Genomic DNA, 140321 nt, shown 5'->3' with positions numbered 1-140321 from the left:
GAGAGAGAGAGAGAGCGAGAGAGAGAGGAAGAGAGAGAAAGATTAGGAAAATGAGAGCAGATAGAGAGAGAATGTGAGTGAGTCTGTGAGTGTTTCCTGAAAGGAGGATAAAAAGAGAGAGAGAGAGAGAGAGGGAGAGAGAGGGAGAGAGAGGAGACCCTGGGGTGGGCTGCTGCAAGCGGCGGGCAACACCGAGCCATGGAGGGCGAGTAAGTCCTTACATTTTCATTTTTAACATTGCACATATATATTCAGCCATCCACCAAACGGGTAGAAAGAACGCCACCGCCATCAGTGTTACACCAACCCAGCATCATGCACTATTACCACAATCGCTGCTCTACAATTTAGCAGGCTGCCGAGAATAAAAACACCATTACGTAGTCTTGAATCAACAGCATACACCCCATTTCCGATATATCCACGCCAATATGTGATAAATGTTAAGCCACCTACATGTGGACCTGCGCTTTTAGACGACTGGCAAACCAGCTACACGCACAGAATTTAAAAAATAACAATGAGGACATGTTAAATAACAGAAGCTATGCAACAATTCAGAACTAAATGCGTGGTTAGCGATTGGTAAAAACAGTCACGAAATCAGTCAATGTGTAAAATGTATGGGAGGAAAAAAAAGGCGAAATATGGCGAGTTTGGGGCCAGCATCGCGTCATTCAAGACATGGCTACAGTAAAACGAGGGAGGGATGGAGGCGTTGTGATTTTTATCAACGTGTCTCGGGGTTTCATTATGATTTTTTAAAGCCAAACTTTATGAATGAAATGTGATTTTTTTCTCTCTCTCTCGCTCGCTCTCCCTCATCCTCACACCTCCTCTCCTCCTTCCCTTTTCTAATCCCCCCCCCCCATCTCTCGTTTCCTCTCCATCCTCTCACCCACTCGTTCCCTTTTCCTTCCCTTTTTTCACACGCGATTGCATTGTATTTAGGCCTAATAAAATTTCCGGAGAAATACATAACGGTCAGTGCGATGTCGAATCCAGTCTCGCGCTGTCCCATTCATAAAAAATATAACATAACATCGGGGTGTGTTAATGAGTGCGTGCCGCAGGATTGAACTGAGGAAATGAGCGTCTGAACAAATAATCGCAACAATTAAAATTCAGTGTGATTTGAAAATAAGTCAAAAGACGCGGCTGTGCATGCGTTACGTGCACATGTCGAGCTGCGGTGCTGAATTATTCAGCCGACTGGCGAGGGCAGAGCTTATTTCTGCAAGAATGCCGGGGCCTCTGATGGCGAATGGGTGCGTTCATTGATACATCTATCTGGGAAACACTTTCTTCCTCCCTCCTCCCATTTAGCTATTCTTCTCAACGCCGGCTTGCTTTCTATCCATTTGCTCCATAGTTGCCTCATTCTCAGCGCATATAGCCTACATCAGCTGAACAGCCCAATTCTCATATGCTCCGAGCAGCAGAATAACGCCAAACCGGACCCATTCAAATATTTCGTACTTTGTTTATTGTCATCACATGCTGATTACAATCAGATTTACCTCAATCATGTGACCATAGACGATTGACTCTTGCAGTATCATAGCATACGCTTTTACCCTGTCAATTCTGTCTTCTTTGTGTGCAGTTTTAGTTCCACAGAGCTGAAATCAGTTGTCTTGGCATCATATTCAGTCACACTGAAATTTGTAGGCTACTGCATGTTTGCATTGTGGAAGTTGATCTTGGCTTCTTTTTTTGAGCTGAATGATTGCGCGTACTTGCGTGCGCGTGTCATTGTACAGCATATCATTGCGCTGTTTAATCAGTCTGGGCCTGTGCTTCCTCTCTTGGCTTCCTTTACAGTGTGCGTGTTCGAGCAGTGGTGATGACACGTGATGACTCCAGTGGCGGCTGGGTGGCCCTTGGAGGTGGCGGCCTCAGTCATGTGGTCATATGTAAGGGGCGGAGTCATGACGGCAGGGGGCGGAGAGAATACATCATTCGTGGAGAGCGGCTGCGAGATCGAGCAGTGAGTGTGTGCGTGTGTTATGGCTGTCTTTGGTGCCACGTTGCTCCTCAACACCACCTAAAGACTGTATTTATGTTATGTGAGGACATGATTTGAGGAGGGGATCCATCTTGGTGGGTAAACTAACTTCTTATGTTTGGATTGCTGTTTGTGTCTTTAGCCGGTGTTGGAGTGTGTAGTGCAAAGGGGGTTAGTGTACAACAAGGTGAACCACCTCTTCCATCACTGGCGAGTAGAGGATCGAAAGTTTGGCCTTACGTTCCAGAGCACTGCCGATGCCACCTCCTTCGAGAAAGGCCTGCAGACTGTCATAGACAAACTCGACAGAGGTACAGATACATGAGTCACATAGAAAAACTGATTTCAGTAGTTGTGTTTAATTCGCTTGGAAAGTATCGAGCCTAAATCCTCGGTTTTCATGTTATCAAGGTTCTGACTCGCCCTCGTCCTCCACACCAGAAGAAGCTGACACCGAGGATGACGGTCAAGCTGTGAGTATCTGAGCAGTTTTGCCGTTTGACCATTTATTCCCTGAAAAGGGCTCATGTTTACTGCCACTGGGCCCCAATGCAGTTTCTGATGTTCTTGACTTGTGGGATGACATACAGCCTCTGCCAGTCCCATACAGGAAGTGACTCGTCATCCAACAGCAGAAAGGAAATGCTTCCCAAACCCATCACCATAGTGACGAGCGAGTCGTCGTCTCCCTGCTTTGTGCGGCCTGAGGAGTTTAGTTTTGGATCCAGCCATGCTGTCACCACTCAGACACCTGCTCAGGTAGCACAACACCTTCTGCCCAAGGCCACCTGTGGTATTTCATTAACATGACAAGATGCTCAAAGGAACAAACACACTAATTTATTAATCTCTACCCTTAAATCCACACCAACAGCAGAGGCATTTATTTATTCTACATGATAACTACTGAAGATATCCTGGGATATCTCCAGTAGATATATGATTAAGAGCCTTCTGTAATTGCTGCCACAGTACACACTGTTCCTGACTCAGTCTGTAATCCTATACCCTCTCCACAGATCCACACCAGGCCAGGACAGCACCAGCTTTCACAAATGACAGCTGTGTTGAATCCCCCAGCGCCCCCGCCCCCACCTCCCGCTCCACCTACTCCACCTGTGGGTCCCCCAGCCTCATCTCCTCTGTCCCCCCTCTCACCTAACATTTCCCTGCTGGAGGAGGGAGACCTGCGCAGTGTGGACCCTTGCAAAGACCTGTGGTGTTCTCGTGGTTATGGGGATTACAGAGAGGCAGGGGCGACCAGGACTATGGTAGGGGGGCTGACCGGAGGTGTGGTTGTTGGGGGTGGAGGGAGTCTGCAGGACAAGTCAGAGCTGTGCGTGGTTCGCTTTGAGAAGGAGCTGGCAAGTGTGGGGACGGCAGGCTGTGACATGACAGTGACCCTGGACAGTAAAGCTTCCCAGCGTCTGTCCTCATCATCGCCCACCTGTACGTCCATTCCCAATGCTGTGTCAGGTGTGTCCTCAGGTGCTGGCTCACCCCAGGAGACAGGCAAAGGCTCACCCTCTCCCTGCTGCATCCACACCTCACTGGCCACGCCCCGGTCACGGACTCGTAAGAGAGGAGGAGGGGCCAGCAGCAGTGGCGACCCGGGGGTCATCTCCCCTGACGACGACAGCCCCTGTCCTCAGGCTTCATCGTCATGCTCCTCTCGCTGTGTGTACTGCCGCTCTGTTTTCAGCGCGTCAGAGAACGGGCGGGGCCGCTGCAGAGATGCCCCAGACCCGGCCCTGCACTGCCTGCGCCAGTGGACCTGTGTGTGGTGTGCAGAGAGTCTGCTCTACCACTGCATGTCGGACTCCGAAGGAGAGTTCTGGGAGCCTTGCTCGTGTGATGACTCGATGGGGGGCCACCCACACCCCCTTTGCTGTGCCCGCTGGTTGGCCCTCTTGGCCCTGTCGCTCTTCGTGCCCTGCATGTGCTGCTACCTGCCTTTGCGCGCCTGCCTGCGGTGTGGCGAGAGGTGTGGCTGCTGTGGGGGAAAGCACAAGGCGGTCCGATGAGGCCAGGCTTTGGGGTGGGAGGGGTTCTCTGGACCAAGGAGGTTTGGGTGTTGAGAGGAGAGAGCACCTGTAGGGATGCAGGAGATGGAGCTTAGCAGGTAAAACAGTGCTCTCAGAAGACCCAGACCTCTGATGTGGCCCTCCGAAGCCCCACGGCCTTCCACTGCATTCCGCTCTTTCTCTTTTCAACCTGGGGCCTTCCTCACTGGTCCATGCCTACTGAAGGTGCAATGCACTCAGACCAGGCTCTGCGGGAGACATCTGGAGCCTTCGTGGTGGATTTACTGAGGTTTTGGCTGATCTAGAGTTAGCAGTCAGAGACTTTATCACAGGAGGAGAGTGGCAGAGGCAACGATGATGTGTACACTGTTTCAAATGTCTGTTTTTTTATTTAGAAAGAAAAACACAAAAAACAAAAGATGTTTATATATATGATTGTTATAATTTTAATTGGTATATTTTATTAAATGTAAAACATTGACAGAATCCCCCAATGGCACACACTATCACATATTCACAAACATGCGATTTTGGGGAAGTTATATTTGTTTCATGTTGGCCTGTTTTTCAGTCAGATGAACAGATGTCACCCTTTACCTCTAATTTTACCTCAGATGGTCCGCAAACCCTAGTTCAGAAATGGAATAGAGAAGGACAAGAGAGGTTTGGAGACAGTGAGCACCAGTGAGTGCAGTCTTCAAGGAAGTATGAGCATCTGAGACCATTAGTGTTGTCTTTTGGTAAAAGCAGTCGACCACAGTGGAAGAAAGGTTATCAAATGCAAAGGGACAATTATTGTTAAGGGAAGTTGCAATGACAACCATAAAGACTTAAAAGTCATAATGTGATTCATTTTGGTCCTTTGTAACCTTGGTCTTTTGTTTTTTGAAAAAAAAAAAAATCAAGAATGTGTGTCAAACACCCTCACTTTACACATATTTTTTCATCTTTTCATGTATTTTCAATATTTAATCATAGAAAACATCACATCCCACCACTGTACTTGTTGAATCAGTCAAGGTGCTTACAACTGAGGCTTCTGAGTGAGTCTATTCTACCTAATGTACACGACGACCTTACAGTCCCAACCCCAAAGAAAAACAGAACAGGACCCCATGACAACCAATCTGTAGATGTGTCTAGGCCTTTGAATGAGACTCCACCAAAAAAAAAGAAGTGCAATGAAAAATGTATTGAAGAATATTTTTGTACCAGATGCTCACATGAAGAAAAACTAAACGGAAATTGAAAAGTGTTGGAACTGAATACTGTAGTGTGTTATTGTGTTCGATATCAAGCAGAAAAGATAAATAGGAACACAAACTTGTCTTTGAGCAGCAGCACGTAGCTCACAGGTGTGACATTTAAATGTGCGTGCTGTAGACTGTTGACCCTGTGATAAGAAAAGAGACACATTAACTTGAAAAAGATGAATGGCGCTAGGCCTTTGTTTGGGCACAGTGGCAGATGTGTTTGCTGAATGTTGCTTTAAGTATGAAGTCAAAAAGCTGCTATTTTAAGTCCTGTCCTAACCCTGTTCAAACTTCCCCACTGCCTCAGTCTAGCAGTCTAGCAGTCTATGAAGAGGTGTGGCAGAATCAAATGATCCTTCAAGTTCTTATTCCACCCAAGGTGCTGAGGGTGCTATGGAGTGTGTGAGGAAGGTTTTTCCAAGTTTACACATAAATTCACCCCAAGATATTTTTTTAAATGCTTCTGGTGATGCACCTTGCATTTCTGTGTCTATTTTGCTGATTGGCAGTATATATTTCTACTTCCAGAGAATAACTGGCCAAAGGTAGATTAAAAGCCATTTCCATCACAGCCTCAGCGGTTTGCTAACAGAATATTTTCAAAAATCTTAATATGTTAACATAGTTATAACATAGTTTTTTTATGAATAAATTCCTCAGAATCAAAGAAGAGCCTTTTGTGCATCCACTTTGCACCAGTGCTTAACAATCATGCAAAAAAATATCTTATTGAAGAGGTAGAGACACCAGTTACTCCATAGAAATTGACTTCGTATTAAAATAACATTTTTGTTTACTGGAAAAACTGAGGCTCTGATATCCCTGTAACTGTTGTTAATGGTCTCTTCACCTTCTACATGCCAGTGAGTTGTTGAAAGATGCGCTAAAGAAAGTAAGAAGCCAGTCGAAAGGGTAGACGTTGATTACACAGGTTGAGCAAAAAATGGCAAGTAAATGACAACGAATAATCACAAAATATTTCATGAAATGCGATGAGCATCATAGAAGATGATATCCTTTTGGGATGGAAGGATTTCTCTTTCAAAACTTTCTAAATTAAAGATGGGAATGCATATTGTACACTCTGTATAAGGAAGCCAGTGCTGACTAGTCATACCACAATGTCACGTCCCAAATAGAGGATCACCTGTTAAGCTTGAGTTATGGCAGAATGAACCTTTCAGAAGCTTCACCAGATTATTTACGTTTTAGGTTTAGCCAAGAACTTTTATCCAAAGTGACTTAAAGTGAGTGAACAGGCAGTGGGGTTCAGAGTCAGGTCACACGACTGCTGATGAACATGACCCTTGACCTCTCGGTTGTGGGACGGTAGTCTTCACTACTTTAACACATGCACCCCCCCGCCCACACATACACACACACACACACACACACACACACACACACAACCCCCACAATTCTGCAATGCATAGACCTGCACACAGACACATACGTTCACTCGATGGTGCAGATACACAGAACTGGTAAAGCCATTGCACAGTTTGCTACTTCTGTTTCAGAAATGGTGTTAAAGTACAGTACTGACAGTCATTTGATCACAATTGCAGGCCCCCCATTCTTACATCTTAATAAATGTGCCTTTTGATTTGAGTAATCAATAACTTATGATTTCTAAGTAACTCTGTGTTAAGTACTATTTACTTTTTGGGTTATTGATTTCTGCCAATGTGCATATTTTCAAATGTACGTATTTATTAGTTTCAAAGTAATTAATGAGATATTACATGTTTATTTATTTATTGAGATATTTATTCTGATTCTTTATTTTTTTGAGACAGGTTTTTATCTTCCGTGCTGTCTTACTTCTGACTTTGTGCCAATGTGCTGCTTTGAGGTGTTACATATCGTGGGTTTGTATCATTATTAAACCCTCACTCTATATTTTAAATCAGTGTCTACTTCTCTCTCATAAGTGCATGTCATTAACTCACTGTGCCTTTACCAAACATTGTATGCAAGTTGTATTCTATTATTCCACAATGCTACCTAAGAAATTTGAAAAAAAAAACAAAAAACAAAAACAACAACTATAAAATGTGTTCTTTTGTTTCCAGCCATTCATTATATTTAAATTTTGGAAAAATTACATTGCAATGGCAAATACATCCAGTGACTATTAAAGGGAAGTAATAGCACTTAAAAAAGTTCCTCAAGTCTAAAAGGAAGAAGAACAGTGACACAAATGTTACTCTAAAGAAACAATTTTATTCTAAAAATTCAAGTCTTTCCTTGACAGAACAAAGTTGTGATTAGCTGTCCTCTAGATGCTTTGTTCAGTTACTTGGCAGAATACATGTGCTGCCTTTTATGTTTGAGGATCTCAGTGGAGGTGAGGGTCAGGTCTTCATCACACACGTCACAGTGATAAATTCTGGTAAGACTGGACACTGAGGAGGAGCCTGCCTTTCCACCTTCTCGCTCTGAAAACCACAACACATACTCACAATTAATCTCAAATTATTCATCTCTTTCAAATTTGTAGACAGCAGCCATCAAGTCAGCTGCTGAATGTGTTAAAGTTATCTTATACAAAAAGACACCTCAGAATAAATACCACAAGCAGAAATGCCTGACCTTCCTCTGGCTGCTGCTGTTCTCCAGCTGGCCTGCAGGAGGCCTCGTGCTGCATGCGTTCCAGTGGCGTCAGAGGCATGTAGAGGTCACAGTTAGGACAGGTCCAGAAAGTGCGCAAACACTCACTGTAGAGATCCTTTGAGTCCTGCAAGTCAGAGTGGAAACATGAGGATCAATGACACTTGATAATTTGATAATATTTTAGTTAGTTGTGGTGATCAGTTTCTTTTAAGTTGGATTCATTCAGCCAGCTGAATGGTTTAATTCCAAAGTGAGATGTATTTGTGATAACATACTTTTCTTGAATACACATATTACCACAATACTTCACACATGGAAGCTTATCTTTTCAATCAGTCCTCTAATGTTGTCCAGCAGCTCTGTTGGAGCAGATACGTTCAGCTATTGCGGTAACGGAGCTTCAAACTCTAACCTAAGCTGTGTCAAGGTTACCCTCTTTCCAACACCCTTACACTCAGAAATACCGTTTTGGTGGTGTCTTCATCATCCGGTGGTTCATGATCATCATAACAGGTACTTCATTATAAAACATCTGAAACATTTATTTGTCATCTCTTCGCATCTCTGACAGAATGCTTTTCTATATTGCAGCTGTATAAGTGAGACTCACAGCCAGACAGTTGTAGGTGAAGAAGCTGGTGACACGCAGGCCTCCTTTGATGGGGTCCGGCTTGGCCTCGGCTCCTGGAAACAGTGGGTTTAGATCTGGAGCTTTGGTGTGAGACAGCTCAGACTCAGACTGAGGGCCAATGTACAGGTTCTGGGTCTGGAAAGCTGTGAGTCGCCGTAAGCTGTAACTGACCTGGGAGGAAAGGTAAGAAGTACGCAGAAAGTACAGAAAGGGTGCATTAATGAGATTGTAACAAGATGAATGAGTATCTGAGTCACTGAGATTGTCTGAAGTAGAAATGAGCAACAATACAGACACACATTGCACACACAATTTATATTGAAGGTTTTACACTTGATTTAGCTCTACCTTTCTTTTTTAACTCTTCATTTTTAATATAAAAAACCAACATGAATTTAGGTACAATTCAATTTTTGCACCTTGTCTTCATTCCATCTTTTTTCTGCATTAAGTTTCTTACCCAGTGATGCTGTTTCTCTTGTTTTTGGTCATTTACTTATGCAAATAAGTTGTTTACTTTCTGGTGGCATATTTTTAACATTTCTTAATGATTGTGAAAAGCTTAAACTAGACTTAAAGTGGTGGCACATCAAAAACAAACCTTTACCGACAGATAAGGAAATCCTGGAAACTATTTCAAATGATTTAACATCATTGTTATTTGTATCTAGAGTATGTGTATAAGCAAATTATTGGTTTTGGAGTGTATTATACTGTGACCTCCAGGTCAGCACTGCAGCTGTACCTCAGTGTAGAGCAGGTAGCGGACCAGGTCTTCACTCAGCTTCTCAATGACTTTGCGGGACACCCCTTGGACTGCCTGTCCCCCCATTGTGCTATGTCCTAGCTGCACCAACAGGAGGCGCTCCCACTCAGCCCTGAGGTTAAGGGCTGTGGACAGTGCCTTTAGGGCCTCCTCTGGCTCCCTCAGCTCCAGCTCCAGCCAGCCGTCCACCACCAGACGCGTACAGTCAGCGTTACTGTCTACAGAGTTTGCTACCAGCAGCAGAGCCTAGAGAGCACACGCAGACACAAAGAAATGGAACGGATACAGGATAGACCAGGGAATTCTGGAATATTTCATAATTCAAATAAGATATGTTGCCCACAATAATGATGGTACATCATACCATATATGATATATATTTATTATTAAAATAATATGGCCGCCTAGGACTTGCTGGTGCCAACCATGAATAGCAGCATTGCCAGTTCCCACATCCTGGACCTTTGTTGCATGTCATCTCTCCCTCTCTGCTGCACGATAAACAGCTTATTTGCATTTTTGCCCATCTGTGTAATATACCCGTAAAATGGCAAAAATATGTTTTTTCCAAGAACTGAGCTAGTAATCAGAACATCCCAAAAACTGGATCATGTAAGTTCACTATCACTATGTCAGGTTACAGAACTTACAGAACTGTATCAGGGTTAGTCCAACATGATTGAAGAAAAAACACAACAACAGCTTGTGGTGGGAACAACATTCCACATCTGTACTAACTTGTAGTGCAGGAACCCGAACGCAGTTGGACAAATATGGCTTGTTGGTCTCCAACAGAGTGACAAAGGCTAGCAGCTGGTGTTTGCTGCTGTCCCTCCTATCAGGCCCTTCAGGCAGGAAACACAGACAAAGAGGGAGAGGCAGATGAGAGATGTTTTGAGACAATAATAAGAGTGAAAGGAAGAGACAGGTCAGATCAGGAGACCAATAAATAGATGTTACACGAAGTGTATTACTTTCAATACAGTTGTTTAACTGCAAACAAATAATCACTGGTGAAAACAATGGCAGCCAGTGTTCTTCAAGTGCAGAACAGGCAGGTAAAAATTACATTCTTAAATCATAAAAGAATATCTACATGTAATGCTTGAATAGAAGCTGTGTCAGTGATTTACCCATTTCTCTGGTGTCATTCTCAGGCACGTGTAACACCTCTGGGTCACTGGCAAACACGCTGGTTGGGTGAATCACCACTCCTTGTTTATTCTTTGTGTGAAACACCTACACAATGTAAAATCACACAGTAGAAGTGGAATATTGCATCCCACATCATTTCTGCAATCACTATTGAAACAATCAGTTTTGACACAAGGTTCCCCCTTTATTATATCATTATAAACCCAGCTGGGTGCAGCAGCAGGCCTGACCTGCTCAGAGTCCTTGCGGGTAGAGTTGTGGTCATCAGGCAGTGCCAGCTGCGGGTAGAGGCCTCTGCAAAGCAGCAGCTTGAGCAAAGCCTGCTGGCGGGAGGACAAGTCCTGACTGATGCTGACCGCCTCCTGCAGCTCCGACACGTTGTGACGCAGTTTAAACTTCACCTCCTGTTGTAGAACGAACAGCACCACAAAAAGATCGCTCAGAGTGTAACTATCTCAAACATACACAAAGACAAACACATCCTCTGTAAAGATGATTAGCCATCGCTCCCCTTTTCCCTTCATAGACAGATAAGATCCTGTCAACCTTCTTCTTGTCAATTCTACCAGTTCACCGTTGCCAGGATCCATAAAACTTCCCTCAAAGTCTTTCTACAAATTCCCGTAGTCAACTGGTAAAATCTGACATAAATATGATCCACAAAGCAGTGCCTGCTTCTACAAAGTGAAATTTTGAAGTTATAACTTTTAAAGACTAAAAGATTAAGAGGCAAATCAATAATATTTGTATTTAATTGTGCTTGGCGAATATATGTGTATCATAAAATAGTAGAATAAACTTAGTGGATGGGGTTTTATAAGCTGTAACCCAATATAGTATATAGTATTGTAACATATATGAATTTTTTTGTGAATGTGAAATATTAGTGGTGAGCTTTAAGCCTGCTTTGTTGCAATCTTTTTCCATCTTAGGTTGTACTCTTAAGCTCACCTGTATGTCCATGTTATGTGCTGATCCCTCCTTGCCCTGTTTGCCCTGTTTGCCTCTGGCTGATTCCTCTGTGTCTGATCCTGAAGAGAACTCTCCATCCTGTCCCTCGTCCATTCTCAGGACTTTACGCCTGCTGCTCTCCTGCTGCTCGTGATCTCTCTTCAGCTGATGCAGCTTCCTTCTCTCTGTTAGCCTTTCCCTACGCTGCCCTCGGTCACCACCAGAGGAGGTGCTGTACTCGGATTCCAGCAAGCCATGGCTCCTTAGCAAGTCCTGTTAACCAGAGGGGAAGGTCATATTGTGAATAATGTTTGCACATAGAAAACTTTAATCATAACAATGTTTTTATGTGTGAACTACTGTCATCAGCCTGCCTTGAACTGTTTACGGAGGTTGACCATCTCATATAATCGCTGCTCCTCCAGACCCCTCCTCCTGCACCATTTCCTTGAGCCACCGCCTCTCTCTCCTTTCACCTGTTGAACTCAAAGATGAAGCTTTATGTACACTAAAGGCCATCTTATAGCGTTGAATATGTTTATATCGAATAGCCAGTGTCACATAATGAGTCCTTTACTGACCTCCATCCAGGCATTGAAGGTGTTGAGCAGGGTGAAGGGGTCTCCCTGGTTGCTGTGCAGGGGCTGGCGGGCAGTGGCACAGTCTGGGTTGTGCTGTGAGCTGCGCAGGAAAGGTGATTGAACGCTGAGGGCTGCTGCCACTGTCAACACGGGCTCCACTAGGTTAAACACAGAACCGAGCACCAGCATCTTCCCTGAATGAACACAAGCACACACACTTACCCACATATAACTGCTGGTTAAACTGTATGTAGCACTTTTAAACTCCAGTGTGTCAGTGCCAAGTTAACTGTCACATTTTGCATGATTACTTTAAGCAAAAGAGACAAAGCCTAAAATTATGCTATTCAAAGTTTATTCAACCATTTACCATTGTGCTGTGTTCTTTAGTCAGCTTCATGAAAAAAAAAATTAAAACAGAGAATAATAAAAAGAAATAACATACAACATTATGGGTTTAGTGTGGGGAATCATACCTATGACCACATCCACAGGCAGTTGTGCCAGCAAACTACCAATAGAAGTGAGTTCACTGCGACAGTCTAGTGCCCCCTGCTCTTTCAGATAAGTAACTGCAGTCTGAATACTAGAAGCTGGAGGTGGATCAATGAAAACAAAAGAAAGTGGATCTCCAAGACACATGCTCTTCATCTGCAGGAAGAGAATGGCATAAACAAAGGTTTAGAATTTAACCATGGAAACTGAAGAATTAAAAAGTAGAATTGCTAGCCTGCTTCCTATGGGATGTTTTTACCTGAAGGATAAGGGAGTCTAGTGCCACTCTGTGGATTTCAGGCACAGGATAAGGGGCAAAGGCATTGTAGTCAGACTCAGCGTAGAGTCGGTAACACACTCCTGGACCTGTACGGCCAGCTCGACCCTTCCTCTGCTCAGAGCTGGCTCGGCTGATCCAGAACTCCTGTAGACGTTGCATCTTGGCCTTCGGATCAAAACTCATTTCTTTTACTTTTCCTATAAAAGAAAAATAAAGCAGTCCAATTATAGGGCTGTTGTTTTAATGTGTATTTTAATTTATTCAAAATTACAAGAAACATCTTTTTCATCAAATATTCAGCATACCGATTTCTTATCTGTCAAACCTTGGGGATGTCACTGATTTTAAATTGAGTTTTGTGATTTTGAACGCTTGGCTGCACAACATTAGGTTTGTAAGATTGGACTCTTTGCTAGGTTCAGCAAATGTAAAAAGCTAATGACCAGCTACAAATATACTTCTAGTTCCATACCTGAGTCTACAACAAAGCGCACCCCATCTATTGTAACTGAGGTCTCAGCAATATTGGTAGAGATGATGCACTTTCTCACTCCAGGAGGAGCAATGTCAAACACCTGAAGAAAAACATGACAACAGAGAATTAGAACTGATAAACCATAGCTATCATATCAGATTCAATCATCACAGTATATGTCAATTCTAATCCAAACTAAATTGACTGTGCCTTATCCTGCTGGGCCAGTGAGAGGGTGCTGTGCAGCGGTAAGACTATCCAACGACGTGTGTGTGTGGCATAAATCTGACAGGCCTCCTGGATGGTGGAGATCTCTGCCACACCGCTAAGGAAGAGGAGCAGGTCGCCACGTTCCTCTGGAGGGTAACACTGATCGATGCCCTGCAGGACACGCAGGAATGGTCTGGGATCCATCTTCTCTGAGCGTGCAGACTGCTCCTCAGGTGGAATGGGCTGGTATATCACCTTAGTACAGGAAACAGAGAAAAAGATAGATACAATTTAAAAGAACATATATATCAAATTCTCAAACCACAAAAACACTGACAATGTTAGTTTTGGAACATAATTTCCTAATTTAAAGCTTCAAATGTATTACAGGTGGCAACTCAGACCAACCACGTAACTACAAAGACTATATTAAACTAACATACTGAATATTTACTATAATGCTTTGATTTCAAGTGTTTTTGCCATTGTGTCTTATATTTGTTAACAAAAATACACTCATTAAAAACAATGAATGTCCATCACTCTCAAGCTTACATGATACACTGATTTATTTGCCCATACATTATTTTGTGGTCCTGTATGGATGCATCAGAAATCAAATCAAGTTTGGACCAGCACTTTGAGTAAAGGTCACAATCTTGAAAATTCCAGTAAATTTGTCTTTGAGTGTGTCCTACTTCAAAGCCCAGAAAACTAATTTATTCCAGTGAGATGCATATTTACATCTGCGGTTACTGGTGTCCACTGCTCACCTGTATAGGAAACAGCCTGCCTGGTACCTGCAGCACAGGAGCACTACTGAAATAGTCAGAGAAAAGTTTGATGTTGATGGTGGCTGACATGAGGATGAGACGCAGGTCTGGGCGGTCAGCCACCAGAGAGCGCAGGACCCCAAGAAGGAAGTCACAGTGGAGGTGTCTCTCATGGACCTCGTCCACAATCACCACCTGGTACTGAGCCAGCGTCCTGTCCTGCTGGATCTGTCGGAGCAGCAGCCCCTCAGTCAGGAACAACAGTTTGGTGGCTGTGGTCCGGGTGGTCTCAAAGCGTATCTGGTGCCCCACCTAAAAACATAACTGCACTATGTGAGCAAATTTACAATCAAGTCAGTGCTACAAACAAATGAAGACAACTTGAAAAAATCTGCAAATAATGATTTTGATGATATTTGATGCTTATACACAAGTCAACAAATTTCTTCAAATGTGCTTGCCACTACTATGGTCTCTCCGGTGCTTCAACAAAGATAAGAAGTGTATTTGATGGTTCATGACAAACCTTTGAGCCAAACTGATTGAGACTCTCAAAGCTGACCCTCTTTGCGAGGGATATACAGGCAATACGTCGAGGCTGAGTGCAGGCTATGTGGTTGAAGCCAGCTGACAGAAGATACTGAGGTACTTGGGTGGACTTCCCACAGCCTGTGTCCCCTGCCACCACAACCACAGGGTGAAGTCGCACCAGCTCCACTATCCTGTCCCGGTACTGGAATATGGGCAGGTTCTTCTGCTCCCGGCGAAGCTTAGCCAGTTTGACAAAACTCTGTCTCTGGCTGAAGTCCAGGAAGTGCAGGAGAGCCAGGCGGCAGTCCGAGATCTCCTGACTACCTGCACCTGAGGATCTCTGCCTGCTTCTCTTTCCCATGCGCTCCTCGATATCCCTGGTGCACACAGACACACTGATCCGGTAGCGAGCATCATACTCTTTAGGAAGGCCAAGGTCTACCTTACCAGTGCCAGTCTTACTCCGATGTCTCCCTTCTTCTCTGTCCTCTTTTCGTAAGGCTCCTGACCCAGACACGTCCCTCTTTGTTTTAAACCTCTGGAAACGATCAAAGAAAGCCCAGAACTCTTTGTGCTCCGGGCTGCCAGCCTGGATGTAGTCATGTTGGCGGAAAAAGATCTCGTCCAGTTGGGCTCGGCACTGCGGGCTGTCCCAGTCCCAACTGCGACCGTCTCTCCTCTTGTCTGAATCCATATTTCCTGGAAGTTACGCTACTCTCCTCCAACACCAACAAGCTTGTTCACCACTAATAGAAGAAATCCACGTTTATGGGTTTACAAACATTTAGCAGTTTAATAAACATGACTGTTACCTCTAAATTGGACAAACGCAACTAGCTAACAGACTAACGTTTGCTAAACACGTCCAATCCATTTTAAACCTGAACTTGATGTTCTGAACACAAGTCAAGTAATTTTCAACTGTTACATCTGATATTACTGCGGAATAACACGTTACGGCAGTGAAAAATGAATAATTGATGAATTAAAACTGAACAAATACTGTGGTAACTGCTGCGAACACCGGGGGAACAAAAATATGATCGGACCGTTTCCGCTCCGTTCATAGAAATCTTCCGGTAAAAGGTAAATGTAAATTAGTATGTGTTCCGGGGTGAAAAACACAATTATTTCAGGAACAAACAAACAAACAAACAAAAACGTGGTCATCATCATCATTGTCATCATCATCATCATCATCATCATCATCATCATCATCATCATCATCATCATCATATTCCGTAAGTTGGAAAAGGAGTGTCAATATGAATCTAAGCAAAGTGACTCATACACTCGTAAACGTTCGTCCGACTGGAAGACTTTGGCCGAAACTTTTTTTTTGCCTTGGAAGCAAAGTAATTGCCCTTTTCATGCGGCACTCCCTATTTTATCCGTCACATTTAGCGAGAGAGATGTCAGTATTTTAAGGATAGTGACACAGTCTATGAGTCTGATCCAGAATGGGCACAACTTTCTGACATAATTTCTCTGTTCTGCACACGTAGTGTTCATCACAGACAGAGTCAATCTCCCTCCAATCTCTTCATGCGATTTGTGGTTCTGAAAAATATCCTGCTCAAGTGGACTTGTAATATGTATATTGCACAGTGAACAAACATGAAAGACAGAAAGCAAAGTTATCCAGAAATCATAGATAAAATGCATGTCAGTGCATGAGAATAGAAATACAAAGAACTGCAGGTTATATTAGGAGTTTTTTATTTAAAAACATTTGCTATAAAACACACATTTACACAGACTAATTCAACTTGATGGACTGACCAATATTGTTCTAAATGGGAGCGGTCATATCAGCATATTATCATGAAGGATTAAACAAAAACAAAATCTACAACTTGACTGTGTTGGATAGAAATTCAGTTCACTTTCACTCATATCTGTTAAAATGAAACAGCATCCATGAAGAGAAGGATAATAATGCTTTCAAATTGAACAATCACATCACTGACTTTTCAGGGATTTCTGCTGAACTAAATGTCAATAATAAAATACAGAAGATACCAAGCCATAGGAGGTAGGATGGAACAAGCTTGCTGTCATTTTGTTTTTAATTTAGAATATTTACAACAAAGACAACAAGGAAACATGGTGGGAAATTATTTTGATGGCTACCAGTAAAACACAAGACAACAGAGTACACGGCTGCACATTTCATATGTGTACAAGTGTAACAATCATGCCTTAAAATCTATTTCTCATGAGGCTCATAACATCGTTCTCCATCAAAACACACTAAAAACAACATCTGCAAAAAGCACACAAAAATAAAAAGTTTATTTACATTTAAAAACATTTCATTGACCCCACCCTCATAAAATCACAGACGACATAAAATCAGTACTGTGGTACATTTCATCAGTCCGTGTTCATGTCCATATCCTTGGCCTTGTTTGACCATTTTGAAGTGGTCTATACTCCCGTCTTTTCTTTGATCCAGCCTCGGAATTTCGTGACAGTCGTGTAGATACCCGGTTTGTTCCTGCGGGCACAGCCATCACCCCAACTGACCACTCCTGCCAGGAACATACGAGTCCCGGACGGACTGGACAGAGGACCGCCAGAGTCCCCCTAACAGAGACGAATACACAAGGACACACACAGGTACATGTGTTAGCACAGTGGTGCAACATAGATGTTGTGGGTGGCTTAATTTATATTTTGCAAATATTTTCTAATTTCTAATTGTTCAATTTGTCTATCGATAAAATATTTACACCTTTGTTTTGTAAAAGAGTCTGGGAGAAAGCTGTTCTTCAGAACAAAACAGAAAGAAAGAAGGCAGGGCAGCACAAAGAGTCTTGTATTACCTGACAAGCATCCACTCCTCCACTCAGCACTCCAGCACACAACATTCGAGATGTGATCTGACCATTCATCAAATCGTTACAAACAGCACGGTTGATGATTCGCACCTGGGCCTTTTGGAGTACAGTTGCTGCAAATCCTGAATAACAAAGGTGGAGACCATCCATCACTCTTACATTTACGTCTAAATGCCATGTCATCAGGCCGGGGCTCTAACAGGCATCAAACTTCCAGTAATAGTGGGCCGCCATCAGATAAAAGCTATTGTTTCAACTGGTAGGTCTACGATAAAGTTGCATGGTGTGCATTAGCAACTACAGGTCATCATTTAGTAAGAAAATATAGAGCTCCTACAATAAAAATATGTTAGTAAATTATGGAAACCCAGTATATAAGAACCACTCACTGGATATTTTGGAGATTCAGCCAAAGTTTGGGCCTCAACATTCATTAAAATGTTTCAGTATTAGCACCTAAAAGTATTCACCAAAATGAGGAACACAACATTTATTGTTTGTGGGGACTCACCTCCTTCACGAGTGGCACCCCACCCAGTGATCCACACAGTGTTTCCAGTTGGAAAATCATGTTGGGAAGCCGGCAAGCAGATGGGCCTGATGTAGTCTGAGTAGGTGACAGGACTGTCCAGCTCCATCAGGGCGATGTCATTGTCAAAGGTGTACTCATTGTAGTTTGGGTGCGGTATGATCTGCTTCAGGTTTTTCTTCACCACTGCACTTCCAATCTTCCGCTGGATGTGAAGGCCGAGGTAAGCTTCCCAAGTGCCGGGGTCGGAGAATCTGAGGACACACGGCAAAACATATCGCGAAGTTCATTCTCAATCTCAGATAACAAACACATCACGCAGCATAAGCACCACTTAAAATATGTATGAAAAACCCGACTTAGGCCTTGTTTACTGTTACATTTAAATGAATGGAGCAGAGTATGTGATGACTCAGACTGCACACAAGGTGAAATAATTCTTTACAAGCATTCCTGAAAGACAATAATTACTGTTCTGATGAAAAGTCTCACTGTGAAGTCATGTCAGAGAAAATGTCAAGAAGTTATTTATGACAGCTCTATATTTTGCTTGCTGTGGAAGGAGAGAGACATGATCTAGAACATGCATCTAAAACGTACTTAAATATCTGCAATATGAAAACTTAATGCTCACCAGACATGTGAAAGCGGGTGAGCTGCAAATAGATCTCATTCCAGATTTCACCCCTACTTAGTTATTCTGACAGAGCTTTGTCACATTCAAAGAAAAGATTTCTAATTGCCAGCCAGAACACAAAACATAAAGTGAGACACTACCTTGTCCTGCCGTCATCTTGCACACAGTGGGCAGCAGTGACCAACCAGCGTGGGCTGATGAGGGACGCTCCACACACGTGACCAAAGTTTTTGACGTGGAGGCTGACCTGCCAGGGAAACTCCCCTTCCTCTGTATTCTGACCGCCCACAATACGTGACGTCTTGAACATACTCCTCCCGCAGTCTGAAAAGCAAATCAATCAATCAATCACAGGGCTGCCTTGTTGCTGCTTGTTGTGGTGCCTGAAATGGGTGTAAGTTCGTATCTGTTTTGTCATGAAAAGTAACAATGCAGATGGAGATAATAACTAGTTTTTAAATCTGGGATGAACATACACGCACCCCCTGAGGCTTTGTTTGTGACTTACCGCAGTTCTCCTCGTCAGATCCATCGTCGCAGTCCTGTGTTCCGTCACATTCTGGGTTCACTTTACTGATACACTTATTGTTTTTGCATTTATACGTAAGATCAGTGCAGGTTACGGCAGAGTCTACAGAGAGAGGGAGGGAAGAACAATCAAATTCAAACTATGAAGCAGACCCCTATACAGATTCCTCCAGTGTGTGTGTGTGTGTGAGTAATTTCAGCATCATCAATTATGTGTTCTTTAAATGTGCAAACACTTTAAAATGAGATTATTTCACATTTGCACTGCAGTTAAAGTTGTTTGAAAATGTGTTTTTCAAGCTGCATTAATTATTTTTTGACCATTTGTGGGCTGAAGAACTCCACAACAAGCTAAGAAACACATCTCTGACAGTTTATTACCTTTTTAAAGATGTTATGGCTAACATGTCCACACCCTGAGCAGACACAGAGCAACCTTTGGAGTTGTGTTTGTGTCCACCTGGTGAATGCAAGTCAATATACACTCTCCTTTCAGCTCTGTTTTTGGTCTCCACCAACTCCTGAGAGAAATGTCAGGCTCTTCAGCCACTAAATGCTCCAGTATGTTCACCAGCTAGTTGTGAACTTTGTATATTTAAAAACTGGTGCTGGAAATGTGGTTCAAGAGCATAGTGAGACTGAGCCAATTGGGTAAAAGTGCTGTAAAACCAAGACAATGTTCACTGAATAGCTAAATAAGTCAGTCAGCACATGAATCAGGCAGAAGTGCTCAACTCTGGTAGCAAATTGTGCTGCTTGTTTTCAGAGAAACATGATTAAAAAGTAATAAATACTAGATTGGGTGACTTAAGTCTGGAGACATATTAGCAGTTTAGGAGAAAATGAGGCTTACTTCTCCCACAGTCGAGCTCATCTGACCCATCCCCGCAGTCGTCCCTGCCGTCACAGCGATTCTTCTCAGAAACACATTTGTTATTCTTACATGTCAGCTGTCCAGATTTACACCCACCTTAAATAGCAAAACAGACAGGTATGAGAAAACTGGGGGAAAGCCTTTCAGTGCTCATGTAAAGTAGGTCCTCCGCCAGTGCCAACGGGTCTTACCACAGTTCAGCTCATCTGTGCGATCTCCACAGTCATCAATGCCATCGCATTTCCAGAACGTGGGCTTACACAATCCATTTTTACAACTGATGTCCTTTGAACTGCACTCTGGAGGGAAACAAAGTTAAACTAATGTTGCGTGCTAATGATGTTGAGAGTAATTAGAAAATGTCATTAAAATCAACAGTCTGAGTATAATCTGAGTAAGAAGTACTTACTGCAGTTTAATTCATCACTCATGTCTCCACAGTCATTCCAGCCATCACATTTGAGCTCTGTCTTAATGCAGCGCTGGTTTCTGCACTGGAACTGCTTCGGACAAGCTATGGAAGACAGGGTTAACGTGAGATACGCTTGCCTAATATCATGCAATGATCCTCATCTGCCAGAAAGTGAGTCACTTACGGTCTTTCATGTCAATGGCCTCAAACTCTGCATCAAAACCTCGGTCCACGTAGGAGGCATCTGAGTAAAACACCACACTCATAGTGTTGCTGTTGCTGGTTTCTGTCACTGCCCCGTCATTCTTTTCTCCACACAGTCTGAGGACGAGATGCACAAGCTGTGACATGTTTGCTCTGTTATGTAATTATGTGGTTTCTACACATAAAAGCAGTGACTCACTTCTTTCCGTTAACCTCCACGTAGTCTTTGCGACAGTCTTCGCTGTTTTCCTGCCCAGGCTCAGACAGGAGGAACTTTTTGAACGTCACCTTGACCGCCTTACCAGCAGGGACCTTAATGATTGACAGAGAGGAGTTAAAATCTAAAAGACATGTTGACATGTGACCTTTTGAGGAGAGGTGTTGATTAAGTGCAGACATCTCACCTGGATCGACCACTGGCATAAAGTTCGCGGAGGATAGTAATTTGGGAAATTGGGAGAGGAGAAGCTGCCCTTTTCACCTATCAGCTGACCACCGCATGCCATTGCTGTTTAAAAAATATGTTAGTGTTAGCATTTGCACAAATATTAAACGTTTATGGGGCTGATCAGGACTCACCCAAGCATTAGTCCCTACCTTTACTTCCACGCTGGATTTGTGAGACTTGTGCTCTAAAACCTGGGAAGTTCTTCTTGTCATTTGTGGCCATCGTCACCAACATGACATTGCCAGAAGACAGAAAGGTCAGTGGTTCACTAGGTGAGTAGTACCCACACATCCTGTAGAAAAAACAACATAAATATTAACACCAATGGAAATTCTCATGTATAAAATGTTATTTCTGAGGTTTTTCCTGCTAGTAAAGCACTGAAATCATCAATGAAATCTCATTTTTAACTTTGCCTCAAGCAAGTCTGGAGTGAAATCATAGATTAAATGATTAAAAAAAAGAATCCTCTTCCACTACCTTGCTTAGAGTCAGTATGTGTATGTGGTGTCAGTTTGGGGTCACATAGTTTATCGCTAAGGCATTTTATCTCTCCTGTGCAAGAACATCATGAATGATTCTATCATGAACAAGTGAAACTTCTTCCTGTAGAGATCCTGGCTGCTTCCTGGCTGCATGTTGTTTTTGGAAAGAACAATCAGAGTCTCAAGTTTTCAGCTGAATTAGACTTATCTTTTCATTGCGCAAATGCTATTATTCCAGCATAAGGCTTAACCCAGGCAATGTTAGGAAACTGCATCTTCATCTACAGTAAAACGCTCCTAGAGAAGCACAGCATCTGACCAGCAGAGGGCCTTACATACAATATAAAGTCCTCTGTATCCAAATCTAAGAGACTGTACAATATGCCACTGCATGAACATAAGAGTGCAGAAGACAGAGGAGTTATTCATCCATTCGAAGCTGTATTTAGATGAGGAAAAAGGCACACTCACTCTTCCATAACGCGGTTCTCAATCGCCACCAGGGAGTCGTAGATTTTGACAAAGTCATTCTTGCAATTCTCTTCCAGATTCAGTGTGTCAAACTCAAGCTTGATGACATAGTTGGGGTCTGCCCTCAGCTGCCACTGGATGAAGGTGTTGGGGGAATAAGGACGGTCAGGGAAGCCAGGGGACTGGATTTGTCCTTTCTGATTGGTCCTTGTATGTTCTGAAAACTTAAAAAAATCTGAGACAGAAACAATGACTTTTAGTGGCGTTCACACACAGTTCTGTAAATCGCTTATCTCAATGCAAATTAATTACAATGTGCTTACAAACATATTCTGATATCAATTGCTAATATTTACTATGCACATGCACAATTACATACGGCCATGCAACAGTGAGCAGAATTGTCAAAGATAACTCTGGTGGAAGTTGTGCACTTACTGCTGAATGATGTCGAAAACAAGCGGGCATCAAGTGCTGTGAGGAAAAAATAAAGAACACAGACATAACTTAACCGAAGAACAGCAAACCATAGGCAGAACAGCATGATGGACATGGACTGGATCACAAACGACAGCTGTTTGGCCGTCAGTTGCTTTGACTCTACCTGAAGACACCACATCTTCAAGGACCAGTAAGTTGCCAGGTCTGTGCAAGCTACGCTGCTCTTTGTCCACGAGCTTGTCCATTGTAGACATGGCGTTGTCGACAGCCGCCTCTTGGCCTGCAGGGACTCTGAACTCAGAGAGGTAGTAGGCAATAACGCTGCCTTCGCTAGGAGCAATGAGACAAGAATTTAATCGTACAGACGTGGAGCAAAGTTAAAAAGGTAGGTATGCCAAAAAAAAGATGTATGTACTGTAAAAATGTGAAAGTTAATTCTTCCTAGATTTTCTAGAAATAAAACAACCGTGATTCCAAAAATATTGGAATGCTGTTTAAAACACAAATAAAACAGAATGTGATCATTTGCTAATCCTTTTTGACATATACCCAACAGAAAACAGTACAAAGACAATATATATTTCATGTTTTACCTCACTGACTTCATTGGTTTTTGTAAATATCTGCTTATTCTCAATTTGATGTTAGCTACATGTTTCAAACAAGTTGGGACTGGAGCAACAGAAGACTGGGAAAGTTGTGGAACGCTCCAAAAACACCTGTTTGGATCATTCCACAGGTAAACAGGTTGATTGGTAACAGGTGATAGCATCATGATTGGGTATGAAAGGAGCATCCTGGAAAGGCTCAGTGGTTCAGTGGATGGAGCGAGGTTCACCACTTTGTGAACACATGATTCGATAAAGGAGATTAATACATGGGCTCAGGAACACTTTGTAAAACTGTAGGTGAACACAGTTCATTTTTAAATGAGAGCGTTCTGTTTTTATTGATGTTTCACAGCGTTTGGAATCAGGGTTGTAGCTGTTGATGCAGCACATGATTTTTTTATTAACTATGTCTTTGTGTTTGATAATCATATTTTTTCTATACCATGGCTCTATGCTCTGACCAAATTTCCTTTTAATACATTTTGTATGAGTATTGTTGGCGTGAGCCTGAGAACAGGAATGTCATTGTCATTCTCTGTGATTGTTGTGCATGTGGAAAATAAAAATGTTGAAAAACGGCATATTACTCAAACATCACTGCCTTACCTGAAAGCCTGAACTGTGGAACCAACATAGTATTTGGCCAACTGTGGACTTTTGGAATAGATGATTTTAAGCTGAAAGAGACAGGAGCAACAGAGCATGAATGAAGGCTGTTTGAAAAGACCAAAAAGTAATTGCCGACCCGCAGGTGAATTTCATGTTTGAGGACAGGCAGTGGTGTGAAGGCCTGAGCAGCAGTCTCACCTGAGAGGTCACCTGCTTCGCCAGGGCTTTGAACTCGGAGCTGTTAGAGTTCTCATACGCATCTTCGAACACCTGGTTGGTGATCCGTATGGAGCCGCTGTACATCCTCTTGACCCGCACATCTTTACGAACTGCAGAATCACACAGACAAGACTGAATACACACACCTACATGCTTACTGCACAAGAGTTCACTTTGCTTTATCTCAGGTTTTTGTGCTTAGTGTTAAAGCTGCGGCTCTTCATCTGATTCTGGCTTTATACACTTTTGTCACTCATTTTTTTCCTTCTATGTTTTGAGTTGTGAAGTCCCTCAGGAGTACTTGTTGTACTGACACGGCATGAATCCCTCCTTTGAAGTTTCAATCATGTGCATGTGCAAATAACCAAGCAAAACGCATCGAGCTCCAACTTGCTTATGAAAATTTCATGATTTATCAAAAACTTGAATGCTTGTTTGTTTCAGCAGGAAATGTTTGCTTCCTCTTTCTTTTGATCCTCCACCAAAGCAGGCATCTTTTTTTGTATTGTTTCTTTGTCTATTTGCTAACAAGATATCTCAAACCTACAAAAGACTTCAACAAGATACAGAAGAATGTCTAGAAACAAACATTTTAATGTGGATTCAGTCATTTTTGGAAAATTTCTCAATGTGCAAAAGGGCTTTTTGAACTATCTTTTCATCATCTACTACACTGGCTTGAACAAACATAGTCTGGCAAATCACGTACTTTTCAATCACTGAGTAATTTGATGCATTTTTGACACAAAATGCTGATTTTTAAAATTGTTTTAATTTAAGTGTTTCCTTTTTAGTGTGGATCGCTCTGCAAGGGACGTATAGCAAAAAAAAAAAAAAAAAGCAATTTAACAAAATAATTTAAACGTTTTACAGAAAAGAATCTTAACTTGACAAAAATCCCTGTACTATAAAAGCAGCAGAAATTGGGTTGTTTCCCAGTTACTGTAGCACTTGCCAAACTGTATATACTGTAAATGTCTGCTACATGCATGTGACCTTAATAACATGTTTTTCGGGTTTTGCTGTGCTCTATTATTTGTCTCATGTTGACAAAGCACATAGTGTACATCAACATGCTAATTGCCACATTGCATTACTCACTATTGTAGCAACGCTTCTCTTGTGATCAGGTTACGTCAAAGCTTACATCCTTTTTCATGACTGTTTGCCATTGTGTCCTAATGAACACCGAGGAAGTTGTTCTTACAGTGGAAATGCCAGACGAGCAGTCCGGTCATAAGTGCAATAACAGCAGCAAAGATCACCACTCCGATCACAGCCCCAACTTTTCCCGGACCCTTTTTCTTCTCAAGCTTTTTGTTATCTGATGCTGGCAGGAACTGGACAGAGGTGTCCCAGTCTTTGTCCTGGAAGACAGACAGATGAATCAATCAGTGATCAACACATAAAACTGAAGGGGCGACTGCATAGTAAGCAAACAACAACCTCCAAAAATGAATTCCAACCATTCTAGAGGAGGGTGAAGACATTTGTGGACATAAAGCTGCAAAAGCCCCCCCCCATCCCCACCCCCGAAGGACGTTCCTCTCCCGACACTGTTGATTTTGTTTGTTCCTTAAGGCAGAATAGAGGGAGCTGTCTTTTCTCTGCCTGGGTAAAGTAGATAATCGAGTGAAGATAAGTGACAGCAGCAGACAGCAGGTAGGTACTTGTGTATTTTAGGAATGTGCATATTTATGGTGAACAGCAGAATTAGAGATACGCCGACACTGAAACTGTAAGTGAATACCGGTACCATACTGACTCAAATAGCTGGATAAGGTATCACTATTTTAATAAATAACAATTCAATACATTTTTTCCTTATATGAATTCATTTGTTACATATTGTTTTAGAAAGCAATGTTCAAGTCAAGCCTAATGTTGCCTTACACATAAAACAATGATCCCAGTCTCTTCCACACAGCGAGGGTTACAGTTTATCATTAAACACTGAAATCGGATCAGTACTCGATATTCAGATACTCAAATTCGAGTGTTGGGACTGAAAAAGTCGGACTGGTGCATCCCTAAAGAGAACGAAGGTCTCAACCAGAGGAACTGTGCAACTATGTTCTGAAATATGACGAGATGCTTTTCGTTTACTAATAGCTGTTCAATGTCAAGAAATCTGAACAAATACTCATTCAAAGTCTGCTCATTAAAAAACAAAGTTTCAGCATCTGGCCCTGTTAATGAATTACACGGGAACGTCAAGCATGAGTCACAGCTCTGTGATTACCCTTAGGAGGTGAGACAGAGCAGGGGGGAGGGACAACAAAGGTTTCACAGAGTAAAATCCTGCCAAACCTGCTGGGAGCAAACCACTGGCAGATCTGAAGTGGAGCACAACAAGTTTCTGTGAGTGCTCGCTGTACTGCAGTATAAGGTTAAAGGTCCTGGAGACTAATGCTACTTCTTGAGCAAACAAAAGATCTTCCCAAAAGCTTTGGGATGATTTAAACAAGGCTCCTCTCTTCTTTACAATTCGAGACGCTTACTGGAAGATCATCTGTGGAACTATGACACAATCCACTACCATATGAATCAACACTCTGCTACTGTCTGTTTAAAGCGGATACTGATAACAATGAATTTCAGTGCAGCTGTAAGGACCAGCTCGAGTATTAAAGTGCAGCGCCTTGACAGAACGTTACATTTTAATGAGCAGGTTTTGCATGTGTTTTGCAGGGATCACTGCAGAGTCTGCAGAATAGATATTCCTTCCAACTCTTCCACGTGTGGCTCTGTTTTTCTTATTAACCAAATACTACATTCATCATGTATTCACTGCCTGAGGTGTTTTTTAAAAGTTACAAGCAACAAATAAAAAAGGGAAATCAATTCTAAATTAAGAAACAGCAAGAACATGTCATGACCTCCATCTCCTTATAGCAAGATGAAGTCTGGTTGCACATCATTTTCAAAATAACCAGAACTCATAACTCTTGAAATGAACCAGAAATCAAAATATTAACTATTCATGAAGCCTCAAATTTGAGTGTAGCTTGTGAGCAATTTCTCAGTGTCCAAATGGTTCCAATCATTATGATTTTAATACAAAAAAAAAAAAAAAAAAAAATCACACAAAATCTATTAAACACTCCACTGATATTTTTACTTGTGGACTACAGAGACGTGCTACATTGAGCCCTGGAGGACAAATCCTCTGAGAGTGACAGGTATTTATCACCAAACTGTGACAGTGTGCAGTATCTCGAATGGATGTTCGTCTTCAGTGGAGGACACGAGTGAACAAGTCACAACAGGGCAGAGGAACCTGGAGGAATTCAGGCGTCAGCCCACGATGTTTCACATCAAGCAACACGCTTTTAAATCTCTATTTGAAAAAGGATTTATTCAAAGTTCTGATTTGGTTTAAAGGTTGAATGGTTTTGGAGTATTATCTGCTGTACACTGCAGGTGAGAAAACATCTAAATACAGGTTTTCAGCGTGCTAGCACATTGTAAATAAGGTACCAGAGAAAAGTGTATGTGCAGCCTCTTATGAGCTTATTTCTTAGCATTATATCTCAAAATCTGGCTTTTAGGAAGTTGGAAAGTTATAAAGGGCCAAAGAGCACGAGACTTAAGATTTTGCAAAAAGGATTTCTTCTGATATCAGCTATTTTCTCATGAATTACTGCTCATGAATGAAAAAAAATGATGTGACATGTTCCCTGCAACTGTCTATTACAGTGATCATTCTTTAGATGCAGATTAGAGATTTTCTTGTATCAAAGCAACACGTTTTGGGGATTGTGCAGCCTCAAATTAACTCTTGTGCACCCAAAGGTGACACTTATGGGCTCTTTTTTTAAACACGGGAATAACAAGACTATACGTTTGCCCCAGAAACTGCGAAATACAGTGCTGACAGCCTCGAATCCGCACAAAACCAGCAGTTTGGCCAAGAAAAGGAGGCAACTTCTGAGTGCTGGATTTCATGTTTGTCTTTAATCAAACCAGTGTGTTGCTGATGTTAATAATTTTGTAATGAAACAACTTCTCTGTGTTGTTGTTGTGAGTCTGTCTGTGATCAATATAAACATCTTGATGTATGTCAGCCTGTCTGTTCTGAGTCAGTTGATCTAAATCATCTTAAGGCTTCCTGTGTTGTATGTATGTGTGGAATGAAAACACAAGTGACCTATTTATTTCATGTCTGACAGGTTTGCTGTGCGGAGGTTCATTTACCTACATAAAGTCCACACCTGTTCAATCATTTTCAGTTTGAGGGCAGCAGTTTAGTTCACTTCCTGCCTGATGCTCCCCTCTGTCCCACAAACACGCACCAGTGTCAGGAAATAGGTGAAATCAGGGTCAGTGTCACTCAGGTAACAGCCAAACTCTTTCATAAAAACACAATCATCTACATCATCTACAATGAACAGGATAAAACAGAGGGTCCACCTGGGCTGACCGACGTGTAGGCGACACAGAAGAACGAGATTCTTACCGCCGTCGGGGTGTACCTCAGTCCACTGTCCATGTAGTCCATCCGGGGTCAATACCTGGACCTGACCGCTTAAATAAAACCTCAGACGACCTTCAACACCTGGACTACTTCTTCGCTCACCAGTTCCTCCTCTTCAGGTGTATTTCTTTCACCTGTGCTAGACGTTGATGCTGCCCACAGGATGTTTGTCGAGGTGAACCTGCAGGCCTGGTCGCCAAGAGACGATTCTTCTGTTTGTCAACTAATTCAAGCAAAAAAAAAAAAAACAATCAATTTAAAAATCGACAGGAGAAAACAGGTTGCGCCGAAGACAAATGTCCCGCAGTGTGTTTAGAAAGAAGGTCGAGATGTTCATTAACACCTGTCTGACCACAATATGTCGCCTGCCTGCGTGACTCCAGCGGAGGGAAAGTAGGCGAAACTGCGGAGAAAAAAACTTTTCCGGGAGCTTCAGGTTTCTGCGGGCGTGTCTCCACCGTCTGTACACCTGTAGCGACTTCCTGTTTACCTGCCACAGGTGAGGGCAGCTGTTTTTGAACGTTCTTTTATTGAAACCGACTACATAAAAGTACTACAATAATTTAAATGCATAAATAAGTCGATTATGATACGAACAATGACTTAATAATTTGTTGTAGTGTTTTAACCATACTGTTCATTTATTAAGCCGTCACGTGATGCTCCGCGTCAATTTTGACCCGGACCAAGAATTCCCTCATATTAAGTGTCTAAACATCAGATCTATTTAGAATGTCTAAATAGAATGTTTCAAATTAATAAATTTAAAATTAATCGTTAATAAATGTTTCATAGATGAGGTAAAATAAGATAAGATCGACTTCATTAATCCCCAGCTGGGGACATCTGTTGTTACAGGCAGCCTCAATAAAAATAGCAAGTAGCAAAGGCAATGGGAATGTGTGTGTGCATAGTGTAGTATTTAATGAAAAAGGAATGTAATATTGCACAGGTTATAGCATGTTTGGGATAGGTGAATGTTTTAAAGTAGTGCAAAGAAAAAAACAGTATGTATGTGAGCACAGTGCTACATTATACAATGCATGAGTTGAATAACATGACGGCTGTTGGAATGAAGGACCTCCGGTAGCATTCCTTCTTACAGGGTGGATACAGCAGACTGTTACTGAAGGAGCTATTGAGGGCCCTCACTGTGTCATGCAGGGGGTGGGAGGGGTTGTAAGTGATAGATGTCAGCTTGGCTAACATCCTTCTCTCACCTGTGGTTTCAGTAGTGTCCAGAGGGCAGTCCAGGACAGAACCAGCCCTCCTGACCAGTCTGTTCAGTCTCTTTCTGTCCCTCTGCAGACCACTGTGTAGAAGATTGCAGATGCTACCACACACTCATAAAATGTCTTTAACACACCCCTTTGCACACCCAGGTATTTGTACTCCCACACTATGTCAGTGTCCAAACCCTGGATGCTCACTGGTGTGATCTGTGACCCCTTCCTGCAGAAGTCTATCACCATCTCCTTGGTCTTGCTGGCGTTGATGTGCAGGTGATTCAATCCACACCAGTCGACTTCCCTGTATTCCAGTTTGTTCCCCTGTGACACATGTCCAACGATGGCTGTATCATCAGAGAACTATTGGATGTGGCAGCTGGTCGTGTTGTGTCTGAAGTCAGATGTGTAGAGGGTGAAAAGGAAATGAGAGAGCACAGTACCCTGTGGATCCCCAGTACATCAAACTACCACATCCGACACACAGTCCCAAAGCTGCGCTACTCTCGTCTTTCTGTGAGGTTGTCGATGGTCCACGCAGCCAGGTGGCAGTCAACCCCAGCTCCCTCCAGCTTCCCCTCTCAGCAGTGATGGTTGGATTGCATTGAAAACACTGGAGAAGTCAAAAAGCATGGTCCCAGTGTTCTCCTGGTGGGAAAAGAGATCTGTGCAGCAGGTAGATGATTGCATCTAGAGCAGGGAGAGTGTATTTTTGAAGTTTTACAACAGTGGTTTTTAGAAGAACAATCTACTATTACAAAGTATGTCCAGTTTTACATAAGACCCAAAAACATAAAAGCAATAATGATTTATATATATTTTATTGAATTTGAAAATGATGAAAATGAATCCATCTCAATAGATGCAGGTGAAATTTGACCCGAAACAGCCTCAGTATACAAACATGTGTAGCAGCTGTACAAAAGTATAACATTTTAAAATGTTTCAATTTTTGTGTATTTTGGGTTACTTTGGGAAAAGTCATCAAATTTCAGGCTAAATGAATGACGTCTACTGCTGTCAAATATCAAAACGGGTCAAATTTGAACAGTATGTAAGAGTTAAGATGGCTATATTTTAGCCTGAATTCTAAGGAGTAGTAAAAAAACATTATATTTCTTTATATTTATTATGAAAACTTTTTTACTTAGTCAAATATAACCACAGTAAGGCCTATTAAACATACAGCCTATTTTTAGTTTCTGTCACGTGATCTTATCTGCGCTTCAGGCTTGTGACTCATTTCTGCTGAATCACCTCCATGAGCCATGAGTTTCTGTTTGACAGAGCTGCATCCACTGCAAGCGGAAATCCCCCAATCTGTGGCAACAGAATGATTCCATATTTCCAATCTGTAAATCACTTTCGAGACTGTATTCATCTGCTGAGCACACTGGCGGATTGATGCAACTAAACTATTTATATAGGACAGCCATTGGCCATCCCTCAAAAACCTTTAAATTAAGAGATCAATGAAAGGAAAACAAGATTTAACCATAATCCAAACGGAATCCACACATACTTATATAGATCTTAAATGATTAGTTGTTCAATCGATCAATTAAATTTGCTGTTTGAGTAATTTCTAAGAAAAATCCCAACAATCTTCTACTTTCAGTTTCACTAATGCGAATATTGGCTGCTTTTCTTTGTCTTCTATGTTATCAAACTACATATTTCTGGGTTTTGGGCTGTTGATCAGACAAACGAGCAATCGTTAACTCACGCTTTGAAATATTATGGTGGGTATTTCATCTTTTCTTAACTGTTTTAGTGATATTTTATGTACATAACAATTAACTGATAATGAAAACAATGGTTGGTTGTATCCCTAATATAATGGTCCTTATACAAAAATGACACAGACAACATTTTGGATTTGGACCATCTATCTATGAAAAGACGACACATCGGTATGGAAGTTGTGAGTTTATTGATGTGTATCCCCCCTATAACCATAAATCTTTTTCCATTGGTGTCAATCATTTTTTTAATCACTAATATGCATATTATATTAGTTCCCAGTCCCCTCCCACAATCAGGCAGGCAGTTACAAGATTGAAGCCGTTTTGGGTGCATAGTGAGACAGTCACATACAGAGATACTGTCACAGGAAGAGAAAAAATAGAAAACAAGAAAACAAACTTAAAAATATATATCATATCATTTCATATAAGAACAATGCACACCACAGGTAATCCTCCGGAAAAAAGCCATGATTGCAACATCAACTATACAGGCATACAAAGACAATACTAAGAGAGAGAGAGAGAGAGAGAAAAGAGGATTCTAGGATTCAGTTTACTTGTTTGTGTCATTCTCTACCTGTAAAAATACACAAATTAGCTTTTTTTCAGAAACCAGCTCTCCAAGCCTTGTCTTTCTGTGTGTCTCTGTCTGCCTGCACAGCCCTCCAGCTCCAAGCTGTCTTCAGTTGGCTTTGATCAAGGGCCAGCTCAAGCCTTTCTGAGAACCCAAATCCCAAAATCCAGATTGCAAAATTTGTTATGGTAGTAGTTTTAGTACCCATCAAAACAATTTTTTACAGTTCCCAAATCTGGCATAATCAGGTTACAAAAAAACTTATTGTATGGCATTTGTTGTGATCCCAAAATGAGTTACAGCAAACCCCCCAATCCACCAAATATTCTACATTTTCACTTCATTTGGGGGCCCCTGGTGGCAGATGGGCTCTAAGCAGCTGCTTAGTTACTTTGTGCTTCTGGGCCGGCCCTGTTTTGATCTGTCAGACTGTTCGGCGCTTTATGACCAGCAAAGCCAACAGTTGCTGCAGTAACGTGTGTTTACATCATTCCCAAAATTTGGTGTCGGAAATAGCTTTTTCTAGTACTTGCATCAGATAATTTGTGCAAAAAAAAATAATAAACAAGAATACAAACCAAAAAACACGTATTTGTCAGTTTGTGGTATGTCATCGGCCACTGTCATAATGTTTGTGCATTAAAATCAAAGCCATGTAGGACCCTGGCAGGTACATAGTATGGAAAAAAAGCTTCCCCAATACATTCAACTATGTAACACATGTCAATAGGTACTTAATCCACTAATGTATTCTGTTTCCCTATTGATACAAGGTTGTGTTTGTGTGTGTATAGGGGAATATAGTATCACATTCACTTAGTAAGGGTCCAGAGGAGGTTCTGTGTGATGTGTTTGAGCTGGGGGTCTGTGCACACCTTCACCTTCCCCGACTCTTTCTCACAGTGTGCCTGCAAACACAACTCATGACCGCCAAGCTAAGAACCCTAAACTGACTTAAAACCTCTTTCCTGGGAAAAAAAGGTGGAATAAAAACATCTACTCTTATATATATTTCAACTGTATATGTATATTCTGCCTGTTATCATAACAAAGAACATAAGTAAATAATTCATGATTTCATTTTTTTCTCATTTGTTGTTTCACTATACATTTTAATTGGTACAAAGAACCTTCATATACAAGCAATCTATTGAGAGGAAAAAGGACAAAATAAAACACCAATTCTTTTGGAGAAAACCATCAGAAACTGCATGAATGACACTTGCATGATGGAAAACTAAAGTGTAGTGTTTGGTATGCCGGTTTGATGATGGCTCCTTGATTTGCATTTCACTTTCAAAAATAAAGAAAATGTCTGAAGAAATGTTATACATCTTGATCTGAGAAAGCTGTATCGATAATTACAGAGAAATCTGCAGAATCACATTTTCCATAATGCAAAATGGCAGATACATCACCTTTTCAAAAAAACATGATCAAAAAGAGCTCTATAGTACAATAGTAGCAGTAGTAGAAGTAGTAGCATTATTTAAGGATTGTTTTGAACAAACCAGTAAATGGAGTTTGGATGTATGCAAATGATTTTTTTAACAATAGCATATGTTATTGGTCAGTAGTATGTTCCCCCTTGGTTGCCATCCTCTGTCAGACTCCATAGCGCCCCCTGTAGGCTCTAGTTAGATCTGCATCTGCTCCAGGTACTTGTAGGTGGGGTTTTCGTAGCCGTGGTTCTGCATCTTGCTGAGGTGGCGTTCCTCTGGTGTCAGCATGGGGTCAACCTGTGAGACAAACACACGGCACTCTTAATGGCTAATCTCAACAAGGGCAATGTTACTCCAGAAGGCCAAACGTGCTGTGTCTGTCGTATTCAAATGCTGCAGGGACAGTAATTTAATTTGCCTTGCATTTACCTCATTTACATAAGACCTGCTAATTGAATTCAAATCTGACACTTAATAATAAGATGTATAGCAGTTGTTGACAGTTTACCCCGTCTGCCCAAATTGCCACACTCAGCTCCAAATAACAGCAGGCTTACCTCCACAATGCCGTGGCTGATGGTGCCGTATTGCCTCTTCCTCAAAAGCACCAGACTGATCACAATCACAGTTGCTATGGCCACCGCGATCACCAGCAAGCCAATCAGTGCACTGCTCCCGAAGCTGAAGTCCTCTCCCAGGGGGCGATAGGACTCCTAAAAGGTAGTTGAGAGGAAGACAGCGAGAGCAACAGTGAGGAGACAATACATGCACAGCTGAGCACAGGATCAAAAGAGACACAGTGAAGTTGTCTTTGCTGTTATAATGAATGATACTAGTTCCCTTTATTAGGTCAGTTCTTTATGCTGAATAGACATTTAAATTGTTATTAACATGCTGTTACATGACAATTTTAATAAAAGTTCCTGTCCAGCCATATAAAAATGTATATCAACCAATGGACCATTTTTAAAGGAAAGTTCCTGCATTTGTTAATCCGGGTCTTATACTCATATTCCTCACTTACATTATGACCAATAATCATGGTAACACTAATAATGACGCCTGCATTCAACTTTTTCAGTTTGGAAACCTGCTGACACAATCTTCTTGTGTTTGTGCAAGCTAAAATGAGAGAAAGCCTCACACTAATGGAAACAACATGAGTACATCAGTTGTCGAGATGACCTAAAAGTGGATCTGCAGTGCTGTGCAGTTCACCTCCATAGCTACAGGGATTTTTCCGAGACAAAACTCTACTTCAGTCAGACTCGAAGAGAAGTGTTGGCAATGATCTCTGTTCTTTTAAAACATTTTTGGAAAGCTGTAGTTGGCTCGCACTCCTTGCCCTGCTCAATATTGTTCTTGCTGGAATCTGTGCTCACAAACATCCACAGCGGAGGCAGTGAGTTATCACGATCAATAGTCATGACAGAAAGATACAAGATTAGCACCCAGGTTGACACGCACAGGAATTTCCCTTTAAAATATAAGCCAGTCATTTATTTACAAGGAAAATAAGGAGATCAATCCTCCTCAAATTAGCTTTGAAATGGGAGATGAAGTAACTAGAAGAGAATTCACCCTTTTATTCTCGTGTTATTTTATAAAACCACACTGAAGGAGGTATAATACCCCTTCTGGCAGAGATCTGTAGGACATGATTGACTTGTGAATAGTGTGTACACATGCATGAAATGTGTCTTTGTGGAAGACTGTGTAACATCTCGGTCATTTCCATATATACACACAACCACAGTCACCTACACTCATCTTCACAATGTAATCTGGCACATATGACACAAACTAATCATATGTAGACAGCCACTGGGGGATTTTTTTACTGCTCATTTTCACACATAAACTGAGCACACTCAGTTTGTGTGGATTCATCATATGAACTGAGATTTTCAATGTGTACATTCAGATACATTCACATAACAAACATGCACCCATGCAGATATAACCAAAACATATTAGCCTGAAGTGAAAACTGTAAAAAAACAAGAGAGGGGATTTGGGGTCTGTTCCAAAGCTGTACTTTTTTTTTCCAGTTAGCAGCTGCAGAACTCGTGTCTTTGCACACTCCCACACTCCCTCCTTCTTTCATCTTCTCCCCACTACTGATAACTACAGTTCCCCAGAGAGCCCTGTGGAGGGCGCCGCTATACTCACCAGCTCATCATCATGCATAACGCTGACTCTCTCTGCACTGTAAACCACTTCTTTAACATCCAGAGACTCATCAATCACCTGTCAACACAGACAGGGGAGCCCAGGTTACACTCACCACAATGTGTGTGTGAGATCGTATGTGTGTGAGATAGATAGGGAGAGAAAGAGAGAGATAGGCAGGCGGAGAGCAAGAGGGTGTGAATGTGCAGCGAAGTAAACTGGAAGGATTATCTGTGTTTGGGTGATGATACACTTGGAGCTGTCTTGTACAAACTGGAAGGAGAGAGGGAGGGGGTTTGCAAGCATCAACAACAGACTCTCTTCTAGGCACACAGTTAACATGTCTTTCTAAACAGACTGTCAGCCACTCATTACTGAGAGCTCTAATCTAAAGAAGAAGCGCTGTGAGTGGAAGTGGGTGTGTATAGGAGGCAGAAACGAAATCTGCTGTTTGTAGAGACAGAGCAGTCCAGAGTCTGTTTCTCACCACAAAATAATCACGATTGACATTTTAGGTGTCACCACCATTTGTTAGTTTTAACCTCAGATTGCTCCGTCTTAGAGGACTAGCATTTCCAAAAACAGAAACATGCATGAGTTCAAAAACTTGCATGATTCATATTCACACATACACACACACGCACGCACGCACATGAATACACAGTTTTGCAGTTGGTGTTGGATTAGCATGCGAAACACGGCACACGTTCAGCAGCCAAACATCAGCTGAAAATCCATGAGGGGGAATGGTGAGTCTGGCAAAGAAAAGAAGCATGCGATGACTGACGAACAAAGTGTGGAGTTGATCTGAATGAGGGTCCGTTGGCAGAGGCCAAAGAGAGACACGCAAATAGCCCAGTGTGAAATAGTTGTAACTATGACAACATAGTTACTAGAGTAATCTGACTCATTAAAAGCTGAACTTAAGAGAGCTCTGTGAAAGCATCGTATGTACTCATCACTTTCAGCCGTCAGCACAACTGAGGATGTGTTAATGAAATCAAACTGTCTGCTGTGGGATATTTAATGCAGAGAATGAGTCTTTGCTTTAACAAGGCTGCTCTCAGTTCATGTGCTGAGCAAGTTAGAAAGACTTTGAGGCACAAAGACGATGACAAAGTGACAACGAAGCTCTTACCACATTGTTGCTGATCTTGGGTTTGCTGTTGATGATCCTCTCCTCGGCACCTATCAGACCATCTAAACCGGACATGGCGGAGCCTGCAGGGGGTGAAGGAGCGCAGTCAATACCAGCAGAGCAGCACGCACAAACAAACAAACAAACAGGGATGGCGGTATTGATGGTGGACAGCTGCACATAGCTATCCAGCTCTTTTTCTCACAACTGTCACCTCGGTGTCCTCAGTGCACTGGTGACAACAAAGCCCTTTCTTCAGTTCAGCACAGTGTGAGCACTGTGAGGCCAACATGACACTGACCTTACATTTTCTACAAAGGCCCTCTCAAAGTAGTGTTTTGCATATAGCTGAGATTTCTCTGTAAACTTCCACTTCCATGCATTGACTCACTAAGTGAAACCCCTCTGAACAATTATGAGTCATCCTGGTTTTTTGTATCCTTCACTTCGTGCTCACTGTAGTTCCTCCTCTACAAATCCTCCACAGTTCTTTCAGATTTTAACAGATGATCATTTTCTAAAAAGTCTCAGTGAGTGGCTAAGCCAAAAAAACTGGGCCAGAGTGTCAAATATGCATGTTAGACTGATGGTTTTCAAATGGGCATAGGATCTATTAATATACACACACCAGATATGCCATGAATAAATCAAGAACTGGGAGGAGAGAGAGCGAGCGAGGCAGCGAGGACAGGCTCCTGAACAATGTACAGCAGCGATGAGTTTGGCGTCAGCTTGTTGTCTGCTGCTGCTAGTCAGCCAGTGCCAGACGCTTAAGATTAGTACAATTGCCTTTGGATTAAGTGTGGAACAATGTGTGTTTACAAGCTGCACTCAGCAGAAGTGACGTCTGAAACTCTGGCAGGTTATCAGATGGTACTGCAGTGTCGCAGCCTGCCACGATAACACACAGCACAATGGGAGTGACCTCTATGGGAGCAATGTGACCTGCCTGGATTTGAAGAAGTGCAAATTCAATTAGATCATTAATCAAGATAAAATAGTGCAAAATATTTAGAATCTTGAAACAATGAACTTGCTATTTTCTCTTTTTTTACAACTGTAAATTGAGTATTGAAGCAGGGCTGCAACTAACAATTATTTTCATTGTTGATTAATCTGTCAATCAATTAATCGATCAGTTTTTTGTTCTATGAAATGGTAGAAATTAGTGAAAAACGTTGATGGAGCCCAAGATGACATCCTCAAATGTCTTGTTTGGTCCACAACACAAAGATATTCAGTTTACTGTCATACAGGAGTAAAGAAACAAGAAAATATCCACATTTAAAGACTGAAATCAGAGCATCTTCACTGTAATCGATTATCAAACTAGTTGCCGATTAATTTAATATTTGACAACTAATCGATTAATCGTTGCAGCTGTATATTGGAGTATTGGTAAATTTTTGTTTCCATGACATTTCAAACAGAGCAGAGCAGAGACAGAGAAATCTGTAATGAAAACAATCCTCAGTTGCAGTACAGCTGCTTATTGGACAAGTAAAACCCAAAATCAACAGCAAATACAGAGGGATAAAGCTCTAAAGACAAAACAGCAGGGGAGGTTGTGCATCTAATTAGTGGCAGGTGTCTCTGTAGTCACTGAGTATGATCACAAGGTTAAGACCAGATCAGACAGAACAGGTGACGTAACCACTTCTCAGGTCTTGGAGGACAAATGGGGTCAATTTGGCCTCTGCTGTGGGTCAGCAGCGGAAACACTGAGCCTCAGACAGGCACCCTAAATCACACAGCTCCAATTAGGAAGAAAGGAATGAGTGTGTGGGCGGGGGAATAATTAAGCAAGGTGCTTTGACAAATGTACTGAGGACGGGATGACAGCAAACACACGACTGAAGAGTCTCTCTGAGTGGGGAGCTGGCTGTGACCTTATCTCTACTAGACCTGGAAGCCACTGACTTTCTGTTCAGCATGTGGTGATAATCCTACTGCGATGAAAAGCATGAGAGCAACTGAAACCCAACCACGCAGCCCAAGCGAGTCAAAAGTAGGAAAATTAGCCACCAGATGGCATCTGATAAAACAGAAATGATGGGAGAGAAGATCCCAAACTGCATCGAGGGAAAGTAGAACAGTGGAACAAAAGAGTAGATGGCAATGGCTTGGGAGATGAGGAGGGGAGGGGGGGCAGAAAAACAAGACGCAACAGAGGCACCAACCTTTCTTGAAGGCACGTGGGGAGTCTGATAGATCGCCTTGGCATTAGAAATGAGCAACAGAAAAAAAGAACAGAAACGGGGAAGGAGAGAAGAGAGAAAACTTAGGTAAGAAGAGAAAAGGCAGGATTATCAAGCTGTGTTAATTGATTAGGAAAAAAGTCCAGCAGGGAAGAATCCGAAAATAAATCTGAGATATAACCAAACTAAAAAGAGGGAGCCATTTCAAAATTGGCTAGCTCTGTCTAAGCTCTCTGGGGTGTTGGCATGTATATTAAATATTCCTTGGGGATTTACTTGTAATTTGCCTTCCATCTTGCTGGAAACATTCCATCCATCACTTTTCTCTCTCTTTGAGGTTTCCATCTTTTGTTTGGCACAAATGTGACAAAGAAGAGAACCATAACTGCTCCTCTTTTTCCCCCCCTAAGCTTTTGGCTCCAGCTTAGTACCAAAGCCTGAGGCTTTGTGCATTTATCTGAACTTCAGTAGTGCTGCGTTGAAGGCTAGGCCACAGGGAACTGTGCAGGCACAGATAAGTCCAAACCCATGGCTCCACAGCACATTTGCATTGGCATAAAACACATTGTAAACCTATTCTCTGTCACTGAGCAACAGTTCTGGCGTGCTATGCCACCAATGTCCTTCAGAAAGACTTATGTGCATGGCCTATTGTTCTCCACACAGCCAGTCTTGTTCATGATTCAGCTTGTGACTGTGTCTGAGGCTGAAGCTGCTCACCCTCTGGCTCTGAACGGGACCCCAAGGATGTGACCTGGAAGGGCCGGTAGGGTTTGCCCTCAGACAGGGGGACTTCCACGCTCTCCTCTGACGACACGGTGACATCTGGCTGTGATTCAGAGATAGACGACAGGAACTGGTCCATGTCAGCTTTCTGCTCCTGAAGAAGCTCGTCTGTAGAGAAGTGCAAATGACAATCTATGAGGCAGTCCGGCACATGCTAACACCTTTCAACCTGAGACATGGCAGCAATGTGCGAAATGAGAGTTTCCCCAATTACCATTAACATTCTTTTTCAAACAGAGCTGCTGCAAGAGACGTCTGTTCCCATTTCTGCTAACTACCAATTAGTATTTTTCTGAGAGCTATTTTCCGTGTAAATCTCCACATCTCCCAACAGGATGCTGCATGGTGAAAGCTGTGACCCAGTTCTGTCACTGCACACGTTCCACTTTAATCTGTGCTGCAACACCATGCTATGGTTCCTTTAACAAACCAAAGGAAACAAAAGAAAATAATAAAACGTGCCAGATGTTGGCTGTCTTAGATTGTACCACTGGAGATGAATACATCCCAAACACAGTTTCCAGCTTTAGATCTAATTGTAAAGATGAGAGCTGGTGAGCAGAGACCCTTAAAAACAGAGAGCAGAAGCTGTATTAAATTCCCTCCAAAAATTCATGCTGACAAAAAAGAATACTTTTCCCTCCATCTCTGATAATTGATTTACAGACAGCTAAAGCCTGTCTGTTGGTCTCCTCCTATATTGAGGACCGTTTTTTGCCAGTTTGCACCCAATATAAGAAAACAAATTCACTGAGGGCCAGGGGAAATGTGATGTATTGGCTTTATCTGTCTGGCACATATGCGAATTCCATCACTGTTTTCATTTCTCTTCGTTCTTATTACAGCACACCGTCCCTCCTCCAAGCTGCCCGGGGGCTTTTGACAGAGCTCGACTCACCAATTTCATCCTGAATCTCATCGGCCACATAAGGTACTTTGTAGAGCAGAGATAGAGACTGGTTCATCCTCTCCTCGATCACACGAAGGTGGGTCATCACCTGGTGTTGGAAAAACAGACAAACAGGGTGTTATGTAACCAAAATCCTGCTCTATTTTTTTTTTTAATGAATCTGTTTTATGTGTTTTATTCCAAGGATCTTGGATAATTCAAGGTGCAGGACAAAATAATCAAAATTGTGATGTACAATGTTTATGTTTATGTCCAAGACTACTGTCATTTTCAATAAACCCATTAATTTTAGCAATTAATTGTTCAACTAATAGTTTAATTATGCCCAGTGTTAGTTCCCAGAGCCCAAGGCGTTGTCTTCCAGTTGCATATTTCATTTGTACAACGGTGAAGAACACAATGGAATCATGTTCAGAACATGAGATGGAGAAAAGCTGAAAGGGAAGTGGGATTTATTTTATATAAAATACTTAAAATGATAAATCATTCATTAACATTGCTGTAGAATCATTTTATGGCCTATGACAAATCCATTCATTCAATGATCATTTCAACACTAATCCACTGACAACTAATTACAGAGTGAATTGCCAACTATTAGTATAAAATGTTCATCCCAACAGTATTTATTTAAAAGCTAACATTAATGAACCAGAAAATACACTCTTATCCCAGAAAATCCTCCTGACATTCTCTTGACTGTCACTGATGAAGACGCAAGTCACCTAATCGCAACACGGAAATGACAAATTATTACAAATTACTTCTCTGATTAATCGGTACAGCCAAGAAACAGACTTTAAATTTCATCAAACTTAATAGATGACTGCGAATGCGAGGACAGACAGCTAGCTGTTCTCTGCCCAGAATATAAATGTTCTGAAAGGAGAGAGTCAGTCATGTTCACAAATCTAAACAGAAATGTTTTTTTCTGGTAGAGAGCATATTTTTTTAAGATGAACTCAAGGCTCGCTCACAGGCAGCCAACTTGCAGACATAAAACAAGTTGCTGCATGTAATATTCAAATCAGTTTTCAAACTCTGAACTGACTTGACAGGATCTACTGCCTGTCAGCCACGATGATCACCACTGTATCACAGGTTGGATAGAAAAACAAACTCCTTTGATGGAACAGATACAAAACTATGCGTATTCCAAAAATTCTCCAGTCACTTTCACTGCTTCTACCGGCAATATGATGTGTAGAGAGGAGAGATATTTCCACATCTCTGCTGCCAAAGTGGTTGGCAGAATATGAAAAGCTACCAGCCACTGACAAAGCTGACCAGCTCTTGGCAGGTAACTGGTGTTTATTTCCCACTATGATGATTGACTGTTTTAATCTTGCAACACATGGCTGCAGTGCACCACAGCCAGCAACAGATGGCAATAATGCACCTTTCCCTTTAAAGGCAGGCTGCAGTCCCTGTGGCACCTTCCTGTCGACGTTTGACAAACAATCCTCATTATGAACATTACATGTCCCAGTGTTGGAGTAGAGATTTCGATGCGTCGAGCAACCTCTTCTAAACTAGACAGGTGAGGCTTTTATACAAAGAGAATAATCTTGATCCCAGAAAGTCACATAACACAGTTATATAAAGCATAGCAAGCCTTCTATTTACAAAGGATTCTTTTATAATGCACCTCTAAGCCACATGTCAAATCCACAAACAAGGGGAGTTGCAAAAACCGAAAATGCAGATTTGAACTTGCTGCAGAGTTGGCTGAGGGAAGAAATACACAGGGACTCGTCTTAACACTCTGAGAGCACAACAATGAAGGCTGGCTTCCCATGACTGAGCACAGAGGCTCACCGCGTCCCAAATCACATGATTCATCTAAATAGTAACCCTCTGGTCCTGTTTCCCCCCCTCCTCACAGTGTTGTTTCATCCATCTGCTGTGTTATCTGTAATGGTGGAGGATAGCTATAAATGGTGTCGAAGGGCACTGACACACACAGGCGAGTACATCTAACAGAGGAGCTTCCAGCCAAATCCCTGTGCGGCGGCTCAGAGTCCAGCATTACACAAGACCTGCACAATGTTAATCTTCAGCTGAGGCTTAAGTGAATGAAACAACCGCCCTCCCTCCGTCAAACAAACCTACTCACTCCTCCTGGGCTTCAACTCAGAGAAACACACTCTTTTTACCTCCTACACACTTAGAAACAGGGCAGAGAGGAGCAGGCTGAGACGTTATTATCTCTTCCCTGTCTGAGCAGGAATAGGAGTGTGAGATCTCGGAGTGGCTCGGCATGGGGTTTCAGATTTACCGACACAGCCTCTAATACAGTATGTCTTCACTGTCAAATCTAGCTCTACAAAGGTGCAAAACCTCAAAGTATTGGCAGGTACCAATTAACTAAGATGATTTTAACAAAAAACAAATATTGCTGGTTCCAGCATCTCAGATGTGGGGCTTTTCTCTGTTTCACATCATTGTAAAGTAGGGATGCACCGGTCTGATACTGATATTAGATATTGGTCTGATACTGACTGGAAAAGATGGATCGGGTATTGTGACAATGGAGCTGATCTTTGGGCCGATTTACTAAATTCAATTCTATGTGCACTTAAATTTTCAAGTTTGTCTGCAAGAGTCTGTGACTGATTTGTGATTTAATTTTTACGTTTTGTTCTCATTTGGCGCAGTTCTATTCGTTTACAGTTGAATTGTAATTCCTGTTAATTTTGAAGATTTTTTTTAGCAAGTTGCTGGTGCACAATTATTCATTATGTTAATAATAAATTACTATGCAGTACATTTACATCTATGCATTTATTTATTCATTTATTTGCTACATTTTGTTTTAGAAAGCTAGGACAGCAAGGTTAAAATCAAGCCTGATGTTGCCTTGGTTAAAAGAGTGATTCCACACAGTGAGGCATACATCTTGGTAAAATGAAGATATCACCTTGAGCCCTGACCACTTGTGCAGGGCATTTTTCATCGAAGTTAAATCAGGTGATCAATAAGAGCTGACCTGTGACTTCATCTGAGCAGCCTTCTCAGGATCCACAGCCAGGACGTGCTGGTAGTGGCGGATGGTGTGCTGGCGGTCCTTGTTCTCGGCGCGGACGTACCTTCTCAGGGCTTGCAGGATGCGGTGGGGCTGAGGGGGGCATGGAATGGGAAGAAGAGGGCTGGTTAGTGGAGCCTCATAACCATTTCTGTGGAATAATGGCTCTTAGATGGATCAGTATGATGCACTCTTCCTGCCGTATGTGGATATAAGTGACATGGCAGCAATTTATTCTCTGAGGTAGTATCGATCAATTGTATCAAATAATTTTGAAAGTGATGTTTCTAGTTATCATCCCCTTAAATTTTGTCTTGTTTAAAAGATTCAGATTTATTTGATTTTAGATAATAAACCTCAGAATGATGAAACAACATGACCAAACCCACTTAGATGAAAAATAACATGAAAATGATTCTCCTTCCGCCACCTTCACATATCTGAGCAGAAGGATGTCAAGAACGCTGTTGTCAAATGTGAGGTGCAGAAAAATCCATCGCATATAACATGACATGAAATCTTCTGCAGCACCTACTGAAATAGCATCACACCACAGATGATGCAACTACCAATTTTGGAAGTGTAACTGAAGCAGGGTAAGAAAAGACTGCTCTCTAGTCAGGCAACATTCTTACATCTGAAATGAGTACAAAATAGAAATATTTAATTCTGTCTTCTTTGGGTTACAAGCTCATCACTGGTTGTTCGACAACCAGCACCTTGTAACAGTGAGTGCCAAACTGTGTGCTGGCAAAAGGATCAAAAGACGATTAGATAAGAGGAATTTAAAAAACACGACACAGGAATTATAGCTGTAGGTTCAAATGTGATTGACTTGGAGCTCATAGAGGATTTTGGGATGTGTGTTTTTCTGGCTGCAGTAATCCATTCTCCTCATGATGAATTGCTTGTTGGCAGAGGGTCTTTTGACAGAATATGAGATTAGCCACAGGACATAAGTAGTGCAGGGCTCAGTGTGGTTTCACAGAATTGTATGTGAATGTGTTTGCACATCAACTGCGGGGAGGGAAAAGCAGACAGATGGAGAGAGGTGAGGATAAAAGATGCTCTCAGAGGCCGGTGTGTGGTGTCTACCCTCGGGGGGTCGGCCTGCAGGGCAGCCAGGTAGTTCTCCAGGGCCAGACGGCGCCGGTCATTCAGCATGGCCTCGACCCGGGCGAGGTGAGTCTCCACCAGCTGCTGCTTCTCGCTGGCTGCCTCCTCCTCCAGGGACTCCACCATGGCTTGGAAGTGCTACAAACAAAATCACAAACATATAAATATGTAAATGCACCTTTAACAGAATAGCACAACAGAGCTCTTTCAACTTCCACTTAACAAAAGAGGGAAAAAAACAGCTCTCGGTTTCACTCATGTACCTCTCAGGCTTGTCAAGGGAGTTAGGGACTCATTTAGAAGTCTCCCCATTCAGACAGTGCCCTAATTTAGCCTTAGAGTGATAAAGATAGAGCAGCCAGGGAAAAGGGATCTTTAATGGCACAGGGAGTGAGGGACCCAGGGCCTGTAAGCCGTCATATCTCACCCAAACAAAGGGACAATGGGAGGACTCCCAGGGGGAAGGATCAGTGTCTTACCTGGATCAATGTCTGCCTCTCAGCCTTGGGCAGGTTCTTAGCCTGGCGATCAGCCTCTTCCCACTCTTCTCTTACCTGGAGTGAGGGAAGCACAGACAGAAGGAAATGAAGTGAGATCCTGCACCTGTTCACTCAGAGTGAGCCAGACAATTGACGATATTAAACGATATTGATAACAAAGCCTTGAACCCCTTACAGTGTGACCTTGCTCCTTTCCATATTTTTGCATTCAAATGCTCAGATCCTTAGAACACTTAGAATAGCCTACCGACTGTGAATTCCCTCAGGCAGCAGCTACTCTCAGCTGCCCCCAACAAGCTTAAGAGCTTAATTTCTAAACTTAAACTACAAAAATATCACACTTGTTCTTACTTGTGTTCTTTAAAAAATCTAATTTTTTCTGCTTCTCAAATGTTTCAACATTCTTCCAATCTTACTGCAAAATAACAGCGAAATAGGTCACAAACTGCATCACAGTTACTGAGAAAGACTGATGCAATTACTGTTCAAACTAATCCTCACTGTGCAGAACTCATCTGCCCGCTTTTGTCTATGATGATTCCTTCTTGATGAGGGAAATCAATAAAGGAGAATAGCGTTCACCTTATGAGTGCCCTCTATGAAAAGAGTAAATGTTCTGTTTATTTTGTAAATGTAATATTTATCACTGCATAATTCTGTGATAATAATACTGCTTTCATTTTGTGGCTCCAAATGCAGTTATTAAGCAAGTGCTGCAGGTTTTGGTTAGAGGCTCCAAAATGTGGTCTGTTTTATAAGCCAAATTCTGTATCGGGCTAAATATTTTTTAATAAACTGGAATTGATATATTTCACATATTCACATTCAGCTACTGAGCAGTAAAAATCCTACTTATTGCCTCTTAAATTAGGGAAGTGGTGTCCTGGCTCCTGGTAACTCACCCTCTCCATGCGGTTGCGGTGCCTGATCTCCAGCTGCTCCTTGGCCCTCTGGAAGCGACTGTGCTCCTTGTCATCGGCCGGGGTCTCAAAGTAGATGTCAACATCGTCGGTGGGCTGAGGAGTCGGAGGCATGGCTGCAAATTCAGAAACAGATGGTGAGTGGACGGGGCTGCAAACTGACAAGCAGGCAGACAGACAGACGCAGACAGACCGGCAGACACAAGTAGGCAGAAAGACAAAGACAGACAACTTGGCACGGAGAGAGAGAGAGAGAGAGAGCTGAAAGTGGACTGCAGATTGAAGTTGGACAAAAATCCTCACAGAAACACTCCTCTCACTGGCGTTCTTCCACCCTCAGTAACTCTGATAAATTTAAGAGAATCTGACAGTCTTTCCTTTTGAATTCCTTTCATCTTCCCATCGGCCTTCTGCTGACAGGTCGCATCTCCAGCACTAATGGAAATATCTCTGTGTTTGATGGGTGGGTCATCTGGGGCCAGGCCAGAGGGCTCTGTTCTGGGTTCCTCGCTATACAGTCACGCAGGACTCACTCCCTGCGCCGCTGTAAGTCGCAAAAACAATAACGCTCGGGGCTCGCAAACAAGAAGAGACCTCATCGTTTCACTTCACCATCAAAAACAGGAGGCGCAGGTTAACGGATGAACACATAGTGCCTGCTCTGAACTTTACTGCTTCAGCTTCTAAAATCGTTTTATTTCTCAAATGCCAAAGAAAACTGCAGCTGGTTATGTTATGAATTGTGTCTGAACTGATGTAAAGTGAGTCGCTGCACAAAAAAGGTGCTTGCTGATACGTGCTGGTGGGGCTCTAGTAAAGGTGAGCAGACAGACAGACAGACAGACGGACGGACGGACAGACAGACTGTTTACAGGCAAACAGACAGAAATATGAATAAATGGCAGGAATGAACGCAACCAGGAAAAAAAAAGAAAGTGTGTTTAATATTGTGCACATATGAATGAACACTAATTCACTGTGAGACGAGGGAGAAGTCATGTTTTTTATCTGCTATTTTTGGAGTTTTACTTCAGTTTTTATTTTACTTTTGATTAAAAATTCACTTGGAAGGTCTGATCTGCCAGTTGACCCGGGTTTTATTTGAAATTCTTCAGTACTCATTCCAATATGATACCTCAGTACCAAATCCTAATTTTTTCCAATGCATTAATTTGAGCAAAATACAAATGTTGACTTTTCTTTATTTAATAAAAGAAGCCAAACAGACATTGAACATTGTCTTAACACAGGCAGCTGTAGAGGAAATCGGCCTGAAGACAATACACTCTAAAATTGGTTATGACATGGCATTGATTAAGAATAAGAATAAGTAAAGAAGAGTATGAATCTGAGGAGACAGTGACTGGTGTGTAGTCCTGGAGTGAACAAATTGTTCTCTCAAATACAGATATTTCTGTGGGTTCAGATAGCACCCAATATTTTATTTAAATAATTACAGTTAATTAGGTAATGAAACCTAATATATGTGCAATTCATTTCTGCCTGATTTTGTTAATATTGAATATTTCTACAGCTCCAATTTAACAGGGCATTAACCTACAGCGTGTACCATATATGAAAGCATTAATATCTATTATGTCGTTACAAAAACCCTATTTGTAGTGAAGAACCGGGTGCTAAGTGACATTTTATTCAGTGATGCAGTGCTGAAACTATTCATTGATTAATCTATTGACAGAACTTAATCACCTGATCATATAATCATCAACAAAATCTGCTTCCAGTGGCTTGAATTTGTAGATTAAATATCTTTGGATTTTCAACTGTTCCTTTTGACAAAACAAGGAATCATTCACATTTGGCTCTAGGAAATTGTGATTTCCTGACATTTAATTGAAATAAATAAAATAATAATTGGCACATTGAAATAATGAAAATAGAGATTAGTTGCAGCACTTGGTATATCAGTGGAATAATAAAACAAAAGGGAATGATGTTGACTGTTGTGGTGGAGGTGGCATGGTGACAACAGCTGTAGTGATGTGACGAGCGACAGCTGAAGACTGTAGAACAGGTGTTCTGCTTATAAAGTCGATGACAGACTGTACTATCCTAACGTGTTTTCAGCTGCGAGTCTGCAGCAGAGACACAAACAGAGAGAGAGAGAGAGAGGGGTGTTTTCAAACCGGCCTCTGTCAGGTGAGACTTACTCAGGCGCTTGCACACGGCCATGCAGTACTCCTCTGAGTCGAAATTGTTGCGGTTCCCGGCGCAGCCCCCGTATATGAAGCGCACGCACTTCCTCTGGCTCATGTCGAAGTGCCAGCGGGGCATGGAGGCACGGCAGGGGCCGGTCTCTGCCTCCAGGGTGCACACCGCTGCCAGGGGACAGCTTGTTAGATCATCCGGCCACTAGGGGCAGCACTTAATTCCAGTCGCAATTACAAACACTCAGAAAAACTACCATCAGAAACTCCTTCCTACTGCAACATCTACAAATATGATTAAACAAGAAAAACCAATAAAAACACTGGTGCAGCTCCTTTTTGGACATGATGAGCAGGATTTATCAACAGCTTGGCTACAAATGAGGCGGTATGATCTGTCCTTGTGCTCTGGTAATGCAGAACAGTACATCACAGTGTCCGCTGTGAGCTGAAGAAAAGGGTATCTGCTGATGCATACACTTATCTAATTACTATCTGGCTGAGATTTAAGCATATGGCCGTTTAAAAGTTAAAAAGGTTTGATTACATTTAAGTGGTAGGCAAAGTGTCAATAAGGGGGAGAGAGAGAGAGTCAGAGAGAGACGGAGAGAGAGGAGGAGGAAGGTTTATTACAATTTAAAACAACTCATTACAAACCTTTCACCTCCTGCAGAGTCTTGTCCTCATCTTGGCTCTCTGACATTTTGCTGCTCTCTTTCTTCTCATCCTCATCCTCCTTATCTGCCTCCTCGTCCTCATAGACGTAGTGGTACTCCTCCTCATCTTCGTCCTCCTCGTCTTCGTCCTCGTCCACCGGCTCCTCCTTTTGTGTGGGCTGCTCATCAGCTGGTGTCTCGCTGAGGGCGGAGGAGGCGGAGGTGATTGAGTGAAGGGGTGGAAGCCAGGAAAGGGAGTCATTTATCAAGGCAGAGCAGCTGCCATAGGTCAATGTCACAACACTTTAATTCATCCAGATGGCCAGTAATATCTGCCCTTCGCAAGGGAGCGGATATTACACTCGCAGTATTTCAAAGACATGCCACGATCATGAACACAAGCACACACTGCCGCAGACTTTACACCCTCCCCCACTTCACAAGAGCTCACCTGTCCTCCTCCTCAACCAGGTCGGTCTCGTCAATGTCCTCATCCTCTACCTCCTCCTCTTCGTCGTCCTCCTGGGAGGGCAGGGAAGGTGGAGCGGATTCCCCGGTGCGAGAGGAGGGGCAGCACACGTACTCGGTGCCGTGGAACTTGTCGATGCCACAGGGCAGCAGCATCCCGTAGCTGTGCAGCACCATGGAGCTCTTGGCACAGGCCTGACAGAGTAGAAGAAGTAAGCGACTGATGTTATTGGCTGAAAATGGCACGGGACTCCAGACTGATGGAGCTGCAGAGATTTTTAGGACTCTCGCTACTTTAAAGTGTCAAATTTAAAATTAAGGCGACATTTGTTTAACCTTTATTCATAAAGGGGAAGCTAACGGACTCAACAATGATGCCCATGCCGGAGGAGGTGCATATGTGTCATGGTGGAAGGAAACATGCTGCAGTAAGGCTCTTGGTTTTTGTTTTTATAGCTTTAAGACCAAAAATACCTCCGTTTTTTTTTTTAAAGGGAGGGAATCCATTTAATCCATTTTCTGCTGCCGGAAAACACTAATCAGCACAGTTAACAGTAAATGATGTCCTCTCCTCCTTTGAAGCAATTAAAAGACAACACATGGTTTAACTGCAGAATGTTATTTTTAAAGTAAAAATTTTCACCTCCTATTAGTTTTGATCATTTTATCCAATTGCCATCGATTTCTTGAATAGTTGTGATAAAATTATGAATTGTAAATATTCAAAATCATTTCTAAAAAATCAGATGAGTGCACAAAGTAGAGTTCCGATCTTTTTTACAGGCTCACAGTCATGATGGCAGCAATGATTTATTAATCTTATATCATGTCTAACTTTAGTGGATCATAACATATCAGGAAAGGAATTCATCTGCAGACGCTCCGCCTCAAGATGAGACAAATTCTTCTGTGGTTGTCAGTTTTATATACAGCTTTTATATACTAGCCACCTAGCCTCAGAGATCCACCTACAGAATACAGAGGCACCGGTGTTAGAGCTAGTTCTCCCGTCGCATACCGACCAAAATGATTAATGGGCCATACTTCCAAAAAGTCATGCAGTCCTTTAACTGAAGGGCGATTTTTCAACAACGCTGTGCTTCATATAGCAGCTCGGAGGTACCGCGCACAACTTCAGTCTAACTGATGGCTGCTGAGAAAGTCCACTGGAGCAGTCGAGGATTAGCTGCCCTGCTTAACAACATTTCGGTGGCAGTTGGTGAGGGAGCTGAGATTGTTGTTGAATCATTTTTCTTACCCAGATTTTCCCACTGGTAAGATTTATTACTGCTTGGCTGTAACAAATTTGTTATCGAGTGTAGGTCGCTTGTGCCTCTGGATGTCACGCTATCTGCAGACTGCAAGGCTGCAGATGACACTTGGGTTCAGGCATTTGTAATACGTGTCAGGGAGGAGTGAGAGTCAGGAAGCACGAGGCCGGGAGAGACAAGAGCAGACGGCTGATAGGCTCGGCGAGCCGCTGCTCGTACTGTCATGGTCAGAGTGGCCCCCGAGGGCCGGCTCTGGAGCTGCCCAAGGGGGATTAGCTGTATTACAGCCACAACACTAATCTGATTAGGAGCTGAAATGTGAGGGCTCCCAGTCAGCCTGTGATCAGAAGGCCTCAGAGACTCACAGAGACAGGTGGAAAGGTATTAGGGAAGGAAGAGGAAAGATTGGAAAGTAATAAAAGTGTGACCAGTCTGACAGGGAGACGGTACTTAAAGTTAGTTTAGTTTAATTTCTAAAAGTTAAGCTGATGCTTAAGACTTCCTCTTCCCACAGGACTTTTCTTTACCACTGCTCTGCTATCTCTGAGATACAGCCTCCCACTGTTTCCTCTGAAGTAATTCCTTCCTTACCTCTTTGGCCACGCCGTGCCACTGCTGATGGCTGACGCACATGTCCATACGCTCTTTGTGGAAGAACTTGCACTTCTCTGGAACCAGAAGCACGTCACTCACGAACTCGCCCACTGTAACAGCAAATCACACGGACAAATATGCCTGTTAGTCATGCTACCAATCTGTCCAACCCCCCCCCCCCCCCTGCCTGGACACTGCAGGGTTAGAAACAATAAAGTGCCAACTGGGACTAAAAAAAGGAATGAAATATGAGTTGAGTAAAAAAAATGGCACAAATCAATAATTCATAGCTTCCTTCATAGGTCCTTTACATTTCATTACACTGGTATAACAGATAGGGCATTTGACTCTTGAACATCTGTCTGTGCACCTGAAGCTAAGAGGGATTCATCCGTCTTCTATAGCTGCATCTGTAATTCTGCAATCAAAATGGCATTAGGAAAATTTTTCACACTCTTTTAAAGTAGTCCAGACTCATCCTGTGAGTCATTTCTATCATTTACTTGATGAAATCAATTCAATTTGAAGAGATTTCATCCACAGAATGAGCTGACACAAAGCAGATCTATGGGAAATAAAAGACGTGACAGGCATCTTGTATGTTCCAATGAGTAGTTTCAGGTTGAAAACCATGTGCATGTAAACATATGGCGCAGGGGTCATAAGTAAGATTAAAAAGGACAGCGACCGCTGATAGGCTGGCAGTGTGACGAGGCACTCAGGTAGAAACGCTGCCATCAGAAACAGATGGAAAGCCAGGCGGAGAGAGGGAGGGATGAAGAGAAGGTTTAGGGCAAAGTCCAGATCAGAGTAGCTGAGGAATGGGCGGACTGAAAACACACAAATGAGGCTCTAGAGGTCTCACGACGAGGGCTGGGAGCTGTCCTATAACTGCTCATTTAGTGGCTTGCCACAACCTCGGCCTGAGGCAGAGCTCCTGGAGCACTTCACATGAGCCAGGCGGGCAGGCAGAGGGTGAAAAAGCAGTGTTTTGGAAAATGAGCGGGTAGGATAGGAAGAGGAGAGAGCTGGAAATAGCAGAGGGCTCAGCAGCTGCTTCTCATCTCCGCCCAGGAGGTACAGTAACACCCCCTCACAAAACCCCCCCTCGACCCTCCAGGCCGTCGCTCTCCAGCTTCTCTGCTTTGTGCCCACTACGGGTGGAAAGTAACTAAGCACATCTACGCAATTACTTAGATATAGTTTGAATAGAGTACATTTGGGTTTTGAACTACAACAAGAAATGTGAAAATGCCACTTTGGATTCTGTCATTGGTGTTCTTCTGACATTTTAAGGACTAAACACTCAGTTCATTCTTATATGACTGTAATTAATGTATATGAAGCTCCATCTCGACTAGCTGTAGCATTTAAATAGAACAGTCCAGTCCAAGAGGATATTATCATTTTACTTGACTTTACTTGATATTTTAGTGGATTTTGCTGCTGATACTTCTTTGTTGTAATTCTACATAGTACAATTTTTGAATGCCTGACTTACTTTCTACAAAAATCAGTGAAGCTGATGATGTAAAACATTAAATATATTGTCTTTGTGCTGTATTTAATTTGAACTTTTTTGGAAACAGGTTGTAATAGAGTAATTATACATTTTTGTATACTTTTGCTAAAGTAACAGGATCTAAAAATGGCAACCTGATTCATTCACTCGCACTCTTTCTTTTTTACATCTCTCTCCGTCTCGTTTTCTCACACGCTCACAGGTTGCGTTGGTTGTGTACTGGAGTGGGTTTTTTAAAGCGGACCCTGTATGCAGTCACACTGCAGTGGGTGATGGATGGTGGTGTTTGGAGAGCAGCTGTGCCTCGCAAGCACTCCTGCTCTGTGTGTGTCTCCCTGCGTGTAGCTGTGCAAAGTGTGTGTATGAGAGCATATACTCCTCTTTCTCAGTGACCTCCTCTCCATCTACTTTATTCATCCGCCTTTCCTTTAACCTTCCGTCTATCAGACACCCTCGCTAACACTCTGCAGCGCCCAGACTGGCCGCACTACAGGCGTCTAGAGAGTGTGAAGGTAAGAATACACCCGTGTACCAATGATACCTTCAGTACTGAGAGATGGTGAATTCAATTAAGCACCAAGATCTGCTTTTCGACAGCATGGCTATTGTGTTTCAAGGACTTTGCAAAGGAAGCCTGCTGTAATGGAATTTAGTGTAATCAGTGTGAGATCTGAAAATGCAAATAACCTATTCAGTGTACTTAATGATTCAATCTGTAATATATTTCACCAGAGTCATAAATAGAAAGCTAGTATTATGTGTTTCTCAGTTTGTAATCTTTCAAAATGTGAAGGATTTCTACCATTGACATTAAAAGATTTTCAGTACTATAAAATAGTAAAAATCTGAATAGCTTAGATGCAGTTGTTGCCTACTGTTAATTCTTGCCGCATATTTTCAGAATGATATCATGTCTGATTTTTAGGAGCGTGGCTAGCCTTTTATTTACGTTTGCTTCACAGATTGCGCCTTTAAAGTGCAAGAAATCGGTTTTGCCAACATGAAAGGATTACAATGTGATTACATGATGTAGCTGGAGGTCGCATGATGGAAAGAACATTTGCGTTTTACTCCTGGGTTCCACTTCCAGCAAGCATTTGTCATTTTAACTACAGGCAAAACCCACAGCTTAACCAATGCTGTATTACTTGCTTAAGCCCTGCCTCCCGCTAACCTTTCACATATGCTAAATATATGGTACAGTCACATGGTGTTTTTGTGAAGGAATGCAGTCATATTTTTGTTCACAGGCTCATTTCCAAACATGTCCGGAGGTAAAAGAGTCAAAGAGTCAGAGCTGTGGTGCTCAGAAACAAGCCTGAGTTTATATCCATTATCAACTCATTCACAATCATGAGACTGATGATGTCAGGAGTTGTCACTGAGTGCCCTGCCCTTGCCTAACTCAACAAGCTTAGTCAACCGGAAAGGAAAAGTACAGCCCTATGTGTTCCTAATTAAATTCCACTCATACAGCTATAAAACTTCCTGTTTCTGGAAAGTCCACGAGGTGAACAGTACAGTAACTCAAAGGTCAAGATCAGAGATAAGAACATGTCTCAAAATGCCTGAAGTAAATGTGATGTATTGTTGAAAACTACCAACGGCAATAGAAGTTAAATAAGTCCTATATAAATGGTAACAGACATTAAATGTAAATGTGCCATTTGGAAGACTCTTTTAAATCAGTGTTTTTCCTGAAAATGATTTCCTTGCATGCTTGCTGTTTTTCGGGAAGAAGCTGCGGCAGTCTGCATTGTCCCAGCGAGTCTCCCCCACAATTTAGCTCTTGTGTAGGAGACAGTCTGCCACGAACAACTAACCAACACCCCAGTTCCACATCTGCCACCGACTGTTCTCACCATTCCAGACATAATAATAAAAAAAAAGTCTCTAAAATAATCCTCTGCTGTTTGACAAAGACATCATGCTGCAGGGATTAGAGTGTCATGGAACAAAAATCACATTCATTTGCAGAGCCATTGTTTGGGGACAGGAAACACGGAGGGATTGTGGCTCTGTGACTGAGCCTTTGCATGGAGAGATGGGATACAGCATAACCCATCTCTCCCTCTGCACTGAGCTCCTTCCTTAGTGCTTGCATTATTCATATAAACCTATTAACTTGACATGGGTGCTGGTCTGACCTTTTTAATCATATCCTTCAAGCTATAGCCTACCTACTTTGGTCTCTTTCATTTCTTTTTGATTCTACTATAATTAATGTACACAAAAGCAGTCTTCATTGCACTTCATATGACAGAGAGGCCTGACAAATAATGCACTGTGGAGGTGAGGCGGCAGACGCTTGCCGTGTCTCCTAGCATATGATCAGAGCCCTCCAATTAAGCCCCTAACATGCTCCATTACATAATTAAGCAGAAACCCTCTCAATAGCCTCCCTCTCGCCAACACCTTATGTTTATCTCTCCTTCTCCATCTGTCTCCTCTGTTCTCTCAGTTGAAACTCCTCATTTACAAAGCCAGCAGGGCAGCAGAGAGGGCCTTCGTAATTTGATGGGGCACAAGTGCCCAGGCCTTTAACAAGGATGACAAAAACTGTTCAAAAACAAGCAATAAAGCTATTTCATTATTTCAGGGGAGGTAATGGGATTCTTTTAATTACATAGCAGTAAAGGCACTGTTGGACGCAACAGCCGGCCATAGTGAAGACAAGAGGACAGAGGCTGATCGGGTGTGGCAGGTAGTTCAAAGGAAACAGCTTCAGGATTTAAGATGAACACAAACCGGGGGACCCAGTCTGCATGTGAACCTCTCTGATCTGTATTCCTGTCTCAGCCACCGAGTGGCCACTCCAGTTGTGGTGTTTGCTGTCCCATGAATTTCCCAAACGCCTCCTCTTTGCATTTGCCAAAAATGCTCTTGAATGGTAGCCCATTTCACAGTCCAGTGGAATTGCTAATAGCTTTTTCATCCCGGAAAGCAGCACAACTCAATCACCAAGAGGCTTTTGGACAGAGGAAGGGTGCCGGGAAGTGTTTGCAGCATAGAGGAAGCTGTTTTTTCCTTCCTGACATCGCTTTTTAAGTACAGAGAGGAACCTTGTTTCAGAACTCTATTTCTCTGTTATTACAGTCCTCAGAGGCAGCATGAGTGTGCTGTGTTTTTGTAAGTTAGGGAGCACAGAGACATGTGGCCTGCAAAGTCTGAGGCTCTATTTGACATTTAATAAACCAGAATACAGCCATGTTGCCACTGCTGATTACAGTGATGCTGCAGGAGACAGAGGCGGGAGAGAGGTGTGTATGGATGGCACACGCGAATGGAGAAATGCGGAGTAATAAAGCCGGTCCTCACAGACCTCCCTCTCGCTGACCCTGTGTGTCTGTGTGAGTTTATGGCCACAGTCTGAGGGGGGAAATATGATTGTGCTTTATTGCTCAACAAGCCTCCCCAGCAATAATAGCTTTCCCATCTGTTCTGAGAGACATTAGCTCCCATCCAGTGTGGATTTGCTCAATCTGCAGCTCAAGGCCAGGATTAGTCAACTGAAGCAGACTCCAATATTGTCCTATGTCACCTCTGCCTATGGCTGAGATGTATCACAATCTCTTCTTTCTCTACATTGAATGGAAGGCCAGTGTAGAAGAGGAGGTACAATGAAGACCACCTGATATGAAGGGCCACTCACTCACAGCCCTGTAAGTGGTTTCCTCCCAACCCTTGAACTCCTTATAAGTGTGCAAACTTACCTAAGCATTTGTAAGGCACCACAATGTGGGCATGCCCTTTGCACACCTTCTTCTCCTTCTTGCACCAGTTCTCAATGCGAATTGGCTGGTTGGCTTCCACCACATTTGTGATTTGGAGCTCGGGATACATCTATTGGAAGAGGAAGCAGAGAATGTACATTGAATAATGAGAGAAGTATTTTGTGTGTGTGTGTGCGCGAGAGGGGAGATGTGATAAGTGGAGCTTCAATGGGATCCTTTAGTCTACACTTTATATTCTCTAGATGCCATCTGCTCAGCCATGAAAGAGCATGCATTTTACACTTTCCACAAATGCCATCAAAATGTCATCAATAAATGTAACTGAAGCTTGTGGGGATGGCTGCTTGAGAATATTCAGCCCTGCTTTTTTTTCTTGGACAGCTGCATAATAAACCATGACAGTAATGCCAGCAGTCTCTTGGGCTAGGAGATACCGAGGGAAGTAAATAAGAGCGGGGATGTCCACGCCGTGGAAAAACATTCATTGCAGAGACAGTTACAGAAAATGACAGTCACAGGGTCTGCTAATTGTGCCACCCACTATACTGTAAATAGTGTCTGTGTCAAGAACAGCTCAATTGCCTCTTCAATTATATATCACAGTGAAATTAGACTTTTTCCACCTCACTAGCTGGATATAACCTATGTATTCTCACCTCATAGACCTGTTATAATTTCCACATATTTGCTTTTTCATCTCGTAGCATTATATAATTACATTAATTTTAAATCCTAGAAAGGGAGCGATAATTGAAATTATCATCTTCCATCCGGCATGAAAGCTACTTAGCTGAACTAAAATGTCCTCAACAAACCTGGTATAATCTTTGCTTCACACACTAAAGCAGCACAGAGTGATGCCGAATTTGAGCTATGATTTATAAGTATTGATTTAGCAGTGAACTGACTTTGCTCATTCAATTTCTTCCCAAGTTTGAGAGCACTTTCACACCCCTCCATTAAATCAAAAAGTTAGCTTAGCTTAGCACAATAACTTGCATGAATATGATCCATGTGACGACGTAAATGATAAAAGTGCTGTGATGCTAGCAAGGCTGCATTTCTAACCTGAATCCTTTGTTTATTCGAATAAAATTCAAATTGGCTGTTTTTCTTTAGAAGGTATTGTTAATGATTAATTAAAATGACAGAAAAAGCTTGAGAACCAATGATTTAATCCATAGCTTCATGTTTACCTTACAGACAAGGGTTCGATCTTCTTAGAATAGTGAATTAGCCTATATTTCTATTCTTTTAAGTGCATTCTCAGTAAATTAGACTGAAACACTTCCTGTGTGATGCTCTGGATTCAATAGGCTTTATTACCATGCTTAGATTAACTGGAGCAATGAGACTGAAGAGCAGCACCCAGAGAGCAAATCCAGCCATAGCAACTGTGCCAAAATTCAAATCTACTGGATAGCAGTACCTCAGTACATGGATGAGCACCAGTGGGTGTCCCTGTGATGACCACCCACTTTATCTATGTGTCCTTATCCAATAGACTTTGGTGCATGAATTTCATCACGTCTATGAGAGTGACCAGGAGGAGATTGGGAATGTGTCTGTGTCACAGTGGCTCACCTCCTGGCAGTACTGCAGCACGCCCTCTTTGGTTCCTACGCAGCTCTTGGTTCCGGATGGGTCGGGCTCCCAGCGGCCGGTCTGAATGTTGACATGCATGTTGAGCTTTCCGCAAAACATGGCCACCTGTGGCTCGGCCACAGCAAACCCTGTGCCTGCATTGGCTGCAAGTGCCTGTAGAAAGAAAGAGAGAAAGAGAAATGGGGTTTAATGCAATCAATCATTATACATCCCATAAAAGCTAGGAGTATTGTGGCTGACAGACTTGAGACACTGTCTGCCCCGCTCACATTTTTCATAAACTTCCTTATGAGCCTGACACAGGAGCCTGCTGTGAAGTCTGAACACATAAAGCAGATTCAGCTCATGTACTGCGACGGATAACTGTAGTAGATGTAATGAAGTAACATCAGAACTGCCTGTCAACGCTTGGCTGCTACTGCGCCTCAATGCTGCAGTGCTGAGAGAGCAGAGGGGCTCAGAGAGGAGACAAATTAAACGCACCTCGGCAATGTTTGGCTAAGTTGATGGTTAAATGAGTAGGGGTTTGATTGGATTTGTGCACGAGGTTTTTTGCTCTGATGCCCACTGAATGACTGCACACAGAGAGCGGGAGAGAAGAAAAAACTGCAGTCCATCATGCCTCATGAAACAGGACATTCCTGGTCGAGGGCAGAGCTCTGCTCGTCTGGGCCTCCTGGGACCAAAATCTTTCCACAAAGGATGGATCATTTACTCTTCAAGGTAAACACTGATGGTTCCTGATCCACCATCAAACAGCAACATATATGGTGTAATGGTGATGCGTGTTCCAAGATACAATTTTTTTTAATACTTCTGTAATTTCCCAAAACTCCCATCTTTGTTTACCTCCCAAACCTCTAAACATGAGAGGAAATCTGCCATCTTTCCTCCCTGTTGTCCTTCCTGTCATCTTTCGCTGAACCCTGCAGTTATGTCTTCAGCAAGCAGGAACGCCCAGTCTGCCTGTCCTTCACTTAAAGCAACTTTATACCACTCACTATAGACAATGGACACCAACTGTCCAAATCTGCCGTGTAATCAGCTTCCACGCGATCGCCTTTCAGATGACAAAGTGTAGTGCTAGCATGAGTCAACTCATCAGCTCCTCACGGCCTGCTAACACTCGCCTGATGCTAGGCGGAAACTCTAATGAATCAGCGAGGCGATGTAGCTCTGCATGCCAAACTAGCCCAAAACACACACCAGGGAGCCTCCAGACAGGAAGTGGAATGGAACTGATCTCCTCTTGATTGTCATAATGCCATCAGGCTGAGTAAACAGGCTTCAGCCCCAGAGAGAGATCAAGGGAACGAGCGAGGACAGTTGGACTCAAATGTCTGACTGTTTGCTGGGTCCTCAGCCTTGAGGAGATGCATGCAGAGGTGTCCTCTGCAACGCAAAGCCAAGGAGAAAACAGCTGAGGAGGGCGACTTGAGTTATCAGCGTGTTAGACAAAGCTCTCCGTCTAATTCTGCGCAGGCTCCCGGGCTGATAATAGGCGCAGAACAGAGTAGAGCGAGGACAAAACAAGTGCTGTGTAATCAGCAGTTGGCTGTAGCGTGTGATGTGCCGCAGAGCCAGCCAGAGCTGAGTCTGCACACAAACAGCCACACACACATGAGCACATTCAGTCGCACAAGAACACTGGTGCCCACGCAAGCACGCAGTCAGAAAAACACACAAAAACCATGCACACAGCCACACAGGCACATGTTCATTCACAAGCACACAAACAACACACAGTGGACTGTCTTGATTTGGTCCTGGAGGCACAACAGCCTCAGATTCAACCTCATTTCCCCTCGTCCCTCCATCTCCAAATCTTTGTCCTGCTCCACTCCTCCCTATCTGCGCCACCACAGGCTTGTTTGCTCTCCTCCTTCTTATTCCTCCCTCTCATTCCTTTGTGAGATCGGCTCGGGGTGTTTGAGAAGCAGAGAGTGGGGAGGAAATGAGGGACGCAGAGAAGCATGTTAGGGAGGAAGACAAGGGAGGCAGTGATGGCCTGACCACTACTAGACTCTGCGGCTGTGTTGGGGCCCTCTCAACACCCCTTTGCCTCCACTTAAGTGATAAAGTATTTGTGTGTCTTTGATTCTTCAACAATGGCAGTGGAGGTGGTTTATGCCACGGCCTTAAATCACACAATCACATGCCTGTTTAGGACTGAAGAAAAGAGCTGCTCTTGGCTAGACTTGCACAAAGAGAAGTGCCACGGGGGGCAGCAGAGAGCACGAGGAGCGACACACAGACAGAAGGGGCTTGAGGGGGGACAGCAGGGCAGAAGAAGAGATCTGTCTTGTCTGTGGCTCCTGTCTTATCACCAGCAACACCTGAACCAGAAGGATGACTGGCCTCGGGAAGACAGACCGGACAAGGCAGCCCGGCTAACTGTGACATCCTTGAACACAAACACACAGCGTGTTCAGAGTTTTGGTCTGAAACTGGTCGTGACTCAATCTTGGTCAGCCGTGACTCAGAAAGGCATTTCGAGACCAGTAAAGCACACAGCTGGAGTGTCATTGTCACAATTTTTTACATCACCCAACACCAATTTGTTCCATTGGCCGCCGAAGGCCAGGCGATGGATGGAATCGGAAGAAGAAAAATGAGAGGACAAATTAGACTCAGAGGGGAGCTGGCTACAGGCCACAGTTAGCTGTGGATCAGCGTTCTGGTCTTGTTTTTCTTTTCGCCGTGATTTGATGTAACTGAACTCCTCCTTAAAAGGTCACATGAAATAACTTTGACAGTAATTTGCTTCCGCGGTTTGTTGTGCTTCCACATGAAACAGAGGTTCAGGGCATGGCTTCATGCCAAGAGTGACTTCATTTCAAAGCTCGAAAAAGGTGAGTTCTCATGCAGAAAGCTGCTGATGATATTGATGATCCTGGTGCAAACGAACACCCAGATACGCACTTTAATGATGAAATGATGAATGCTAGGGCTGTTTCACCTGAGGGTTTTCTATGACGTGAAGGCTTGACTGGATCACCCCAAGAACTGTAATCACATTTTACGAACTGGGATTAAAAAGATGAGTCATCAAGAAGATTTTGACTGAAGAAAAAAAGGAATGTGGATATAAAATATACAAAAATACTTCCAGAGACATGGGGAAACAAGGTGTTTTTTACTATTTCCCCCTCTACTGTATTGCACTAAAATATCTAAAGCATCAGCAGATAGGTTTACCTGGTTTCTCTTGATTCTGACAGCTGGAGATATGATATGGATTTGGTCTTGAATGCAGATACAAAAACACAGCTGCAAGAAAAATATGCTGCCACACCTAACAAGCGTAAGTCATCAAGCATCCATCTCATTACTGACTCATCGTGAGATGTTATATCATGTGTAAGTGTGAACACCTGCTGCTATGTGGAGGCTTATCAAGCCAGAGGGAGAGACAAAAGACGGAGAGAGGGAGTGGAGGTTGGGAGAGGCGTTGAGAGAAAAAAGCTCAGGCAAATAGGGTAAATAGGCAACGGCAGCAGGGAACGCGTGCCGATTGGCTTATGTCCCGGCTTGACATATTATTCTCAAATGAACACAGACTGTAATGCAATAAAGAACGGCGTGAGGCAGCCTGAATGCAGGAGAGACAGGCCTGCCACCACAGACGCTTGTCAAAAGCTGTGTGGGCTGAGGATCATTTAGCTCGTTTTCACTCTTTACAGCAAACACACACTAGTCTGTCGCTGCTTTCCCAGTCTGCCTCCAGCACACAAACACGTTTTATTAGCCTGCTCTGTGTTCCGAGCCAAGTTTCACATAAAACAGGCTGAGACATGACGGTGAAATAATGCATGGAACAACATGCACACACACACAAACACACACAAACACGCTAGCACACAAACTTCTTTTTATCGTCATAACTGATAAATATACCTTATGAGTCTGGATTTCTAATAAGCAACCCAAACGCGCACACATTAGTGGTAAATCTGTCTTATTTTCTAGTGGAAAACATTATCCGGTCACACTTAAAGCAGAAGACTTATGCTGCTTTGAGTTACGGCTCATTTACTGTTTCCACCGTTAATCATTTTGTGACATATACAGAACATGCTGCATATATTCAACTTGTTTTTCCTTGTTGCAATACAACCTTCACATTGTCACCCCTATCTTAAAAATAATTAGAGATATACACATGTGAGAGGAAGGTTTAATTGTTTTGCAGGATTATTTCTCAGTGACTTTCATTTCTCCCTGTGGGTGATTGACAGGAAGCACAGTGTAAATGAGCACATTCATATGAAAACCTTGAATGTCGTTGCAATGAAACGACGATAAATCAGAGAAACTCTGACAAAAACAAATTAAGTCTTTACTTTTACTGTGATAGATTATTTTGGTCAGGAAACTCTCGAGTCTGTGGATGCAGTTTTTTTTGTGCTGTACAAGAACAAGACAGAAAGTAGTCTATTCTAAATGATCTGAAGGAGAGGAAATGAAGCCTGATATCATCACCAGTGCTGACTGTGTTCACACACCAGCAGGAATGATAGAAAAAGGAAAGTTTAACTAAGACTGCTGGCACAAATTTACAAACAGGTAGTATTCCTTAATGAGGTTTGAGAAAACCCTCCCGGGGCCGGTACGGGTCAGTTATTACATGACCCACCCCACAGCATCTGGGCATGATGACAGAAGCTAATCCAATCTGTGTGTGTTTGTGTGTGTACAAGTGTGTGGTCTCAGGTCAACCACTCAGAGCAGCATGATCAGCAGCGTGTGAGCTCAGGACACACACCAAGACGATAGTGGGAAAAGGGAAATAAATTAATGAGCGTGAATAAAACCCTGGAGTTTGAGCCTTTGTGACGATCCTCCAATACAAACACGGAGACCGCAGCTCTGAAATAGCCAAAACAAACCTATTCCACTGTGAGCAGACAGTCTAATGAACAGGTTAGCTTGGCTGACATTTCTGACAAACATAATTTCTGCAAATTGCCTGTTGCATACGAAAACAGCTCCACAGTCAACTGGTCTATAAACTTTCTTGGCCTGACTGAGCGGTGGCAACTAGTCTAATTTTGGCAGAAGTATGGTGAAGCCATCGTCACAGTCTAGCCCTTATAAAAGCAGATCCAGAATGAGGCACCGGTCAGGACACGTGGGTTCCCAGAATGCTTAGTGTCCATGTGACTCTAGAGAAATGCCTGGCATCGTTAATCCACCTAATCCTTCCCTGTGGTGGCTTAATACTTAAACAAGATAGGCAGTGGTGGTGATAAGGCCACACACACACACACACACACACATACAGGAAATGATCTATGTACAATATATAAGGACATAAAATCGTTATTAATTTCCATTTCTTATTGCTTAGAATAAAAAGTATTGCCGTGTATGAGGCTGCAATTGCTGTGTTGTGCTAATATGTGGACGGGAGCAATTACAGCATTTTTATTAGCTTCTATTATAGCTTTGATAACAGCTTCCAGTGTTGCATGTGTTTGTTTATTGTGTCTTGTGTTTCTTGCTTCTGTAATGAATGAATTTCCCTGTGGGACAGCTGCAAAATGCACAACATTCAGTAACTAATTTAATGGCCATAACACAAAATAAGACCGATATGTATGCTGAGGTTTGAGTCACTGATGAATGAACACTTTGATCACATCGATCAATGCCATGTGCTCAGATTTTTTGGCTGTTTAAAGGCATCAATACACCTCTGGAATACTTCTTGATGTTTCCAAGTGTTTAAAAATGACATATCATGAAAGGAGACATTTTCATACACCTTAATTACATCACTACTGTGAATGCATGGTAGTGCAGAACGATGTGGGGCTAAAAGTTAATAAAATGCTGCATCGATTACAATGTCACCTGTTACATGGAAGCTGCTGTGCTGTCACTGGAAAGAAATTAGTTGTTTCTTGCATCCATGCTGTTACTTTCCAAACACAGCACTGCATTTGTTCGCTTTGTGACCACCGTGGCACAGCTTTGAATATCTAAAACAGACAAAGATTTGTCCATGCAGGAGTGATTTGCACTACTAATGAGCAATCAAGCCCTAATCAAGTTTTGCTTATTCAGATTATGATGTTAATGTAAGAGGACCTGGTTAAGATGTTTACATGTTAGCGCTGGGTGAGAATCACAATACAAAATATAAAGTGGCAGGATGGCGGCTGGTACTGTGAGAGGTAATTTATACACAAGTAAAGTTTGAGAGTAGGAACACGCCATCCAAGCAGATATGACGACCTGTGGCTGAATCAAATTAATTTTTCTCTGATAGAACACTAACACTAACAAGCATTATTTTCATCACTAATTAATCTCCTGATTTTCGTCTTGATTAACCAATGAATTGTTTAGTCCACAGATTGTCAAAAACATCTTCAAATGTCTTGTTTTGTCCAAAATTTGATTTCAAGAGAGAAAATATTAAGTGAATCCTCTCGTTTAGAAGCTGGATCCAGTATATCACCAAGTATATCTGCCTAATCGCTCTCTGTTCATACTCTCTATGATCGATAGAAATAAGCTTACTTATAATGTGACTGAGAATTCTGTCTATTATAGGCCATCATAGATACTGCTCAGTGATGGAGCTCAATTTAAGTCCTAAAATCATTTTTAACCCTTTAACTATCAATATCAACGCATACACACACAAACACACACACATGCCAAATGAGGTTGTGTGACATTGGTGTGAAGCCCGTGGGAAGGCCGGGGCCTGATCCACATCACTACAAAAGCAGTTCACCAGGAACAGAAAACACATAAGTGAGGGGAGGCCATTCAGCAACAGAGGGACAGTGACATTTTCCTACTGACCAAACACCTCCGCCACCTCCCACCCTCAAAAGGGCAGACAGTAAAAACTGAATAATAAAAAGGAAATAGGTGTTATGTTCATAGACTGTGAATCAAAAGGGCAACCCCTCACTGCAATGCAAATGAGCTCCTCTGTCTGAATGAAATGCCCTTTTGTCTTCCCCATTTGAAGTGTCCCAAGGCTACTCTGGAATTGCCCTATGAGTCACCGCTCCAAACCCACAGTGCGAAAAACGCTCCCACAGTTTGGGGAACAGTAGAGTTCAGTCAGTTCCACTTTCCCTCCAAAGGCAACAACCTAAAGCGGCGAAATTTACAGCTTCATGTCAACTCTGAGAGGGATTCTTCTTCCTCTTGAAGAGAGACGTCACTCACTTTCCACTCTCTCTTTGAAAATCAGTTTCGGTCTCTGAGAAGTGAAAATTCTAGGGGAATGTGCATAAGTGTAAAAAAAAAAAAAAAAGCAATTTATCCAAATAATCTTCACTTTGTTCTCATATCAAACGGTTTCAAGTTGAGCTAAAACAATTTACTAAATGCATTCGAGGAAAGCAGGAAATGAGTTTGTAAGCTTGTGAGTGTGCCCGGTGTTTGAGGGGAGATGCTCCACAAAAAGCTGAACATTATGTTTCTGTTCACTAGTGGTCACCTCCGCTCGCCTCATTAACCTCCCATCATTCACCGGGCAGGAGAGGAAGGTCTGCTGTTCCTTTTGCCCCGATCTGTCACAGGGGAGCGGAAAAACACCACACACCCAACGCCCACTGCAGAAGACAATGACACGGCCAGGACGCGCCGGTACCAGCCCCAGTTCAGACGGTAAACCCATTTGTAATCCTTTCCGCTCAACCTGTGCTTGATTGAACATGCCTTTGTTAATGAGACTGTATGGAGCGGTTCCAGGGTGCCAAACACTGGAAATACCATTGAGGCAACCATGTCCAATATTTCCTTTCATGTCTCAAGCCAAATGAAAAATATTCAGAAAGGGAAAGGAGTTGATTGAGTCGGAGAGTTCAAAGTGATGAAGGATCTGTGGGAGACTCAATAAGGAAATTTTTACCTCTTTGACTCCTGTGACCGGTGGTGTGCTGTTAGATTAGCCTGCTGCCTTTTCACTTACTCGTTCTAAGTTTGGTAGAATTTGTGTTTCAGTTCAAGCACATTTGTTTTGTTTATTTGACCATCTAGCTTTCCTGAGCAGACCTGCTTAGCCTTAAAGACATTAAACTGAGTGGGGCTTAATGAGTTTAATGTGCTACTTGTTGTTGTTTGTGTTGTAGCCACTACTACTACTAACTACTACAACTACTACTAGTACTATGACAAATTAATTAAAATTGATTGATTAAAATAATAATGCATTGAGGTTAAAACTCCAATATTAACATATAAACACACGAGGATAAAACACAAATGAAGGAATATGATTAAAATGGCAAAATGGACTCGGGTTGTGTATTAACTGCAAAGTCAATTGCATCCAGTTTTGTGGTAATTATTTACTGGTGTTAATATTCTACATGTTCCACCATGAGATGCACCTGACTTACAGTTTCCAAGGTGAGCTATGATTGAGCTGCAACTTGATCTCACTGAGCGTCGCCAAAACATCGCCCCGCTCAGTGAAGGGAGATGAACAGAAGCGAGACGTGTTCGTAATTAAGCTCTGGGTAGAAGATGTGTAGCAGCTCGCTGGTTGCAGGGTAACAGTTGTGGTGATTGAGTGGCACAGATCTGCCTGTGTGTCACGGGGAGATAACATGGCCTCTCTCCAGCTTACAGCGAACAGACGTGAATGACGACTTGTTCAAATGGCCCATCACTATGGAAACCCTCTACAAAAGCATCCCAGCTATTCACACAGAGAAACATTGAGGCTGCAGAAGAAAAAGTGGCAGAGGGAAAAAGAGAGAGACAGAGAGGAGGGAAAAGGCGAGGGAAAGAGAGAGAAACAGATTGAAGAAGTGGAGCAAGAGGAGGGAGCAGAAAGGAGGGAGATAGATAATCAGAAGCTCACAGCGACAGAGCGGGAAGACAGGATGGAGAAAAAGAGGAGGGGGGATTCGAGAAACAACAAAAATAATGGAGGAAGAGGGAATGAGGCCACAGTTGTGAGAGACTGGCATATGAGACAATGTGGCATAGAGGGAGAAAAGATGGGAGGCGTAGTGACGAAGGCTGTGTGAGCGGCACGGAGGACGACGCTCACAATAACAGCTGCTCTGGCCTGTTCGGTGCATTCAGCAACACCGCGTCCTTGTATGCAAACAAGAAACTGACCCTCAGCTCCATAGGCTCGCACATACCCCCCCCCGACACACACAAACACATAGCAGACATACAGTACACAAGGCTCTGTCCCCTCCTGAACAAAAACACTGTGCCCATTGCCATGGCAGTGTGCATCAGCCTGCTCAGAAATGTCGCTCCCAACGACGAGCAGACACTGCGCCAACTGCCGCTGGTTTCTTTTGAAATATTTACCAGACAGTGAGGCGCAGCTTGAGCTCTGGGAGGCATCATGATCAGAAAAATGAAACTAACCAGTGGTAGACTTTTTAGAATGACGTACAGCAGCAAATTCCAGGTGAGTCAGGGTGAAAGTCGGTGTGCAACCAGGCTCACGGTGTGGCAACTGATGTTTGGGAAGGTCCATAGTTTAACTGATAACAAATTTGTGTTTTCAAATTCTTATAAAGGAATAAATATCCTTTTGCTACAACCAGATCCTATTCTTCATTAAACTAAACTCAAGAATAAAAAATTCTTATTGAGATGGCGATCAATAGTCTGGTCTTAGCTGGAACACCGTGAATGAACGCTGCCATTCTCTTGCGTTATTCAACTGGACGGATAAAAACAAAGTCAATGAAACCACATGAGCGCCGGATTAGATCTATAGACATTCACTTGAGTTGAAAATGTCTTTGATTGTCATGATTGCACATGAGCACAACTGAGATGATCGAGATGAAGTGAAATTGGAGTTTCTGGTAACGTCTGTAAGGTCAGCCAGGGCATCGCGGCTTTTTGTGGCCAGAAGCAGCCGAGTGCAAAACCACTTCAGCCGCCAAAGTGAGACAAAATTGAAATTCACATATCTGAATGCAGCCTGCTTTTGGTAGGGCTGAATGAAACTGGTCCAACTTTCAAAAAAGCTGCTTCATGTCGACTTTTCCGTAAACCTTGTTTAGAAGCCAGTTGTTACTTGGGAATAAACTTCACCATTCCAGATTTACACAAAGCTTCCAGAGATGTCCGAGTCAAGCAGCAGGGGCCACCACACATTTTCGGTCAAAGTATGAAGATTCATCTGTCTTCCAGAAGCACCTCATGTCACCCTCTCACCGCTCAATCATATCCTCTCTTTCTAATCTGTCGTCCCTGCTTGCTATAAATTGCTCTCATACAAAAAAGAAACCTTTGACATCTCTCCTCAGCTCACATTTTCTTTTTTCTTTCCCATTCACGTCTCGCTTGAAGGATCATTTTGTTATCACGAGAATATTGTGGGGGCGCCATCGTTCTCACCCCTGCACTCCTTATTGTAGGCTGTGTGTAATTGTTGTGATCGTGTAATTATCCTATGAGTTCATTTCAAGAGTGTCAACTAAAAGCCTGGCCTGTAAATGTAAATGTGGAGAAGTTGAGAGATACTAGGCCAAGAGAAGAGAAAAAAACAGCGTTAATTAGAGCAAAGCACTCTTTTTCTTTCTGTGGCACATTGCCTTTTCACTGGGGAGAAGGTGTGTCTGGGCTATTTATAAGCGGCTCCAGTTGGTGGGCCAGTGGGGTCTTGTCTTGCAGGCCTGCCCTCACCAACACAGTTTGTTCAGAGAGAGAGGAATAAACACTCAAAAACATGAGGCTAACGCTACATGTTTTGGGTTAAGTGGTATCATCCTAATTAGAACCATATTTGATCTGAAGAGGTTTTGTAGGGGATTTTAATGCAAAACAGATCTAAAGCTATAGACTATACTCCATTGTCTTTAATGAAAAATTCTGTCACAAAAGTAATTAAAAAAGGTAAAAAGGGTCACATTCTTTTATTTTCAGTGTCAAATTAGGGATTCAAAGTGACTCTGATGTGCTGTCACAGCACACACACACTGCTAGTATCATGATGTTTTTGCCTGGTAAAATCTATGAAGCTATTTCATGTACCTAGTTTTTGGCCAAGAAATCTGAGCAATGTAAATGCATCATGTATTTGTTTCAAGTTGTGGTATTTTCTCTAATTTTATGTCATTCTGATGAGTGAAAAAAGTGCACATCAACTGTTCTACAACCATTGTTTTTTGACTGATGTAGTCATGAATGAAAACTCATGCGTAGGCCAGGATTGCTGCATCTTTTCACCTGCCAGTGATGAGCTTCAGCGGACCACAGGGGCTACGTTGATGAGGATACCTCTGAGACATAAAATGCAACCCAAGAAGTCCAGTTTAAGCAATAGATCCACAAGAAGTTTCATCAGATGCCAAAACACTGTGAGTTTATTATACAACAATTATTTTATCTTTTCTTGTAACAACTGCAAGGTAAAAAGAAAAACACGGCGTTCTTGTTATGAAGCGATCTACCAGGAATGTGCTCCGTCATGTATCTGACTGGCCACTGCAGCTCTTTCCCAGATGAAGTCCCATTCCAGCAAAAGTTGTGTCGGTTTCAACTTTTCAGCAAGATGATCGTGTGCTGTTCTGCATTGGTACCCCCGCTGCGCTCATGCTCTGGTCTCATGCAAGTCACTAAAGAGGCTGCGTTTCCTCATTCAGAGCTAAGGTCAGACAGCAAGACACGATCAGCTGCATTTGTTGGAATGCACAAACGAGGCAGAGATGCTGCTGCTGAAGAGGGAGCCGGGGAGCTTAGCTGACTAGGTTCAAGTGTGTTGACTGGTTCACAAACCACATGTTTCCTTGGTCACTGAAGGCCAATAGAAAGAAATAAACTGATTTCAGGGTTCTTGTTTTGCCTGCACTCTGAATGCATTACCAATGGATTAAAAGTAAAGTATTTATCTTTGCATAAAAGCGTTATGTTCCTGGAAGAGAGGTTTTACTGCTGGTGTTTTCAAAAAGAAACAAACAAAGAAGCGATGAACTCGTGCAAAGTGCAGCTCAGATATTTATAATGTAGATCCAACTGACCAAAAGGCAGCCATTCATGGGAAAAAACATCCACTGATAAGGATAGCTAAGCCACTCGCCGACGTCACAGGGCAAAGGTCCTCACTTCTCCCCAATTTAATCCCTTTCTCGTCCCTCACTTCACACAGTTCTTTCCCTCTGACACATTTTCTCAGCCAGCTCGTGTTGTCGATACTGTGTGTCATCTCTGCATCTTTGGCTCAGCTGTTCGGTCAGACACACAGAGCTGCTGTTCAGATGCCTGCTCCTGAACATGCCCGACAGCCAACATCAGGATGCCTGCTGCATCTTGTGTTTCATTATTCTATTATTCTGAGGGCGGGGAGCTTCCAGTGAAGTGAGGATTGCAGGGCAGAGCGGGAGGGGACCGAAGAGCCATTTTCCCCCACGGCCCCTCTTGACACAGATTTCAGGCTGCACGCATCTCCCTGGAATATTACTCCTGCCCATCCACCTCTCTAGCCCCATCACACACAGCTTGAGGGTCATCCACAACCATCGTAATATTGCATTTGGTTTTCCCTGCCTACCTGGCTAGATTAGGTAGGTACAGAGCAGATGGCTTTCTAGCTGGCTGAGGAGCAGGAGGCAGGGAGGACAGAGGATGAAGGGGAGAAGGAAGCAAGGGAACAAATTTGTTCCGATTCTGCTCGGGGTGTACTATTTGCAGTATACGCTGCCAAATTTAGGAAGAGACGCGTCAAGTGACAGCAAGGGCTTGACTACAGTTTCCTCGTTAGTCCAATCACTGTCAAGAGATGTCGGGAAAGAGGCAAGGAATGCAGGAACAAAGACGGGCTGAAGGGGAAAGGCAGGGCAGAAGAGTGTGACTATTAGCTAGTAAAACATGCACATGCACATAATTATCCATCATGAAAAATGTATCTCCTTCTCTCCTGCTTGGTCTTTACAGAACAGCAATTTTTCACAATACTGTTAAAAAGAGAGATAAAAAATAGCACAAGGATGTATAAATTGTTGATTGCTACCTAATTGTGGTAATTCTGACTGAGGGGTTCATTAGAGGGGTAACTGAATTTGACCCTAAAATGTCTCATATGTCTCAATACAACAAAACAAGCCAGAAAATCCTTGAGTTTAAGGTGTGTGCTGGTGTTTGCAGAGAACGTCGGTATACGCATTAAACTCAGTCAACAGAGAAATAACTGATAACAGTGTGCTGCGGCGATAAAGAGATAATTACACAGAGGGTTTTACCCAGAGCTTGTTGTTTAGTTGCTAAGCTACGCAGGTGCATGATTGCATAAATAAGGTGCCGGAGTGTAAAAACTATTTCTTGCAGGAAGAAGATAATTGCTTTTCATTTTGCGTTAATGACTCGAGGACTGTGATGATTGAGGTCTATTTCCAGGTGAGTTTTTTAGCAGCAGCCTCACAGCTGTATGGAGTGCCGACTATAGGTTTACTGTGGCTGCCTCTTCTGCAGAGCTCCTGTCAGCACAATCGCCCATTCTTCCCTTCTGCCCACTAAAAGCTCTCTGCATGAGCAACCCCCTTGCATCCTCCATCTCCCTGCTTTCATCTCTATTCACTTGGAGCACTCTGGACAACTGTTTGTGCACCAATCTCCTCTTGCCTCAGCTATCTCTATACATTTACCTCGCCACCTGCTTCTCTCTAACTGTCTCAGTCTGTGTCTGTCTCGCAGCCATGTGAGCTGGCGACCCTCTCAGCCCTCTCTATCCGGGCTTACCGTCCACGTGGCCTAGAGCGGATTACATTCTTGACATCACTGTGCCAGATGTTTATGACTAAAATAGACAGAACAACTAGCCTCACTACTAAGTCAAAAAATGCATTTAGCTTAAATTTGACACTGCATTTTCCCATTTATGCTTCAGCAGATTCCTCTAGTTTAAAAGGAAAGATTCGCTTTTGCCTAATGATCTCCCCTGCTTCCTTTGGCTCCGATGTGTCTCGCTTTAATTGGAATCAGAGCTGCTGTCTTCATTACCTTGTTCCGCAGACTAAGTCAGAGGTGGAGGACTTGAGTCACAAATTTGAGGACACTGATAAGACTCAACTTTGACTTGGCATTCACAAGACCTGAGTCAGACTCGAGACAGATGACATATTTCATTTTTTTCTAGATATCAAGAGGTTTTGTTTTTGAAACACGATTGCGTGATTTCTAGTAGAACTCGCCCAAACCTGTCAACGCACTAGACAGCCATCATGGAGGAGGATAATGCAAAAATCAGTGACATGACGGCCAGAACTTCCAACTTCAGCCGTCACTACAAAACCCACAAAGAGGCCAGTAGCCACGTTATTGACTGGTCCAACTTTAGCTAGGAAACTAACATTACGTTAAGCTGTTAACTTTGGCTTCGAATCAATTACTTGACTTGTTTGAGACTTCCTCCCACCTCTGGACTAAATTGACTAGCTTTGTCTTCACTTCATTCGTTTGTTCATTCTTCCTCCTGCAGCTTCTGCTCCCAGCTCTCTCTCCGGTGAGCCGGTGTGGAGATCAAATAGCCGATAAGCCGCCCACTGTAACATACACATTAGCATGATTAAATTGGCCATTGCCTGCCCATTTATTAAAAGCCTCTCTGTGCTGGGTGGGAGGTCTATCTAGCCGGTGAGTGGAGTAGGAGAGGGATGGGCTGTGCGTGCATGAGTGTACACGGTGTGTATCGCTGTCGTGTGTGTCTAAGCCTGACATCTCCAAGGCAGAGAAGTTAATGAGGGTTGCAGGGGTATTTCTGACACAGTCCTGGCTTCCTGTGGGGAATTTCAGGTGATTTGATGGAGAGAGAGCCTGTTGAGAAGCGATAGCTGGGCGGGACAAAGTCTGCGGTGGTCTCCTCTCTGGCAGTGGCTACACAGGAGATTTAGGGCTTAGGCGATTGTTAGACGGGGCTCAGTTTGTTTTGAACTACGGGCCTGTGTTTTCTGCGGGCCGCGTTATGTGGACGCTGACTCTTTCCCCACTTTGTGCTGCACTCTCAGCAGTTTAAAAGAGGAGGATTAGACGCAGCAGCGTGCCTCTCTCTTGTCTGACGAAGAGCACAGCCGCATAATCTCTCGTGCTGAGGAGAGGGGATTTGGAAGAAATGACCTGTGCTCGCTTCACTTTCTCTTGCCTCTCTTCCTCTCATACCATCCAAGTTGAGTGAAAACACAGTGCCGCATCCTTCCTTCCTTCCGTCACTCCCACTCCCGCTTTTTCATTTTCCTGCTGGATGACTACACTCATCAGCATGCAGCACCACGCGGTTGCTCCTCAGGACCAGGCAGGCTAGCAGACAGGCAGGCAGACTTGTCAATAAAGGAACAACAGTAACAGGGCACCTCAGCGAGGCCTCCAGCCCTGTCACTGATGTCTCTCTCAGCCGCCTGGACTCTCAGTTAATGAGCACATAATTGTTGAGCAAGCAAAAGACAAATTAGGGAAGCGAGGAGGGAAGAGGGCCGTGAGGTGAGAGGTGTAAAAGAGATAGTAGAGTGAGAAGAGAGGGAGGTGAGGAAAGCACAAGGACAGAATGTTCCAGTGAATAAAGTAAGACATAAAATAGCCAATTTGTCCCAAAATGTGTGGTGCAGTGTAGCAGGCAGCGAGAGAAGAGGGGAGGAAGAACACTGTATCTAAATCAGTGGGGCTGTGGGGGGAATGCTGCTCAGTGGGGGCTGACATTGAGAGCAGGCGGGGAAAAGCAGTTTCAAGGACAACATGGAAATATCACATTCAGTCGCTACAAGGCAGCCATGAGTTGTGGTGAGGCCATGCCGGAGCAGGAGAGCGGCCAGAGAACGGCGGGAGAAAGAACGAGATCAAGGACACGTAGCGATGTTTCCAAAAGATCTGACAACATGGCACGACAGTCGGAGACAGATGTACTGCGTGGGAATGCTGAACAAGAGGAGAAAGTTGTTGACCTTACTAGCATTGGCATGATATCAGGGGACTGACCTTGATGCCACAGCTAATCTCAGCATATTTGGATTCCAAACCAAAGCAAAAAAAAAAGCACATAATCAAGCAGGGTGCTGCCGCTTTTTACTACAGACATGTCTGGAGCAAATTTTACATCATTAATAATTGTTTATCGAATCTTTTAAGCAAAAATGACAAATATTTCTCGGATGTTACGCACTGAAATCAGTGTTTCTGCTCAATGCACAGCTTCCAATTTTCCATTTGAAAGTGCAGACATGAAAGCCTCTGGATCTTTTTGTCAAGTGTGAGACAGCCTTTATCATTCACATATTCCAAATTCACATGTACTATAAGCCCTGTGTAGGTGATGCTAAAATGGATTTTCAGCTTGCAGAATACATTTCCGAGAACATATTGAATTTTAAAAATATAAAATATATAATGAACATTAAAATATTTTTCCATCTCCGCCGGTCGAGGTTGTATTGCAGCATACAACCTGACTCTGATTACCACATGGAAGGAAGTTACAGACAGCAGCTGAGTTTGACTCTGGTCCCAGCATGCAGTGCCACTCTCCCATGACCACCCAGGCTGATTTTAAATGAATCTGTGCTCTGATTGCAGAGCTCCATGCTCCTTTTTCTCCCCTGCAGACACTGAGCGGTGGACCAGAGACGCAACCCACATGTCCGCATTACACTGTGATGCTCCAGGCAATGCAAGGGCGGCCATCTTTAGCAAGGGAAGATGATGGATGTAATGTAGATATACTTATCTGTCATTAAGCCCTGCTCTGCCCTCCCTCAGCCACTCCTCAGGGGGAGGGTGGAGGGATTTCTATCAGACTAGTGGAGAATATAACTCTATGCTGAGGGAGGCCAACAGCTAATCAGTCATGCCTCTATGGAAAAGACACAGACTTCACAGCAGGAGCATCCGTCTCCAGGCCTGTCTACAACACTTGCTCTTTGTCACTCATCTGACCTTGCTCCCCCACCTCCTGTGTCTTTCCCTACAGCCTAACTTGGACCTTTCTGTGGCATCTTACTTCATCTCTGGGAGAGATCCCAAAACCAAACCAGCACAATGACAGCGACTATGAGGCGGACAAATCTCTGCGCCCTCGCATGACTGCGCCACAGTGTCCGCCTGTCAGCTCCCAGCACCTCAATAATAGCGCAGTGACGCTAAATAGGCTCCTGAAACATAAGGACGGGATGTGATGAACACTGAAGGGAGCGGTTGGAGGGTAGGTGGGGAATGGAGGGGGTGGAGTCCGGTGGAGGCGGCTAGCTGCTCAGAAGGCTCTATAATTAGCTGCAGAAGATCAAATGACTTTTAATGGGTTTGTCTGAAAACAGCAGACTATTCCAGATTTGCGCTCTGAGCTATATTCATATCTCATCAAACTAATGGAATTCTCCAGAGTGCTTGATTGGTTTTTATCTCAGATCAAAATGGCTGATAGAGGTGCATGGCTGCAGCGTTCACGAGCTGCAGTTTTGTAATGAAAAGAGTGCAATTCCAGGGCACCATTATGTAACACAGAAATGGTTGTAACAAAAACTTACAAATGTCAAATGACATGAGTATTCCTTCAGCTGGTGATCTGACAGCACTCAGAATTCATGGTGTGACGCACAATCATTGCTGCTATAGGAGTCATTTCACATGGATATACGGCGCAAATGGTCTTATAATGACTTCTGGTGACAGATAATGGAAACCTCTACTGGTCATTAGTTAGAGAATTAATAAGAGAGACACTACAAGGATAATATCAGGGTCATAGCTGAGCGACTGCCTGATCCGGGTGGAGGGAGGTCTGGTGCAGAATGCTAAACATGCTGCCTACAAATAGGCCATGAGCATGCAGTAACACTGATACACACACTGTGCAATGAGACACGCTTGGGGGACTGTCTACTGCAGGAACAATTAGCTCATTAATTGTTTAGTCAATCATTAGAAAATTAACTGATAGTTTGGATAATTCATTAATCATGTATCAAACGCCAAACATTTGCTGGTTCCAGCTTCTCAAATGTGAGGATTTGCTGCTTTTCTCTGGTTTATGTCATTGTAAATTGAATATCTTTGGGTTTTGGATTGTCGATTGGGCCAAACAAGCGACCTGAAGAAGTCATCTTGGGCCTTGTGATAAGCACTTTACACAATTCTGTGAGCTCTCCATTCATTGAAAAAATAATCAACAAAAGAAACAAGAGTGAAAATAATCATCGCTCGCAGCCAGACAACGGCCTGTTCAGCCCTTTTGACTCCTGCAAGGTTATTGTTTCTGCATAATAAACTATGCTCTTGAAAACTTGTGTACAGTTGATGCAGGGGAAATAAAGGGCAATACAGACTGAGGCACAATGTGGAGTTGCTGCAGATGCTCTCAGTGAAATTATACGTGTCACAGTCTGTTTGTGTGTCTATGAGTGTCCCTTATTTCCCTTGGTTTCCTGCTAGCATTCAGGCTACATTAATATCCCCTCCTCAGCCACCGGGGTTTCTATTTTGGACTGGAGGAAATTATGTCCGAAAACTCCGGCCGGGTTGTAAGTCTCATTTTTATTTTGCCTTCTCCTTAAATTATACAATGCACAAACCTTCCTTTTACTGCTTGTGCCAGGGCAGGGAGGGGATCTGTAGGCTTTAGCTCTTCATCACGCATGAACACCTCTCATTAAATTAATTACAGAGCATGAAGGTAGAAGCTTAAAGGTAAGTAGGGGGGGGGTAAACTCAAAGGATTTTTTTTTCATCTCATTTCTATTACAGGACAAAAAAAAAAAATGTTCTCACTTGGAAACCCAAGGTGGAACGCTTATGTTCTCCCTTCCCCACTTCCTCCTTTGTACGTGAAATCTCCCCTGTGTTCTGTCTGTGTCCCAAGTGGACCATCCTACAGAGCTGCTGTTTGTCCTTGGCCACCTTCTCCTTGAGAAAGTGCTGTATCAGACAGGCTGCTAACAGGGCCGTCATGTAGCTGGAGCACCAGCGGCGGCAGCAGCAGCACAGGTCTCTCTTTGGGGGTATACAGTTACACTGCACTGCTTCTATCTCTTACCATTCTGACATTTTCATTTCCCCCCATCCCCTGAGGAAAAAGGGATAAACTTAAAAGAAAAAAGGAAACAGGATGGACTCCATGTCGCTGTTGGTTCCAGTCTGGATGATACCATTTACACTACAGGCACGGGGGTAAAGAGAGGAGGGATGTGAAGGAAGCTCAGTAAGCAGCAAGACGGACAAGGAGGGAGCTGGAACTAACATGCTCTGTTTTCCCTTGCAGCAAATGGAGTATTTGTGCAGCGTTGCTCAGCAAATCAGAAGAAATACAGCAGCAAGGCAGCCTGCCAGTCATCCAGCCATCCAGCCTTGCCTATCAAGTCAAGAGCACCACCTCCTTCCCAACTCTCCTTCAGCTATAAAGCTGCGCGCTGTGTTTATACCTGGGCATGCACATAAGTTTAGAGAACTTGATCAAAAAGGCCTTCTCGTGGCTCTAAATCACAACGAAACAAAACAAAAAATAGACACTGCGGCTGCAACAGTCCTCAAATCACATCCTGAAGCACACTGAACACGACGCCAAGACACAAAACATCAAAAAATGGCCTCCCAGCCTGCTGCACGCACATCCAGAGAAAATAAGGATAAAGCCATATGATAAACAAAGACACACAAATATACACACAAAGACAGACAGACAGACCCGCCCACGTGCTGGAGCTCACACGCAGAAATAGACAAAGAAACAAATCAGCAAAGCACTGAGAAAAGACACATCAATTATAAGTGAAGTTTGGAAAACTGGGTCTGATCTGAATGCTCTTGTTTGACAAGAGAGACAAAATTCAGCTCAAGATGGGTTCAAACAGGAGTAAAGAAAAAGAAAAGCAGCCCTTGAGTAATTTATGCTCTTACATTTTCTGGTGTATTTGAGCATGCAAACAGCAGGAAACAATGCCCAGCACACAGTTAAACTGGCTCTTTGATTCTTAGCTGCCTGCCTCCATTTAATTTCACTTTGTGCACGCAAAAAAAAAAAAGACAAATCAGTGCACAGGCTTCGCCCGAGCCTGCGTATGACTCACTGATCATACAAAAATGAGAGCTGCACACCTGAATAAGAGAAGGGAAGAACAGCAGACACAGTTCACGTCACATATGAACAGATAGGCACTGAGGAAGAGACGGGCGGGGCCATAGGCAGAGGTACAAGTGCACTATAACTCATAGATAGCACAACGGATATTTTATTCATGGGAAGAAAAACCCAAGCAGCAAGAGTGACTCACTGTGCCACAGGGACACACACTCACACACACACAGAAGGGGGGTGACAGGGTTTAACCCACCTACGTCGACTGCCTCCTCATTCTCAAACAGAAAACACATTAAAAAATAAAGTCTGAAATGGCAGGGCTCCTTTCAAAGGATGAAAGGGGATGTTTTTGTCTTCCGAACTTGCCAGAGTGTACAGCCACTCTCTCTCTCGCTATCACAGGAAGAGAGCCGCTCATAGCACAATACAACGAGCCGTTTGCACTTCAGGCTATGCATTCCTGGGCACTCTGGCATATAAACTGACAAAGGAATTCTCATGCAGCCGCGCTGAGCCAGGCTGCTGTCGACAACACACAGACTCAGGTGTGGTGGCGTTGGCGGCGGCGGCTGCGTGTACACAACGAGGATTGTCGAGGCTGTGCAGATTGACCTACATATGGCGGCAGGCCTGGTGCAACTTAAGCAATGTGCAGTCATCAGTGTGCCGATCTGAACCCACTCACTCCACGCCAAGTTACCGCCGCTCAGGATCTCTCACAGAGAAAAACTGACTAAATATGTGATGAGCCGAGCTGTAAGAGGATTCAGGCGTGCACACACACACACACACATTTCAAAGACACACAAACACGCATCTCCAGTTGCAAAAACCGAGGCAACTCTGTTCACTTGGGATAATTAGAGCGCACGCAGAGCCTTGGAGACAAAGCCTGGCATCGTGAGAACAAGGCTCGCCTGATGAGGCCTCTCTATTTAAATCCCCAGGATGAGCTGAGAGTGTGTCTGTCGATGGAATCACTCCAGGAGACATGCACGGGCTCGGAGGGCGGAACAGCCAAGGAAGTGCGAGGAAGTGCGAGGAAGACGGAAAGACGGACGGAGAGACAGAGCGCTGCACATGAACCGAGTGGCAGGAAGGTATCTTTGAGGAAATGAAAGGAGCGGGAATAAGGGCTAAGATTCAATCAGAAATCCCTTCCTACTGTTAGTCATAGAGCACAGATCACACTTCAATGCTGAGCGAACACCGCTGAAATTACACACAGGTGACTCACTGTTCTGTGCCACTTTAAAGCCAGTTTGCCCGTGCTGGCTTAGGAAATGAGGGTTTGACTGAGTGAGTAGGCGAGTGGGGGAGTGAACTGAGCTGATAGAGATGGGTATGGCTCTGGGATTAGTACCTTTCCCTTTGCAGATCTATAAGCACCGAGTGTTTCTTGTCGCTAAGAGGATTCCCGGGGATACGGGGCTGTCCCAACAATTGAAAGCAAGGTTTTAGGCGCTAATCTACGAATTCAAGGGCGAGTGAGGCTGATTCTCAGCTGATGCAGCACATGCTGCTGCCGTCAACTTGATTGACACAGCAGAGCGTGGAGGTCAAAGAGGCAATCTTTACAGCTTAGAGGAGAGAGAAGGAGCAGCCTACAGAAGGCTTTAAGTGTGCTTCACCAACCACAACCATGTATTGAGATCTCATTATCAGATGCAAGTGCGACTGATTGTTGTTTTGGTTTTTTTCAGGCGTGAAATGTCGCCAACAGTCTGCCTTGACCCTCGTTTTCACTCGGTATCTTGATCACCTCTGTATGGTAACAACGCCCTGAGCTGTCCCAGCTATTCAGGGCCACACAAAAGGCCCTCATAGGGAATCATTCAGCCCTCCTAACAGACGGCTCCGCAGCACCCGCCCCGACAATCACAGCCAACCGGGGGCATTCATTCACATGCAATTGTTCACTATCAGCCCGTATCCAGAGCAAATACACACATGGAAGCGCACAGGAGCAGGCTTTAATATCAGTGCTTGCCTACAAGCACACATGGCCAAGCATGCACACACACACTTTGGATGATAAGGGGAAAAATCCTGTTGCAAGAGGATTGCAACCAAAGAGCAATAAGCATGGCACCATAGCCACGGACAGATTTTCTTTCTTACTACCACTCCTCCCTGTGCACAAGCACGCAGCATTTGTGCACGTCTGTGGACTGGATGTGTTTGTCCACTGCTGTAGAGCTGCTGACTGACCAGCACATATTTGTGAACAGGCCCTAAAAAGGCAAAGTCACTGCACCAGCATGAGTTAACGCTTCCATTTTTAAGCGTTGATGTGTTTGATGCTACAGGCCCACCCGCTGTAGCCAACAACAAGCCGGCTGGAATATTATTTTGATTTTCAACAGGCACAAAAATCTGATGCTGTGTTGCGTAACACTCATTCATTTTTACACTGTGTGTCATGACTGCGATAATCTCTGCTCGCTTAAGTCAGCAGAGAATAAAATGTACCGAATGCATTAACTGTTCCAGATATTCTGTATTCCATTAATCCAGTGGGAGCCGTATCAGCAAATGCCTCAGTGTGATGCAATTCTCTGGGTAAACCTGCTATGTGGATCTCGCCTGCGCCCTATTTCTAAACTCGCTCCAGAAAAGATACAGCTGCTCACCCTGGATTCCCCACAAGCAAGTGAAAAACCCTGTTTGCTGTTTTTTCGGATATGAAATTAGAAGGCAAGATACAGAGAGTAAAGAGGAAGAAACCACCAGGGCAAAACCTTTTGAAGCCACCGCAGACTGTAAAACCTCGCGACACAGCGATGCTCAGATGAGAAGGGGGGAAACACAGCTGAGGAAACAAAAGCTCACAATCTGGCACCCTCGCAGGTATCTGACAAAACAAAACCGTTTACACAGCTGAAGTAGCTGGCTCACAAAACGCCTCTAAAGGAGGAACTGCGAAACGGGAGGGCCGACGACTCTTCAACGGTCGCAACACACAAAGAGATGAGGGGATGTGGAAGTAGAGAGGTGGATGAGAGGGAATAAAGCATCCCCGACCAACAGAGAGGGTGTCTCTGAGGAGCTCTCCCAGCCTCGTAAATTCAAGCTCAAGGTCCAGGGGAGCGAGCGCAGTCAGCACGGCAATATCTACCTCGGCTCTGTGTCCACAAGCTCATCAGCAGGGCCACGTCTGCACACACCAGCAGCTTCACTGACAAACAACGGCGAGCAGTTGCTTTCGGGCTGTCCAGTCTTGACATGGTTCAAACAACTGAGAGTTACACAGCAACACTGCTGTGGCCGCATTACCATTCGGGCTGAGAAAAAGACAGTTTGATGTTGATGCTTATAATTAATAATCTTTTACCTCATTTAACTAAAGATGTGGCTGTTTTGGAGCAGCCACACATGATAAATCTTAGAAATTTATATAGTCTTCTGTTTGTTGTCCTCTTTCAATGACTAAAAGGTGTTGATAATTGCGTTTTACCCTACAGGTGCATACTCAGGTGTTTGATTTTTACCACCTCAGTGCTAAGGCTTGCGTTTCCTGTAGACAGTGTGCATTTGGAGCAAATACAGCGATATGAGTATCCATATCGCGTGATGTTGAAAATGCCACATCAAACAAAGAAAAAAGCTTTGTCCTTCAGGGCAGCATTGATTAAACCACAGGAATCCTCAGCATGCGCCTTACAGTCAAGTCATACAGCGGCCGCCGTAAATTTCTCAATTTAATCTGGGTGACTGATCAGGAAAATTCAATGATTTCATCCATTAATCATCTCAGGAGAGTCTGTACAGTATCGATCAGCGTGTCTGTGCTGTTAGGAAGGTTGACTGAGGAGGCAATCATTTTAGAGGGGACAGGTCTTTGTAGAGAGAGCAGCAGCATAGATTTTGTTAGAGACATAATAACCATTATTTCCCCTCACACAAAGCCAGCCAATACCGCCTCAAAATGGCTGAGGTTTCTGTCGCAAACGCAGGAGAGAGAGAAACCTTCCCTGATAACCACTTTGCACTGAGCACAACAGTGCCAGGAGGAGACGTCTTGTTAAAATGTTTTGTCATGGTTGCTTCAGCAGCGAGCAGGAAGCCTTGTGTTTGCTCTGAGGGGTCGGGGGGCTGTTTGCTCTGAAAAAGGTTGCATTGTTATCAGATGACACACACGTCTGACTCTGCAGACATCAGTGTCCAGAGACAATAACTGGTGAGCCGGCAGGAAAACAGGACATCGGACAGGTAAGGAGTGTGTGCACATGTGTGAACAGGGGTGTTTGTACAGGTGATCCAACATTTGGGTCATTTGGATCTCACAAATCGATTTTTGTAGTAGTTCAAACCATAATACAGACTACAAGCCTGTAAAATAAGACATTAACAGACAGTACTGAGTAAGAACAGGGGCCTGCCTGCATCACAGGACCAGCACAAGAGGGGCCGTCCTGCAGACACAGGAAAAGCTGGAGTTACAGAGGATTTCCTCCTGATCGGGTCAAATGTAACACATGATAATTCATACATGGACACAACTGTTGCGGAGAGCAGGCGGAACTGTTGGTGATCCACTGCAGAGGTCCTGTGTGTCCCCACAGGCCTGACAAAGCGACTGCTGTCTTTCATTAGATCTCTGCAGCAAAGCTGCTATAATTCTAGTTTCAGCACCTTCCGGCCGCACATTGTTCAACTCACACCAACCAGCGCTGAAGAACGTGTGAGTTGAACGCGAGCTCGTCAATATTTAACCACATCTAATTTGATATCAGCCTCACGAGCACCTCCAAAACATTTCAAACTACAAACACATGCTGTGTGTGCTGTCTGTGAATCCTCCCATGATGAGTGAAATCAGTGTGATCGGCTCCGCCACTTGTGCGCGAGAAGCTGAATAAAAATCGACATCACACAGTGTTTTCAGCGGCGCTCAGCCGTAAATGCCTCATGTGAGGAAAGGACAGAGTACAGGCCGAGGAGACTGGATTTGCATGAGCGAACCACTCTGGGGGTTTAGATCCAAACCAGACAAACCTGGCACAGAATAAATGCGAAGACATTTCAGATCACATACCTCAATATATCCGGCCAGCGCAGGAACCACAATGCCCAAAATCAGGACAGATATCGCCGGGACTGAACCCATCTTCCAGGATCTCCTCTTATGCTACTGTAAATAACTTATATCCTGAGAGCTATACGTGTGAAGTGACGTCCGGAGGGATAGAGAGCAAACCAGGTCCTGGGGGTACTCTGAGGATCTGTCCCGGAGCGCGCCACGAGTCCGGCTCCGCTTGTTTTGTTACCCGAGCTGGGCAGAAATGTTGGAGGGAGACTGTCTGTCGGTCTCCTCTGGAAATGTGGACTGGGTGTCTGTGGCGCGGCTGCTGAGGCTCCGCTGCCTCCTCCCTCCCCTGATTCATCCGATCCAGACGCAGCACCGTGCGCCACCAGGCGACCCGCGGCGGAACATCCACCCTGAAACTGCACTTACACTGAGCCGGTCATGAATAATGATAACACCACCTTCTACTCATAACTGCATCTCTTCTAGAGCTGTGGGTTTGCTTAAACATGTTTACACAAGTTTATACGGTAGGTAAAAGTAGCTCCACCTCAGCATTTTTATGTATTAATGTGTAAGTAAAAAAATACTTTTGTAGCTGGTATTATTATTATTATTACTAGTATTATTATTAGTGTTAGTATAATAATAATTATTCTTATTATTAAATTTGAGCAAGTGACTGTATTTAGTATGCAAACTCTTAATCAGTGCATGTAAATTGTAGGCCTACTTCACTACAATACCACCAGCAGTTAATTATGAATACAGGTCTTGTATTTGTAACTGAGTACTTTTACATTGTGGTATTACTGTCTTACTTCAGTGAATGATCTGATTCTTTCAGGGCAGCTGAGCTGAATATGAAGATATTTGCATTATTGTCAGGTTTTACCTTTTTTACTGCATGTTGGTTTATTTTATTCTAGTATCTTAATTTTATTTTATAATCGTTCTTATCTTTCTATTATCTTGTTTCTAACATGGGGGTTGCAGTGCAAATTTCATTGACATGTCATGCTCAATGACAATAAAGAAATCTTGAATCTTGAGTGAAGTCCTAATAGGCTTCAAGATGTCAATGAGATGTTCCTTTGGCCATGTTTTAAATCTACATTGCTGTTGTGTCCGGGAATTTTCTCCATTCAGGGTGAAACTTTACACTTCAGAGGAACACTGTAAGCAACAGCAAAGACTCAGTGGTGGAAAGTAAAGCTCATTTAATCAAGTAGAAACTTCAGTGAAGCTGCGAGGTTTAATTTACTTTAGTATTTTCATTTACTCCATAACATCTCAAGGGGAATAGTACACATATTCACAATTATCTGACAGCTGGATTTAGTTTGAGTTCATGTACACAGCATGTCATCATCTTATATAACATGTTGCCATTGTTAGAAAATAAACTTGGACTTCAACCAGTTATTGGTTGATTATTTAAACTGTTTAACCTATAACATTTAATAAAATTTAAAAACTGAAAGATTCAGTTTAGAAACAGAGAAAAAATCCTCACTTTGCTTCATATACTTTAAATATATTTCACTGTTAATATCTATTCACTTTGTCTTATGTCAAATTTTGAATGTAGGTGCAAAGATGCCAAAGAACAGCAGAAGGATTAAAGCCCTTAAAGTTTGTTAGTTCGTTCAGGTTAGGGTTAACCCAACCCCCACAATCAAAAATGAAGTAGGCCTACAACAAAATGCAAGCGGCACACCCCTCTTACGACAAGGTGTTGTTTAACAGAGGTATGCAGGAGGATACCCTGTTACTCATGTCCTTAAAGTTCTCCTTAGAACAGCAGAACTTCCACCAGAGAGCAAACAAGCTATTTATTTAGACAGTAAATAGTTTCTTTAAAAAGAAACAAATTTGATATCATTGTCTGTGAATTAGGCCTCTTCATTCACTACACAAAATCATTGTGGATTTAAGAGGCGACAGACAGCAAATGACCCGACTAAAGGAAACAATGTTCTTGTTCTGATGAACCAAAATTAGTTTTCTTCGTCCAGTTGGTCGTATTAATTGGGCAATTACACCATCCGCCTTTTGTTTCTTTTCTTTCTCCGTTGTCATGTTTCTCTCTGATGGCTTATTGAAAAAAGCATCATGTAAATATCTTTGCTCCAGGCAGGGCACTCACAGTGGTTATTAATATTTGAAACATCACCCACCAGACGTGTTACAACGACTTCAATTTCGTCCTGAGACGTTTCAGTTTGGTCCAGAGACACGAGAAACTGCCTGTGGGAAAAAACAGAGCGGCGTATTAACTCTGTGTTTTGTGTCTCCAGGTAACAGAGGTCCAGACAGAACAGGCCAACATCTGTTTAAGTCTACTTCAGCTTTTCTTTAGCTGTAGGAAACAATGAATGTGACTGGAAGGTGTGGCTCATTATCATTTAGTTAATTCATCTGAAGGTGTCCAACACCACTTATCTCTCCACAGAGTAGCTGAAAATTGATCCTCAGCAAACATAATGTGATCGGTGCAGTATACTACAATAATACAGTGTCCACAATATCTATGGTAGGGGTGTATTATTGAAACTTCCATTAAACATATAGTTAAGATCTCTCCAGTCCCAGATTTTTCAGAATTTCTAAATGAACATTTCTGATAATTTTTCTTAATCAGGCCTTAACTCAAGACTTTCAGGGATAGATATCATGTGAGAAGTAGGAGTCATTTCAAAAAGCAAACCTACTATCACGGGCGTACACTGCCCTCTGACGGTAAACACACTGTTCATTGTCTCGAGTTTTTTAACAGGAAGTATCTTCACAGTATTCTGTCTGTCTTGACACTATGGAGTGCTTTTGTAGTTGCTCTCTGTGACTGCAGGACATGATATTACGGGGGACTCCACACTGACAACTACAAAGTAAACGGCGAGCTCATGTTGTATAAACGACCGAAACCTTATTTGTTTATTGGACTTTATACTGAGAGTCCCTTGGTTTATTGAACAGTGATTTATTATACAATGTATATAAGCACTTTATATTTTGAAAGTATTCACCGGAAGTCTTGTATGCTGTCATATCTACATTGACGCTAACTTGATTTAATGCTGTAGTTCCGTCGGTGACCACTGGACGGCAGTAAACACGCGTGATTTAAATTACAATTCGGTCACGATCTCTTCACTTTTTTTTCTAAACAGGAAGTAATCTCTATATTTGTTTTTTTAGAGCATAAGTTATGTTAGTCCAAACTTCCATTGCTACCAAAAAGTGGAAGAAAGCGTAGCAGTAGAGGACATAACGTCTTTGGACAAGAAGTTTAATTCAATTGGACGACTTCGGTGTTTTATTTTTCTGATTGGCTGTACTAAAATTGATCATTAAGATTTAACCACGATTAATAAACGCGTCAGCTGTAACATACTGATTCAACACTGTATTATTTAATTCCGACGAATGTATAAACTGTTTCGTGAGAATTACGTTTTAATATAATAAGTTGCTTTTGCTCCCGAGTAAATAACCACCAATCAGAAGCCACGCTCCTGCGTGTTGCTAGGTAGATTATGATAATATATGCAATGCAGCCATCTCTGCAGCTACCATTGTGAGGTAAGAACAACTTCTACGCTTTCCACAAAATGTAAGAAAACTAGGAATTGCTTGACGGCCAGATCTGTAGCTCGACTGCTCGGCAGTCTTTCTGTTAATATAAATTAAAAGTGCGGGTTGTTTTAGCGCATTTGAACCAGTAGAAAACATCTATTTTTTCTTTCGGTCTCCTCGGATGTGGTTGTTGTTGTTAGTCCCACCCAAAATGGAGCCCATTCTTCCTTGTTCACGGTAGACTTGAAGGGCTGGGCTCAACTAGAATGGGGGGACGGGTGGGTCTATCCAAATAATTCGGGCTTGTATCGCTTCAAAATCACCTTCGTTAAAAACCGCAGAATGTGGTCCCCGTCCCGAAGCATCACAAGTTATGTTTGGCTCCAAGGTCGGCCTTACATTGGGGCTATATGGCCGTAATGCTAATGTCGCGGTGCAGTAAATGCCCGGGTTTCTATACCGCCGGTTTTTGTGGTATGGTCCAGTTGGGACTGAGAACCTGCGGGGTTAAAATAGGGGGGAATTGAATTTATTATTGATTATACCAACTATATATCTGAATGAGCTTACAGAGTCGTGATCTTTCACGGTGGCTTTTGTACCGACATACGGTTGTATTTAGACACCGATTTCCGGGCGGCCTTGTTAGCAAACGGTGACCGCGTTTTCTCTCGTACCCCCGCTGAGAGTCTTGTGTGACCGCTCTGTACACGAAGCGACATGCGGGTTTATTTTGGCGTGCATGCCCCGTCAGCCGAGCGAAACTGCGGCTGGAGACTTGAAGTCTCTGACGCGGTTGAGACCTGAGGTTGACTTCAGTGCCACTTTGCTCAGAAATGGCTGCTGCAGTGCTTCATTGTTGCAGCTTTTTTTCCCATACACAGGCGTGTTTAGTACATAATGTGACTTTGATGAAGCAGGCCAAGCTTCATGCGTGACATTACTTCAGACAAAATACACTTTTCTACGTTGTTGATAATTGTAGATGATGAATCAAAGCACCTATGACTTTGCTGTCTCAAATTCAAATCCCAAACAGCCGTGCATATTTTACTTTGCTATTAGCTATTATCACCATGTTGCATTATTATTATTAAATCATCCCAGTCCTCTCATGTGTGTGCATTTCAGGCATCCCTGGTTGTCTCCAGACTGAAGTGATTGGTGAAGTGGTTGGCTGCAGGCCTGGCATCGTGCTGCCATGGAGACCAAGCAGGAGCCCTCTGCTGTGTGGAGTCAGACTGCAAACAGTGATTCAGGCAACGGCACACAGGTCTGCCATCCTGTCTGAACTGTCCCTGAGCTGCTGTATCACAGTCATAAGCAGTCGAATAGAATTTGAATTTGATCCATTAAAGACACTTAAAGCATTTCACGCTTTTTCTCCGAACACACTCAACAGACAGGGGGCTTGTCTTCTTCAAAAACTCATCAGTTGTTCAACACTCACATAATAATAACATAATTTGTGTGGATTGTTTCTCTTTTAAGTTAATGGAGGATTAATGTGGGCTAAATCATAGTCAGAGAGTGTAATGATGCTGCAGGTTGTTCAGAGCGTTTGTGTGTCATGCACGTGTGTTGCAGGTGCATTTTGAAGGCGGCACAGTGGCCCAGATTGTGTACAGTGGAGATCAGGCGGACCGAGGTCAGCAGCAGGTGGTTTACACAGCAGACGGGAGCTCCTACACCTCTGTGGAGTCTGCAGAGCATACACTGGTCTACATACACCCTGCAGATGGCACTCAGGTAAGACGTGATCATATTTAGAGTATGTATGTATATGTATACACACACTCACACATATGAATTAGCGTATAAAATTCACAACATACACTGTATTTAACTTTTCTTTCAGACTGTATTCGCTGATCAGCCACAAGTGGCTTACATTCAGCAGGATGGTACAACCCAACAGGTAAGTTTACAAGGTACCGTCATGTCATTACCTACCAGTGTGCCACCTGGTTTTTATTGAACCTTAAGCTGGCAATAGATGTGTTTTTTGTTTTAACATGTTATTATGAAGTAGATGTTGATTGCACAATGTAATGGCTGTAGAATAATGGCACCATCAATGTTTATGTTGGAACCCCATAAGCGTTGCTTCACTGTACAGTTTTGTCTGCCACCAGGTACGATCCCCTGGACAAATGAAGGCTGACTGGTGATCCAGGGGGGTTGAAAAGCTGTCTGCGCCCACTCTAAAGCACTGTGATCTCATTTGTAGGTCACCGTTTTGCTGCCCAGTGGACAGAACATGAATGCTGCCAATCTGCATGTTCTCAGTAATGTCGCAGAGGCTCCCCAAGCTATCCTGGAGCCAGTTTCCCAGGTGAGGACACATCATACTGTTTACCTCCCCAAAGAAGGAAATAGTATTTGTCTACAGTACAAAAATGCAGTTCATATGTGATTTACATGGATATATTTGCAGAGCAGATACAGTATGAAGGCATAAGATATATAATATACAAAAATAGTCCTCAGACATATCGTGGCTTTACATTTTTAGATTCAGTCCCTCAGAAACAAATAGTAAATTAATGTTTCTATGAAGATCATAAATAAATTATATCTATCTGTATAAAACAAACCAAGGATACATTGTTGTTCCGTTATATTAAATTTTGTTTCATTGCTACATGTGAACAAGCCTGAAGATGAGAGCTTGTCAGTAAACATAAAGATAAATAGAAGAGTGAGCATTAACTTTGTGAAATGACTCACACAGGAGCAGCTGTCTGTGTCCAATTCGCTCCCATCCATGGCTGACATGGCGGACCCCCCCACCAGTCCCCTCGGGGCCACAGACTCCACGGACGATTCTGACGAAGATGAGGATGAGGACTCCGAGATGGATGACTGGGAACCTCGTGAGCCTCAGTCATTCAACCCTCACAGCCTCTGTGAGTGATGGCCTGCTCAGTCGGAGTCTTAGTCATTCATGTAGAGCGGACACAGAATAATAATAACAATACGGTTTATTTGTAGAGCGCTTTTCAGGGTGCTCAGACGAGTCAGGCAGTGTGTTTTTTTTTTTGAACTCTGAAGTCATGAAACAAATCTGCAAGCCTGTCAAGGTAAATGAACAGATGATGCAAGTTTTTGATAAAGGTGAAATGTGTGACAAAGCAGCATCCTGAGTAGTGCTGCAGAGATCAGATAAGAGAACATCAAATATCACACCATCACGATAAAAGAAAATGAAAGTTGTGATGTAAAAATGATCATTGTCACTAATTGTGAATCATATCACAATTGAAATACTGGTCAAAATACTCGCAATATGATTTTTTTTTTTACTATTGAGAAATTGAAATCACACGTTATGTCTTGTGGACCATTTTTACGTAGAACAGTGACACGCAGGCAAAAAATTAAATGCCATCGAGTGAAATCAACAATTCTGTGACGCCTGCTCAACAGTAATTTAAGATGAAAAGCTTCGGAGTGTTTGTTGCAGAGCTGTTGTCATAATCTCTTTTGTGTTTTCACGTCTCCTTTCTGTGGTCTCTCAGGGTGTGAGGAGTGTAATAACGCCAACCCCTCTGTGTGTCTGAAGCATGGCCCTCTGCACCCCATTCCCAGCCGGCCTGTGATGTCCAAGGCCCGGGCCAGTCTGCCTCTGGTCCTCTATATCGATCGCTTCCTGGGTGGCGTGTTCTCCAAGAGACGCATCCCAAAGCGCACACAGTTTGGTCCGGTGGAGGGACCGCTGGTTCCTCAGAGTGAACTGCAGGAACACTACATTCATCTGAAAGTAAATCAGGGCTCTGCATGACTCATTTCTATGTGATTGCTATTGCCTTGTCTTTAGTTGTGCAGAGCTTGCACTGTTCATGTAAAAATACACCCACTGACTGCCATCTCCAAACCTCCTGGGTTTGCCCTGTTTGCTAAATATGAAATGCTGATATTGGGAAGGGATACTTCTCTGCCACAGGAAGTGACAAATCTCAAATTCAATATAAAACTGTCTCTGTCTCACGTCTCATCTTGGTATTGTTTGGAATAAAGTAATTACAGTGTTGTGTTATCTGCTTGTATTACAAACATCCAGATGCAACAATGGCAAACGTTATAATTATACTGCAAAGGAAAAAATTGTGAAAGCTTTGGGTGAGAGCAGAGGAAAACTTCTGTAGATGCAGTCTGAGGTTTCACTCTCTGTCTGCTTTGTGCTTGTTGTCTCAGCTGTGCATGCTGGATGCAGAGAAAGATGGGGAGAAGTCTGACGACATGTGGTTGGACCTTTCTGATGAAGACAGCTGTAACTGGATGATGTTTGTGAGACCGGCTCAGAACCACCTGGAGCAGAACCTGGTGGCCTATCAGTACGGCTCAGAGATATTTTACACAACCATCAAGAACATCCAACCCAAACAAGAGCTCAAGGTCAGCTCTGTGTAGTGCAGTGTGTCTGTTGCATTGTGCACACGGTGCTCTTGTTTGTCCTGTTTCATATGTGGTACTGTACACCTCCACTGTGTGGGAAAAGTAATGAAACAAGAGTTACTAATCTCTCAGAAGTGGAAAAGTGGAAGCTGTTTTTCTCAGGAGCTGACGGAGACACACCAGAACTGTAAGAGTGAGTCAGTCCCAGTACATAAAGGATTTGTGTTTTTAATGATATTTCCTTCTGCAGGTGTGGTATGCGGCATCGTATGCAGAGTTTGTCAATCAGAAGATCCACGATGTTACAGAAGAGGAGAGAAAAGGTGAGTCTGCACATAATGCTCACTCAGTATCAACACTGTTTCTCAGCCCTGCTGGGATAGCGTGTGTCTCTCTGAACTGTTGCAACCGTAGTCTCACTTTTCTTCTTCCTTCAGTGCTGCGGGAGCAGGAGAAGAACTGGCCTTGTTATGAGTGTAACCGTCGCTTTGTGAGCTCTGAACAGCTGCAGCAACATCTCAACATGCATGACGACAAATTAAACTCTGTTACCAGGTGAAACCTTCTTTTATATTTTCTCTTTCATTTCCATAACATTAGAGCCCATATGGCCCAATTCACGGTTCCTTTCCTCTCTCAGATCCAGGGGTCGAGGTCGAGGACGAGGCAGGAGGAGATTTGGGACAGGAAGAAGACCGGGACGCCCTCCTAAATTTATACGTTTGGATCCACCATTAGATGCCAGTGGGGACAAGACAACAGTAAGGGACATATTAATCAGTGCTGTGTTGATTGATCAGTCAGTTGATTTGTTCTGAGAAATTGTGATTGAAAATGTTACGACTCAAATGTGTTCCTGATTTACTTGAACATTTCTTTTGTAATTACCGAACTCCAATTACCGTTTTAATCAGGAGATGCTGGAACTGACAGAGAAGCCGCTGGAGGAGCATGTGGAAGTAGCTCAGAACGGGCTGAAGGTGGTGGAGATGGAGCCGGAGGTGGAGGCAGTTACTGAGGCAGAAGGTCAGCTTATACCTCCTGCAGGGGAACCGGTCCCAGAGTCTGTCACTCCGCCCTCCAACACGGACCTGCCAGTTCCACTAAAGGAGGACCCGGCACAGAGCAGCCAATCAGACGCCCACCTCACATCTCAGGACATGCGCCGTGCCAAGAGGATACGGGTAAGACTGGAGCGTCTCCGACCCCATTAACACCTGGTATTAGAGTGCAATCTGAATCCACATCTGGAGGCAGATCCGGCTCGCATTGTGTTCGGGTCTGACTTAGGTGTAAATGCAATCCATACAAAATTCTGGCCTCCAAAGGCTACACAACATATAGGTATTTGTTTTTAACCAACATTAAATACAGGTTCTTCAAATTCAGAGAACTGATTTGCCGCCACCTCAGATTACTCACACACAGCTTTTGCTCTGAAGGACAGAGTTTTGATATCAATGAAGACAACGAGAACATGTTGAAAATACGTGGTGTAAACACAAAGGCAAGATTGGATACAGATCCCATTTTAATACCAAGTTTAAATGTGGTGTCTGCATTACCTGAAACAGGACAGCACTTTGGATAGTTTATTTGGTGTCGTAGTGGCCATGATTTACTTTACAACAGTGTGCCTCTCTTCCTCAATGCGTCCCTCAAAGATGGATGTACAGGTGGGTTGACTGAAAAGCATGAGGTCATTTTCCATGATATTAATGTTCATGTGACATTTCAGGATATGCCCCCTCCTGCACGCTCCATTGCATCAATCAGCCTCCTCTCATGTCTCTGCAGATCCATGAGAGGGTTTTTTGGGGTTTTCTGCTAGTGGCTCATCTGTTTCTGTTTCCCATGTCAGAACGCAGCGCTGCAGCACCTTTTCATCAGAAAGAGTTTCCGTCCTTTTAAATGCACCCACTGCGGCAAGGCCTTCCGGGATAAAGACAAGCTGGATCAGCACCTGCGGGTCCACGGCCGCGACGCGTACGCGTTTTCCTGCCACATTTGCAGCAAGAGCTTCATGAGTGACTCTGCCCTGGAGGACCATCTGTTGGTGCACACAGAGAACCGCTCCTACTCTTGTCTCTTATGCCCAGAAACCTTTGAACGGCTGGACCTGCTCAAAGACCACGTAGGGGTGCATGCAGAGGACGGCTGCTTTACCTGTCCTTCCTGCAAGAAGACGTTTACTGACTTCATCCAGGTTAGTAATACATGTCTCTTACAGGGTGATGCTGTGATTTTAGTTTGTAGTTTGTAGTTTTAGTTTTTGTTAGACATGACAGGAAGTCAATTGTCAAAACCTTTTTAGACTTTTAAAAACACACAGTCCACAGTCACACAGTTCATTTATAAAAAAAGATATAAAAAGAGCATATGGGAAATGATTTGTCTGGTTAGGACCAAACAAAGGAACGGTAGTACATTGAGACATTGACAACAAAATGTTCTCTTCCTCAGGTGAAGAAGCATATCCGCTGCTTCCATTCAGAGAAGATCTTTCAATGCTCAGACTGTGAAAAGGCTTTCTGCCGGCCTGACAAACTGCGCTTGCACATGCTACGCCACTCTGACCGCAAGGACTTCCTGTGTTCAACATGTGGCAAACAATTCAAGGTAAGGTGAGAAAACAGTTTGTAGTGTTAGTTTATTCATATGTGAGCTCTTATGTGACAGTTCTGTTCCTTTTGTGACATTAAGAGGAAAGATAAGCTGCGGGAGCACATGCAGCGCATGCACAATCCTGACAGAGAGGCTAAGAAGGCTGACCGAATCCACCGCTCCAAAACCCTCAAACTGAAGGTGCCCACCACCGACTTCGAGAGCTTCATGTTCAAATGCAGAGTGTGCATGATGGGATTCAGACGCAGAGGAATGCTGGTGAGCAAAAACTCACAGAGAGCTTTTTATTTGGTCGGATTGAATTGCAGTGCGCTCAGCTTTATTTTTCTGGTTGCAGGTCAATCATTTGTCCAAGCGTCATCCAGAGATGCGTATTGATGATGTGCCAGAGCTAACGCTGCCAATTATCAAGCCCAACAGGGACTACTTCTGCCAGTATTGTGACAAGGTTTGTTTTTCCCGTTCTGTCATATGCACAAAGAGTTTTGGAGACATGCCATTGTTATTTATCATTATTTATTTATTTGATGATACCAGAGTGCATTGCGGTGTGCAGAAAAGCTCACTCATGAAAGCTCATGCCTTGAATCAAACTCCTCTTCAGCTCAAATTCTCAACCGTCAGTTATTAACCAATCGATTGATCTCTGTGCAGGTGTATAAGAGTGCCAGTAAGAGGAAAGCCCACATACTGAAGAACCACCCCGGGGCAGAATTGCCTCCCAGCATCCGTAAATTGCGTCCGGCTGCTCCTGGTGAGCCAGACCCCATGTTGAGCACACACACCCAGCTGACTGGCACCATTGCTACTGCACCGGTCTGTTGCCCACACTGTGCCAAACAGTACAGCAGCAAGGTTAGTATGGACGATATTTTACTTCATTGGAAATCTGTATAAACATTTACACAGGGAGGGAGTGTAGCTGTATGTTTGCAGTAACTCACTATTCCATGCTGTGTCTTGTACCCTGCCTGATGACTCCCTGTGTGCTTGTATCTCAGACTAAGATGGTTCAGCACATCAGGAAGAAACATCCAGAGTTTGCCCAACTCACCAGCACCATCCAGACTCCTCTGACCACAGCCGTGATCAGCAGTGCTCCTGCAGTCATCAGTGCGGACGGTACCACAGCGGAGGCTGTAGTGGTAAGACAGAGTTACAAACACACACATGAACATGTTGAACACCAACGTTCAGTGGATTTCTGTCCGAAGATGTCACATCTGGCATGAAAATTACTATCACATAAGCAAAAAAAAAACAGTAATAGCAAAGAACAAGTAAATGTAAACCTTATAGAAAACTGAGCTCCATAGAGCAGAAGCAACAAAGAAGGAAAGGTCGACTAATGCACACCAGATATTATAACTGTATGATTAATTTCCTCCGCAGACCACAGATCTGCTGACCCAGGCCATGACGGAGCTTTCTCAAACACTGACCACAGACTACCGCACAGCACAGGGAGACTACCAGAGGATCCAGTACATCCCCGTGTCTCAGGCAGGAGGCAGCCTGTCCCAGCCGCAACACATTCAGCTGCAAGTGGTGCAGGTGGCTCCGGTAAGATCCACCATCTGATCTAAGACCTAGACTGATGAGTGAGCATCTCAACACACGTAGGATTCAAAACAACCACCAGCCACTTTAAAAATGGTGGCAAATTACTGCTTTGACATGTAGTTTCAAACATTTTGGCAGGCAAACTGCCTTTTAATTCACTGCTGTACTTTGAAAATGTTGTGCACAGATAAATTAATTACTTTGTTAAGCCACATTTATGAAGAAGGACCCTGTGGTGGATTGAGGGGAATATAAGAAACGGTAGCAAGTAGATATTTTCTGTGTTTTTCACAGGCTTCCTCCCCACATTCCCAGCACCCGACAGTAGATGTGAGCCAGCTGCATGACCCTCATGGCTATAGCCAGCACTCCATCCAGGTACAACACATCCAGGTCACAGAGCCCTCAGGCGCTGCACAAGGGTCCACCCAGGTAAATGTTCATTCCACTGACTCTGGAGTTTGGTTGATATGTAATTTCAAACCCTGCTCAATGACTTTATAACACAGGTTATGGGCTCCATAATGGTAAGCTTGATGACAGGATACTTACACGACCATCTCTTCTCTCTCTTTCAGGTCACAGGTCAACCTCTAAGCCCCACCTCCCAGCAACCGAGTCAGGAGCTGAGCCCCACCCAGCTGACCCCTGTGACCTTAGCTCAAAGCCACACTCTGCAGACTAGCAGCACCCAGCAGCAGCAGCAGCAGCAGCAGCAGCAACAGCAACAGCAACAGCAACAACAACAACAACAGCAGCAGCAGCAGCAGCAAGGGACTGTGCAGCATGCTTACATACCCGGGAACTGGAACTACAGAGGCTACTGTGAGTCACACACATGCTCCCATATCCTCCAGTCAGCCCTGTGCTGTATGATTGCCTGTCAGGTTAATATGTTAACTTTTTGATGTTGCAGCGTCTGAGATCCAGATGATGGCTCTACCTCACACGCAGTATGTGATAGCTGAGGCCAGCACACCTGTGTCTGGAGTCAACAGCAACCAGGTGAAAACGGTGAGTGAATGCTGTCTGATAGATGAAAATGACCAGTACTTGTCAGCAGGGTATTTGCATCCTAGAAGTAAAAAAATTAGAAATGAGCAAATGTGCTTATGGCACGAACTGAACATCATGTGATCCCTGTCCTGCAGACACACTACGTTATCGCTGAGGGCCAGACTGAGCTGGAGACCAAACAGACTGTTCCTCAGAACACAACCCAGGCCCACACTGAACATCTGGAGCAGCAGCCGGCCAATCAGCAAGCCACCACACAGTACATCATCACCACAACCACCAATGGCAGTGGCACAAGTGAAGTTCACATCACAAAACCCTGACGTGTACAGTGATGAACTCTGCAAGCCCAGCGCAGACCCACGGACTGATCCTGCATGTAGACCTCAGCAGCTTGTACGCACATAGATGAACCAACAGTCATATGCACATGGATACAGACTGTGTACATACAGAGCCAAAATGGGGATGAATTAAAATAACCAGCACAGTTTTATGTGTGTGTAAAGTGTGAAGGCGTTGAATGAGCTGAGAAAATAAAGTCACTAGAGAGATAAATGCAAAGTTTGGGTTTTGAACAGAATATATAAACAACAAAAGCTCAACGTTTGGTTTTAATTCACAGAGCTGGGAAGTCAGTGAAAACAGGGACGTTACATCATTCTGTCAAAGAAGGTACATACACAGGGAACATGGAAGCGATCATCTTAAGGTCTTTCTGTGTGAGGTACTAGAGTCTGAGATGGTGGAAGAGTTTGTTGCTCGGTGCCCATTTTACATATTTGTAAAGTTACAGACATTTCTTAAACTATTTGTAAATAAAAGTCTGGACAGAAACACAGAACTGAAAAATATAAGAAGATACTGTACAAAGCAATCCTGCGGTCCTTTCAAAACAGGTTGTTCTGTTTTTGCCCAATGCGACCACCAAACACACCATCTGTTGTATTCTATGTTAACATATTGTAGCTGATATCTGATGAGAGTTTTTCCCCATTAATCTTTTTTTTGAGTAAGGACCCTTTTTCTGACTTTTACTACAAAAATGCAGCTGTTGTCGTCGTGACGAAGACAACAAAAACACCTGTTTTTATTGCAAAGTTCAGAACAGCAAATGTAATCAGTTCTACTCTTCCAAGACTCGCTGAATGCTACCAGCGGCTTTGAGAGTGAGAGTGTTTTGCTTTTCATTAAGTTTTTGAAGGACTTGCAGAGGTCTTACAGAGACAGTCGAGTTAAACTCACTAACTTTTTGAATAATTTTGTTTTTGACATGTCTGATAAGTAGTCACCACAGACTGAAGGGCACCAGATAACTGTACTAGAACAGTTATTTAGGCTTAAAGGCAGAATGAGTAGGATTTGTTGTTGCACAACAATCATGCAGCTCAACGTCTTCTCTTGGATGCTTTCAATCTGGCACCTGTTTGTTTTCAGAGAGTCCGGCCCTCACACCCTGCACGCTGTTTTTGCCCGAGGGGCTACACCCTCAGTGCTCAAAGGTTAATGCCCAGAAATGTCCGAACACAGCAAAATAAGGAAATCTAGGCAGAGGGCAGGGTCTCTGCAGACACAGACACCACCGCACACTTGTAGAGAGTCATAAGTGATGATTCAGAGGGATTATTTTGTATGAATATGTTGTTTTTGGGGAAAATCCTGCTCATTTTGTCCTTAGTTTCAAGTCTGTTTCACCTCCAATGGTGGGTGTGGTTGGTGTGCTTGGTTCTATCTGTAACCACACCTACTGTAACAGTGATGTCACAGGGTCCTGGAGTACACCTGTACTTCACTGCAGCAAGACAAGAAACCACTAGAGGTCAGAAAAAAAGATTTTCAGTGTTTTAGTGACGTTTTCAGGTTGAGTTTTTTTCCTTTCCCTGACACGTGTCAGCCTGAGGAGTAAAATGTTCATGGTTAGCTCTGCCCTAACAGGTGAAGAAGCCTTCCACCTTGTTTTACAGAAGCTCAAAGCCAAATACAAAATGTGTTTTCCTCAATAACACTTTTGAAGACAAATGACTCGATATTTGGTTATAATATGACGTGTCACAGAGAGAAATATATTAGGGGACAGCATCACAGGCTTGCAGCTGAAAGCGTGGGAGCGCAACACAATACAGTGCTCAAGGGTAACACGGTCATATCCCACTGTATTCATCTGTTCATTAAGTTCTAATTTGGGTTTGATGCTTTAAGGGAAGCATAGTATTTTGGGGTAAACCAGCAGGGGATATTGTCATTCAGCATGTCTCTTATCTCTTTCACTGTGAAGTGAAGAAAGGAAACTGTAACTCAGTGCTGTTCAAACCTTGTGATAACAATCACCTGTCCTGCAGAAGTGTTCATGAGCAAACATGCCTGGTGCTGGAACTCTGAGTGTTAAAGTACTTTTGGTACTTGTTTAAAGTCTTAGATTTTCCTGATTTACTTGTACAATAAGCTCCCCGAGACACAGGTTAATGCACTGAATTAAGGCCATTATAAAATGCTAATAATGTGCCCCATATTTAGATTGGTCTCTGACAATAGACAGAGAGTTTGGCCATGTTCAGCGATTCCTGTTGTTGCAGCCGATTGTGTCCTTTTGTCCATGTGTTGAGAAATTAAATTCTTTTATATATGTACATTGTGTTTTCTGTTCACTTCATTATGAATGTGTTGAACTCGGGAGTGAACGCTGCCCAAACAATTTTATTGTGTTTCTTGAGGTCAATTGGAGCTTGATTTGCCCAGATGCTATTCCAATCCTCACTGCTAGATGGCAGCATGGCTTCAGACAACAGAGAGGAGCTCTGCAGCATTTTAAAACTGTGCTCATCTCAGTTATGTTTGAGAATTAATGATTTAAAATGGGCTGTGCTTCATTTGTACATCTCTCTCTGTTAAGGATCGATTTAATGCTTTTCAGATTCCAACAGGTTGTTGACATGGTGAGTCAGAAGAGAAGGAGCGACTGTTTGCTCCAGTTGTATCTGGGTGGAGCAGGGCTTGTCCTCCACACAATCATGATCAGTATGTTTAACACATTCCTGTGAAGACGGAATGTGGGAAAAGGAAAGAGCCACTACCATTAAACAAATCTTCCAGTGGAACCAGTTTAACAAGCTTGTCGTGTTGCAGAACTAATCACGTATTGAGCAGGTGTATGTTCCTCAACTAATTGCTCTCAGTTTCAACCAATATGTCTGAGTCTGTGTTGCGGCAATGCCTCGGTTGACAGTTGCCTACCCCAAAGGTCGAGGCGGTACGGGTCAGGGAGAGACGGAGGAGGTGAAGGAGGATGGAGAGGGAGAACCTACAGAGAGGAGGCGAGAGCTACAGAGGTAGGTTTACCTGTGTGTCATTCAACGACTGGCCTTTCATTTGCATCAGCTTTTGAGAGACTGGTTTCTGATTATCTGCTGCTACAGAGAGGAGAAATATGGCGTAATGATAGTCCTGGTACATTTCTCTGCTCAGACTATGTTGACAGCAAATGTTTTTGTGCTCCATTAGGCGTCAGTCTGTCAACATGTCACTCGTTGGGGGTCATATGTAACTGCTTACCATAACACATGTGCTCAAAGACCTGGAGTAACTTCTTTGACTCAGCTGGACAGTAACATTACAAAAGCATGTTGTGTGGCAAATCATTGTTCAAACCCTTAAAACGTCCTAAAATTTCCAGACACCAAACTGTATAAAAGATTATGCACAAGAAATCTGAAACAACATCTGAAACTTCCATCTCATGTCATGTTTTGTCATAAAAACATGCCTTGTTAGATTTAAGTAAATTTGAAAGTAATATGGCTTATAAAATATTTTAGTTAACTTAAGTCTTAATTAAGAGGAAAATTCAGGCTCCTTTTATTTCTTCTTTTTTTGCTAATCTTAGCTAAATGTCTATTTGCATGACCATTTTACTCCTTTTCCTTCCCATTTAAAAACCAATAGTTTCCAATTTAATTTCCAGTAAACCTGTTCTCCCTCTCTTTGTCCATCTTTCTCTGTTACTCCATCACTCCGCAGTTCAAACCAAACACCAGCTGTTCCTCAGCCACAGCAAACATCTTGGTCACAGACTCTGAGGACTCTTCGACCCTGGAAAAGTTGGCACAGTTTCGCTTTACCAGGTGTAATGTGGTCGGTCTGCCAGGCCCAGGTGGAGGCGCCGCTGCACGCCTCTCTGGTACTGACGGATGTGTGCTGGAGGCTCCTGCCGGTGTGCTTGCTGTGGGTGGTTCTGGGAGGTTGTGTCCATGCCCTTAAGTGCTGCCTGCGGCCAGGACAGGAGCAGGTGAGTGCGGCCGCATCAACTGAATCTCACTTGGCTGTGTTGGTCTATTTAATGATGTTATGTTTATTCAGTGGCTTTGCTTCAATTCAAGGGGGAGCCTCCACTGAGGATCCAGCAGGAGGCTGTGACTGAAAACAGGAGGAACCAGTATTCATGGTGAGACTTGACTTCACTGTCCTTCCTCTATTATTTGATATCAAATTTTGTCATTTTTTGACAGAAGGTAGACAATGAAGCCCAAAGACAAACAGAGAACACCCTATGGGTCGGATTTACTGCTGTGTTCACTGCCAGATAAGATATTTCCTCACCCCGAGGGAGCCACAAGTATCTCAACACCTCACAGCAGCTTCTGTGGACGTCCATTTAAAAATCTGATATTTTATTTATTCATAAGTTTAACAAATTGCCCAAAGAAATTATAATCTTTTTAAACATATCCACACTCACTGATGTGTGCTTACTATGTGCAGGATGCCCCAGTCGAGGAGCCCGGGCCACTGCGTTTCTCTGGCCCTCACCCTGGCCGACAGCCTGCTGCTGTGTGTGCTCCAGGAGCCCCTCTCGGACCCCAGTGTGCACCACATAAAGCCACTCGTCTCCAGGCTGGAGGTTAGGGGAAGGAAACCATCTTCAGGAAGCAAAACACCCTGTCTCTCTACCCCACACGGCAGCCTCCAGCAATGCCTGTCATCTCCTGTGTTTTCAGTCACTCTTTGCATGTAGATCAGTGCAGACTTTGTTGGTGGTATTACAGAGATCAGACCTTGCACTCAGGCATACACAGACACTCTAGCCCTGGGGCAACACACACCATCACTGAGCTGCTGTTGTCTGCACTCTGAATTAACCATATTGGCAGAGGAGAGGAGGAAATTTAAAATATTTTGTCTCCTTAGTGTCAGTGTCAGTGAGTCAGTCAGCCTGTTAGTCTTTTTATACAGCACTATTATTTCAGGAAATTATATCTTGAATGAAGAATTGAATGGATTGCCAAGAAATGTGATGCAGACAGGGGATGGATCCTGATTCCTTCCCTTTCTTTTTTGAATTCTAGCTCCACCAGGAGGTCAAAATAACTAGCTTAACAACACAGAAGTTCATAATGAAACATCTCAAAGACTAATGACTGAAATCAGCTGTGACTTGCTGAGAGCTTAATGCTTACAAATGTGCTGACATGCTGGGCCAGGACTACGGCCTTTCCTTCCAGCAGCAGCCTCAGGCTAAACTTTTTTGCCGTGAGCATCACAGCATCAAAAGGCTGGTCTGGTTGTTCTGTCTAAATCATATTCCTCCTTTCAATGTTTGTGCTGCAAGCACATTTATTGTTTTTAAACCTCATGCTGGGGTTTATCACTTCAGTTTTTTGGTTTCCTTCATTTTTTTCGAGAATGCTTTGCTTTGGAGAATGCACTTTTGGCATTTTTAAACTGTATGGAAATGTGTCTTCAGACAGTTACATGTGTAGAACAGATGTGTCAGTGCAAAGTGGATATAAAATGCAATAAGTAGATTCCTGCACACTTCATCTTCATTCTTAAAGTTTTTATATGACAGCATTATGCTCAAGTAAATGAACATATGACTTTCGGTGGATGTATTCATCCCAAGTGCTGGACAGCCACATGCTGCAAACATTTTATAGAAGTAGTCTAAAGTACCTTTTGCAAACAAATGCACAAAAGTAAAGCAAATCCTCTCTTTTTAACTGTAGTCAGTGTCTCACACACTTGAGAAGGCTGATGTTGGGTCAGAGGCAACACTGGAGACACACAGAGACTCTGTACTGTTGGACAAAGTGAAGCTCATCTGCAGCTACCTGCAGCAGAGGTGAGTTCAGCATCTAGTGTACATGCCCGCTTTCTTGGAAAATTTATTCAGTTGGATTAACATCAGACACTCCTCTCTGACAGGATGGGATCACTGCATAGACTCATCCAGGTGCAGGGGGATTTTGAAGCCAGTGTGAAGGGCATGCTGGAGGGCTTGGACGGCCTCTGGGCTCAGCTGGAGGAGCTGCACACTGGGGTCACGCTCACCAAAGAGGGGAGTCAAGGCCACAGAGATGTGGCCTCGGCCCGGACTGACGCAGAGGTAGGCAGGTGTGAAGGTCTGCAGTCCTGTGGTTCTGGTGTTATAGTGTTGGATTAGTTTTAATTTAGATTTCAGTCAATCTAAATGACTTTTACAACTTTTAAGTCACAGCTGGAAATGTGTTTTTGCCAGGTTTGTCTGCAATGATGATGGTTGACACTTTTAAGAGCCATGAATCTTTTTGATTGCATGAACATTTGTCTTTGCTCTTGAGTGTGGTTTGTGATGCTCTCATCCGTTTGGCAAAGACATTGTTTGCGGTCTTGGGTCACCACAGGAAAAGACTCCAGTGCTGCCAGGCTCATCTGAAGGACAGCACACAACTACTGCAGGTAAGGTTCTCCTCATGCAATGAAAATCCACTTTTCATTTACTGCTGTCTTCACTCAGAAATCCCCTCTGCCTCGTTCCGCAGGAGTTAACCTGGAGTCACACTCATATGAGCAACAGTGTGAGCAGCAGCAGTGAGTCCGTCTGGCCAGAGCTGCTGCTTCAGTCCAACATTGAGCGGGTACACGATGCTTTTCCTGGTAGACAAACAGCTTTAGAAACACAGCAGAACTAAAGACTTGTCTCTCTTTGCAGTTTGATAAGGTGCAGGAGCGTTTCCTCTCTCTGGAACAGCAGACCTCTACGTTTCAGGCCCACCTGGAGGGACTCGGAAAGGGGAATCAGGAAGCACATGCAGGGCCCCTCGGCCACGCTAACGGGGCCCTTTCATGCTCAGTCTCACATCTCCACAACGGACAGAAAAGTGATGTGTCGCTGGAGCGCCGTAACTCGACCCCTGCATCCACATCCGCCTCCTCAGCAGATGCAGACGCAGAAACAGACGCTCCTCTCTCACTGTGTGAGAGGTCAGCTCTGCAGTTCTCTTCCACTTTCGGACGCCTACGTAAATCTGGAAGGAGGAAGTGACTTTAATTGAACTACGCTTGGATTACGCTCCAGAGATTTTGTAAATACGAAGGCGTTAATTAACGAGGGAGAATATTTTCAAATGTTGATCATTTGCTGGTTGCTGTTTTAATTTTTCATATCAAAGACTCTGTGGTAGGTTTGAAAGCATTTAAGAGCAGCTTTTAATATTCCAAACACAAGGGGGCACCATTCCACCAGTATTTACAAGCACATACAGACATCTCACAGCACCCATTCAACATACTGTATTATTCTGTCAAAACATTTATATGCCTGCAATACTGTCTGCAATGACGGACCATGGCCCTGACCTTTTCCTTTCAATAAACTTCATTGGAGGAAAGGCTTGGACAGGCTTCTCAAACATATGGCCCATAAATGTGTTTCTTTAACATCAGAACAGACAGCCTCAACTTGTATATGAAGAATCTCATAATGTGCCCAATGAATGAGATTCAGGCATATATGTTGTGTGTTAAATGTTCTTTATTTTTTAAAGCAACTTAATTTAATTTCCTGCCAGTTATTTTGAAGCCTTAACCAATGTCAGTCACAAGTCTTTTAACCAGTGTTGTTAAAGTGAGAAATGTTTGACCTTTATATGTATGATTTGAAAAAGCAGTGATGTTCTAATGTGCAGGAGGAATGTGTTACAGGTTGAGAAATCCCATCTATCAGGCTGAGTGGACCGCACTGACTTGAGTCCTTCAAAGCAGGGATTTTCGTTTGGGGGGAGGAAGGTGGAAGGGGGCAGTGGAGGTCAACACTGGAGGCGTTTTTGTTATTACTAAAAACTGAGCAGCCCTCTAGACCTTTCTGAAAGACATGAATGTCTTTGATCCAAATTCAATTACCCCACAGCTTCAACACTGATAGCTGAGGCGTCCACATAGTTTTCTCCACTGCTGGAGCAAACAGGACCTCTGATGAGAATTGATTCATTCTGTCGTTCAGTGCTAATAGTCGGCGGTCTGTACAGCATGCGTGACGTGGATGTCATTTGACCATGGACTTGCCTACCATCTGCCAGATCCTGCATCTGTCTGATTCCCTCACGCTGGGGCAGCGATTGGGAGAGGTGGGGCCGACCCCTGGGGGATCTGGGATGAAAGGAATGTAAGCTGAACGCTGCAGGAGCCGAGCTGTCACAACACCAGAGACACAAACACACCATGTCTGGACGGATCGAGGGATGGTAATACTGCGGGAGGAGAGATGTTGTGTGTTTGGTTATTTGACAAGAGCTTTGAATAAAAAAGAAATAAGTTATGACATGCTGCATGAATATGTAACGTTTTCCACGAATCAGCCCTGAATACACTGAACAAAACGGTCTTGGATGCTTGCTTGCAAAACATGATGACCACATCTGCTTTGAGGTCCAACAGTAAAAAGCCGGCAACAGAAGTTTTAAATTGATTTATTAAGTGCTTTAATAAATGGCTAGAAGGGGGAGTATATTCTATTAAATGTAAAACAGTGATTTTAATACAAAGAAGCCCTCCTTTATGGGTCAGTGTGGAGCATCCTGGTCCTTCCCAGATGAGCTCACATTGCTGGCATGTGATGTCAGAGCCAGCAGAGGGTACCAGCTATCTGCTGGCTGAAAATGTAAGAGTGAGCTAATGAAATTACCACAGGCTTTGTTTAGTTACACTAAAAAGCTGATGACCAGCTTCCTCAAGGGCCACTCCAGTCCTGGCGGAGAGGCTATTTCAAAGGCAGCTCAAGTTTGTGTTGTTTCAGAAAATATGGTTCATGTCAGAGGTCAATCCCTCGTCTTATCCTGACAATTACTCAAGATCGGGTTTCACTGGCGTACACATAGCACCCATTTGTGCTGATCCCTCCTCTGATGGCACTGCAAGACACCATGCAGCAGTGTGGACGACTGCTATCTGAGAGCACAGTTAAACACACCATCTTAAACTCCCATTGAGATTGTAACCCTGTTTTCCTGACAGACTGGCAAACAAGAACAGTTACAGACACAACGGCACAACGTCGATGCAAAATTTCATTCAACAAAATGATGAGCAGGACGCTAGAACGAGGACAAAACAGAAGAAAGACTCACAGTGCCGCCAAGTAAAGGCAAGAACAACTAAGCAGGCTTTAACAATGATGAATGATCTTTTACACAGTGGTGTGTATGTGTGTGTGTGTGTGTGTGTGTGTGTGGATGCTAAGGGTCCTGTTAACCTTTTAACTTAATGGCAGTGACATTTCCCAGGTTGAGAAATGGCAACAGCCTGATCAAGAATGCTGCATCTTCATGATCTGTGACAATGAAATTCCTCTCATCATACAGCAGTTAACTTCTGACAGTGAAAACAGAGGGAGATATTTATGAAACTCTTTTTTGGATTCTCTTATGTAACTCAACATACTGACATACATATGTTTAGTAAATACATGAAACAAGTTGTTTTGTATAGAAACAGGCTTTCCAATAGCGTATCCTCACCCTATCAGCTCTTTTTAGGACTCAAAAATGAATAAAAATGACTTGTTAAGAAGACGATTATCTGCAGTACACCATTTGTTGTGTGCATAACAGGTTCCACATGACATGACAATAAATAACAGGAGAAAATGTGATATGTGTGAAATGCTAGGTCACCTCATGTCATTTAGGTCTCTCTCTACAGTTTTAAGACATGCTTTTCTTTTGTTAAGCATGTTTGTGCCAAACCAAACCTTTCAAGTGTCCACTTGGCATTTTAGACTAAACACACACACACAGAACTATTGAATGGCTGGAGGGTGCTGTGTATTTTTTCTCTATTTTGATTATGGTCAAGAACTAAGCTGTGCCGTCCTGTGAGTCGAATCTACGATTCTGTTAAAAAAGCAAAGCTCGCCTGCTGAATCAGAAACCACATGCATGGCTTCTATTTTAGGGCTGCGCACAGATAACGGAGGGCCACGCCACTTTTAACCAGAGGCTGTTGGAAACGGAACGGACAGCTGCACATTGAGAGAAAACTTCAAAACACCAGCCACAGATGTCCACAATTAGCAACATGGTAGACATTTGGGGAGCAAAGGTCCATAAACTCACAACTGATTATGGTTGATCTAACATGGCTGGAGGGAAGCCTAAACTCAACAACATTAATGGGTTTGGGTTGAAACATTCCACCATCCAGGAGTTAATGTCAACGAAGGCTTAACTCCTCCTCAAATCTTCCTCAAACCTTTAATTTCACTGTTCTATTCTGATACTAAATCTTATTCCATTGCGTGCCTGTGTGAATGTGTGTCTACAGCATGTGTGTACTGTACATGCACGCGTGTGTGTTGCTGAATGCAAGTAAGAGAGTGCCACAAATAGTCTTAACGTGTTTCCAATCATTAGGAAATTCTAAGCTTCCTGTTTGTGTAAATATTTTTGTTTTCCATGAGAGGGGCAGAATAATCAAGACTGACCTCTCTGCCCTCCTGTTTCCTACTTATCACGTGGACGCGGCTCAGACCAGCGGTGGGAGGCTGTCGTGGCCCGTCACCGGCTGGTGGGAGAGGTTAGTCAGGAATGGATGGATTCTTCTAAGGTCATGAGCAGCAGCCACTGATAGCAATGGGTAACAGCTGTGGTGCCAGTTTAAACTTAAACTTTTAAACTGCATGCAGAGACAGAAATGCCTTTCACGTTGTTTCAGATATGATTTCGAATGATTATATGAGTTACACTATATATAGTGACCCCTTTCACCAATCGATCAGGGGCATCTGGTTGCTGATGGTGTCCACTCCAGACATGTCAACTCCACTGCTTTGATCCAAAATAATCATAGTGCTGTTTATTGTTCATATTCTTCAATTCCACTTTCCAAAACCAATAATTGTTTGCTTACCAGTGTAGATGACCAAATCAGAATTAAACAAACACCAACACGCCACGGTCTCAAACTGTTTGCTTCCCTTGCATCAGCCACACCTGTGCGCCTCACCTGGCTGATTACATGACCTCTCACACTTCACAGCATGGAGGCCCCCCTGTGGTGGGAAGCTCACAGCAAAAATAAAAAATGAAACACGTGCACAGAAATGGCTTTTGCAGTATATTTGAAAGATTAATTTCAACCTAAGTTTTTCGTGAAATTTAAAATCTCACAGACACCTGGAATTTTTTTCAAATTACATCACCTGTCTTAATCTGTTTGTCTATCTGAGTTACCAAAGGCTTGGTATCGAACTCACATAACACGCATGAATCCGAACGTTAAAGTTACTCTAAAAGATAATATTGGTTTAATACAGCTGGGGCTAATTTTCTCAGTTCAGTCAGACGCACATGAAGAAACTGACCATTTATAGCAAATGATTGTACAGTCAAATGGCTCAGCTGTTTGACGTAACTCTCAAAGAATCCAAGCAGCAATGAGGATCCTGCTGACAGAGCCAATACCTCAATACAGTTATTGCTCAGTGCTTTGTAAATGTTAGCTAAGAGTGCATTGGAACCCCAAAAACAACAGAGCCACTGCAATCCACCATCCTGAATCTATGATACAAGCATGCTGCAATTTCCCTTGGGTGCTGGCAAAGCTCTCCTCATATGAGATGAGCTCAGACGACATCCTGGCTGCCCTCCGATAAACATGCGGCAGGATACTAACAGTACCCTGATTCAAGAGAAATATTCTCAACCGAACTTATGAGAAGTAACAGCATGTTGCAATTTCCCGTCAAATGCTGGCAAAGCGCTTCTCAACTGAGATGTAGTGCAGACAGAATACCTCAGGCGACATGCACACTGATATGTTTTAGTTTTAAAACACATAACTTTTCTATGTTTTTGCCTGGCGTCCACACTCCTCCAGTGTTTTAGACGTTTGAAAACGCTGCTGAGCCCGTTCCAGGACTGCATTTTAGTCTGCAGGGACGGAAACAGAGACGTGTGGACGCATAAACATCCGGCAGAATGAACGAGGGACATACTCAAAAATAAATGTTCTCCAACTCCACCGTGATCCTCAACCAGCTTCTTAAACGATGTCTACATGGCTTCCCCTCGTTCTCTACCCTCACCTCTCGAAGCTCGAGTTTCTCTCTTCGGCCCTCTGAATGAGGCACCAACGTGTGAAGCAGCTCTCTGAGGAAAGGCTAAACAAACAGGCTGGCCCAGGCACAAAGAGTCCGCCACTCAGAGACATGTGGCAGCAAAACCCTCTCAATCCACGTCCCCAACCCCCCCTCCCACAGCCACAGCTCTGAAGCCCTCACACTCCTGCTGGAGCCACACAAACCGTTCCTCATACCCTGAGCTTGGAGCCAAGAGAAGGAAAGATGGAGGAGGAGGGGGAGCAAATTCTGATTCCTATTCACCGAATGTCACCACCTCACAAAGGGGACCGCATGACACTGCCACTAAATCAGAGTTAATGGACTCCTTTCTCAGTCCTGCGAACATGACAGGGGGCGTGTGTGAGAGCAAGGGGGTGTGTGAGAAGAACGGGGGCTGGTGAGGGTGCCTGTTTGCCCCATTGAGGGGGCACATGGGCCAATGAGCCTTGTTTGATATAGTGAGAGCAGATTGGCGAGGGAAGTGCGTTTTCCAGGGGCATTAACAGCTTGCCTGATGGAAAGCCCTTCGTCTCATTCAACACTTATTTGTTTTGAACAGTCCATAATTCAGAGGATATGCTGACTTTGTCTAAATTGTTAGTGATTTAAAAAAGGTGAATGTTAATCTCGCAGATTGTTTGACTGTTCTGTCACGACTCACTCAGCGCAACTGATTTGCGCGTAAGAAGCAAAACAACGAAACATAAATCACAGGCCACTTTAACAGTACGTACACAAACCGTGTTGGCGTGCAGGCAATCCATCAAACGCCTAAAGCGAACGTACGGGGAACGCCATCCATGGGGCTTGTGGGGCGATTGTCGATTTGCATGTGAACACTTATCTGACAATGAGGAGCCAGACTGGGGGACAGCAATTTCAGAGCCGTTTGTTATCTTCCCTACAGGGCAGAACCTAATAGGAGTAACCCTCCCACCCGGCAACCTCACCCTCCATCCCACTCTCAAAGAGGCTGCGGTGAAGACGAGTGGAGATGGCACCGGTGTCACTTGGAAGGCATTCATAGTCGCCGCTCCCCCCCGCCTCCGGCTGCACACTGGAGATGCAGAGAGTCAGCGGCGGAGAGACACGGAGCCCCAGGTACCGACCTCATTAGCAGATAAAAGCAACCTTTCCCTGTGACCCCTGACCCGAGGGGTTGCCATGGAGCCTTCCAGTCGAGGCAGAGATGGAGCATGCTGGGATTGCTCCCAGCAGGGTAGAGTGAATATGGGCTGCTGTGAGAATTATTAAGACCCCCACCCCCTTCTCTCTCATACACAAATCCATATTCGTCCACTTCATGCTCCTCTGAACTCGCTTCTTGAAGTGGTGCCGGAGCTCATGTGCCGCTCTCCCTCGCTTCCTGCTTTGTTTCTGTTCAGCCGTCTTAATACCAGTCAAACAGTTAAGCTCATTACATCAGTTCACCTTTGATGTGCAGGGAGGAAGAAGTGTGATAGTTTATGTAAGGACGAAATGAAAAGGAGTCCTGCAACTTCTTTGTCCGTGTACGGTGTTGTTTGTTTTGAACATCCAGGAGATTGTGAATATGCTGTCAGAGCCAACCTGCTGACACGTATTTACCTCAGTGACTTCTTTTGTTTTTAAATTAGCATTTCTGGATTAAGCCATCTTTTGTGAAATATCTGTTATTAATAAATTAATTAATTTGATAAACTTGACACATCTTTATGAATAAAACTTTAACTTTTTCCAAATTATTTCTCTTATTGTTCATTCATTAATTTTCTGTAAAGCACTTATTATTGCTATACAAACAAAAGTCATATTTTTTATCGTTGCATGCAAATGTGCTTAAACAATAAAACAATAAAACCAAGGAGGCTTCAGATTCTGTCTCATACCTTTTGCTCTTAAACGTTAAACCTATGGGAGAAAGTGTGTAAGTGTGGTGCAGCATGTGTGCTCCTGTATGTACAGTGTCTGTGTATGCATGCATGTGTGTGTGTGCGCGTGTGTGTGCGTGTGTGGCTGTTGGAGAATGAGGGGGGAGGGGGGTTATATCTTGGTCATGCTGACTGAGTTTTATAAGCTGTGGCTAACCCCACTCCCCACAGCTGACTGAATATTAAATAAACAGAGCCAAGTGGATGAATTCAGAGGAGTGAGTGCTCAGGCCGGAGAAGCACTACTTCACCAGCGCAGGGCCTCCCCCAAGGGGCCCCCACATCAGCCTGTCTTATTCTTGGCAGCTGCAGTGGAGAGAGGCAGCCTATGGGGCGGGTGGGTGGGTGGATGGGGTGTGTTTCGGGGTTGTGCACAAGGGAGAGTCACCTAAAGAGAAGGGGGGGAGTGAGTGGAAGAAAAAGTTGAAATGAGTGAGGAAAGAGGGATGTGGGCAAAAGAAAACTGGGGGCTGGTGTTTGTTGCTGCGCAGCTGTGAGATGAAACTCACTACCAGCAGCAGGAGAAAACTGAGCGTTGCGTCGTTGTTGGCTAATTTTTCTTGCGGTTTTGAGGAGAGTTGGTGGAAACAGTTCTCCTTCAGCCCTGAGTCAGAGTGTGAAAGTAAGGCAGTGTGTCAGTGTCAGTCAGTCCGGCAGCCATGACCAAACCTCCAGCCAGGATCACCACAGGCCTTTAAGCTTAGTCCCAAATTTCCTCCCATATCTAACATTTTCAAAGGTGACATTTCACATTTTGGGATGCATCTGATAGAACACGATGCAGGAGCAGAGCAGCAATAATAAAAGACATCACATCTGCTTTTGCACATCCAGTTCTCATGATGGTGTCAAATGCATTTTATTTTAAAGAATTTATTCTTGTTTTTGACTCGATTGCAACTTCTCTTCATGTCAGCATCTCTGTCAATCAGAAGCAAACATAGCAATAAAAGCACAGGTGTTATTAATTGTTAATAACATAAAAAATGTCCCAGTAAAGTCTTTCCAAGTGAGCCAGCAGTACGGACAAACCACTTGTAATCATTAATATCAAATGCGCGATTGATTTTCCTTTCAAGAAAAGTGTAAATAATAAAAGTAATGATTGCTGAATTACACTTAGTATATTCAGTTACAGGGTCCTGCTGGTGCACGGTTACACATACTGTAGCTTACAAGGACAATTCAATACAATGGAGCCGTAAAGTATAAAGTCAAAACGTCTAAAACGAGCCATTACGGCTCAATCAGGTGTTAAAATTCTGACAAACGTCTCAGGTGCAGATTTACTTTAGCTTCTACTCTCACATTGCTCCATCTGGAAGCCCCTCCATCCACCACTTCCCAAATATCACTGTCTTGCACTGTCTGACATGTGTTTTTTAAATATAGTTAAAATAAGATCTGTGGCTCAACCCCAGATTATCCCTCCACCACCGTCACTACACAGACACCCTGCGCCTTCCATACACACTCACACTGTACTTGTTCAATCGAGACCGGCCATCCCGGACCATGAGTTAAGCCATTCCAGACAGTGTCTAAAAAGCATTTGATATCAAGCTCCTTCTTGATTTATAAAGCGCTCCCCCATGAACACTATCGAGTCGCAGCGAGCATCTGGGCAGGTCATGGAAGCCATTTTCTGGATGGAGTGAATCCTTTGGGCTCCAGCCTCCCACACCCCACTCTATAAACACAGCTGTCAGTCTCGTGTCTCCTGTCATTGCCAGCTCATGTGTTTTACTCTCTCCTCTTTCATTTAATTTCAGCTTTAGGGCTGAGCAGGCAGGAGCTCCCTGTCAGCATCCTCCTCTGTTGTTGGTGGATGGGGGGAGTTTTGCTTACTTGCTGACTGAACTGATTACGTAGGAAAGAAATGTATAAGGGATGGTTACCCGTGTTTACTGAGCGATCTTCGCCTGGAACGTACACTGCTGCAGAACGCTGGCCATCTCTAATGACTCACACCAAAAGCCAGCGAAGCACATAGCGAGAGCTCAGCTAATTGAAGCCAGCGTCTGTGTTTTTTGATGAATTGTTGTCCTCTTCGTATCCCTCCCTAAGCGTCCTTCCACACTGTGCTTTAGACCTCCCACAGAACTCTACGTTTGCATGCACTTGCAGACACACACACACACACACACACACATACTCAGTAGGGCAGGTAGGGGCTCTCGTCGGGGAAATGCCGTTTCATCTTGACCCCAGGAAAGCAGAGGCACGAGTGCAGCTCATTGATTTTCAAAGGGTGAATGAAAAAGGGAACAGAAAGATTGAGAGTGATAGAGACAGACAGAAAGTTTGTGTGTGCGGTGGAGGAAGAAGGAGAACGAAGGAAACTGTGAGAGGAAGAAGGGAGCCACTAGCTAAAAACTCTCTGTGGACTCCTGCTTTCCTCTCCTGCAGCCCCATGCAGGCCGCCGTTCCCCCTCCATCTCCTTGTGTGGTCCGGAGCTCCGAGTCATTCCCAAACAATCGGCATTAATCCAGGGAGCGAGGGGCCTGGAGCACAGCGCTGCCAGAGCACCCTCACTCTGGCCTGCACTGACGCATGCTACACTACACCCACTGTACACACACAGACACACTAATAGACTCACGCAGCCTTTAATCAGCCTTACTAGTGTGTTGTATTGTACAATATGATACAGCAGACTTGAGCAACATTGGACAGTACACCATCATAAATCTGTAAATGTGCCAGATGCTATCAGACTGAAGAAGTGGTTTATCAGTACTTTGGCAGAGCTGTTTTAACTCTTAATTCATAGTAAATTCAAGTTTTAATCAGCAAACTGCAAGTCAAAATGCAAAATCTTTGAAGTAGAGGTGTAAATTACCAACCAACCGTTGCAGTTGGAGATCTGTAGTCACTGACTGTGATTTGTTCACTTCTTTTCAAAGCATGCGCGGTGGCATCGCTGGTCCAGCTCACCATGTGCTGATGTCTTCAGCTCAGTAGCACATTCAGTTCAAGCTGTTATGTTCAGCTTAGTTTAAAAGTAGGCCTATGTGGGTTTCTAACTTAATTTCTTTGTCGCTCCGATAAGATAAGATAAGATAAGATAAGATAAGATAAGATAAGATAAGATAAGATAAAATAAGATAAGATTAGATAAGATAAAACTTAATTGAACCCATGCTGGTGAGATTAAGTTGTTACAGACAGCATGACTAAAAAGGAGACATAGAAAAAGAACAAAATAGACAATACGAAAGGATTCAAAATAAAATCAACTATATATATATATGTACATTAAATACAGAAATAGTATAAATATGCTATTGCTTTGAGAAGGATGGCTCAGTTTCTCAATGGAAAAATGTCGATTTGTACATTAATAAGATATGGATAATTAACTGCAGTGTTTTTGTACTATTGCTTATATAACACAATAAAAAGATATGTAATATTACACAAGATACTTGCACAGATGTAGTGGATGAGACCCGACATGCAGCTGTACTTCTTGGCGTTTAATATTAAATATTAAACGCCATATATTGAACGACTGTCATTTTATTTTCATTTCCTTCATAGTTTTGCATTATTCAGTCAACACCTCCATTCTTTGCAGGTGCACTAAACCAGTTTCCTTTCATGGACAATCTTTTTCCTATTTACAAAAAAGGACTTTAAGGTTGGTTGTGCTTTCAGACTCGATGAAGGGCTCACATTGACCAGAACCTGGACCACTCCCATCCCACCCCCTCCCGCACATGCAGGTCCAGGCATCTGGGATTAGCCAGCATCGTGTGCTGTGGTCTGGAATGTATATTCCTGGCAGTGCTCAGGCTAAATTGCTGTAATCAGCCATTACTCTAATTCAGTCATTTACCTGACTTTACACATTCATCACTTTCATATAATTCTAGGCACACACAGATGATGAATTTGGATGTTTGTGCCCCCCCCCCACCCGGCCTCCTCGCCCCCAAATCCCCCCACTGTAACAGTCCAGAAAACATGTCTCGCCAGGGGACCAAACTGGACTCCCCCACCGGCCTCTTACAGCCTAATCACCAGCTCTGACCAGCCATTAGTCAGTCAGGTCAGACACCCTGACACCACGTCCGGTACCCCGACCCCACCCCACCTTACTCCCCAGCATACAGGCCAGAAGGCGGGTGTGCAGCTTGGAGGTTGACTAGATGGAGTTGCAGCGAGGAACCGGGTCACTAGCTCCCTTATGGCCATTACTGTAATTATAGTTGGCATTGTTAATTGTTTTTTGTTGGGCCTAATGATGTGGGGGGCTGGTGCAATGCAATTAGGAAGGCTGAAGGAGGTGGGGGAGGTGAGGGACTTTTGGGAGAGACACAGGGTGAGTGGGGAAGCCAGAATGGGAGGAGGGAGCAGGCGATGGACTGCAGGATTGAATTGTCAGTCTAGGTTATGATTAGGAGGCGCAGATGCGGCCATGTGAGAAATGAATTTCATGCCTGTTGATTCTGCGATTTCTCCTGGAATGTAGTGGTTTCACTGCGGAGGGAGAGACAGAGCTCCTCAGACGGAGGACTAGCATTGCTCTCTGTGCTCTGACACAGGAGGAGGAAGAGGATGTGAACAAGGACTCATCATGTGGAAAAAGTTGTGCTTAATCTTCTCCTTGATGGTGTCTTCTGTCTGTTCGAAGTCATTGTTTAGTGTGCACAAAAATTAAAAATATGCACAATTGTTATTATAATTCATTTTAAAGTTCATCAAATGCACAAAAAACTATTTGACAAACTTGCTCTAACTTACTTTTTCAACACCTTCTAACCCATATTAAATATCCTGTATCCATCGTGTAACTTGGCAGGCTGTTTGGAGACAGTCAACGGATAAAACATGAGAAAAAAAAGACTTGCCAACATGTCGTCTGGTGCTCGCTGTGCCCCCAGGATGAATGGAAGCAGCAGCGTCGGGCTTCAGTTTATGTTTTGTGGTGAAGCTACTGCAGGCTACAGTTTGGCTCTTGGATTTTCAGATCCTTTGGTAATACACGAAAGCCCACCAGCTGTCCTTTTATAACTTAGCGACTGAAAACAGAACATGTCTCTGCCATCGCTTTGAAAATAGTGAACTATTTCACTCATAATATACTTATTGTATTTTTAAAAAAACACCACATGGACATGGTGACCGAATACGACCCCTCAGACAAGGCAGTTTTGTATTCTTAGTCACACTTGAGGCTACACTACGAGCTTGACCAATCACGTGACACTTAATCAGCGAACGTCAGATAAATATTCCCTGGTGTTTTTGCAGGGATGCGTCAGTTTGGATTACAGGGCTGAGTCTGAAGAAAAGGCGGGAAGCATTATGTATCCCTCGCTGTGGGAACAACAGAGCCCTATGTACACTTTGCTCCCTTTTGATTCCTTATGCGAGCACATGTTTTCCATTTCTGTTTGGAGTGTCAGCGAAAAGTGTGACACAAGGGGAGAGCAGGGCGTCTGGGGTGGGTGTATGTGTGGAGATGGGCTGCCAAGCACTGTTTACTCTGGCCGGCACCAGTTGTGGATACCAGCCTGTAGCCAACTGCCAACCTGCCATCTCACCAGCAGCTTCCCGCCCAGCGTTACTCTCCCACCCTGATTACTCTCCCAGTCCGAGGTTGGACTCACACTCCAGGATTTCTTGGACCAGGCAGTGGAGATGCCGGCCAAGTTGACTCCTCGTCATGAGAATGCAACCTTCAAGGTTTAAGTTTATTTTCCCTAGAAGTGAGCAATTACTGTTTTTCAGCCTGAGACACAAAACATCAAATTAATCCAAGTGAGAGATGCAGTTCATCGTGGTTCAGTGAAAGCAATTAAGACAGTTACAGTTATTCCTGAATGCACTGGATTTCACATTAAGGCACAGTGGTGTTGGAATAAATGATGCTTGAAATTATTTGTCCTGACCACAGGAACCAGAGCGTAGAGGCTGGAATTAAGGTTGAAGGGTGAAAGCTCTTTGGTTGAAATTACTGACATGATTTTCTCGTCTCAGCCTTTTTTCCTGCAGCTCCTCTCCAGTGCGCAAAAAAAAAAAAAAAAATCAAAGACGGAGAACTGAGCTGCCAAACTTCTCCCCAAAACTGGTTGCTCAGATAATTAACACTAATCTAAAGAAAATACGAAATAATAAAAATAAGATTAAAAAAAAAAGTTTGTCAGATGTGTTTTCCAAAGCTAAGATAAGTTAACCTTGTTCAGACTTGCTGGCTCCTGCAGGCAGGTATGGGTTAACACCCCCTTCTTCTAAACTACAACCCCAGTTTGTAAGGTGGGCTTTTGTATTCGAACTTACATACAGACAATCAAGTTTTGTCTGCCAATAAACAGGTTTTGGTCTGAATGTCCTGCAGCTCTTTTACAGTGGAGACACCTTAGCAATGAAAAAATAAGCTAGCAAGCTAACTAGTTTTGCTGGAGGAGGATTTCCACTAGCTGCATGCACTTTTTACAACCTCGCAACCCAACTTGAATATGTAAAACAGCACCAAAATTTGATATGGTCTAGATGCTAACATACAAATGTTTTTTTTAAATCATTTGCACGGAGATTTTCACTCAGAACTGTTTGCTCTAACCAACCCTGTGCTGGTTCCTCTTGGTCCAGCCACTCAGAGGGTGGTGAGAGTCTGAGCAGTGGGTTCCTGAGCAGTGAGGTAGTGCACATGCTGTAATAGGGTGTCACAGTGAGGAGTGCTGTGTCTCTCCATTGGGGACATCGCATCATGGAAAACCGAGCACAGAGCTCAGCCTGTGCGGGGCTGGACATTGCGTCAAGTTTTCAGCAGCCTTGTCGGAAATGAGCCAACATACTGCCGAAAGCGTTTGTCGCGCCCTCGGCCCTGTCTACACCTCGCAGTGTGGGAGAAGGCACAGGTGCAGATCAGTGCTCATTTGAGCGCGTGGCTGTGCACAGAGCCCTGTTTGTACGTCCCCTGCTGGGTTTGTTAATGAAGGAGTCTAATTGGATTTTTTGGGTTGGTGCTGTGTCATTCAGGAGAGGGCGGGGCCGGGCCGAACCCCCTGAAGAGAGGGGAGATGAGGGGGACAAACCTGCGGGCTGGATTACCACTGTGCCCTTTTCTCTCCTGCTCAGTCTTCCCAAGGTAGGGGATTATTGTGTGCATGAGCAGGGAGGCTGGTGAGAGAGTATTTCATGAGTTCAACAAGGGCAGGTCATGTGAAGCTATGCAAATTCAGCTTTGAACGCCAATGTTAAGGAGATAATTGAGTGCAGGTCAGCTGTTGCTATTCAAACCACAACATCTATTAACTTGTGCACAAGGTATTCTCAAAGGTAAATCTTTGCACTCATGAATTTTGCAAATTAGATTTTTGTGACATGAACCACTTGTGAGTGTGACTAAAATCCACGACAGGTGAAAATGACTTAGCTTGTTCATTTGCTGAGCAGTTTACTGCCATGCCCTTTTCCTCTTCAATGAAGAGACTGAACAAAAAAGTGGAGATTGAGCCTCTCAGATATGCCACAACAATGGTAAAGAGCAGAGGGAGGTTCTGCAGGTTTTTTCACCAACAAAAGCAGTGAAACAGAGGAAGACATGGAGTGAGGGTGAATAGGGCCTACAGGTTCGCTGTCCCTCTCACTCCTTCCCACCCTCCCTTGTTCCCTCTCCCTCCTCTGGCCTATTGTCCTCTGTCCTCAACCTCCCTATCTTCCGGCTAGGACTGGAGTAGTTCCCGATTGCCACAAACAGGATTAGGAGCACCCATGGCTCCGGTCATTCTCTGTGGATTTGGGAGTGTGACTGCAGCTTGGCTGAGCTATGGTACTTTAATTACCCCACCACCAGGTGGCCTCAGAGCAGCCCGGCGGGTAACAAGCCGGGAGTGAGGGAAAAGCTTCTGTCTTTACATGGGAATAATCCCTGAGCCCCTCTCATCAGGTCAACTTGTGCTAAACACTGACAACCATTTTTAACCCTGACTACAAGGCTTTAGTGCTGACTGCACATTAGAGTGTTAAAATGTAAAAATATTAACAACATAAGGGAAATAAGGATTAAAAACAATAGCATTCTTTACATTGTTACAGCAAAACATTAAAAACCCTTTACTTTTTAAACTTTTTTAAAAGTCCTTCTAGTCCTCTTTATGTCAGTTAGTAACTTTGGTGTTACCAACGCCATAAAAACACTGTCTTAATGAGGTTCTGCCGAGTATTTAAGTCATCATTGTTTCAGAACGGCTGCAGACTGATGCATGAAAGTAAACAGCCTGTGCATGTGTGTGTATGTAACATGGCAACGGTGCCACAGACGGTTTGCCTGTTGTCAAGACAAGGTCGAGGCCGAGGCTATATGCAGTGCTTATTGCAAGAGAGAGCATCCTGTCGTTTGCTGAGGCTGTATTAGATTTACTTGCATCAGTGTAAGGTCCAGATCAGACCACCTGCACCTGCTAACAATCGACAGACTTCAGTTCAACAGACAGAAGATCCTTGTCTGTACAACCAACATAGATGTCACAGCCACAGGAGCACAATTGTTAAAATAAAAATATTATATGCATTTCACTTCATACATTGTATTTTGTGATACCACAAAGAGACTCTAAAAGTCTTCTTTCTTTTGTTATCCAGATGATGCAGGGGTGTAATCGAATTAAAGTGTATTTATCACAATTTTTGCTTTTCATGGATGCAGTATACAGCTTCAGGCCAAATGGTTGAGGGCGGAATGAGAAAATACAGTACAGACTTAAAATGCCAACATCTGGGCCTGGCTTAATGTCACTATTTGCTGTGTGTGTGTGTATGTGTGTGTGATGGCAGATACAGTGTGTGCGTTGTTCTGAGAGTGCAGAGTCTGCAGAAGGAGGCAGAGCATGGGCACAAACAAAGGTAGGCCTGTGTGCCCCTTCCACTGTCGACCTGTGGAAAATTCCCTGTCAGCGCTGTGCCAAGTTGACTGGCCCTACGAGGTGGGATCCAGGAGGAATGTGAGAGGCAGATGTGACCAGGAGTGCCAGCATTTAACCAAGGCCAGAGAGGGTAGAGGGGGTGCATCCTGAAGGGGTGGTTTATTTAAATTCAGATTTCTTTTTGTTATGAAAAAATGTGTGATGCTATGGTTTTCATTCTGTGACATGCAGCAGATTTTGATGAAAATTGGGTCGCTGCAAAACTTCATCTTTGTGTGCTCTAAACCGCCAATCAGGTCTCTTTCTCCTTCACTGCAGCCTCATTTTAGGCAGCTGTCCTCAGGCTGTTCACCTGGTTGCCTGGCCCCAAGGTGTCAATCTGGACCAGGTGTCCCTTTCTACCTATCACCCCTCTGGTGAGGCATGTCTGACCTGCAGGAAGTTGCCAAAATATCCCACCCCACCTGCACTGGAGGCCTGCATTTCCTCCAGCCTCCATCCCCTCCACCACTGATGGCTGAAAGACACGCTGACTGCAGGCTTCCAGGAATGGAACTGTTTAAATGTGCAGCTTTGCTAATGAGCTTGAGTTATTGCTTTGGATGGACATTAATAATGAATTATGAACAATTATTAAGGGAGTGGGGTGGCATAGTGATTAGAGAGCATGCCTGTCATGCAGAAAGGCCTGAGTCCAATCACGTTTGACAGCAAAATCCCTCGGGGTGCCATTCTGTTGCTGATTTAGCGCTTTGATGTCCTCATGGCGGCGAAGTAAGAAAAATGATGAGTTTCCTCTTCTTTGAGAACATCACAAAAAGTGTCTAAGTGTGGCTCATATCATATCCGCCTTTCTGGCCGTCTAAGAGCTTTATGTGGCACAGCGAGTCATTTGATAGGACACAATCAGGTGTTGTTGTATTCATTGTGTTGTAAGGGGTGCAGAGAGGAAATTGCCCCGTCTGCCAAACCTCCGTGAATCCTGTTAGAGGCTCCACTGGGGCTACCGAGCCTCCCTCAATCAGGCCCAGGAGCCGCCAGGACCCTTCCATCTGGTCCTGCTTAGGGCAGCCCCCAGCCTCTGCTGAATAACATAACAATCATTTGCTTTTGCTCCAGTTTTCTACCACAGCGAAGCTGCAGAGGGGTGCTAAGACAAACTGCTGGGTGTGCTCCTCTGCCGTGCAACTAAAGCATGCGTGAAAACAGTCAGGGTTTGGAGGAAGCACATGCACAAATACATAAATAAACACGCATATGGAGTCTCACATACACAATGGAAAGAGAAAAAGGTCAGCGCTGCCTTGCCCCCACCCTTGAAGACATTCCTGGAGCACCTGCACTCACTTAATATTTTGGCAGGGGTGGAAAAAAAGCTCCTCTGCTCAGCGCCTGTCATGTTTGTTCACTGAAGGAAACAAGTTTGGTTTTAATTAGAGCCCCTGCCAAGAGCTGAGGTAATTGCCACTTTCTTTTTAAAATGTCTTTTCTCTTTTGTTGCTTCACATACTTTAAAACAGAGTTGAGTGGAGCTCATGCTTGCAGAAAAAAAAACAACATGTATCTGAGCATGCGTTACGTGTGGCCAGTGGGTGCATGCATGCTGGAAACTGAAAATGCAGGAAAACAGAGGGTCAGCGGCCCCTGAGCGTAGCCAGACCTGCACTGTCACACAGGACGTACGGTATATGACGACAACATAATCATTTGGATAATTACCGTGCATCCAAAGTCCACCTCCCCATGTCTGCCTGTCTCTCTCTTCTTGGCCCAGAACAGGGTTTTGTCCTCGAGGGGTCCGGGGTTCCACTCTTGCTTAGCTCCCTCACAACCCCCCCTCCCCACCTGTAACCCAGCTGTGGCCTTGCGCAGCTCATGAAAATTCCCACCAAATTATTCTGACTAAACACCAACATCTGCTGCTGGGAGACACCCCCTTCACAGCACACACACACACACACACACACACACACACATGCAAACACACTCATTTGCATATAAAAGGTCAGCTCTGTTTACAGTTATTGGTGCACACATGCTTAAATCCCTAAGGTGGCCGAAAGCACTGAAACCTCAAAAAAGCTATTTCACCACTTTCAAAACATATACACAGACATCCAAACAACATAAAGGAAACGCGCTTCAGAACACAACGCTTGTTTCTGGGGAACACTGAAAACTGATGAACACATTAGAAAAAGGCTACAGCCTATTGGAGTCATGTAATGTGAATATTTAACTAAAATAAACTCACATTGTTTGTTCATTTTGCAATTCCAGCGATGGCTGGATGACTTCATCAAATCAGAGTCAGCCATTTTTAGTGTTTCCCAGAAAGTTATTTTTGCTTGTTTGCTTACTTACTTACTTACGTATGTTGTGTCTATTTGCTTGTGTTTTTGTAAGATGCAGCGCATCAATCTCTCTCTGCAACCCTTTGTTTCTCACATGTAATGCAATGATGGCCGGATGTGAAACACATACACAGATCTGACAGGCTCATCCTTCATTCTGCTGCTCTGCTGTGTTTCATCACACCTTGTGCAACCAGTCACAATGTTGAGATTGAGAGGGTGTGCTTGAGACAGAGAGACGCTTTTGATTTGTCTGTCTGTCAATATGTGGATGGGAATCAGGGATGTATTTTCTCCCGGCTTTTTCTTAATGACTTGAGCACATGCTGAGCCTTTCAGAAGTGCTTTTATTTTGATTTGCACCAGCAGGGGATGGAATGGAGCCGGCTTGGTCTCTCTCCATTGGAGCCCCTGTGGACCCATCAGAGCCGCGCTCCAGTCCAGAGATGAGACGCCACGGCGCTGATTTACTATTTAGAGGTTATTCATCACCCGTGGATAAAAAAGACAATTGAATTATGTTGTTGGAGCAGCCAAGGCTGGGCAGAGCATTTCAGGACGGACGATCTGCGTGATCTGAGAAGGAGAGACAAGAGAGACAGACCGACAGATATGTCTGATCCTTCTGATTGCCTCTGGCGACTTCCTGTTTCTCTGATCAGCTCTGTGTCGATGAAAAACAGAGACGGGAGGGTATTTTGCACTCGAGGCTGATATTTGCTGAGATGCCTGCAAAAAGCTGAAGGTCAAAGTTGAGAGCTTCGAGGACATAATTGTGGTCAGATGTGTATTTCAAGCTTCAGTCAAAATGAAATAGGGAAATAAAGTTCTTAATGGAGAACTCATACTACCAAATATTATGTTCTTCCACAGTCATAGTTTCACCACTACATAAGTAAGTACAGTCTACTTCTATGCTGCATTAACAACTCTTCATTGGTCAGATGCTACGTCAGGAGTAGCAAACAGTATGTTGCGGTCTACTGGATTGTTTGAAACATGGTTTTAGAAGTTTCTATGGGTATTTTAACATTGTTTTTGCTGTGATTCTGGGTCTCAATTGGAATTTATTGTAACTTCTGTAACTTCTCATCCAAGCTAACAACAGCTGCAATCGAGCAAGTTACAAACTTTTTCATCTTTCTACAGGTGGTAAATATTTGATAGCTAAAACAACTCCAAACTTATACATATATGCATTTTCCTAACATTAGGTGGTGGATTTTGGAATGAGACATTGAATGTGGCTGATGAAGAGACCTCTGTCTGGCTGTATAATGCTCCCCCTGCAGACACTGTGCACGTGAGCTTCTCATTTAATGGACATCATGTCATATCTGTAAGACATCCAACACACATACAGTTGTAGCTGCTGTAAAGAGGCAAAAATGCTGTCAGGTCTGAAAGCCCAAGCATCGGTTTCATGCCCAGCTGTAAAACTGTGCTACTTCCTTCCCCTCAATGACATTATGCTGTTAGTGCTGACCTGCCATCAGTGCAGCGAAACTATGCAGAAAACATCTTTTCCGCCATTTTTTTTGGAAGATTAAACTCTCAGTCATGTCTCAGGTGAAATAAACCACAGGAGACTCTCATTACGAAGCGCTCTGTTTCCTGTTGAATCAAATTTTAATCACTGCTGCAGAAATGTCTATGCCAGATGCAGCAAGGTGTTGGCAGGACATCCCTTGTTTTTGAAGGACGGGGATGTTTTACTCATTTCCCATCACCCATGTGGACTCACTGATATTAAATTGAAAGTACACACTGAAATCCCAGGACACACACAGATTGCAAAAATCTCAAAACATCAACAAATGGAAAAAACATTTAACAGCATGGATCTCTGTATCCAGAAGTCGACTCCATTGGGTGGCCTTTGCTCAGGGGGTGGCCCACCGTGGCATGTTATGAGTGTTGATTGTGTACAGTATGAATATCAATTGTAACACCCCCTCCTCTGTTCGCCAAGTGGAACATAGCTCCCTGTGCCCCTCACCTCCCAGGACACAGAAGGTGAGCTGGACACCAGCCCACACAAATGTAACGTCTGTTCCAGCTGGGGTTGTGTCAGGATCTACTGGGCGGCGGGGACAGACCCGTCTTTGTCCAACAGAAGCTGCGTGTGGTTCAGTATCTTAAGAGAGTCATAATCACATTGGTGATCGGGGTGTTAACAGGCCCCCACAGCTGTCAGAAAGCGATGCACCCTGGGAATGCATGACGAAGGAACCGCTGGCCCTCGGCGTGCGGGTTGCAGTGTGTGTTAATGTCTGTACACACACACACACCATGCATATGTCTATTCATCTCAGGGTAATATGGGTGGACGCCTTCCTGTTCAAACACACCAACAGCGATGGCAGCACATCAACAGCTTCATCCTGTGTAATTTAAATGTCTTATGAAAAGCATCTGTCTGGGACATTGTGTCAAGGCACTCTGAGCGTTGTTGTTACACATCTTTGAACAAATGCTGAAACACAGTAAATGACTGGATTCAAAAATAAACAGAACAACATGAAACAACAATATAATTTCAGAACCAAAAAACCTCACAAAACATCATCTGCTTTAAATCAACCCGAAAACATTTTCTCCTCGCCGATGAGACGTTTGGAGGCCTTTTGATGCGTGGAGGGTGACCCAAAAATAGCCTGGCGGTTAGGCGAGTGGATCTATAGGGCATTTCAGGGAACTCTGTTCATGACCCACGCTCAAGTGCCTCCTGTCCAGGGGCTGATTCATGAGCAGGGGTCAGTCCTTTAGATTATATATCAGGTTCTCAGTTTTTGCTTTTAGCAGCTGTTATTGCATTCAAGTGACTGAGCTGCCCCTGCTGAATCGCAGGCATGAACAGAGGGGGAGGACTTTGCCCTCAAGGGCCCCAGCACGCCGGCAGAAGAGGAGGCAGGACGATGACGCTGCGGTACTACGGCCCGGCCCAGCCAGGGATACGGTAACGCTGGCCCATGCCAGGCCGTCTCCAGGTTGGCAGGCAAGGCAGCACAGGCTAGGTGGTCCGGCCTTGTTTACCCCTTCAGCCGCACGCACAGGCTTGTTTAAACAAAGTGGGTGCCTTCATAAGCTTCCCCTCAGCCCGTGGACGTCATCAGGCAGGCGCGTGTTGATGTGGCCTTTCCCTGGAGCACCCCGGACTGTGTACTCTGGAGAGAGAGAGAGAGAGAGAGAGGGAGATGTTGCCAGCTGCAGGACCAGACCGCAGCACCCCTCGTCCCAGTTGTTTGGCAAGATAGCTGTGGGCCAAAAAGATGGTGGAGCAGCATCAAAATCTTGGCTCGAGGCAGCCCTGATTAACATTTGGATCCTAAAGTCAAACCCTCCAGCCAACAATTCAACATTATTCCAATCCACAGTACTGCCAGCTCCTTCTGTGATCACTGTGTGCTCTCTCCATCACCTGTTGCCCGCTTCCAACAGGTGATCCTTACTAAAACTATGCTTGAAAGTCAATATAAGAAATGTGGCAATGTAGTGCATGAAATCAAAAAAAAACTTAAACCTGTAGGTACCAATAGATTTTCAGTCATTGTATCAGAGAGACAGATGGCTAACAGAAAAAAACAGGAATGTTTAAGAGGCAGGAATTATTTCGAGCAGCCTGGTTTCAAAAATGTGTCTCACTTTTGGCTCATCAGATAAATGTCAAACCTAAGGGCTCTGCACACCTGCACAGGTGTTTTCAGTCATTTTAATTAACTGACTCTGCAAGTTGACGCTGGGGAGCACTATAAGTAAAATAATGAAGGAAATCACCAAACCTTAGAATCTTCTAAGGATCAGACAGGTATAAATCTTTCTGCTTTCACAGGTGCAACAATTTAACCACTAGGCCACCAGGGTGCAACAAAAACAGACAGGACAGTGAAGATATCAATCAATTACACCCACACAATCCTGAGAAGAGGTCTAATTGGGAAAAATAAGGAAAAACACAGGACTATGTAAGGCAGGCATGTCCAAACTATTCCATAAAGGGCCGTGTGGCTGCAGGTTTTCGTTCCAACCAAGGAGGAGCACACCAGCTTAATTAGCTGAGCTCAGTCTTCAGCTGATAACTCAGTGATCCCTTGATGTTGATTGGCTGGCCTGGTGTGCTCCTCCTTGGTTGGAACGAAAACCTGCAGCCACACGGCCCTTTATGGAATAGTTTGGACATGCCTGATGTAAGGCCTTTAAAGGTCTAGTGTGCAGGATTTAGTGGCATCTAGCTGTGATGCTGCAGATTAGAACCAACTCAACATACCTCACCTTTGTCTTGGTTCACCTTTGGAACTAGGTGTGATTTTGCTCTTGGCCAGTGCTTTGACTCCTGTGCTTGGTCTCTCTGAGTCATACACCACCTGGATCTCCTGCTGTAAGTCAGCCAACTCTCTCTGCCTCGCCTCGCCGGCCTACCGGTGTCTGCCTTTCCTCCCTGCCAGCCCGGCTCAGCTCCTCTGGACTGCACATTTCATTTTGACTGTTCATTATTATAATAAACTGTCTTCTTTTGCACCACATTCTGCCTGTCATTCTCAAAACTCCCCATTATGATGCAATGTTAATGTAACTTTCTGCCCTTGAGAAACATGAGCAAGTCTATGATTTAACATTGATGGTTAACATATTTGAAGAAAATAAGGGAAATCCATGGTTGTTCTATTGAAAAAAGAAACTTACAGACTCAAAGAAAATGTTTTTTTTAAGGTGCTTGAAGGTATTGATGTCCCCAGATAATCAGCAGAACCATATGGCAGAGATTTTAGAGGACAGGATGCTGCTATCTAGTCATGCCGAAGCCTTTTTACTGAGGAATTTTAACCACAGTAAACGTCCACTGTCACTGATACCGAGCCACATCCATATCAGTCAAGAGCAGTTGAATGACTCATTAGTAGCTGCCACGAAGGCCACTTGGCTGCTCACTTTATCATTAATCAAAGCACTGTGTCCCTTAATGGCAGCCAATAGAGTGTAACAAGTAGTGCTATCTGAGTGCTTTGATCAAGCATCGGCCTGCTCTCTATCACCCTGCTGGCCCCGTGCGGTCCTGGGTGGCCTCGTCTTATAATTCCTGCCACGTCCATGGGGACAGGGTTTAGAAAAGGTGGCTATCTCAGATGTCCTCCCCTCCTCCATGCCATTCTTGTGCGTCCCCCCCTGTTTCTCCAGCACATGAAAGCAAAGAGAGGGCACGCTGGTCTGATCCCAGCCGCTGACATGAATTTTTGATCAATGGCTGGTGCCTCTGAAGGCCCTTTTCCAACACTGCTCCTCTCGCCAGCCTCCCTGCCCCTGATGGCACCCCCCTCCCCACTCCGCCCCTTTCCTCTCACTCTAAAGCTTGGGCAACTCCAAATGTCAATGATGTTAGTTTAGCCATTGTACACGGCTGGCCGCATCTGAATGGGTGACTTGTCCCCAGGCCAGCCCCCTACAATGGCCTCCTTTCTCACTCTGACTTGTTCTCAGCATTTTCCCCCCTCCATGAAGACAGGGCTCTCTCTCTGGCTCTCTTAGCTCCTTGGCTCTGCTGAGAATCCTGGAGCCGGAGTTAAACTGGAAGAGAGGGAGCAGGAGATCAAGAGAGAAGGCCAGAGGGAGAGAGAGAGGGTGTGAAGGAAGCATGGAGGTTGGGAGGTCAGTGGGGAGGTGGACCGTGACAGAGCAGTAAGCGGTTTTATAACCAGAATTGTTACAGTGTGCTCTGCCAATAATTACCAGCATAGAGGAACGGCGGTAAATCTGGCTTTCACAGACCAGCTAAGCTTGTTAGCGTGCTTAATCGGACAGGGAAAGAGTGTGTTGTAGCGCTGAAAGCTTTGGGGACTGAGAAAATGTGCACCCGCTTCCTTAATGAAGAGTGACTAGAGGAGATGGGATGGAGAGGAGGTTGAGGGAGGAAAAAGTCATACATATATGCTGAACTTACAGATCAGGATGGGTTGAAATTCCTCATATGTGAGAAAGAGCGCAGCTCAGACTGACAGTATGGACTGACACAGAGCTAAAGGGCAAGCAGGGTTATGGAGGACAAAAAGAGCAAGAAAGACGGTGGGATCCCTTATTTGGGCCCCATACTTTTCTGGAGGTGAACTGGGGTCCGGCTGATGTGGTCGGTGGAGACCAGGGCTGCTTCGGCGCAAGTCCATGCCGAGTTTCAAGTCAGTTAAGACGAGTTAAAGCTGCCACTCTTGTCAGTGTCAAGTCCTTAAAGGTTAATCGAGCCCAGTCAAGTCTTCATGAGCAAATTATGAGTGAGTCACAGTTCTCTGTAGAAAACACATAACTTGAACGTTTTCCTTTCAAAGTTGAAATAAATAGCACACAATGAATATCTGAATCTGCCTATTACTCTCGGGAAGCGAAGCAAATTTTCCTCTCGCATCATTCCTGCTCGTTTGACTGCTGGACCCTGTACAGCCTGTGTTGACTGGACTCAAACTGCCAGTTTACCAGCTGCACACATTAGCTGTGAGCTCAGTAGAAACGGAGGGACTGAACGTGTGTGTGTGTGGTGTACCTGTGTGTGTTATGTCCCTCCAGTCTCTCTGCTTTCCCCTCTCATCTCTGTATGTATATATGAGGCATGTGCCTTGCACTCGGTCTGAACATGCCTTCAGAATAGCCAGTCCGAGTCTCAAGTCTTTGACTCTCTTTCACCATGAGGTCTATCGACACCACTATCTGCTGAAATAATTATTATCATTTAATACTTCCCTCATTTCCCACATGGAGCAGATTTATTTTAGCATGTTAAAAAACCCCAAACATGAATGTAATATTTTCTGGACCAGACTGGCTGACTGCTGGTTAGGTCTCTGCCAGACTCTGAGAGGACAAACACACACTCAAACACACACAAAAACATCTTCCCCTCACTTTTCTCAGTGAGGCTTTTACAGACACTGAACATCTGGAGCAGGAAAGCAGGGATGTAGAGAGGAAGAACGGTGAAGAAGAGAAGCAGCAAGTCACACAGTGTCGCTGATGTTCCGCTGCTGGAACAAGCTCATGGTTCAGGCTTCATTATCTTATTCTGTTATGAGTTATGAATCTTCTTTCATGCTAACTTATTCACTCAGTGGGTGTCATCCTCATTAAAAGAAAAGCTCTGTGACTGACTTTGGTCTTAAGCTGATATTTGCTAATTTGTCTTGTTTGCAGGAGTTCAGCAGAGATTCAGTTCCTAAACCAAATGCTTGTTATACAGTTGAGCATGAAATGAAAACCTAAAGCATTCATCCTTTAACAGTAACGTGAAGAATCGCTCATTTTCAAACTTGCTTCCTGCAAGTAAACTTTGTGTGCTGCCACCTACTGATGCCTCATAGAATTGCTCCGTTTTTTGCACTGCTGGGGTTAGGCATGTCCACATCTGGAAGGCACATGCCGTCTGAGACAGATGTATGAGGGGTCAGGGGTCACCTGGGCCCTTTAATGCAGATTAAAGGAGAAAAGTGAAGAACAACAGAGATGAACAAACCTCTGAAGTGGCTCCAAGGCTGGACTGCGCAGAGTCAGACTCTGATCAGCATCACTCAGGTACGCATGCGATGACAGGCTGCTTGATTGCACAAAAAGACAGGAAAGAAGCTGCACAAACTGGTCTGGACTAAAAAGCATTCCTATTAATCTGCATGTATTTGTGATTGCATTGACAACACGGAGCCAAGATCTGACTTGTGCAGCTTTCAAATTCTGATTTTATTGCAAAAGGCACAGAAATCCACATTTCTCTTCTCTTTTCCTGAGGATTGTTGTAACTCCTGGCAGTCTGTCTTTAAATGTAGATGTGTTACGTGGCGTGCTACTTGTGTCGAGTCTTTGTTCCCTCTGCTCCTCTGCTCCTCGCTCTGCTCAGACATGTTCCTCTCTCCCTCCCCTAAATTCCCTTCTTTCAGAGAGAGGTCAGAGGCCAGGGACTGTGACCCAGCCTGGGGGTGGGTGAAGGACTCCCCACCTCCATCCCTTCCCTGAGAGATGCGCTGTTCCTCCCCATCTCTTTATTTTGTATACACCTGAGTCCCTTATTCTCTCTTGGATCAACTGACAGAGTGCAGAAAGAGCGGCTGTATCTAGTTTCCAGCTCTATTTTGGATTGTTTGCACGGATCAATAAGTGCTCCACAGCCAGCTGTATGGAGTCATTGTGAGTGCAAAAAAAATGGAAAAAAAACGTGGAAACTTAAAAGTTTAAAAAGTAAAAAAAGTTCTGACGATGCAGCTGAAAATAATGCAATCAGTTTAAAAAATCCAGTGGACATAATGAATCACATGCATTTGTGTGGTTCATTTTTCCAAGTATGTTTTTGAAGTAGTAATCTAGTTAAGTTTTCCACATCCTGAAAAAAAGACGGCAATTCTAAAGAGAGGTTTTAGTATCATTACCTGGCTTAGGGACGTTAGTTTGATTGAAGTCAGGTCTCAAAGTAATGTCCGACAGTGCACGGACTCATACACATGTGTTTTGATGTTGACCACCCTCCCTCCTCCAGTACCCCCTGCCTCTCTTTGGCACCGGTCCTGCATGTGTGTTGGCTTAGAGGAATTTTCTGGAGCCTGCAGGAGAAACGAGCTGCATTACACGCCACTGTCTCCCGCTCGCCCGGTCCAAAGCAAAGTGCTGCCGGCCCTGTCTCTGCTTGCGCTTCTCAAACGCGTTTAAACAACTTGCCTCCTTTCTGCTCCTCATTCCACATTTTGACAAGCCAGACAAGCAAAGTGTTTGGGATGAAGCTGGCCCCGTCTCAAGCTTGTGCCTCCAGTGATCTGGACGATTTTGTACAATCTCATGCTTCTTTCCCAAGAGCGAAAATGTTTCTTTTGAGCCGGCAGCTTGTTTTTATATCCACATTTCAAAATGGGAATGTCACAAAACTGATTTTAAATACTCCTTCAACATTTCTGTCTGTATTTATTCTTCTGTTCACTTTTTCAATTTGTTTTAGACATTTTTTTGGTTAAAACTCCGCCATTTGATCATTCTTTGCTTTTCATCACATTTTCTTAGTTCCTTTTAAAGTCACCTGTGCCAAATCTGTTGTATAATTCATGTCAATACAGATAAATCAATCTGAAAGACTATATCATACATGGCTTTTGTGAGGTTTTATGAGTGGGATATGAGATTCTGCCCTTCAGCTGATGGCATTCCTCTGCTCCTCAAATGCAATTATCTTTTCCCATTTGTCTGTTTTTGTTTTCCCCATCCTTCCCTCTTACACTCATTTCCTGTTTTGAGCTACACCAGGCTTTTAGCCCCCCCCCCCCCATCCCATAAATATGAGAGCATATCTGTTATTTACAGCCCCCAGGGGCTACCTGTCATTCTCACTGCTCCATTGTGATTGCCATGGTGACACCCAAATTCCACAGAGCCCAGGTCCCGACCCCCACCCGCTCCGCCGTAAAGCTCTGACCCCTCACCTCCACACCTGGGGATGCAGGCAACAAAACTTACTGCTGTTGACTGGAGAGTAGAGGAGATGTAGACGGAGGCAGAAAAAATAGATCTACCTATATATATATGTAGCTGTTTATCTGTCTATAGACACTGCTCATTGTTTCCTGACTGACTCACTTTGTGTTTCCTGTATTTTACTGAAAGAGTCATTGCAGAAAACACAACAAGATCATTATAGTTCATGACAAAGTAATGAACCTGGAGAAGGAGAGGTGAGGTGTCTTTTTCTCGTGGAAAGAAACATGACACACACCTTGATATTAAACACGTAGCATCTGTTGTGTTAATGTGTGAGCTTTAGAGGTGCTGCTGGGCGGAGTTTGATGGAGCCAGGCTAGCCAGTTCCCCCGTTTCCAGTCTTTGTGCTGAGCTAAGCTAACTGGCTGCTTGTTGTAGCAGCAGGAGATCTTCTCACTTACTCACCAAATGTTGATCTGATTTTTAAAACCTGAAGAAATCTCTTGATATCAGTTTTAAAGCCATGTGAGGTAACAGTGCGACGCCTTCTTTACCACGTTACTTAGGTTAAATGCTCACTGTGTGTCTCTGAATATCTGAGGATCTGTTTGATCCATGTTTCTGTTTGCCTCTGTGGTCTTGACTCCCAGTTCATCGCGGTGCAGCCTGAATGTGTTTGCACATGTTCCTTTGTAGCGTGAGTGAACACTTCTCAAACCATGATATCCTCTTTTCTCAGCCCGTGGATACGTGTGTGTCTCCAGTTCGCCGCTGTAGACCTGCTGCTGTGGATATGGAGGCAGAAGACGCATCAGAGAGTGATAAGGGGCTGCTGTGAACTCATGGCCTCCTGTGGGAGGTACAGTTACAGAGTTACACACTGATGCTGAGTTTAATCTGTTCGCAGAATCATGAGCTGTAAAGATATAATCTAATATCTTCTGTTTAAGACTGGAAAATCACACAGCAGGGGTTTAGCTTTCTTCTGAAGGACTGACTCATGCTGCTACTGTTACTAGAAATGATTACATGTCTGACTGTTAATAAAGAAAAAAGCTGATCCCGTTCACAGGCGCCGTGGACGTCTGTTGTGTGAATGGAGGAGAGACCTGTGCTCGTGCGACTGTTAGCAGTTAAAGTTGGGTGAATTAACCCTCCAGCCCCTCCAGGCTATATTCCTCCGTAATTACATGGTTTCACATTTTCCCTTACTCATATTTAGCCATGTAATGGTTTACTCCTGCAAATATTTTGGTCCAGCTGGCGCTACAGTGTAACTGTAGAAGGGGAGTGCTGTATTGCAGGGTGCTCTCATGAATGGACCGTGCAACATTTGACAGAAATCCAGGCAGACATAATAAAGTCAAAGAGAGGACACATCAGAGACAGAAAGAAAAACATGTCACATTTAGACAGAAAGAGACATAGCAAATTTATTTTTGGGTGTTGACTTTTAAACAAACTCTTCTTAAGCGTCTTTGATGTTCAATGCAATGCAAGTGTCTGATCGTGGGGTTTGGTTTATCCACTTTTCTTGCATCCCTTCTCCCATTTTCATACAAAACCTTTTGATATCTTCCAGAAAAGGTAGGCTAAACTTCAGCTGTGCAGAAACAGAGAGTGATAGTATAGCAAGAGACAGCGAGCTTCCTGTGGACAGTCACACCCTTAAACGCAGCATGTTTTCTGGCTGCATTGCATTCTGGTTTATTGTGGCTTCTGTCAGTAGACGCTTTTCTTTTTCTGGGACATCTATAATAGATTTCCTGCTATATGGATGTTTGTGCAAAGCGGTTAGTTTTTGCTCATAAAAAAAGGAAAATTGAAAATCTCGTACTGCTGATATTTAAGGAAGTAAAGCTGTTTCTCTTGATGATGCCTCATTTCCTTTCCTAGTTTCCTAAGAAGACTGCATCGCCAAAATAAGAAAAGGTGACAGAACATTAAGGTTTATCACCAATTACCAATGAGAGTTAAAATATTAAGGTTTCCTTTGTGAAATTACCAATTTTATGTATATTATAATGGGTAACAGTATGAAACAAAATGAATAAATGTATATAACTGAATACTGCTCTTTATAGAAAGTAGCTATTCAATTTTGGAAAAGTAGCAAAGACACTATTACAGAGGTAGAAAGAATAGCACACTGAGTTTCTCATTACCATAAACAGTAACCAAAGCTCGCCACCTTGTTATTTAACAGTGTGTTAACCCATCTGTTGCATTTATAAACTTTACAGTCCTGACCAGGAGCGCTTCACAGGCTCTTTCCCCTCGGGAACAACTGGTCAGTTTCGTGGTCCAGATCTAATGAGGCAGACATTATTGTTGGCCTGGAGACTCGTGTGTCGGTCTTACCCTTCGTGCCAAGATGCCAGTCTGAATCCTCTGCTGCTGCTTTCCGTCTGACTGCCGTTCTGGCTGCTCCTCGCCCGCGTGACGCCCACCTGTCCGTCACTGTTTGTTTGCCTGTCTTCTGAGCTATCTGCTGGTGGGCCAAACCACACCGCCATCTGCCCTCTGCCTGGCTCCTGTCCTCCGAGACATGGCTCATCAAAATGTTATTCCAGTGTAAACCTCAGCAGAACTGCTGGAACCCCGGCGCTCTGGCACACTCCTGTATTGTCTCTGAGACGTGAGGAGGGAACGTTTGAAGGAAACTCGACTGTAAGAGAGATTCCCTCCCTGGGAGTCCTGAAGGCTTCAGAGAGAGCAGGACGTCAGGTCAGACGGCCCGGATTCATCTGATGTAGAAACACTGAGAGCACGCGGTCGGACACCACAGCCCCTCACACCACCTACTGCAGCTGCAACGTCCATTTAACCTGTTTGCTGCTGCTTTTATTTCTTTTGCTTTGCTGATGCTGATATATTTTTATTGGTCGTAATCCTAATTTTGATTGTCATTTGTTTAATTGTATGTTTTCTAATTGTTCTTGCACAGATTGGTAATTTTAACCCCTTCCTTTAATGTGTTTTCGGTTATCAGAACAGCTGCTCTTGGATCAAAACTTTAGATGTTTTCCCCACTTTCGTTGTTCTTTTTATGTTGCATTTGGTTACTTGGCAAATTTCATCATATTACAACATTTTCAGTATTACTTTTCCTGGACTGTCGCATATTTCATATTGGTTCTGTGCTTTCTAAAACTGCTTGTGTATAGCAGAACCCAGTATATAGTACACACACACACAGATAAAGTACATGTGTATTTTACAGTAAATGAAATGTCACAGTAAATGCACATTGTGGTCAGAGGGGACCGTCGGTGATGACTGTGTCTGGTCAGTATCACTCTGAATAACCATCTGATTCATCAGTGTAACTATAGCGCATACAGAAAGATATATTCTATACACTGAAGAACATCTCTGACCCTTTTTAACCTAAAACCTCTCCATCACCCTCTTTTCACACACTCTTTTTGCAGTGTCTGTGCTCTTCTCCTCTCGCCACTCTTGTCTTTCTTTGAAAACAGCTTTCAATTTCCTGGGTAGCTGCCTTCAAAGGGAGCGGGCGGGGGGCGAGAGGCCGAGTAGGATGCCAGAGGCACAGTGACAGCTGGGAGGCAGGAGACTCGGAGAACGAGATCAGAGGGTTCGAGTTTCTGCCCGCCACAGACACGCTGTCATTCTCTGAGCTCCTGCCCCTGCTGCTTTCACACACGCACACACACACACACACACACACACACACACACACACACAGAAGCATAGCTAATGGCAAACACAACTATGCACAAAAATATACATACTGCTATACACACACAAACATGTGCACTTACAAATGCAAACACACAGAGCATGGACATGCTTGCACATACCTAGCACACACAGAAACTGTTAAGCAGCCAAGTATACTGTTCAACCAAGAGGCAGACACACACACTCACACACACACACGAACATGCATATGCAGAGTACAGAAAATAACTTCATGTACAGATGCAGTCAGTTGTTCACATGGGGCCAAATTAACTTCACTGCAAACTTTCCCAGAGGCACCTGCCCTTCATTCCAGCACCAGAGGTCTTCTGAGGCTGCAGCGCGTGTTGCAACACCGAGCTTTTATTCCCAGGTGATGATGTAAGTGTTGAGGGAAGAGCGAAAATAATCTTATTCAATTTACATAATGTGTTGACTTTGGAACTGATACCATTCTGCTGGAAGGAACGCAGGACCTCTTCACTGGCAGCTCCCTCGCTCAACACATTTTAGTGATTAATGCAGTCAAACCGACTTGAAACATCTGTCCCACTTTCTCGTCTAACTGTCTTTCGGCACTGCACGCCCCGATACGGGTTTCAGCGTGTCTGCCGTGCGGTGGCTTGGTCGGCCTTTAAAGCCAGGCCAGGTAATGGCACTTTGGCATTTGTGATGCTGCCACAAGCTCGCAACTATGAAGAGCTTTGAAGATGCTGGCGCCACATTACAACAGTGTCTCTTTACTTTTTAATCATACCTTTCTAGTGGCCGGGAGAGCTCACTGTAAAGGGAGACTAATTACCTCCTGATAGCATTGGGTAAAGTGATGCCAGGCTGTTTTGTTGCTGCCTGACGTGTGGCCTGGCAACCCTGTCCAACCCCTGGAGTATAGTGACATCAGCAACCACAAAGCTCCCGTTTGCAGGGAGCAGGGAGCGGGGATAAACAGGGAATCTGTTTGGAAAGGCTCAGTGATGCTTTCCTAAGTCTCACCTCAAAAACCAGAGTGTTGACTGCTCTCGTATTCCCAGTGCATCTTGCACTCTGAAGGAAAAATATGCAGGAGTGGCGAAGGAAAGCCTGAGATTGAGTATGAAAGAGAGAGTGGAAGAAAATGAGACAGTAGGGACTCCAGCAAAGGGGGGAGGGAGAAAAAGGGGAGGGTGAGAGAGGGAGTGAGAGTGAGGGGGAAGAAGAAGGGGGGAATGGTCTTTGTTAATCCCTCCACATCTGGCTTCTATTAGGATGTGGGGGCCGCTAAAATAATGTTTTTCACCCTACAAGCCTTTCTGTGCTATAAATTACCCACCAGCCACTGTGCCTTCCTGACTGAAACTCTTTCACTGAGCCAGTTTTCATTTCTCAGGCGCTCGACTCAAGTCCCCCCCTCCTCCCCTGTCTTGCTCTTGTCCTCTCTGCTTTCTCCATTTCGAAGCCCCCTCTTAGCGCCGGCGCAGTAAAATCAGGCCTTTCTTCCTGTCAGCCGTCCGCACTTCCTGTCTGGACTCTGGTCTTGTCGATCTCATGCGCTCGGCCGCCTCCCGCTCCACCCTCACGACGGCACGGTGACTCATGCGTGGGCAAACGCAGCCGTGTGTTTAGGCCGATAATAATTCAAAGTCCGTAAATGCACCCTGTTGACATTTTCAATGCCACCGCAGTGCGTTCTGGCACAAAAAGCCATCTGTGACCTCAGCACTCATGTGTTACTCTGTGATTTGGTCACATAGCTGTCCCAACCCAAACCTTTCACTGTGCTGAGTTTTCCAGGAAGAACCGAAAACACATGTCCACTTCTCTTCTTCTTCTCTGGACATATATTGCATCCTCTGCTCCAGCCTATTGCAGGATGGAGCAGTGGCTGTGTGGTCGAGCTTGTGTACATTACAAATCACTTCACGGACGAAGATTTACTTGTACAATCTGTACATTTATACGGTTAATATCTCAGAATCCAGCTATTTGCAATGCATGTCATGTTATGCTTGATTATTTATGTGACTTTTGTGCTCTTTAAGCTTTTAATGTAGATGTAAGTGTGGAGCTCCGCTGCTCAAAGCTACTGATGCTGTAAGTGGCAGTCGTGATTCAGTGTTGTCAGCTCACTCTGAAGATTCTGTGTTGACGATCATAGTTTTCATTTGTACTGAACCCATCTAACAACCTGTAGAGCCGTGAAGTCACGAGTGGATCCATGTTTGTAGTTCTGTCACTGGAAAACACGGCAGAGTTTCTGGAAACATTAGACTTCCCTGCGCAATATTTATCACTCTGGACAGACATTTCAGTCATAAAAATATTTCTGAAGATGCAACGGTTTGCGTTGGGAACACTATGTGAGTAATGTACGGAGTTCACTGGTGGGGCTAATCCTAGCTCAGCTTTTGCAGCAGTGGCGTCAAACATAATCAAATGCACATACCAGGCCGAAAGTCTTATAGCGCTGTAGCGTTGTGTTGGTTCTGCTGCTGAGACATAGGAGCTTGTTATTTCTGCCACGATAACTTCTCACAGTTGTAAAACTTAAAGCAGTATAAACTGCTGCAGTGTCTCGCCATGTGACAAGCTGTCAAATTGAACTTCCTGGTTTTTATTGTATTATGTTTTATTTTCGTTTTGAACACGGCCTAAACTCCAGATCCGTGGCCTACTTCAGCCAGCCAAGTCTGATCCATCAGAGGCTCATCACCATCAGGGGTTAAGCAGAGTTCAATGTGCAGAGGTGCGTAAAAGTAGTGAGCCTGCATGTATGGAGCTGGAGACATGAGGTCTCATGGCTGGTGAGACGGCCGGGGCAGGGCCTTGTGGAGGAGGAGGAGGAGGAGGAGGGAGGCTGGTGGAATGGGTGAAGGGCGGCAGGTCAGTGCCTCTTCACCAGTAACACCAATTAGATAAATAAGAGCTGACAGCCTGGAGGATGAAAGAGAGAGGATTGACTAATGCGTGAATTCAAGTGGTAACGATGAACTGGTCGAACCTGATTTTATAGCCATTAGGCACCTGTTTTAGGAGGGCAGCTGGTCCTGCCAGGAGGCCGAGGCTTCCCCAGGTGATCCCCGATACCCGGGCACATCTGCTCTGAAACCAGAGCCATGCCGGCTGTAGCACCCTCGCTGATAATAGAGAGATGCTTTTACAGATCAAACCAAGCAGTAAACCAGAAACTCTGCACATTGTCAGTCACTTGAACTCATTTACTTATGATGATTTAATCAATAGACCTTGATCAGGTAAGATTCAGTGATCTTACCTGATGACCTGATGAAGATTTCTGGTTTCTTCTTGGTTTGCAGAGATCAAATCCAGCCCTCGCCCTCTGAAGCCGGCACTTCACAGTTACTCTGTGAGGCTCACCAAGAGAAAAACTCTGTGACATTCAGGAGGAGAATAATGGAGGTTTCATATATCTATTAAGCGTGATTTATGTGCTTTAATGTGGCAGCGTTTGGCTTGGTCCACTCAGCTTTCGATTGTTTGAAGTCGTCCTGAGAAACAACAGGATCATGTGAGCCCGGCGAGGGGAATGCACGGACGTATTTCAGCACGGCGTAATTCAAGCTGGTCACGGCCTATCATCTGGATGGAGTGGATGTCATCCCTGTGCGGGTACCCATTGTGTCAACGGGCCCTCTGCCACATACTTCGATGTGCCCCCTGTCTCTTCTGTCTGTCTCTCCATTACTCCATCCCATAATTACCTTCTGCACTTCACTCAGTGAACCCAATCCTTCCTTTGCTTGTCTGCCAATTCCTCAGATGTTCAGAAAGAGCCATGTCATTAGCCTGCTGAGATGGGCTGGCCTGAGGATTGACTGTCTGGACCGTTCTTACAGAGCCGTCTGGTTCAGTCCCATAGTCTGTGTGTCCGTTTTCACAAATAAACTGCAGAACAACTCGGGATCTTAAAGTCTGATTTATTATGCATGAGTTACATTTCTGTGGTCTGATTATCTCATATTGGAAAACTGCTGTTGCTGTGTCTATCTGCTTGCATGACGCCTGTGTATCCTCAAGCTGTCAGAGTTTATCTCAGCTTAGAGCGAGAATGTCTAGATAAGAGATGGGTGACGAGATAGAGAGTTCGAGCGCCGTCTCACCGGGCGAGGCCCACAAATTCCAGCATGGGAATATACCAATTCCTCCTGTGGAAGGTGAGGAAAGAAAGGACACAAACAACCGTTCGAAGAGCAGTGTGTATGTATGTCAAGCACGCTCAGGATGCTAAAGCCCACATCATTTTTCTGTCATGATCCATGGGATTATTTATATGGAGGTGGGGTGTGTGGGGGGGTATGAACAGGGGAGGCTATTCCTCCACGCAGGGGTCTAAGATATCAAAGCCAGAAGGCCGTGGGGAGGATGGAGAGGGTGGATGCAGCGGGAGGGTTTCGTGGTGGTGGGGGTTGGCTTTTGTTCCGACCCCTCCACCAGGATCCCCTGAAAAGATCACCGAGCAGGCCGATTTGACACGGCTCCCAGCTCTTCCCTGTGATTGGTTATGGCGGGCGAGCAGATGTTGGAGCTGCAGCGGGGGGTTCGGACGACTCCAGCTCCTCACTCTCACACTGCGGGATGATCTCAAAGCACCAGCAGCTTTCACACACAACCTGCCGAAGCGGGGGCCCACAGGCTCCCAACACACACACTCAAAGGCAGACGCACACTTAGCACTGATTCCTTACATCAAAGATGAACATGCTTCCCCCTAAACTGTGTTCGTCTGAAAAGTATTATGGGTGTTAACTGACCGTGTACCAATCCACTTCAAGGTGCTATGGACAAAGCAAACATCTTGTCACAGGGGGCACAGCTTTATTCCTCATTGAGTACAAAATGCACATGGAGCTGCTGCTCTTGATTTGATCTCAGCTCATTTTTTATCAAACACAGTATATATCATCCATATCATTGATCATAATTTCTACTGTATATACATCTTTTTATGTGCATCCCTACTGTAATATTGACAGGTGGAAGAACACAGTTACCTGCTCATCTAATCTGTAAGTTATCAGATCCAATATTTCATAAAATCTACCATTTGGGCTGTTTCAGAATCAACTTCTTACACTTATTCCCAACTTAAATCTAAACAGCAGTTAAAAACCTGAGATAGCACCTCCTCAGAAAATGAAGAGGAAATTGCTGTTAAT

The 140321-nt window shown here is 43.8% G+C and overlaps 6 protein-coding genes across 7 annotated transcripts; 3 read left to right on the top strand and 3 right to left on the bottom strand.

The window, feature by feature from the left end:
- Window positions 1-2054: 2054 nt before the first annotated feature.
- Window positions 2055-4032, top strand: spred3 (sprouty related EVH1 domain containing 3). The gene is made up of 4 exons (XM_041941305.1): window positions 2055-2319; window positions 2420-2481; window positions 2599-2767; window positions 3028-4032. Exons 2-4 carry the CDS (start codon window positions 2468-2470, stop codon window positions 4030-4032), a joined length of 1188 nt encoding a protein of 395 aa, XP_041797239.1. The 5' UTR covers window positions 2055-2319; window positions 2420-2467.
- Window positions 4033-7429: 3397 nt separating this feature from the next.
- dhx34 (DEAH (Asp-Glu-Ala-His) box polypeptide 34) lies at window positions 7430-15770 on the bottom strand. The gene is made up of 16 exons (XM_041940916.1): window positions 14745-15770; window positions 14219-14530; window positions 13446-13700; window positions 13233-13335; window positions 12740-12957; window positions 12462-12636; window positions 11986-12179; window positions 11779-11880; window positions 11405-11677; window positions 10684-10857; window positions 10432-10537; window positions 10037-10143; window positions 9278-9544; window positions 8512-8703; window positions 7881-8025; window positions 7430-7726 (listed from the first exon to the last, which is right to left on the bottom strand). Exons 1-16 carry the CDS (start codon window positions 15441-15443, stop codon window positions 7584-7586), a joined length of 3465 nt encoding a protein of 1154 aa, XP_041796850.1. The 5' UTR covers window positions 15444-15770; the 3' UTR covers window positions 7430-7583.
- A 681-nt stretch (window positions 15771-16451) lies between these two features.
- Window positions 16452-28928, bottom strand: st14a (ST14 transmembrane serine protease matriptase a). Its single transcript, XM_041941116.1, has 19 exons — window positions 28520-28928; window positions 25268-25427; window positions 24040-24170; window positions 23839-23909; window positions 22785-22951; window positions 22619-22654; window positions 22181-22415; window positions 21374-21516; window positions 21181-21284; window positions 20976-21088; window positions 20757-20893; window positions 20570-20674; window positions 20352-20459; window positions 20140-20256; window positions 19267-19389; window positions 18899-19082; window positions 18104-18375; window positions 17578-17714; window positions 16452-17338 (listed from the first exon to the last, which is right to left on the bottom strand). The coding sequence occupies exons 1-19, from the start codon at window positions 28559-28561 to the stop codon at window positions 17180-17182; spliced, it is 2544 nt and encodes an 847-aa protein (XP_041797050.1). The 5' UTR covers window positions 28562-28928; the 3' UTR covers window positions 16452-17179.
- Window positions 28929-31679: 2751 nt separating this feature from the next.
- On the bottom strand, window positions 31680-83640 carry aplp2 (amyloid beta (A4) precursor-like protein 2). The gene is made up of 17 exons (XM_041939999.1): window positions 83351-83640; window positions 58290-58463; window positions 56685-56814; window positions 51447-51559; window positions 49568-49779; window positions 49118-49317; window positions 48464-48631; window positions 46275-46408; window positions 45352-45426; window positions 44852-45010; window positions 43721-43849; window positions 40720-40819; window positions 39756-39929; window positions 36838-36920; window positions 35700-35777; window positions 34085-34240; window positions 31680-33824 (listed from the first exon to the last, which is right to left on the bottom strand). The coding sequence occupies exons 1-17, from the start codon at window positions 83420-83422 to the stop codon at window positions 33723-33725; spliced, it is 2259 nt and encodes a 752-aa protein (XP_041795933.1). The 5' UTR covers window positions 83423-83640; the 3' UTR covers window positions 31680-33722.
- Window positions 83641-86850: 3210 nt separating this feature from the next.
- On the top strand, window positions 86851-99109 carry prdm10 (PR domain containing 10). The gene is made up of 23 exons (XM_041940924.1): window positions 86851-86926; window positions 88052-88193; window positions 88508-88669; window positions 88779-88838; window positions 89151-89255; window positions 89655-89829; window positions 90442-90683; window positions 91118-91318; window positions 91569-91641; window positions 91756-91873; window positions 91959-92079; window positions 92233-92502; window positions 93180-93524; window positions 93782-93937; window positions 94022-94201; window positions 94281-94391; window positions 94598-94798; window positions 94945-95088; window positions 95336-95506; window positions 95801-95938; window positions 96085-96331; window positions 96423-96520; window positions 96658-99109. Exons 2-23 carry the CDS (start codon window positions 88122-88124, stop codon window positions 96844-96846), a joined length of 3579 nt encoding a protein of 1192 aa, XP_041796858.1. The 5' UTR covers window positions 86851-86926; window positions 88052-88121; the 3' UTR covers window positions 96847-99109.
- Window positions 99110-99631: 522 nt separating this feature from the next.
- si:ch211-151h10.2 (uncharacterized protein LOC567699 homolog) lies at window positions 99632-105207 on the top strand. 2 transcript variants are annotated; one of them, XM_041940764.1, is made up of 9 exons: window positions 99632-99849; window positions 100538-100805; window positions 100897-100961; window positions 101279-101417; window positions 102523-102638; window positions 102722-102902; window positions 103151-103234; window positions 103318-103413; window positions 103488-105207. In XM_041940764.1, the coding sequence occupies exons 1-9, from the start codon at window positions 99731-99733 to the stop codon at window positions 103818-103820; spliced, it is 1401 nt and encodes a 466-aa protein (XP_041796698.1). In that variant the 5' UTR covers window positions 99632-99730; the 3' UTR covers window positions 103821-105207. The 2 variants fall into 2 exon arrangements, with proteins under 2 accessions (XP_041796698.1, XP_041796699.1); XM_041940765.1 differs by having other exon boundaries at window positions 103180-103234; window positions 103488-103627.
- The last annotated feature ends 35114 nt before the right edge of the window (window positions 105208-140321 follow it).

The sequence above is a fragment of the Chelmon rostratus genome, chromosome 7 (assembly GCF_017976325.1).
Source record: "Chelmon rostratus isolate fCheRos1 chromosome 7, fCheRos1.pri, whole genome shotgun sequence".
Classification (NCBI taxonomy): Eukaryota; Metazoa; Chordata; class Actinopteri; order Chaetodontiformes; family Chaetodontidae; genus Chelmon; species Chelmon rostratus.
Note: the sequence above shows the minus strand (reverse complement) of the source record. Positions and strands in the feature narration are given on the sequence as shown.

Coding starts and splice junctions, on each gene's coding strand:
- spred3 (XM_041941305.1), top strand. Junction 2,768..3,027: donor CCACTCAGACACCTGCTCAG/GTAGCACAACAC, acceptor CCCTCTCCACAG/ATCCACACCAGGCCAGGACA.
- dhx34 (XM_041940916.1), bottom strand. CDS start 15,443: ATGGATTCAGACAAGAGGAGAGACGGTCGCAGTTGGGACTGGGACAGC. Junction 14,531..14,744: donor TCAATCAGTTTGGCTCAAAG/GTTTGTCATGAA, acceptor TTATGTTTTTAG/GTGGGGCACCAGATACGCTT. Junction 11,678..11,778: donor ACCTCCGTAAACAGTTCAAG/GCAGGCTGATGA, acceptor TCTGGTTAACAG/GACTTGCTAAGGAGCCATGG.
- st14a (XM_041941116.1), bottom strand. CDS start 28,561: ATGGACTACATGGACAGTGGACTGAGGTACACCCCGACGGCG. Junction 21,285..21,373: donor AATCCAGCGTGGAAGTAAAG/GTAGGGACTAAT, acceptor TTTTTTAAACAG/CAATGGCATGCGGTGGTCAG. Junction 17,715..18,103: donor GGGTGCCACTCGTGAAGGAG/GTGAGTCCCCAC, acceptor TTTGTTATTCAG/GATTTGCAGCAACTGTACTC.
- aplp2 (XM_041939999.1), bottom strand. CDS start 83,422: ATGGGTTCAGTCCCGGCGATATCTGTCCTGATTTTGGGCATTGTGGTT. Junction 58,464..83,350: donor CGCTGGCCGGATATATTGAG/GTATGTGATCTG, acceptor TTCTTTCTACAG/GCACTTGCAGCCAATGCAGG. Junction 35,778..36,837: donor CCAAGATCAGCAACAATGTG/GTAAGAGCTTCG, acceptor CTGTGTTGACAG/GTGATTGATGAGTCTCTGGA.
- prdm10 (XM_041940924.1), top strand. CDS start 88,122: ATGGAGACCAAGCAGGAGCCCTCTGCTGTGTGGAGTCAGACTGCAAAC. Junction 88,839..89,150: donor AGGATGGTACAACCCAACAG/GTAAGTTTACAA, acceptor TCTCATTTGTAG/GTCACCGTTTTGCTGCCCAG. Junction 93,938..94,021: donor CATGTGGCAAACAATTCAAG/GTAAGGTGAGAA, acceptor TGTGACATTAAG/AGGAAAGATAAGCTGCGGGA.
- si:ch211-151h10.2 (XM_041940764.1), top strand. CDS start 99,731: ATGCCTCGGTTGACAGTTGCCTACCCCAAAGGTCGAGGCGGTACGGGT. Junction 100,962..101,278: donor AGGAGGAACCAGTATTCATG/GTGAGACTTGAC, acceptor TACTATGTGCAG/GATGCCCCAGTCGAGGAGCC. Junction 102,639..102,721: donor TGCAGCTACCTGCAGCAGAG/GTGAGTTCAGCA, acceptor CCTCTCTGACAG/GATGGGATCACTGCATAGAC.